At 47.3% G+C, this 144,179-nt stretch overlaps 1 protein-coding gene, 1 long non-coding RNA gene and 2 other non-coding genes across 4 annotated transcripts; 3 read left to right on the forward strand and 1 right to left on the reverse strand.

Moving 5' to 3' along the window:
- Positions 1–16,206: 16,206 nt before the first annotated feature.
- Positions 16,207–16,289, forward strand: TRNAL-CAG (transfer RNA leucine (anticodon CAG)). The gene has a single exon. It is a non-coding gene; the product is annotated as a tRNA-Leu (tRNA).
- Positions 16,290–23,213: 6,924 nt separating this feature from the next.
- Positions 23,214–23,296, forward strand: TRNAL-CAG (transfer RNA leucine (anticodon CAG)). The gene has a single exon. It is a non-coding gene; the product is annotated as a tRNA-Leu (tRNA).
- A 19,892-nt stretch (positions 23,297–43,188) lies between these two features.
- On the forward strand, positions 43,189–54,840 carry LOC141056863 (uncharacterized). Its single transcript, XR_012221943.1, has 3 exons — positions 43,189–43,583; positions 53,426–53,579; positions 53,668–54,840. It is a non-coding gene; the product is annotated as an uncharacterized lncRNA (long non-coding RNA).
- A 6,235-nt stretch (positions 54,841–61,075) lies between these two features.
- On the reverse strand, positions 61,076–114,539 carry LOC141056832 (uncharacterized). Its single transcript, XM_073553304.1, has 5 exons — positions 114,522–114,539; positions 114,348–114,471; positions 114,170–114,264; positions 113,881–113,971; positions 61,076–64,897 (listed from the first exon to the last, which is right to left on the reverse strand). The coding sequence occupies exons 1-5, from the start codon at positions 114,537–114,539 to the stop codon at positions 63,543–63,545; spliced, it is 1,683 nt and encodes a 560-aa protein (XP_073409405.1). The 3' UTR covers positions 61,076–63,542.
- Between the last annotated feature and the right edge of the window lie 29,640 nt (positions 114,540–144,179).

A 144,179-nucleotide genomic window follows, 5' to 3' on the forward strand; every position in this document is an offset into this window, starting at 1 on the left:
AGGAGGGGTACTGTGCAGTGTATATATAGGAGTGGTGCTGTGCAGTGTATATATACAGGAGGAGTGGTACTGTGCAGTGTATATATACAGGACAGGAGTGGTACTGTGCAGTGTATATATACAGGAGTGGGACTGTGCAGTGTGTAAAGACAGGAGTGGTACTGTGCAGTGTATATATACAGGAGGAGTGGTACTGTGCAGTGCATATATACAGGACAGGAGGAGTGGTACTGTGCAGTGTATATATACAGGAGGAGTGATACTGTGCTGTATGTATATGCAGGACAGGAGTGGTACTGTGCAGTGTGTATATACAGGACAGGAGTGGTGCTGTGCAGTGTATATATACAGGACAGGAGGATTAGTGCTGTGCAGTGTGTATATACAGGACAGGAGGAGTAGTGCTGTGCAGTGTATATATACAGGACAGGAGTGGTACTGTGCAGTGTATATATACAGGACAGAAGGAGTGGTGCTGTGCAGTGTATGTATACAGGACAGGAGGAGTGGTGCTGTGGAGTGTATATATACAGGACAGGAGTGGTACTGTGCAGTGTATATACAGGAGTGGTACTGTGCAGTGTATATATACAGGAGGAGTGGTACTGTGCAGTGTATATATATACAGGACAGGAGGAGTGGTACTGTGCAGTGTGTATATGCAGGACAGGAGTGGTACTGTGCAGTGTGTATATATACAGGACAGGAGTGGTGCTGTGCAGTGTAAATATACAGGACAGGAGTGGTACTGTGCAGTGCATATTTACAGGCCAGGAGGAGTGGTGCTGTGCAGTGTATATATACAGGACAGGAGGAGTGGTACTGTGCAGTGTATATATACAGGACAGGAGTGGTACTGTGCAGTGTATATATACAGGACAGGAGTGGTACTGTGCAGTGTATATATACAGGAGGAGTGGTACTGTGCAGTGTATATATACAGGAGGAGTGGTACTGTGGAGTGTATATATACAGGACAGGAGTGGTGCTGTGCAGTGTATATATACATCACAGGAGGAGTGGTGCTGTGCAGTGTATATATGCAGGACAGGAGTGGTACTGTGCAGTACATATTTACAGGCCAGGAGGAGTGGTACTGTGCAGTGTATATATACAGGACAGGAGGAGTGGTACTGTGCAGTGTATATATACAGGAGGAGTGGTACTGTGCAGTGCATATATACAGGACAGGAGGAGTGGTACTGTGCAGTGTATATATACAGGAGGAGTGGTACTGTGCAGTGTATATATACAGGAGGAGTGGTACTGTGGAGTGTATATATACAGGACAGGAGTGGTGCTGTGCAGTGTATATATACATCACAGGAGGAGTGGTGCTGTGCAGTGTATATATGCAGGACAGGAGTGGTACCGTGCAGTGTATATATACAGGAGTGGGACTGTGCAGTGTATATAGACAGGAGTGGTACTGTGCAGTGTATATAGACAGGACATGAGTGGTACTGTGCAGTGCATATATGCAGGACAGGAGGAGTGGTGCTGTGCAGTGTATATATACAGGACAGGAGTGGTACTGTGCAGTGTATATATACAGGACAGGAGTGGTACTGTGCAGTGTATATACAGGAGTGGTGCTGTGCAATGTATATATGCAGGAGTGGTACTGTGCAGTGTGTATATGCAGGACAGGAGTGGGACTGTGCAGTGTATATATACAGGAGTGGGACTGTGCAGTGTATATAGACAGGAGTGGTACTGTGCAGTGCATATATGCAGGACAGGAGGAGTGGTGCTGTGCAGTGTATATATACAGGACAGGAGTGGTACTGTGCAGTGTATATATATACAGGACAGGAGTGGTACTGTGCAGTTTATATACAGGAGTGGTGCTGTGCAATGTATATATGCAGGAGTGGTACTGTGCAGTGTGTATATGCAGGACAGGAGTGGGACTGTGCAGTGTATATATACAGGAGTGGGACTGTGCAGTGTATATAGACAGGAGTGGTACTGTGCAGTGTATATATACAGGGCATGAGTGGATAGTGCACTGCATATATGCAGGACAGGAGGAGTGGTGCTGTGCAGTGTATATATACAGGACACGAGTGGTACTGTGCAGTGTATATATACAGGAGGGGTACTGTGCAGTGTATATACAGGAGGAGTGGTGCTGTGCAGTGTATATATACAGGAGGAGTGGTACTGTGCAGTGTATATATACAGGACAGGAGTGGTACTGTGCAGTGCATATATACAGGAGTGGGACTGTGCAGTGTGTATAGACAGGAGGAGTGGTACTGTGCAGTGCATATATACAGGACAGGAGGAGTGGTACTGTGCAGTGTATATATACAGGACAGGAGGAGTGGTGCTGTGGAGTGTATATATACAGGACAGGAGTGGTACTGTGCAGTGTGTATATGCAGGACAGGAGTGGTACTGTGCAGTGTGTATATACAGGACAGGAGTGGTGCTGTGCAGTGTATATATACAGGACAGGAGGAGTGGTGCTGTGCAGTGTATATATACAGGACAGGAGGAGTGGTGCTGTGCAGTGTATATATACAGGACAGGAGGAGTGGTGCTGTGCAGTGTATATATACAGGACAGGAGGAGTGGTGCTGTGGAGTGTATATATACAGGACAGGAGTGGTACTGTGCAGTGTGTATATGCAGGACAGGAGTGGTACTGTGCAGTGTATATATACAGGAGTGGAACTGTGCAGTGTATATAGACAGGAGTGGTACTGTGCAGTGTGTATATATACAGGACAGGAGTGGTACTGTGCAATGCATATATGCAGGACAGGAGTGGTACTGTGCAGTGTATATATACAGGACAGGAGTGGTACTGTGCAGTGCATATATACAGGACAGGAGTGGTACTGTGCAGTGTATATATACAGGAGGAGTGGTACTGTGCAGTGTATATATACAGGAGGAGTGGTACTGTGCAGTGTATATATACAGGAGGAGTGGTACTGTGGAGTGTATATATACAGGACAGGAGTGGTGCTGTGCAGTGTATATATACATCACAGGAGGAGTGGTGCTGTGCAGTGTATATATGCAGGACAGGAGTGGTACTGTGCAGTGTATATATACAGGAGTGGGACTGTGCAGTGTATATAGACAAGAGTGGTACTGTGCAGTGTATATAGACAAGAGTGGTACTGTGCAGTGTATATAGACAGGAGTGGTACTGTGCAGTGTATATATACAGGAGGGGTACTGTGCAGTGTATATAGGAGGAGTGGTGCTGTGCAGTGTATATATACAGGAGGAGTGGTACTGTGCAGTGTATATATACAGGAGGAGTGGTACTGTGCAGTGTATATATACAGGACAGGAGTGGTACTGTGCAGTGTATATATACAGGAGTGGGACTGTGCAGTGTGTATAGACAGGAGTGGTACTGTGCAGTGTATATATACAGGAGGAGTGGTACTGTGTAGTGCATATATACAGGACAGGAGGAGTGGTACTGTGCAGTGTATATATACAGGAGGAGTGGTACTGTGCTGTGTGTATATGCAGGACAGGAGTGGTACTGTGCAGTGTATATATACAGGAGTGGTACTGTGCAGTGCATATATACAGGACAGGAGGAGTGGTACTGTGCAGTGTATATATACAGGAGGAGTGGTACTGTGCTGTGTGTATATGCAGGACAGGAGTGGTACTGTGCAGTTTATATATACAGGAGGAGTGGTACTGTGCAGTGCATATATACAGGACAGGAGGAGTGGTGCTGTGCAGTTTATATATACAGGAGGAGTGGTACTGTGCAGTTTATATATACAGGAGGAGTGGTACTGTGCAGTGCATATATACAGGACAGGAGGAGTGGTGCTGTGCAGTTTATATATACAGGACAGGAGTGGTACTGTGCAGTGTATATATACAGGACAGGAGGAGTGGTGCTTCCCTGAGGAAGTTGTTTTTCTAGCTCCGAAACGCGCGTCGGGGATAGGACCGACCTTGCTGCTTCCCCCCGTACTTCAGGTATAGTAATGCAGTTTATTAGGTCATTAGTATGACGTGTATTATACATCAATTTTGCATGTGCGCATTTGCACTTTGTCAGGGTATACTTCTTATGAAGGATTGTAGCACTTGCTGTATGATTTGTCTTATTATACTTTATATAACCCCTTAACTCTTATTAGCAATACCATCTAGCTCTGCATTTTACTATCCTGGCGGGGTGTTTGCAGCTTCGTTGGCCCTTCATGACCATTGTGTTCATTTATATGCTGTTCCTTTTCCCTGTCCAAACACTGTGTGTCCATATCTATTAATGTTTTAAATTATCTTTAATAAATATCATAGTTTTATGGATTTTTTGACTGCTTCTTTGTTTGGTACTTTCTATATACAGGAGTGGTACTGTGCAGTGTATATATACAGGAGGAGTGGTACTGTGCAGTGTGTATATGCAGGACAGGAGTGGTACTGTGCATTGTATATATACAGGAGTGGAACTGTGCAGTGTATATAGACAGGAGTGGTACTGTGCAGTGTGTATATATACAGGACAGGAGTGGTACTGTGCAGTGGATATATTCAGGACAGGAGTGGTACTGTGCAGTGTATATATACAGGACAGGAGTGGTACTGTGCAGTGCATATATGCAGGAGGAGTGGTACTGTGCAGTGTATATATACAGGACAGGAGTGGTGCTGTGCAGGGTATATATACAGGACAGGAGGAGTGGTACTGTGCAGTGTATATATACAGGACAGGAGGAGTGGTACTGTGCAGTGTATATATACAGGACAGGAGTGGTACTGTGCAGTGCATATATGCAGGAGGAGGGTTACTGTGCAGTGTATATATAGGAGTGGTACTGTGCAGTGTATATATACAGGACAGGAGGAGTGGTGCTGTGCAGTGTATATATACAGGACAGGAGTGGTGCTGTGCAGTGCATATATACAGGACAGGAGTGGTACTGTGCAGTGCATATATACAGGACAGGAGGAGTGGTGCTGTGCAGTGTATATATACAGGACAGGAGTGGTACTGTGCAGTGTATATACAGGAGTGGTACTGTGCAGTGTATATGTACAGGAGTGTTACTGTGCATATGCAGGACAGGAGTGGTACTGTGCAGTGTATATATACAGGAGTGGGACTGTGCAGTGTATATAGACAGGAGTGGTGCTGTGTATATACATATACAGGAGTGGTACTGTGCAGTGTATATATACAGGAGTGGGAATGTGCAGTGTATATAGACAGGAGTGGTACTGTGCAGTGTATATATACAGGACAGGAGTGGTACTGTGCAGTGCATATATGCAGAACAGGAGTGGTACTGTGCAGTGTATATATACAGGACAGGAGTGGTACTGTGCAGTGCATATATACAGGACAGGAGTGGTACTGTGCAGTGTATATATACAGGAGGAGTGGTACTGTGCAGTGTATATATACAGGAGGAGTGGTACTGTGCAGTGTATATATACAGGAGGAGTGGTACTGTGGAGTGTATATATACAGGACAGGAGTGGTGCTGTGCAGTGTATATATACATCACAGGAGGAGTGGTGCTGTGCAGTGTATATATGCAGGACAGGAGTGGTACTGTGCAGTGTATATATACAGGAGTGGGACTGTGCAGTGTATATAGACAAGAGTGGTACTGTGCAGTGTATATAGACAAGAGTGGTACTGTGCAGTGTATATAGACAGGAGTGGTACTGTGCAGTGTATATATACAGGAGGGGTACTGTGCAGTGTATATAGGAGGAGTGGTGCTGTGCAGTGTATATATACAGGAGGAGTGGTACTGTGCAGTGTATATATACAGGAGGAGTGGTACTGTGCAGTGTATATATACAGGACAGGAGTGGTACTGTGCAGTGTATATATACAGGAGTGGGACTGTGCAGTGTGTATAGACAGGAGTGGTACTGTGCAGTGTATATATACAGGAGGAGTGGTACTGTGTAGTGCATATATACAGGACAGGAGGAGTGGTACTGTGCAGTGTATATATACAGGAGGAGTGGTACTGTGCTGTGTGTATATGCAGGACAGGAGTGGTACTGTGCAGTGTATATATACAGGAGTGGTACTGTGCAGTGCATATATACAGGACAGGAGGAGTGGTACTGTGCAGTGTATATATACAGGAGGAGTGGTACTGTGCTGTGTGTATATGCAGGACAGGAGTGGTACTGTGCAGTTTATATATACAGGAGGAGTGGTACTGTGCAGTGCATATATACAGGACAGGAGGAGTGGTGCTGTGCAGTTTATATATACAGGAGGAGTGGTACTGTGCAGTTTATATATACAGGAGGAGTGGTACTGTGCAGTGCATATATACAGGACAGGAGGAGTGGTGCTGTGCAGTTTATATATACAGGACAGGAGTGGTACTGTGCAGTGTATATATACAGGACAGGAGGAGTGGTGCTTCCCTGAGGAAGTTGTTTTTCTAGCTCCGAAACGCGCGTCGGGGATAGGACCGACCTTGCTGCTTCCCCCCGTACTTCAGGTATAGTAATGCAGTTTATTAGGTCATTAGTATGACGTGTATTATACATCAATTTTGCATGTGCGCATTTGCACTTTGTCAGGGTATACTTCTTATGAAGGATTGTAGCACTTGCTGTATGATTTGTCTTATTATACTTTATATAACCCCTTAACTCTTATTAGCTATACCATCTAGCTCTGCATTTTACTATCCTGGCGGGGTGTTTGCAGCTTCGTTGGCCCTTCATGACCATTGTGTTCATTTATATGCTGTTCCTTTTCCCTGTCCAAACACTGTGTGTCCATATCTATTAATGTTTTAAATTATCTTTAATAAATATCATAGTTTTATGGATTTTTTGACTGCTTCTTTGTTTGGTACTTTCTATATACAGGAGTGGTACTGTGCAGTGTATATATACAGGAGGAGTGGTACTGTGCAGTGTGTATATGCAGGACAGGAGTGGTACTGTGCATTGTATATATACAGGAGTGGAACTGTGCAGTGTATATAGACAGGAGTGGTACTGTGCAGTGTGTATATATACAGGACAGGAGTGGTACTGTGCAGTGGATATATTCAGGACAGGAGTGGTACTGTGCAGTGTATATATACAGGACAGGAGTGGTACTGTGCAGTGCATATATACAGGAGGAGTGGTGCTGTGCAGGGTATATATACAGGACAGGAGGAGTGGTACTGTGCAGTGTATATATACAGGACAGGAGGAGTGGTACTGTGCAGTGTATATATACAGGACAGGAGTGGTACTGTGCAGTGCATATATGCAGGAGGAGGGTTACTGTGCAGTGTATATATAGGAGTGGTACTGTGCAGTGTATATATACAGGACAGGAGGAGTGGTGCTGTGCAGTGTATATATACAGGACAGGAGTGGTGCTGTGCAGTGCATATATACAGGACAGGAGTGGTACTGTGCAGTGCATATATACAGGACAGGAGGAGTGGTGCTGTGCAGTGTATATATACAGGACAGGAGTGGTACTGTGCAGTGTATATACAGGAGTGGTACTGTGCAGTGTATATGTACAGGAGTGTTACTGTGCATATGCAGGACAGGAGTGGTACTGTGCAGTGTATATATACAGGAGTGGGACTGTGCAGTGTATATAGACAGGAGTGGTGCTGTGTATATACATATACAGGAGTGGTACTGTGCAGTGTATATATACAGGAGTGGGAATGTGCAGTGTATATAGACAGGAGTGGTACTGTGCAGTGTATATATACAGGACAGGAGTGGTACTGTGCAGTGCATATATGCAGAACAGGAGTGGTACTGTGCAGTGTATATATACAGGACAGTAGTACTGTGCAGTGCATATATGCAGGAGGAGGGGTACTGTGCAGTGTATATATAGGAGTGGTGCTGTGCAGGGTATATATACAGGAGGGGTACTGTGCAGTGTATATATACAGGAGGAGTGATACTGTGCAGTGTATATATACAGGAGGAGGGGTACTGTGCAGTGTATATATAGGAGGAGTGGTACTGTGCAGTATATACATATACAGGAGTGGTACTGTGCAGTATATACATATACAGGAGTGGTACTGTGCAGTATATACATATACAGGAGGAGTGGTACTGTGCAGTATATACATATACAGGAGTGGTACTGTGCAGTGTATATATATACAGGATGAGTGGTACTGTGCAGTATCTGTATCCAACATTCTGCCCCAGCTCACAGCCTGCCCCCATGTCCAGCATTCTGCCTCAGTCTCCAGCATTCTGCCCCAGCTTCGAGCATTCTGCCCCATGTCCAGAATTCTGCCCCAGCGTCCAGCATTCTTCTGCCCCATGTCCAGAATTCTGCCCCAGCGTCCAGCATTCTTCTGCCCCATGTCCAGAATTCTGCCCCAGCGTCCAGCATTCTTCTGCCCCATGTCCAGCATTCTGCCCCGTCTCACAGTCTGCCCTCATATCCAGCATTCTGCCACCAGCGTCCAGCATTCTGTCCCCAGCGTCCAGCATTCTGCCCCCAGTGTCCAGCATTATGCCCCATGTCCAGCATTCTGCCCCAGGCTCCCTGGATAGCCGCTCTCAAAAAAAAAAAAAAAAAATTCTTACCTTGTTATCTGGCTGTGCTCCAGCGGCGAGGCTCCCTCCCTCTCCCAGTCCCACGTGGCACACTGACTGAATGAGGAAGTGGAGGAGCAGAGCAGTGTGTGACGTCAGGTGAGGGCGGAGCTGTGGCTGGACCATTGTGCAGGGGGGGATTTCGGCGCTGGCTGGACCATGGTGCGGGGGGGGGGGGGGGCCTGCCCGAGGGGCCCGGCAGGCGCTGAGTCTGAATTTAAAATATAGCTGCAGAAGCCTGTATAAAATGTAGGGGGGCCCCAGCGCGGATCGGGCTGCCAGCATGGTCGGGCCCCCCTAATCACCGGGCCCCATACACATGTAAGGCCTGTCATGCCCTGATGGCGGCCCTGGTTTCAGGATGCTTGACAGTTGGCATGAGACAAGACTGGTGGTAGCGCTCACCTGGTCTTCTCCGAATAAGCCGTTTTCCAGATGTCCCAAACAATCGAAAAGGGGATTCATCAGAGAAAGTGACTTTACCCCAGTCCTCAGCAGTCCACTCCCTGTACCTCTTGCAGAATATCAGTCTGTCCATGATGTTTTTTCTGGAGAGAAGTGGCTTCTTTGCTGTCCTCCTTGAGACCAGGCCTTGCTCCAAGAGTCTCCGCCTCACAGCGTGTGCAGAAGCACTCACACCTGCCTGCTGCCATTCCTGAGCAAGCTCTGCACTGCTGGTAGTCCGATCCCACAGCTGAAGCACTTTTAAGAGACGGTCCTGGCGCTTGCTGGTCTTTCTTGGGCGCCCTGGAGCCTTTTTGGCAACAAGGGAACCTCTCTCCTTGAAGTTCTTGATGATGCGATAGATTGTTGACTGAGGTGCATTCTTTCTAGCTGCGATACTCTTCCCTGTTAGGCCATTTTTGTGCAGTGCAATGATGACTGCACGTGTTTCTTTAGAGATAACCATGGTTAACAGAAGAGAAACAATGATGCCAAGCACCAGCCTCCTTTTAAAGTGTCCAGTGGTGTCATTCTTACTTAATCATGACAGATTGATCTCCAGCCCTGTCCTCATCAACACCCACACCTGTGTTAATGGAGCAATCACTGAAACGATGTTAGCTGGTCCTTTTTAAGGCAGGGCTGCAATGATGTTGAAATGTGTTTTGGGGGATAAAGTTAATTTTCTAGGCAAATATTGACTTTGCAAGTAATTGCTGTTAAGCTGATCACTCTTTATAACATTCTGGAGTATATGCAAATTGCCATTAGAAAAAATGAAGCAGTAGACTTTGTAAAAATTATTATTTGTGTCATTCTCAAAATTTTTAGCCATGGCTGTACAGACCAAAGTTTGGACACACCTTCTCATTCAAAGAGTTTGCTTTATTTTCATGACTATGAAAATTGTAGATTCACTCTGAAGGCATCAAAGCTATGAATTAACACATGTGGAATTACATAATTAACAAAAAAGTGTGAAACAACTGAAAATGTGTCTTATATTCTAGGTTCTTCAAAGTAGCCACCTTTTGCTTTGATTACTGCTTTGCACACTCTTGGCATTCTATTGATGAGCTTCAAGAGGTAGTCACTGGAAATGGTCTTCCAACAGTCTTGAAGGAGTTCCCAGAGATGCTTAGCACTTGTTGGCCCTTTGGCCTTCACTCTGCGGTCCAGCTCACCCCAAACCATCTCGATTGGGTTCAGGTCTGGTGACTGTGGAGGCCAGGTCATCTGGCGTAGCACCCGATCACTCTCCTTCTTGGTCAAATAGCCCTTACACAGCCTGGAGGTGTGTTTGAGGTCATTGTCCTGTTGAAAAATAAATGATGGTCCAGCTAAACACAAACCGGATGGAATAGCATGCCGCTGCAAGATGCTGTGGTGGCCATGCTGGTTCAGTATGCCTTCAATTTTGAATAAATCCCCAACAGTGTCACCAGTAAAGCACCCCCACACCATCACACCTCCTCCTCCATGCTTCACGGTGGGAACCAGGTATGTAGAGTCCATCCGTTCACCTTTTCTGCGTCGCACAAAGACAAGGTGGTTGGAACCAAAGATCTCAAATTTGGACTCATCAGACCAAAGCACAGATTTCCACTGGTCTAATGTCCATTCCTTGAGTTCTTTAGCCCAAACAAGTCTCTTCTGCTTGTTGCCTGTCCTTAGCAGTGGTTTCCTAGCAGCTATTTTACCATGAAGGCCTGCTGCACAAAGTCTCCTCTTAGCAGTTGTTGTAGAGATGTGTCTGCTGCTAGAACTCTGTGTGGCATTGACCTGGTCTCTGATCTGAGCTGCTGTTAACCTGCGATTTCTGAGGCTGGTGACTCGGATGAACTTATCCTCCGCAGCAGAGGTGACTCTTGGTCTTCCTTTCCTGGAGCGGTCCTCATGTGAGCCAGTTTCTTTGTAGCGCTTGATGGTTTTTGCCACTGCACGTGGGGACACTTTCAAAGTTTTCCCAATTTTTCGGACTGACTGACCTTCATTTCTTAAAGTAATAATGGCCACTCGTTTTTCTTTACTCAGCTGCTTTTTTCTTGCCATAATACAAATTCTAATAGTCTATTCAGTAGGACTATCAGCTGTGTATCCACCAGACTTCTGCACAACTGATGGTCCCAACCCCATTTATAAGGCAAGAAATCCCACTTATTAAACCATAGTCATGAAAATAAAGAATACGCTTTGATTGAGGTGTGTCCAAACCTTTGGTCTGTAGTGTGTGTGTGTGTGTATATATATATATATATATATATATACACACACACACATACTATGACTTATCTCGGCTAAGACAAAGCCTAGATCCTCAGGCTACATCCACATCATGGGCGTAGCCAGGATCAAACCTGGGGGGGGCAGAACCTCATACTGCACACCCCTACACTTGAAAATAAAGCCTGCACCTTAAGAAGATGTGGTGGTGAATGCAGTATATTTATTCCAACTATCAGTTGATGTTACTGAAGACGAGCAATGCCTGTCCTGGGCGTCCTTTTGGGCAGCTATGAGGTGGACCTGACTGGTGCTAAAAAAAAGGAGTGTTAGTCTGTGTGCTATCCGGCTTTCATTCTTTTTGGTACAGATATGATATGGATAGACAGATATATAAATAAAAGCAGATTAGAAATCTGCTCTGATATTGAAAACATTATCTATGAGCTCAAAAACCTTTCAGGTGATGCAGTTTTTAAAAAGCTGATCTGCTTTTGCAACTGAAAAACGTATCCTCAAAAAACGCAGCAAAAACGCTGTGTGTGAATGTAGCCTTAGATCAGGAATAGAACAGCCATTTATAGGACATTTCATAACTTTCCCAAATTCCTATGAAAAAATATTCAGCACATTCTGCATTGAACTACTGTACCCAATTTATTATATATTTTAGGAGTCGGAATCGGTCCATTTTATACCAACTCCGACTCCACCAAAATGAGCTCCGACTCCACAGCCCTACATACTAAGGTTGTGTTTTATCTCCCGTCCACCACACTCCAGCTCCGGCTCCGCCCCCCAAGCACCATCCTCTGCTCCCCCCCCCATGCTCAGCCTCTGCTCCCCCCCCATGCTCAGCCTCTGCTCCCCCCCCATGCTCAGCCTCTGCTCCCCCCCCATGCTCAGCCTCTGCTCCCCCCCATGCTCAGCCTCTGCTCCCCCCCCATGCTCAGCCTCTGCTCCCCCTCCCATGCTCAGCCTCTGCTCCCCCCCCATGCTCAGCCTCTGCTCCCCCCCCATGCTCAGCCTCTGCTCCCCCCCCATGCTCAGCCTCTGCTCCCCCCCATGCTCAGCCTCTGCTCCCCCCATGCTCAGCCTCTGCTCCCCCCCCATGCTCAGCCTCTGCTCCCCCTCCCATGCTCAGCCTCTGCTCCCCCCCATGCTCAGCCTCTGCTCCCCCCCATGCTCAGCCTCTGCTCCCCCCCCATGCTCAGCCTCTGCTCCCCCCCCATGCTCAGCCTCTGCTCCCCCCTCCCTCCCATGCTCAGCCTCTGCTCCCCCCCCATGCTCAGCCTCTGCTCCCCCCCCATGCTCAGCCTCTGCTCCCCCCCCATGCTCAGCCTCTGCTCCCCCCCCATGCTCAGCCTCTGCTCCCCCCCCATGCTCAGCCTCTGCTCCCCCCCCCATGCTCAGCCTCTGCTCCCCCCCCATGCTCAGCCTCTGCTCCCCCCCCCCATGCTCAGCCTCTGCTCCCCCCCCCATGCTCAGCCTCTGCTCCCCCCCCATGCTCAGCCTCTGCTCCCCCCCCCATGCTCAGCCTCTGCTCCCCCCCCCCATGCTCAGCCTCTGCTCCCCCCCCCCATGCTCAGCCTCTGCTCCCCCCCCCCATGCTCAGCCTCTGCTCCCCCCCCCATGCTCAGCCTCTGCTCCCCCCCCCATGCTCAGCCTCTGCTCTCCCCCCCCATGCTCAGCCTCTGCTCCCCCCCCATGCTCAGCCTCTGCTCCCCCCCCCATGCTCAGCCTCTGCTCCCCCCCATGCTCAGCCTCTGCTCCCCCCCCATGCTCAGCCTCTGCTCCCCCCCCATGCTCAGCCTCTGCTCCCCCCCCCCATGCTCAGCCTCTGCTCCCCCCCCATGCTCAGCCTCTGCTCCCCCCCATGCTCAGCCTCTGCTCCCCCCCCATGCTCAGCCTCTGCTCCCCCCCATGCTCAGCCTCTGCTCCCCTCCATGCTCAGCCTCTGCTCCCCCCCCCATGCTCAGCCTCTGCTCCCCCCCATGCTCAGCCTCTCCTCCCCCCCATGCTCAGCCTCTGCTCCCCCCCCCCCATGCTCAGCCTCTGCTCCCCCCCCCCATGCTCAGCCTCTCCTCCCCCCCATGCTCAGCCTCTGCTCCCCCCCCATGCTCAGCCTCTGCTCCCCCCCATGCTCAGCCTCTGCTCCCCCCCCATGCTCAGCCTCTGCTCCCCCCCCCATGCTCAGCCTCTGCTCCCCCCCCATGCTCAGCCTCTGCTCCCCCCCCCATGCTCAGCCTCTGCTCCCCCCCCCATGCTCAGCCTCTGCTCCCCCCCATGCTCAGCCTCTGCTCCCCCCCCATGCTCAGCCTCTGCTCCCCCCCCCATGCTCAGCCTCTGCTCCCCCCCCCGCTCAGCCTCTGCTCCCCCCCCATGCTCAGCCTCTGCTCCCCCCATGCTCAGCCTCTGCTCCCCCCATGCTCAGCCTCTGCTCCCCCCCATGCTCAGCCTCTGCTCCCCCCCTGCTCAGCCTCTGCTCCCCCCCATGCTCAGCCTCTGCTCCCCCCCCATGCTCAGCCTCTGCTCCCCCCCCATGCTCAGCCTCTGCTCCCCCCCCATGCTCAGCCTCTGCTCCCCCCCCCCATGCTCAGCCTCTGCTCCCCCCCCATGCTCAGCCTCTGCTCCCCCCCCATGCTCAGCCTCTGCTCCCCCCCCATGCTCAGCCTCTGCTCCCCCCCCCATGCTCAGCCTCTGCTCCCCCCCCATGCTCAGCCTCTGCTCCCCCCCATGCTCAGCCTCTGCTCCCCCCCATGCTCAGCCTCTGCTCCCCCCCCATGCTCAGCCTCTGCTCCCCCCCCATGCTCAGCCTCTGCTCCCCCCCCATGCTCAGCCTCTGCTCCCCCCCCCATGCTCAGCCTCTGCTCCCCCCCTCCCATGCTCAGCCTCTGCTCCCCCCCATGCTCAGCCTCTGCTCCCCCCCCATGCTCAGCCTCTGCTCCCCCCCATGCTCAGCCTCTGCTCCCCCCCATGCTCAGCCTCTGCTCCCCCCCATGCTCAGCCTCTGCTCCCCCCCCATGCTCAGCCTCTGCTCCCCCCCATGCTCAGCCTCTGCTCCCCCCCATGCTCAGCCTCTGCTCCCCCCCTCCCATGCTCAGCCTCTGCTCCCCCCCATGCTCAGCCTCTGCTCCCCCCCCATGCTCAGCCTCTGCTCCCCCCCATGCTCAGCCTCTGCTCCCCCCCATGCTCAGCCTCTGCTCCCCCACTCTCTCTCCCCCCACACACCGTCTCCCTTCTGTCCTCTGCGGGGTGTCGCCGCTCCCTCCTCCGGGCTTTGTGTTGTGCCGCGCTCTTCCCCGCTGACAGCTCCGCTCCTCTGCTGCGCTCTCCACAGCAAACATTACGACACCACCGTCGCCTCCTCCATGACTCAGTCCGGCCTCCCACGTCTCCTCACCACACGTCACTTCCCCGCCCGGCCGCCATTTTAGTTCCTGTGGTGGCGGAGCACAGGCGGAAGTGCCGCCATCTGTAGCAGCGGCTGCGGTCCTCCTCACCGTGTCTCCGCCGAGTCAGGAGGTTTTCGTGAGGGGGAGATCTCGGCGGCCTGATACCATAATGCCGTCCACCCCGCTCCGTGTGGCCGTGGTGTGCTCCAGAACCGCAGCATGGAGGCGCACAATCTCCTCAGGTAATGGCGGAGCCCCTTCTTCTTCAGTCTGTGCGCGTAGTTCGGGCCGTGTGAGGCCGGTGATGTCTCTAGGCCTCTGTATGTGATGGAGGACCCTGGGAGCGGCCATACCTTCTTACACACACCTCCATGGTGGCCTTTTCCCCCTCAGATGTAGGAAAATTACACATTTGTAACTGAATGTGTTAGAAACTTTTTTTGGGTGGGGAACTTGCGCCATATAGCAACTCTCCGGCCATTTTTTTTAAAATTCTTTTATATGACTGGGAAAGGATTAAAAGCATAACAGTAGTGGCCTTTTCAGTTACCGGGGCCGACTAGGCCTCACATGGGGTCGGGTCGGGTCGTCATCAGTCCAGTCTGGGCAGGTGGTGTGTATATATATATATAATTTAGTTTTCACCCCCCCAGTCTCTTCGCTAGTTTTAAGCTTCAGGGGCCTGAAGGTCCTGGAAACCCTTTTATTTCGAGTGATTTCTGGCCGAAGCAAACTTAGGTTTGTTTGTGTCTGGTGGAAACTGATGGCCTTCACTCTGTTTTTTTTTCTGTTTTTGGAGTAAAAAAAAAATATATATATATTAGGTTCTTTTCACACCAGGACGTGTACACTGAATATATTCTATAGGGTATAACAGGCACCCGTCTGCCGAGAGAACGTCCTTCTCAAATCCATCTGACCACTGTACATCCAAAAAAACTTACCAGCTGATTCATCAGTTTACATTTTTTTTTTTTTTTTAAGCCAAAAAATGTCTCTTGATGTTTTTACAGCCTCTCTGTTAACTTTGTGAAAAGTTGAATAAAATGCCTTTATCTACGATCATCTGATGTCTTGTTACAAAGAAATTAGACAGGGACAGAGTTTTGAATATTGGAATATTACAATTTTTTCTCATGTAGGGTCACCAGCCAATGTTACTGGGCACAGTGAGGCTACATGAAAGCTCCACATGTCCACTGTTAACTCCTGGTGGATTGTTTTATTACTAATCTGTTCATTGTGGTATAAGTTGTATGCACAACTTTTTGTGTTTTTTGTGTTGTATTTGAATTCAAATGGAATTTGAATTCAGGGGGTCAGAGCCTGGCTGTCCATGGATAAAAGTGGTCCTTGTGGTGCAGGCTTGAGGGTGCACAAATGCCCAACAGAGCACCACACAGCCCCAAGAACTGCTCCCTCACCTCAGTCTGGTAATTAGCTTTCCAATGACATCCCAATGTCCCCTCTGGCTTTGCCAGAAGTCCCACCAGGGGCCCCAATGTCTGATTTGGACAGCAGATCTGTACTGAAGTCCCTGGTGGTGCAAACTCTTGTGTCACCAGGGAGCATGTCAGTGTCAGCAGTCAGGATGGCCTAGTGGTCTAAGGCACTGTGTTCAGGTTGCAGTCTCCCGTGGAGGCGTGGGTTCGAATCCCACTCCTGACAGCAGCAGTACTGGTCCCTGGAGGTGCAAGCTGTTGTGCACCAGGGAGCGTGTTAAGCGTCTGCAGTCACCACATGTGGAGGCGTGGGTTCAAATCCCACTCCTTGACAGCAGCAGTACTGGTCCCTGGAGGTGCAAGCTGTTGTGCACCAGGGAGCGTGTTGAGCGTCTGCAGTCACCACGTGGAGGCGTGGGTTCGAATCCCACTCCTGACAGCGACAGTTTTTTTTTTTTTTTTTTTAAAGAAAAGAAAATAAACCTAGTGGCAGCATGTGTAATAACAGTCTCCCGTGGAGGCGTGGGTTCGAATCCCACTCCTGACAGCAGCAGTACTGGTCCCTGGAGGTGCAAGCTGTTGCGCACCAGGGAGCGTGTTAACCGTCTGCAGTCACCACATGTGGAGGCGTGGGTTCAAATCCCACTCCTTGACAGCAGCAGTACTGGTCCCTGGAGGTGCAAGCTGTTGTGCACCAGGGAGCGTGTTCAGCGTCTGCAGTCACCACGTGGAGGCGTGGGTTCGAATCCCACTCCTGACAGCGACAGTTTTTTTTTTTTTGTTTTTTTTTAAAGAAAAGAAAATAAACCTAGTGGCAGCATGTGTAATAACAGTCTCCAGGTCTTATAGCCTAATGTATACACCATAAATATTTATATGTGTGTCTATACAGTTGGTGTATATATGTGTGAGTATATTTTTTAGCCTTAAAGTTTTGATTCTCCATCCTCATTTCTTTCTTTTCCAAATCAAAAAAACACTCGTGTGAGAGCAATCTGCATCCAAAAAAACTTAGGGATAGGGACAATTTAGTGAGTACATCGGGCTCCCTTAAAAGGTCAATTCACCCAACGAACAAGGGTGCTGCTCAGGGTGGATTGATTTAAATCACGCCGATTTAAATCATGATTTAAATCACGATTTAAATCAAAAGATTTTTTTCTATTTAAATCGGATCGATTTTAATCATGATTTTAATCATGATTTAAATCACTGATTTAAATCAAAAGGTTTTTTTCTAATATAAATCACGATTAAAATGAGAAGTGAGAGCAGTGTGCATGTGCGCCCATAGTTACACGGACGAAACTAGGGCAACGATCTAACGCCAGGGTGAGGGGGGACCCCAAAGTAAGTAAAAATCTTTTTTGTTTTACTATATGGCAATAGGTAGGTGTTTAAAAGCAGCATGTCTTAATTGTATAAACTATTAATAGCCTCCACATTTTGTTCATACTGCCCCTTTAATTCCACACTTCTAGCTTGGTTTCAGTTTTGGTTTAGTTTCTTTTTCCCTGCATTCAGTTGACATGCCCAAACTTGTTGGATAGTCAGCAGTACTTGGCTCAGGCTGTAGTAACATCAGCAGTGCTTGGCTCAGGCTGTAGTAACAATCAAACTTCATAAGTGATCTGTGTGAGCCATGGCAGCAGGTCGTAAGAGAGACCCTATTTGGGTTCATTTTGTTGAGATGCCAGCAGCAGATCTTGGAAAGAAAGGTGCAAGAGCAAAGTGCAAATACTGTCAAAAGGATATCCAAGGACTTGTTTGCCGTTTGAAATCACATTATGAAAACTGCAATCAAATGATTTAAATCAAAAAAATCTGATTTAAATAAAAAAAATCTGATTTTTTTGATTTTTTTAAAAAATTCAAGATTTTTATCCACCCTGGTGCTGCTTGCTCGTCGGGTGAGATGGGCAGCACGATTATTATCATCTAACACGCTTTCCTAAGATAATCTGCCAACACAAATCTCTTCTTGAATGGACAATCGTTTCTTAAATGACAATTTATGCTGATAAAAAAAACCAAAAGCTCTAAATTAGGAAGGAGGCTGGAAGGGGGGGCGTCAGGGACTGGAGGGGGGAGACAGAGGCTGGAGGAGGCTGTGTGGTGGTGTAGAGCGGGTTGCGGGAGGCTGTGTGGTGGTGTAGAGCGGGTTGCGGGAGGCTGTGTGGTGGTGTAGAGGCCTACAGGGCCACACAGCCCCCTGGTGTGACTTCCCGAGTGCCATGACAGCTGACTGTATATACATGTTTACACATACATGTATGTACATGTGCCATGACCGCTCCTTAGACCATACATACATGGATTGTCACTTACCCAAACCGAGGATGAAGAGGCTTAGCTGCTCCACATGATGATGGTGGCCGGAGAGCTGTGTTCCTCCATAGCGATGTCGTCCATTAGGCAAACTTGGTGTCCTTGTCCCGCCAGTTCTTGAGCCAGTTTAGTGTCCACGATGCCTTGTTACCTATTGGAAAAAAAAGGGAAAAGGAAATTATTGAATTTTGACATAGAATAAAAATTAAGTCCTATGAATTGTACTGGTACATTAACCCCTTTTTCTACGAGCGTATATTGCCAGCAGACAAACAGAGAGCGGGCGACTGCCCCAAGTGTTACCTACTGAGAGACAGAGAAATAAAAAAACAATAATTAATAAGGGAAATATTGCATTCATAATTAGTGTTCACAGCAGAGTGACAACACAGCCCCCCTAACCCTCCCCTACCCCACAGGGAACGCCTGTACCCCGCCATGCCCCCCACAGCTGTGCCCATACACTGTCCTCACCTCCCCCTGCAGGGACCACCTGTCTCCCACGCAGTGCCCCCCACAGCTGACCCCAAACACTCTGCAGGGACCCCCTGTCTCCCACGCAGTGCCCCCCACAGCTGACCCCATACACTCTGCAGGGACCCCCTGTCTCCCCCGTAGTGCCCCCCACAGCTGACCCCATACACTCTGCAGGGACCCCCTGTCTACCCGCAGTGCCCCCCACAGCTGACCCCATACACTCTGCAGGGACCCCCTGCCTCCCCCCACAGCTGACCCCATACAGGCATACAGTTACCGGCCGGCAGCTCCAAGGTTCAAATCTGGCGCTCAGGTGACGTCATTGTTGCTGCAGTTAGACCGAGAAAGCAGGGGGTGGGCTCGGAGCCACGTGACACAGAGCCCGGCCGCCCATCCCCCAGCCTCACTGTACTGCAAGCCAGGGAGAGACTGTTTGTGTGCTGCACGGCGCTGGCTCCGCCCCCCGAGCCAGGGGATGAGTCACAGGCAGCTCGGCGTGTCACACGACTCCTCCCTCTTCCACCTTCTATGCAGGCCGGATCTTGGTTCCCATAGCACAGTGACCCTGCCCACCGGCCAGTCACTGCCGCCCCTCCCCCACCACTAAGCGATCTTACACAGCAGCACAGAGCCAGGGAGGAGATGGGAGATGACCCCGCACCACACAGCGGAGCACTATGAGCCCTGGGGGTGCAGCGCTGACCCCGCCCACGCCGCACCACACAGCGCAGCGCTATAAGCCCTGGGGGCGCAGCGCTGACCCCACCCACCCCGCACCACACAGCGGAGCACTATGAGCCCTGGGGGCGCAGCGCTGACCCTGCCCACCCCGCACCACACAGCGCAGCACTATGAGCCCTCGGGGCAGTCTCCCGTAGAGGCGTGGGTTCGAATCCCACTCCTGACAGCAGCAGTACTGGTCCCTGGAGGTGCAAGCTGTTGTGCACCAGGGAGCGTGTTCAGCGTCTGCAGTCACCACGTGGAGGCGTGGGTTCGAATCCCACTCCACATAGCGCAGCACTATGAGCCCTCAGGGCGCAGCCAGGGGTGGGATTCAGCGGGTTCTCCCCGGTTCGGTGGAACCGGTTGTTAAAGCTATTGCTCTCATTTTTGGCACCATTAGCCGGCTCTCACTTTTGAAAATGAGATTTCAAATTTTGAGGTCTGCGGCAGATTCTTTCCGGCGTCCATGCTCCCGGAGGCCACTGCAACATGGCGGCGGCCAGCAAGGGAAGTGCGGGGGCCTCCGGGCTGCGAAGAAATCGCTGCGGAGCCGCCGTCCCTGTACCGGAGCACAGCCCGCTGCCACCACCGCACCGCAGAGCGCCGCCCGCTGCCACCACCACAGAGCCCACCTGCCCCAGCACAGCTGCCCCTGCCCCAGCGCAGCTGCCCCTGCCCCAGCGCAGCTGCCCCTGCCTCAGCGCTGCTGCTGCCCCTGCCTCAGCGCTGCTGCTGCCCCTGCCTCAGCGCTGCTGCTGCCCCTGCCTCAGCGCTGCTGCTGCCCCTGCCTCAGCGCTGCTGCTGCCCCTGCCTCAGCGCTGCTGCTGCCCCTGCCTCAGCGCTGCTGCTGCCCCTGCCTCAGCGCAGCTGCCTCTCCCCCAGCGCAGCTGCCCCAGCACAACCAACCTGCCCTAGCACAGAGCCGCCACCGCACGAGCCTGGACCACTGAATGACCCCTGTGACTACTTCACCTGTGCCAGATCCCTTCCCAGGTAAGCTGAATTCGGACTGTAAGACGGACCCCCATTTGACACATTATTTTTTTTCCCCCTATTTTCCTACTGAAAATTGGGGTGTTCTTATGGTCCGTTGCATCTTATAGTCCGAAAAATACGGTAATTTATCCTGAGATTACAGAGTCTGCAACTTTTCTATCTAGCCAGTTAGAAGTGACTCATTGTAACACTTAGGGTACCGTTACACCTAGCGATGCACCAGCGATCCCGACTAGCGATATGACGCGGTCAGGATCGCTGGTGCATCGCTAGGTGGTCGCTAGTGAGCTGCTACACAGGCAGATCTCACCAGCGACATTGCTGGAGACGGGGATCGCTACTTACCTGTCAGACGCGGCGATCCTGCGTCCTCCCGCCCTGGGCGCCACAGGAAGCCCAGCAGGAAGTGGCCGACGAGGAATGGACCAGGAGCTTCTCGCGCGATCAGTGATAACCAGCGGGGGAGCCGGTCGGAGGTAAGTATCACATGCAGGGATATCGCTAGCAATATCGCTGCAACGTCACAAAATCGGTGACTTTACAGCAATATAGAATCATAGAATCGTAGAGTTGGAAGGGACCTCCTGGGCCATCTGGTCCAACCCCCTGCTCAAAGCAGGATTCGCTAAATCATCCCAGTCAGATGTCTGTCCAGCCTCTGTTTGAAGACTTCCATTGAAGGAGAACTCACCACTTCTCGTGGCAGCCTGTTCCACTCATTGATCACTCTAACTGTCAAAAAGTTTTTTCTAATATCTAATCTGTGTCTCTTCCCATTCAGTTTCATCCCATTGCTTCTAGTCTTTCCTTGTGCAAATGAGAATAAAGTTGATCCTTCTACAATGTGACAGCCCTTTAGATATTTGTAGACAGCTATTAAGTCTCCTCTCAGTCTTCTCTTTTGCAAACTAAACATTCCCAAATCCTGCAACCTTTCCTCATAAGACAGGGTTTGCAGACCGGTCACCATTCTGGTCGCTCTTTTCTGAACTTGCTCCAGTTTGTTGATGTCTTTTTTAAAATGTGGTGCCCAAAACTGGACACAATATTCCAGATGAGGTCTGACCAAAGAGGAGTAGAGGGAAATAATGACTTCACGTGATCTAGACTGTATGCTTCTGTTAATACATCCTAGAATTGCATTTGCCTTTTTTGCTGCTGCATCACACTGTTGACTCATATTCAGTCTGTGATCTATTAGTATACCCAAGTCTTTTTCACATGTGCTGTCACTTAGCCCTATTCCTCCCATTCTATATATGCTTTTTTCATTTTTATTGCCCAGATGTAGTACTTTGCATTTCTCCCTGTTAAAAACCATTCTGTTAGTTGCTGCCCACTTCTCCAGTTTATTTAAATCTTTTTGAATCCTCTCTCTCTCTTCTCTAGTATTAGCTATCCCTCCTAGCTTTGTGTCATCAGCAAATTTAATCAGTTTACCCTCAATTCCTTCATCTAAATCGTTGATAAAGATGTTGAACAATACAGGGCCCAGGACAGAGCCCTGTGGTACCCCACTTGAGACATTCTTCCAACTGGATGTGCAGCCATTTACGACCACTCTTTGGGTCCGATCACTAAGCCAGTTATGAATCCACCTAACAGTTGCCTTGTCCATTCCATACTTAGTCATTTTTTCAATAAGGATTGTATGAGAGACTTTGTCAAATGCTTTGCTGAAGTCAAGATATACTATATCTACAGCATTTCCTTGATCCACCCAATCAGTGATACCGTCATAGAAGGAAATTAAGTTAGTCTGACATTACTTATTAGTTAGAAACCCATGCTGACTCTGTTTAATCACTTCATTCTTATCCAGGTATTGACATACATGTTGTTTAATAATTTGTTCAAAGATCTTTCCTGGTATAGAAGTCAGACTCACCGGCCTATAGTTGCCTGGGTCCACCTTCTTCCCCTTTTTGAAGATAGGAACAACATTTGCTCTTCTCCAGTCTTCTGGCACTTCTCCTGTTCTCCAAGAATTTTCAAAGATTATGGAGAGGGGTTCAAAAATATTGCTAGCGATATCGCAGTGTGTAACGGGGTCTTTACAGACAATGGCGTTTACCATCTGTCTGCAGAACTAAAGTAATGAAAAAGAAGCTGGTAATTAGCTTTCAAATGACATCCCAATGTCCCCTCTGGCTTTACCAGAGGCCCCAATGTCTGATTTGGACAGCAGATTTGAAAAGACATTTTCAGTCTGGGGCAGTCTTGGGGGTTCTCAATCCCCTTAACTACTCTGCAGAAGGGGTCAGGCAAATCAAGCTTGGCAGGAACATCATCCAGGAGGCCACCTACATACAGCAACATCACTTGTCCCCCTGCTCCAAATGGAATTTGAATTCAGGGGGTCAGAGCCTGGCTGTCCATGGATAAAAGTGGTCCTTGTGGTGCAGGCTTGAGGGTGCACAAATGCCCAACAGAGCACCACACAGCCCCAAGAACTGCTCCCTCACCTCAGTCTGGTAATTAGCTTTCAAATGACATCCCAATGTCCCCTCTGGCTTTGCCAGAAGTCCCACCAGGGGCCCCAATGTCTGATTTGGACAGCAGATCTGTACTGAAGTCCCTGGTGGTGCAAACTCTTGTGTCACCAGGGAGCATGTCAATGTCAGCAGTCAGGATGGCCTAGTGGTCTAAGGCACTGTGTTCAGGTTGCAGTCTCCCGTGGAGGCGTGGGTTCGAATCCCACTCCTGACAGCAGCAGTACTGGTCCCTGGAGGTGCAAGCTGTTGTGCACCAGGGAGCGTGTTAACCGTCTGCAGTCACCACATGTGGAGGCGTGGGTTCAAATCCCACTCCTTGACAGCAGCAGTACTGGTCCCTGGAGGTGCAAGCTGTTGTGCACCAGGGAGCGTGTTCAGCGTCTGCAGTCACCACGTGGAGACGTGGGTTCGAATCCCACAGCGACAGTTTTTTTTTTTTTTTTTTAAAGAAAAGAAAATAAACCTAGTGGCAGCATGTGTAATAACAGTCTCCAGGTCTTATAGCCTAATGTATACACCATAAATATTTATATGTGTGTCTATACAGTTGGTGTATATATGTGTGAGTATATTTTTTAGCCTTAAAGTTTTGATTCTCCATCCTCATTTCTTTCTTTTCCAAATCAAAAAAACACTCGTGTGAGAGCAATCTGCATCCAAAAAAACTTAGGGATAGGGACAATTTAGTGAGTACGTCGGGCTCCCTTAAAAGGTCAATTCACCCAACGAACAAGGGTGCTGCTCAGGGTGGATTGATTTAAATCACGCCGATTTAAATCACGATTTAAATCAAAAGATTTTTTTCTATTTAAATCGGATCGATTTAAATCATGATTTTAATCATGATTTAAATCACTGGTTTAAATCAAAAGGTTTTTTTTTTAATATAAATCACGATTAAAATGAGAAGTGAGAGCAGTGTGCATGTGCGCCCATAGTTACACGGACGAAAGTAGGGGCAACGATCTAACGCCAGGGTGAGGGGGGGACCCCAAAGTAAGTAAAAATCTTTTTTGTTTTACTATATGGCAATAGGTAGGTGTTTAAAAGCAGCATGTCTTAATTGTATAAACTATTAATAGCCTCCACATTTTGTTCATACTGCCCCTTTAATTCCACACTTCTAGCTTGGTTTCAGTTTTGGTTTAGTTTCTTTTTCCCTGCATTCAGTTGACATGCCCAAACTTGTTGGATAGTCAGCAGTACTTGGCTCAGGCTGTAGTAACATCAGCAGTGCTTGGCTCAGGCTGTAGTAACAATCAAACTTCATAAGTGATCTGTGTGAGCCATGGCAGCAGGTCGTAAGAGAGACCCTATTTGGGTTCATTTTGTTGAGATGCCAGCAGCAGATCTTGGAAAGAAAGGTGCAAGAGCAAAGTGCAAATACTGTCAAAAGGATATCCAAGGACTTGTTTGCCGTTTGAAATCACATTATGAAAACTGCAATCAAATGATTTAAATCAAAAAAATCTGATTTAAATCAAAAAAATCTGATTTTTTTGATTTTTTTAAAAAATTCAAGATTTTTATCCACCCTGGTGCTGCTTGCTCGTCGGGTGAGATGGGCAGCACGATTATTATCATCTAACACGCTTTCCTAGGATAATCTGCCAACACAAATCTCTTCTTGAATGGACAATCGTTTCTTAAATGACAATTTATGCTGATAAAAAAAACCAAAAGCTCTAAATTAGGAAGGAGGCTGGAGGGGGGGGCGTCAGGGACTGGAGGGGGGAGACAGAGGCTGGAGGAGGAAGTGTGGTGGTGTAGACGGGGCTGCGGGAGGCTGTGTGGTGCTGTAGAGCGGGTTGCGGGAGGCTGTGTGGTGGTGTAGAGGCCTACAGGGCCACACAGCCCCCTGGTGTGACTTCCCGAGTGCCATGACAGCTGACTGTATATACATGTTTACACATACATGTATGTACATGTGCCATGACCGCTCCTTAGACCATACATACATGGATTGTCACTTACCCAAACCGAGGATGAAGAGGCTTAGCTGCTCCACATGATGATGGTGGCCGGAGAGCTGTGTTCCTCCATAGCGATGTCGTCCATTAGGCAAACTTGGTGTCCTTGTCCCGCCAGTTCTTGAGCCAGTTTAGTGTCCACGATGCCTTGTTACCTATTGGAAAAAAAAGGGAAAAGGAAATTATTGAATTTTGACATAGAATAAAAATTAAGTCCTATGAATTGTACTGGTACATTAACCCCTTTTTCTACGAGCGTATATTGCCAGCAGACACACAGAGAGCGGGCGACTGCCCCAAGTGTTACCTACTGAGAGACAGAGAAATAAAAAAACAATAATTAATAAGGGAAATATTGCATTCATAATTAGTGTTCACAGCAGAGTGACAACACAGCCCCCCTAACCCTCCCCTACCCCACAGGGAACGCCTGTACGCCGCCATGCCCCCCACAGCTGTGCCCATACACTGTCCTCACCTCCCCCTGCAGGGACCACCTGTCTCCCACGCAGTGCCCCCCACAGCTGACCCCAAACACTCTGCAGGGACCCCCTGTCTCCCACGCAGTGCCCCCCACAGCTGACCCCATACACTCTGCAGGGACCCCCTGTCTCCCCCGTAGTGCCCCCCACAGCTGACCCCATACACTCTGCAGGGACCCCCTGTCTACCCGCAGTGCCCCCCACAGCTGACCCCATACACTCTGCAGGGACCCCCTGTCTACCCGCAGTGCCCCCCACAGCTGACCCCATACACTCTGCAGGGACCCCCTGCCTCCCCCCACAGCTGACCCCATACAGGCATACAGTTACCGGACGGCAGCTCCAAGGTTCAAATCTGGCGCTCAGGTGACGTCATTGTTGCTGCAGTTAGACCGAGAAAGCAGGGGGTGGGCTCGGAGCCACGTGACACAGAGCCCGGCCGCCCATCCCCCAGCCTCACTGTACTGCAAGCCAGGGAGAGACTGTTTGTGTGCTGCACGGCGCTGACTCCGCCCCCCGAGCCAGGGGATGAGTCACAGGCAGCTCGGCATGTCACACGACTCCTCCCTCTTCCACCTTCTATGCAGGCCGGATCTTGGTTCCCATAGCACAGTGACCCTGCCCACCGGCCAGTCACTGCCGCCCCTCCCCCACCACTAAGCGATCTTACACAGCAGCACAGAGCCAGGGAGGAGATGGGAGATGACCCCGCACCACACAGCGGAGCACTATGAGCCCTGGGGGTGCAGCGCTGACCCCGCCCACGCTGCACCACACAGCGCAGCGCTATAAGCCCTGGGGGCGCAGCGCTGACCCCACCCACCCCGCACCACACAGCGGAGCACTATGAGCCCTGGGGGCGCAGCGCTGACCCTGCCCACCCCGCACCACACAGCGCAGCACTATGAGCCCTCGGGGCAGTCTCCCGTAGAGGCGTGGGTTCGAATCCCACTCCTGACAGCAGCAGTACTGGTCCCTGGAGGTGCAAGCTGTTGTGCACCAGGGAGCGTGTTCAGCGTCTGCAGTCACCACGTGGAGGCGTGGGTTCGAATCCCACTCCACACAGCGCAGCACTATGAGCCCTCGGGGCGCAGCCAGGGGTGGGATTCAGCGGGTTCTCCCCGGTTCGGTGGAACCGGTTGTTAAAGCTATTGCTCTCATTTTTGGCACCATTAGCCGGCTCTCACTTTTGAAAATGAGATTTCAAATTTTGAGGTCTGCGGCAGATTCTTTCCGGCGTCCATGCTCCCGGAGGCCACTGCAACATGGCGGCGGCCAGCAAGGGAAGTGCGGGGGCCTCCGGGCTGCGAAGAAATCGCGGCGGAGCCGCCGTCCCTGTACCGGAGCACAGCCCGCTGCCACCACCGCACCGCAGAGCGCCGCCCGCTGCCACCACCACAGAGCCCACCTGCCCCAGCACAGCTGCCCCTGCCCCAGCACAGCTGCCCCTGCCCCAGCACAGCTGCCCCTGCCCCAGCGCTGCTGCTGCCCCTGCCTCAGCGCTGCTGCTGCCCCTGCCTCAGCGCTGCTGCTGCCCCTGCCTCAGCGCTGCTGCTGCCCCTGCCTCAGCGCTGCTGCTGCCCCTGCCTCAGCGCTGCTGCTGCCCCTGCCTCAGCGCTGCTGCTGCCCCTGCCTCAGCGCTGCTGCTGCCCCTGCCTCAGCGCTGCTGCTGCCCCTGCCTCAGCGCTGCTGCTGCCCCTGCCTCAGCGCTGCTGCTGCCCCTGCCTCAGCGCTGCTGCTGCCCCTGCCTCAGCGCTGCTGCCCCAGCACAACCAACATGCCCTAGCACAGAGCCGCCACCGCACGAGCCTGGACCACTGAATGACCCCTGTGACTACTTCACCTGTGCCAGATCCCTTCCCAGGTAAGCTGAATTCGGACTGTAAGACGGACCCCCATTTGACACATTATTTTTTTTCCCCCTATTTTCCTACTGAAAATTGGGGTGTTCTTATGGTCCGTTGCATCTTATAGTCCGAAAAATACGGTAATTTATCCTGAGATTACAGAGTCTGCAACTTTTCTATCTAGCCAGTTAGAAGTGACTCATTGTAACACTTAGGGTACCGTTACACCTAGCGATGCACCAGCGATCCCGACTAGCGATATGACGCGGTCAGGATCGCTGGTGCATCGCTAGGTGGTCGCTAGTGAGCTGCTACACAGGCAGATCTCACCAGCGACATTGCTGGGGACGGGGATCGCTACTTACCTGTCAGACGCGGCGATCCTGCGTCCTCAAGCCCTGGGCGCCACAGGAAGCCCAGCAGGAAGTGGCCGACGAGGAATGGACCAGGAGCTTCTCGCGCGATCAGTGATAACCAGCGGGGGAGCCGGTCGGAGGTAAGTATCACATGCAGGGATATCGCTAGCAATATCGCTGCAACGTCACAAAATCGGTGACTTTACAGCAATATAGAATCGTAGAGTTGGAAGGGACCTCCTGGGCCATCTGGTCCAACCCCCTGCTCAAAGCAGGATTCGCTAAATCATCCCAGTCAGATGTCTGTCCAGCCTCTGTTTGAAGACTTCCATTGAAGGAGAACTCACCACTTCTCGTGGCAGCCTGTTCCACACATTGATCACTCTAACTGTCAAAAAGTTTTTTCTAATATCTAATCTGTGTCTCTTCCCATTCAGTTTCATCCCATTGCTTCTAGTCTTTCCTTGTGCAAATGAGAATAAAGTTGATCCTTCTACAATGTGACAGCCCTTTAGATATTTGTAGACAGCTATTAAGTCTCCTCTCAGTCTTCTCTTTTGCAAACTAAACATTCCCAAATCCTGCAACCTTTCCTCATAAGACAGGGTTTGCAGACCGGTCACCATTCTGGTCGCTCTTTTCTGAACTTGCTCCAGTTTGTTGATGTCTTTTTTAAAATGTGGTGCCCAAAACTGGACACAATATTCCAGATGAGGTCTGACCAAAGAGGAGTAGAGGGAAATAATGACTTCACGTGATCTAGACTGTATGCTTCTGTTAATACATCCTAGAATTGCATTTGCCTTTTTTGCTGCTGCATCACACTGTTGACTCATATTCAGTCTGTGATCTATTAGTATACCCAAGTCTTTTTCACATGTGCTGTCACTTAGCCCTATTCCTCCCATTCTATATATGCTTTTTTCATTTTTATTGCCCAGATGTAGTACTTTGCATTTCTCCCTGTTAAAAACCATTCTGTTAGTTGCTGCCCACTTCTCCAGTTTATTTAAATCTTTTTGAATCCTCTCTCTCTCTTCTCTAGTATTAGCTATCCCTCCTAGCTTTGTGTCATCAGCAAATTTAATCAGTTTACCCTCAATTCCTTCATCTAAATCGTTGATAAAGATGTTGAACAATACAGGGCCCAGGACAGAGCCCTGTGGTACCCCACTTGAGACATTCTTCCAACTGGATGTGCAGCCATTTACGACCACTCTTTGGGTCCGATCACTAAGCCAGTTATGAATCCACCTAACAGTTGCCTTGTCCATTCCATACTTAGTCATTTTTTCAATAAGGATTGTATGAGAGACTTTGTCAAATGCTTTGCTGAAGTCAAGATATACTATATCTACAGCATTTCCTTGATCCACCAGAATGAGCCGAATTCTGCGTTAGAGCTGGGAATCCGCTCCTCCTGAGTTCAGAAAGTGAACATAGTTCAATATTGTGGGAATCCATTCTGCTCACAAACAGTATTGACAGGAGACCAGAACCACAGTGTAACAGGGCCACAGAGAGAAACATGGGTTCCAGGACATATCGGCCCCCAAAGTCCTGTTAAAAAACTAGAAATCACGAATATCAAGGAATTTATGGAAAAAAGAAAAGAAAAAATTGGGACGGAAAGAAAAAGGGGTATGTTTTTCATATTAGGCTCAATATATACCTGGCTTGGTTTTAATAAGGAGGAAATATAATTTTCACACCATTAAGGTTCAGGAATTGACAAGGAAGTTATCAATTGTAACCGGGACCTTTGAAACTTCTGGATATTACAGACCCGCTTTTTAGTTTGACATATGTTAAATCTACCGATCTCAAAGAACAACTGCCCATAATAATATATGCTATTCACCATAACTGCTGGACGTGAAGCACCATGTATCTTATCAATGGTATCTAGAGGAGGGACCATTATTAGTGTTCATCAGCAGGAGCTGTCTTCCAGGGACAACAGACACATATATATATATATATATATATATATACACTCACTGGCCACTTTATTAGGTACACCATGCTAGTAAGGGGTTGGACCCCCTTTTGCCTTCAGAACTGCCTAAATTCTTCGTGGCAGAGATTCAACAAGGTGCTGGAAGCATTCCTCAGAGATTTTGGACCATATTGACATGATGGCATCACACAGTTGGCGCAGATTTGTCGGCTGCACATCCCTGATGCGAATCTCCCGTTCCACCACATCCCAAAGATGCTCTATTGGATTGAGATCTGGTGACTGAGGAGGCCATTTGAGTACAGTGAACTCATTGTCATGTTCAAGAAACCAATCTGAGATGATTCGAGCTTTATGACATGGCGCATTATCCTGCTGAAAGTAGCCATCAGATGTTGGGTACATTGTGGTCATAAAGGGATGGACATGGTCAGCAACAATACTCAGGTAGGCTGTGGCGTTGCAACGATGCTCAATTGGTACCAAGGGGCCCAAAGAGTGCCAAGAAAAAATTCCCCACACCATGACACCACCACCACCAGCCTGAACCGTTGATACAAGGCAGGATGGATCCATGCTTTCATGTTGTTTACGCCAAATTCTGACCCTACCATCCGAATGTCGCAGCAGAAATCGAGACTCATCAGACCAGGCAACGTTTTTCCAATCTTCTACTGTCCAATTTCGATGAGCTTGTGCAAATTGTAGCCTCAGTTTCCTGTTCTTAGCTGAGAGGAGTGGTACCCAGTGTGGTCTTCTGCTGCTGTAGCCCATCTGCCTCAAAGTTCGACGCACTGTGCGTTCAGAGATGCTCTTCTGCCTACCTTGGTTGTAACGGGTGGCAATTTGAGTCACTGTTGCCTTTCTATCAGCTCGAACCAGTATGCCCATTCTCCTCTGACCTCTGGCATCAACAAGGCATTTCCGGCCACAGAACTGCCGCTCACTGGATTTTTTTTCTTTTTCGGACCATTCTCTGTAAACCCTAGAGATGGTTGTGCGTGAAAATCCCAGTAGATCAGCAGTTTCTGAAATACTCAGACCAGCCCTTCTGGCACCAACAATCATGCCACGTTCAAAGGCACTCAAATCACCTTTCTTCCCCATACTGATGCTCGGTTTGAACTGCAGGAGATTGTCTTGACCATGTCTACATGCCTAAATGCACTGAGTTGCCGCCATGTGATTGGCTGATTAGAAATTAAGTCTTAACACACAGTTGGACAGGTGTACCTAATAAAGTGGCCAGTGAGTGTGTGTGTGTGTGTGTGTATATATATATATATATATATATATATATATATATATATATATATATCCATGCCCACTCCACATAGCAACCAAACACTAAGCATCTTTCATTTCACCAGAGCTGTTTAACCTCTCTCTGACCTCAGATGTACTATTCCGTCTATATGACCTGGGACTTAATTCCCATGGACAGAATAGTACATCATGCACTTTAATGCGATACTAAAATTCCGACGTCATCTTACCTGTAGGAAGATGGTGTCGGCATCCTGGGCTGCGTCCTCCTCCATCCGGCCTCCCGATCACTGTGATTGGCGGTTCAATTCTGAATAGCCAATCACAGCCTTTCTCATTGTTTCCCCCAATCAGATTGGCTGAAACAGTGAGGTCCCAGGCTAGGATCGAGTGCTGATGTATTAGATCCCAGGCCGGTGCCTGGCAACGCCAGGCATTGGCCAAAACTGCTTAGATTGGCACAATCAATAGCACCAATCGCAGGGCACAGTAGCGGTGTTACCGCGCTGTACCCTGCCGGTATCTGCCTGGATCAGTGCTGTAATAGCACCAATCCTAGGCCAGTGCCTAGGAAAGGTCTGGTATGGCCTGCAGCTGAAGCTTAGCACGATCAATGTAATCGATCGTGCCAATCACAGGGCACAGCTGCCGTGTGACCGCGTTGTGCCCTGCTGGTGACCTGCCGGAGACCTGGCCTAGAATTGAAGCTGTAAGCTCCGATCCTAGGCCGGTGCCTAGAAACACCGGCATCACCAGGACCAGCACTGATTGGTGGGATTGATTTTATCATCGACCCCTCCAATGACAGCTCACAGCAGCGGTATGACCGCTCTGTGACCTGTCTCTGACTTGTCTGTGACCGCACTGCAGGTCCTCATACTAGCTGAGGATTCCTGCAGATCAATTACACTGCCAGAGCCCCTCCTGTGCTGGGTCTTGTTGTGCCACTGAAACCTGTGACACCACAATTCCTGCTGAAGAAAGAAGACAGAAGAAAGAAGAGAGACTACAACCTTAAGTGTTGATCCCTGAAGCGGCCCCCTGCCCAATCTCTCTTCATCCACCCCAATTCCCCATCCCCTTCTTTTTACCCCCTCCACCCCCTTTGCGCCACCTCCGTGCGCACATTTAGCAGCTGCCGAGCGTTGATTGGTGACGTAGTTCACAAATCAACACTCGTGCTCGCTTTTTTCTCAACCCTCTTTGCGCCAAATCTGTACATATATCATGCAGCCGCCAAACTTTGATTAGTGACGCAGTTCACTTATCAGAGCTCGTTCCTGCCGTTTTCCATTTTTTTTCACCCCCCTTGCGCCACCCCGTGCGCACATAAGGCAGCTGCCGAACTTCTATAAGTGAAACAGTTCACTTTTCAGAGCACATGCCTACTGTTTTAGACACTTTATTTTCGCGACCTCCATGGGCACATCCAGCAGCCACCGAACTTTGATAAGTGACACAGTTCACTTATCAGAGCTAGGGCCTGCTGTTTTACACTTTTCTTTTCACAGGCATTTTTTTCTCCTTATTTGCTTTTTTCTTTTAGCTTTTTCTTTTCAGAATAGTTTGCACCAATCACTATCCCCCCATACATACACATACAGTTATAAATAAAGTACACCCAAGCACCATACTCATAAAAAAATGTCCCACCTGTCACATTTGTCCCAACAGTGCTATTCATTGGAGGAGGCATATGTTTTTCTTGCCTCCGCCACTGATAGCGAGGGAGAGGATCCCACATTTCTAAACTTTTCTGATTCTTCATCTTCCTCCTCAGGTCCTCGGAACCGCCACGCAGATGTCCCAGGACAGAAGATAAGGCAGCGCCCACCATTCCAGATGATGAAGATGAACCAGCGCACTCCACTGTGGACCCCGTATGGACCTCGCCCCCCCGAAAAATTACGAGCCACTGATTCCTGATTTTGTGGCAGAATCAGGAATCACATTTAGTGTCTCCTGTAGACGCAGTTGAAATGATGCATTTTTGGGGCCTGGTCCTTCACATGGGGATCCTGAAGAAGCCAGAAATTCGGTAATATTAGAGTGTTGATATTTTATATAACACTTCAGTGTTCAGAATGGTCATGGCCCGGAAGCGTTTTGAGACCATCCACAAATTTCTGCACTATACTGATAATAAGGTTTTAAATACATTAAATAGGGACTGCTTCATGAAGGGTTACTGTGACGTGGTGAAGCGGTATGCGGCTTGGCATACATTTTTTGCAAAAAACGTATCAACTAAATACCCTGTATTTGTTATACAGCACTTGCTGATCACTGTTATGTTTTTTACTGCAGAGTATTTTTGCAAATTTGTCTTTTTGTGTTCTCTTGTGTTTCACTATACTGATAATGCAGTGTCCCCCGCGAGATGACCCCAACTTTGACCGTGTGTTCAAAGTTCGGCCGGTCATCGAACGCTTCAACAAAAAATTTGCTGAAGTGTACATGCCCAAAATGGACATCTGCGTGGATGAGTCCTTAGTCCATTATAAGGGAAGGCTCGGTGTTGTGAATTCACTTTCTGGTCTGCCTCTGGTTGCTGGTGGGGGTGGTGGAGCTGGTTGTATTGACAGAGGAGTCATGAGTTCTCTTTCTGGGCTCCCTCTGGTGGTTGCAGGAGGTAATGAAGCTTATCTAATTAACAGAGACCTGGCGCCTGATAATGAGGACGACGATTAGACATCTGGAGTCTCTGACTGGATTTAAGACAGCCGACTCCCTCTTTCCATGCTGGTGATTTTTCCTGCCTCCTGAGGTCTTAGTTTCCAGTTCAGTCCCTGCATTCTCATGCTAAGTGTTCTTTGCTATTGTTCACATCGATTTGGTTTTGTCTATTCAGTTTTGTGTGGTCAGTCAGCCCCGACTGGGGCTGTGCTGAATTTCCATTCTTATGTTACTGTTTGTGCCAGTTTGCTTTTTGTCCCTTATTAGATTGGCCTCTTTTTGCTCTGTTTTCAGAATATGCCAGAGTGCTGATATAGTGGGAGAAGTCTAGTGACTTCAGGGTATTTTTTGCTATCTGAAGTGTTGGACATTTTTGAAGGGTTTTTTGGCATGATTGCAGACAGTATCTTTCCTTTCCTGTCCTTTCTAGTTAGTGTGGGCCCCATCGTTTGCTCAGCCTGTGCTTGTGTTTTCATCTTGTCTCACCGACAATATATGTTTGGGGGCTATCTATTCCTTTGGAGTCTGCTCTGGGGCAGTTTACATTTCCCCTTTTCTTGCTTTAGGCTTATTTAGTCCTCTGGCTGTGTCGAGGCATCTAGAATCATCGTAGGTACGCTCCACGGCTGCTGCTAGTTGTGTGGGTAGGATCAGGGGTCTGCAATCTGCTTAGTTACCAACCTCTCTGGTTTTCTGTGGCTTAGCCTGGGCTTGTTTTCCTCCTCGGTGACCCAATCTTAACAGAATCACCAGCCTAAACCGCAGATTCTAGGGTACTCAAAAGCAGGAAAGAATTGTAGAAAAAAAAAAAAAATGTCAGAATTTTTTCTTTATATGTATTTTTTCCTCTTTTTCTCTGGGGCCATGGGAGGATTTCTTCCTTAATGGAGATAAAGCAATTGTCTGATCGTGTTGAGCAGCTCGCTGCTGAAGTGCGGGGAATTTCCACCTATCTCGCTCAATCACATGCTGTTGAACCAAAAATCCCTACTCCTGATGTGTTTTCTGGGGATCGGTATATATTTTTGAATTTTAAGAATAATTGTAAATTATTTCTTGCCTTGAAGCCTAACTCATCGGGGAGCTCTTTGCAGCAGGTTAAAATTGTCATCTCCTTGCTGTGCGGTGATCCCCAGGATTGGGCTTTTTCTCTGACACCTGGAAATCCTATTCTGACTAATGTGGATGCATTTTTTCAAGCCTTGGGGTTGTTGTATGATGAACCTAATGCTATTCATCAAGCTGAGAAAACCCTATTGGCATTGAACCAAGGTCAAGATTCTGCAGAGTTATACTGTCAAAAATTCCAAAAGTGGGTGGTCCTTACTACATGGAATGATGGTGCCTTGGCAGTTCTCTTTCGGAAGGGTTTATCAGAAACCGTAAAAGATGTTATGGTGCGATTTCCTGTTCCCTCTGGTCTAGATGATTCTATGTCATTGGCCATTCAAGTTGATCGGCGTTTACGTGAACATAAAACTACACGAGAGGCATTGCAGCCTTTTGAACAAACGTCTGAACCTGTGCAATGTGATAGGGTTTTGTCTAGGGCGCAACATCAGGAGTTTAGAAGGCGTAATAAGCTGTGTTTTTTCTGTGGAGATGCCTCTCATACTATTTCTGTCTGCCCTAAACGAGAGAAACATTTTGCACACACATTTGCTGTGGGCAGTGTACAACCTAAGTTCCTTTTGGCAACTACTCTGATCTGCTCCTTATCCACATTTTCCGCTAAGGCTTTTGTAGATTCAGGAGCAGCTTTGAATCTGATGGATTTGGACTTTGCTAAACGTTATGGTTTTCCCATGATACCTCTGCGGACGCCTATTCCTTTGAGGGGTATTGATGCTACTCCTTTGGCGGAGAATAAACCTCAGTTTTGGACCAAGGTGATAATGCGGGTCGCCCCAGAACACCAAGAAAATTGTAAATTTTTGGTGCTGCACAATTTGCATGATACTATTGTTCTGGGTTTTCCCTGGTTGCAAACTCATAATCCAGTTTTGGATTGGACATCTGTGTCTGTGGTGAGTTGGCGTTGTCAGTGTCTTCTTAGTGACACTCATGTTTTCTCCACCTCTCCTCAGTCTCATGATATTCCTGATTATTTGGCTGATTTTTCTCATGTATTTAGTGAGAGTAAGTCTGCATTTTTGCCTCCTCATAGGAGTTCTGACTGTGCAATTGAGTTGATGCTCGGGTGTAATTTTCCCAAGGGTCGGCTTTTCAACTTATCTGTACCCGAACATGATGCTATGCGATCTTATATCAAGGAGTCGTTGGAGAAGGGTCATATTAGACCATCCTCTTCACCCTTAGGTGCTGGGGTTTTTTTGTTACCAAGAAAGATGGTTCATTAAGACCTTGTATTGACTATCGTTCCCTTAACAAAGTTACAGTTAAATATCAGTACCCGTTACCCCTGATTTCTGATTTATTTTCCAGAGTTAAAAGTGCCTGCTGGTTTACCAAGCTTGACCTCAGGAGGGCGTATAATCTTGTTCACATCAAGCACGGGGATGAATGGAAGACAGCGTTTAATACTCCTGAGGGACATTTTGAGTACCTGGTGATGCCTTTTGGGCTCACTAATGCCCCTTCTGTCTTCCAATCCTTTATGAATGATATTTTTCTGGACTTTGTGGATAAGTTTTTGATCATCTATCTGGATGATATTTTGATCTTTTCCAGTGATTGGGATTCTCATGTGGAACATGTCCGGACTGTGTTCCGGATTTTGAGGGAAAATTCCCTGTATGTTAAGGAATCGAAATGCCTCTTTGGTGTACAGAGGATTTCATTTTTGGGATTTATTTTGTCTTCGTCGACTATTGAAATGGACCCGGCCAAGCTACAGGCCATTTATGATTGGGTTCAGCCCACTTCTTTGAAGGCTCTCCAGAAGTTTTTGGGGTTTGCTAATTTTTATCGTAAATTTATAGGTAATTTTTCTGGTATTGTCAAACCACTGACTGATCTGACCAAGAAGGGCGCTGATGTGCTGAAATGGTCTCCAGAGGCTGTCTCGGCATTTCAGGAGCTTAAGCGGAGATTCACTTCTGCTCCGGTTCTACGGCAACCTGATGTCTCACTTCCATTTTAGGTGGAGGTAGATGCTTCTGAGATTGGTGCAGGAGCTGTTTTGTCCCAAAAAGATCCGGTGACTTCTAAAATTAATCCTTGTGCCTTCTTTTCTCGAAAGTTCTCCCCATCTGAACGTAACTATGTCGTGGGGAATCGGGAATTGTTGGCCATGAAATGGGCATTTGAAGAGTGGAGACATTGGTTGGAGGGAGCTAGACATCAAGTTGTGGTCCTCACCGACCACAAGAATTTGATTTATCTTGAATCGGCCAAGTGCTTGAACCCTAGACAGGCTAGGTGGGCCTTGTTTTTCACACGTTTTGATTTTGTGGTCTCTTTTCTTCCGGGCACTAAGAATGTCAAGGCAGACGCCCTCTCTAGGAGTTTCCTTGCTGATTCTCCTGTTGTGACTAAGCCTGCTACCATCTTAGGCGAGGGGGTAGTTCTTTCTGCCATCCAGGGTGGATAAAAATCTTGATTTTTTTTAAAAAAATCAAAAAAATCAGATTTTTTTGATTTAAATCAGATTTTTTTGATTTAAATCATTTGATTTAAATCAGATTTTTAAATCAAGTTGTACACAAGCAAAACTTTGTCTTTTTGCAAATCTAATTGTTTTACACAAATAAAAATATTATAACAGTTGATTATGAAACCTAATAATTTTTATTTGCACTATTAAACACTCAGAATTGAACTACAGAGAGTAAGTACTTTTTAACAATAGCCTATCTCTAACGTTTGAAGTAAGCAAACATCTTCAGTGAATACATCAGTCCTTTAAGCCTACTGTTTATTTAGGACTTTTAATAGGAAAACCAGTTGTCCTGCTTTAGCAGTTCCTAAGCGGTTTCGGACTGTTGTGTGCACAAAACCAAATGAAGAAAACAATCTCTCTACTCCTGCGGATGAAGCCGATGCAGTCAGTAGCTGAGTAGCTAGATTTATTATCTTTGCTGGAAGAACAAGTGATTGCGACTTCCACCAGTCCAGTGGTTTTAGTTCATTAACGACGTTATCTGCAAACATGTATTTTTGAAATGGTGCAGACTTCAATTTCAGCACAGTTGCCACAATGTCATGGTTAGTATTGGCGAGCCACTCCATTGCAGAGTTGATTTCCGCCTCAGATAATTTTTTCCCTCTGTAGATGGGATGCAAGATATTGGCTAAATAGTGTTCTTCTTTTAATGCTTGGTCCTTGCGGTGCTGTATTGCAACCTTTACATTGTTTGAGAGGTTCAAGAGATCTAGAGAACCTTCTAAATCTTTCCAAACTTCTGTGGCATCAGCTATGGTTGCAGTATCTTTCTGCATTTTATCCAACGCAATCGATATTGGCTTTAACCTTTCCAAAAGGTCCTCGGCATTTCTCTTCACACCAAGATTTAATACTTTGCTTCGTATATTAGCATCAATTTTATCCCGATGTGTTTCGCAAATGGACAGTAATTTTGACCAGTTGTTAATAAACAGTTCCAAGCAGTCAGCCAAGGTATTCCATCTAACATCTTGTGGTAGAACCAACTTCAGTCCTCCTATTTCCTTGTAGGTTGCATGTGCAAAATGATTATTGCGGAAATATTTAACAATTTCTACAACATGTTCCTTGACACCCAAAATATGCAGGTCTTTTGCCAAAAGATGCAACAAATGGGCAGAACAACCGTATGTAATGACATTTGTGTCATCCTGTGCCAGTTCCGCTCGCATTTTTGCCACATTGCTTGCGTTATCAGTAACTAAGCTCCTTACTTTACATCCAAACTGTTCTTGGCATTGGTGAATTGAGTTCTTAGCAATTTCAAGTAAATATTCAGCAGTATGTGAATTTCCAGATGTGTCGATTGTGTCTGTAAGGTAAGTTTCACCATCTTCTGTTGTGACACAAGTGCAAATTATGGGGTCGTTGTGGATGTTGCTCCAACCATCCAAGCTCATGTTAACAACCTTGTCTTTCAAATATTTTGTACAAGCCGCTCTTTCTATGTCGTATACAGCCTGAAGATGTTTTCCTGAGATATCAAATCTACTTGGTGGTTTGTAGCCTGGTCTAATTCCTTCGATCATTTGTACAAACAATGGGTGCTCAACTAGTCGGAAAGAAGAATTGGTTGCAAATATGAATTTAGCAATTAATTCATCAAAATGTTCTTTCTGGCTCGTCGTAGTCTTTAAGATGAATTTTTCTACACTTTGCACGCAAAGTTTTTTTTGGGCTGCTTTCTTGAAGTTGTACCCAGATATTGATTGTCACGTGCAGCACAAGCCATATTTGACCCTGAAAGCACAGAAATTAAAAATATAAATCGACTGCGTATTTGAAGAAATATAACGAAAATATTGAAACAAACTTTTTGAACAATGTAATGGTCCTCGTCCTATAAGGGCTGTCTCAAAAGTTATGCTACTCAAGTTTTCCGGTGAGGTTGCTGTAATACTGGTAACTAATATCAGAGCCTCAGCAACTGAAAAAAATTATGTCACAAAAGTTTTAAAAATGTTTTTTTTTTAAAATGGTCAATTTGGCAGACTTCAAAAGTGAATTGCAGCCTACAATAAAAAAAAAAGCGTATACACACTTTATTTTTACTTAAAGGACATGTGCACCTTTATTTTTTAAGGTGCAGCCAGTCACAGTGTGCACATGTCCTCCCCCCGCAGCTCTCTTACCTCTGATGTCAGCGCTGCGGGGATCCGTGGCTTCGTTCTGCCCGTCCGCGAGCGCGCCTCCATTCATTTCAATGGAGCGTGCGGCCCGCTGACGTCACGCCGCTGGATCACTGCGAGTAGGCCGCAACCGGAGGACGGGAGGCGGACGGTCAAAACGAAGCCACGGATCTCAGCGCTGCGGGGATCGGAGGTAAGAGCGCTGCGGGGGGAGGACATGTGCACCTTAAAAAAATAAAGGTGCACATGTCCTTTAGCGTTAATTTTCTGTGAAATATTGCCTTAACATAAATTTAAATTCTATACTCCAGAACTACCAGTGCTAGAAATTTTTCTTTTCATAGACTTTAACCATCCCAGTAAAATGTCTGTTAAAAAAATAGGTTGTAAATTAATTGCCAGACTTACCACTAGTACTAGGCTCCTGGTGCATAAGAAGCTGTGGGGGTTCATTGACATTAGTTGTATCACTATCAACATCTTCATTTCCCTTCTGGTTGCAGTTTTCATAATGTGATTTCAAACGGCAAACAAGTCCTTGGATATCCTTTTGACAGTATTTGCACTTTGCTCTTGCACCTTTCTTTCCAAGATCTGCTGCTGGCATCTCAACAAAATGAACCCAAATAGGGTCTCTCTTACGACCTGCTGCCATGGCTCACACAGATCACTTATGAAGTTTGATTGTTACAACAGCCTGAGCCAAGCACTGCTGATGTTACTACAGCCTGAGCCAAGTACTGCTGACTATCCAACAAGTTTGGGCATGTCAACTGAATGCAGGGAAAAAGAAACTAAACCAAAACTGAAACCAAGCTAGAAGTGTGGAATTAAAGGGGCAGTATGAACAAAATGTGGAGGCTATTAATAGTTTATACAATTAAGACATGCTGCTTTTAAACACCTACCTATTGCCATATAGTAAAACAAAAAAGATTTTTACTTACTTTGGGGTCCCCCCCTCACCCTGGCGTTAGATCGTTGCCCCTAGTTTCGTCCGTGTAACTATGGGCGCACATGCACACTGCTCTCACTTCTCATTTTAATCGTGATTTATATTAAAAAAAAACCTTTTGATTTAAATCAGTGATTTAAATCATGATTAAAATCATGATTTAAATCGATCCGATTTAAATAGAAAAAAATCTTTTGATTTAAATCGTGATTTAAATCATGATTTAAATCGGCGTGATTTAAATCAATCCACCCTGCCTCTTTCCTCTTGGTATTTGTTATAATCTACTGTATGTGATTATTGTTATGCTGTAATGTCTATTGTCTGTACAAATCCCCTCTGAAATGTAAAGTGCTGCGGAATATGTCGGCGCTATAAAAATAAAATGTATTATTATTATTATTATGTAGCACAGCCACATAGTATATAGCACGGCCCACATAGTATATAGCACGGCCCACATAGTATATAGCACGGCCCACATAGTATATAGCACGGCCCACATAGTATATAGCACGGCCCACATACTGTATATGGAGTCCACAAACTACAGTGGGGAAAATAAGTATTTGTTATGCTGCCAATTTTGCAAGTTTTCCCACCTACAAGAATGAAGAGGTCTGTAATTTTTATTGCAGGTACACTTCAACTGTGAGAGACTAAATGTAAAAATAAAAAACAGAAAATCGCATTTTATATTTTCTAAATAATTAAATTACATTTTATTGCATGAAAAAAGTATTTGATCACCGACCAATTAGCCAGAATTCTGCCTCTCACAGACCTGTTAGTTTTTCTTTATGAAGCCTCCTACTCTGCACTCATTACCTGTATTAATTGCATCTGTTTAATCTCATTACCTGTATACTAGACACCTGTCCACACACTCAATCACACTCCCAACCTCTCCACAATGGCCAAGACCAAAGCGCTGTCTAAGGACACCAGGGAAAAAATTGTAGACCTGTACAAGGCTGGGATGAGCTACAGGACAATAGGCAAGCAGCTAGGTGAGAAGGCAACTGTTGGTGCAATTATTACAAACATTGAAGAAATACAAGATGACTGATCTTCCTCAGTCCGCGGCTCCATGAAAGATCTCGCCTTGTAGAGTAAGGATGATTCTGAGAAAGGTCAGGAATCAGGCCAGAACTACATGGGATGAGGACCTGGTCAATGACTTGAAGAGAGCTGGGACCACAGTCTCAAACATTACAGTTAGTAATACATGACGCGGTCATGGATTAAAATCCTGCAAGGCACGCAAGGTTCCCCTGCTCACGCCAGCACATGTCCAGGCCTATTTGAAGGTCGCCAATGACCATCTGGATGATCCAGAGGAGGCATGGGAGAAGGTCAAGTGGTCAGATGAGACCAAAAGAGAATTTTTGGGTGTCAACTCCATACATATGTGAGGAGGAACAAGAAGGATGAATACAACCCCAAGAACACAGTCCCAACCGTGAAGCCTAGTGGGGGAAACATCATACTTTGGGGGTGCTTTTCTGCAAAGGGGACAGGACAACTGCAACATATTGAAGGATGGATGGGGTCATGTATCGGAAGATTTTGGCTAACAACCTCCTTCTCTCAGTAACAGCATTGAAGATGGGTGGAGGCTGGGTCTTCGAGCAGAACAATGACCCAAAACACACAGACAGGGAAAGTAAGGAGTGGCCACTAAAGAAGAATGTCAGGGTCCTGGAGTAGTCTAGCCGGTCTCCAGACCTGAACCCAGCAGAAAATCTTTGGAGGAGCGGAAACTCAATGTTGCCAAGCGACAGCTCCAAAAACTGAAATATATGGAGATCTGTATGGAGGAGGGGGCCAAAAATCCTGTTTCTCTATTGTGTCAAATACTTATTTCATGCAATAAAATTCACATTAATTCCTTAGAAATCATAGGATGTGATCTTCTGTTATTTATTGTTAGATTCTGTCTCTCACAGGTGAAGTATTCCTACAATAACAATTACCGACCTCTCCATTCTCTGTAGGGGGAAACCTCGAAAATCGGAAGAACATCAAAGACTTATTCTCCCCACTGTATCCTGAGAAAATGTGTTCTCCAGGAATCCAATAGCGTCTTCCCTCCCAAGCCTCGCCGGGTGGGCATGAAGCGCTGGACAGTCATCGGGAATTGTCGGACACATTTTGCAGCCGTTTTTACCTATTTCCCCTTGTATATAGGTAAACTCTGGGGAGAAAACTATTTTTTGTGGTAAAATGTAATTATTTTTTCCTCATCGCCCAATGGTATAAAATTCTGGGAGAAAGATGAGTAATTGAGAGGTGGCGGGTGTAACATGGTGCCTCTTATTGGGGGCTCTGATAATGTGACATGGCCCCTAACACCATAAGAGCAGACTCTGCCCTGTCAGACGGCGCTCCTTCCCTCCTGAGGAGTGTCCGGCCCCTTATGGGGTATCGGCGCTCAGGGGAAATTGTGGAACAAGTGGTTTCTGTTTTCTCCTCTTCTCCCGTGTGATAATTACAGACGCGGGGTCAGAGCGACATTTTAGTGGGAACATTTCATTCCTCCGCTCAATGTTACACAATTCTGTGACCCCCTGAGGGTTAATAATCCTCCCTGCCCCCTAGATGAGCCCCCAGAGGTGGAGGGGGTAACATGGGGCCACTTGTGGGGTCTCTGCTGTTCTGGTGTCAGAGCTCTTCACACGGCGTCCGCCGTCTATCCCAGCCACAATGGCGCCCCTTCCCTCCCGAGCCTGTGGGGTATCGGCACTCAGGAGACACGGCGCACTGTGCGGCCTCAGCGCTCCTGTCACCTTTAGGACAATGATACATTGGGGGAAAGTCACATTTCTGTGAGGAAAACAGTAAAATTGTCATTTCTTCCTTCCACATTGCTGAAATTCCGGTCACACTGTCCGAATTCAGATATTGTCCTGTCAGAAAGGAGAAGACAGGGAGCGAAAGGGTTAATAGGACTCACAGGAGGAACCGACCCAGAAAGCAGAAGGTCCAGGAGCGTCTGCCACATATATGGCTGCTCTGTGTGCACAGGACCTGTGATGAGGTCACAGAAGGGGAGGAGTCAGGAGTCACATGATCAGGGGCCTCAGTGTCTGCCACATCCCCACCTAACCGGAAGACATTACATGTGACTGGATGGTACAGGACCTGCGGTGACGTCATGACCATGTGGCGCAATGGGGGAGGAGCCAGAGAGTTTGCAGGCTGGAAGCTGCAGGAGATCGGAAACTTGTGAGAGGTAATGGCGGGAACAGGGAACATGGGGAGGACAGGGGGTGTGATAGAGGGGAGCAGGAGGGTGCAGGGGGTGTGTGATAGAGGGGAGCAGGAGGGTGCAGGGGGTTTGTGATAGAGGGGAGCGAGAGGGCGCAGGGGGTGTGTGATAGAGGGGAGCGAGAGGGCGCAGGGGGTGTGTGATAGAGGGGAGCAAGAGGGTGCAGGGGGTGTGTGATAGAGGGGAGCAGGGGGTGTGTGATAGAGGGGAGCGAGAGGGCGCAGGGGGTGTGCGATAGAGGGGAGCAAGAGGGCGCAGGGGGTGTGTGATAGAGGGGAGCAAGAGGGCGCTGGGGGTGTGTGATAGAGAGGAGCAAGAGGGTGCAGGGGGTGTGTGATAGAGGGGAGCGAGAGGGTGCAGGGGGTGTGTGATAGAGGGGAGCGAGAGGGTGCGGGGGGGTGTGATAAAGGGGTGTGGGGGGGTGTGAAAGAGGGGAGCGGGAGGGTGCGGGGGGGTGTGATAGAGGGGAGCAGGGTGTGTGGGAGATGGAGGGCTGTAAGCGGGTGCGGGTGCTGGAGGGCTGCAGGGTGTGTGCATTTCCAGCCTCCAGTGACAGGCGAGTGATGGGAGTGGCGGTGTTGCACCCACCGATCAGACATTGATGACCCGTCCTAAGCAGGGCTGTGGAGTCGGAGTCGTGGAGTTGGTTAGTTTTGGTTGGAGTCGGAATCGGTAGAAATGTTCCGACTCCAGCTTTAAAAAAAATGTATTAATATTTCATAATTGAACTTTCATATGAATTTTATAAATGTTACTCAAATATATATGTTCTATCAAACTATGAACAACAGTGATAAGCAGTTCTGCTGGAGATAGAGACATTTCTTACTTCTTGTGTGTCACTGTTCTCCACTGCCCTTATCTAATCTTATACTTGGTTAACCTCATGCTGCCCCAACCCCCCTACTTACAATGTATGAAACTGAAAGTGAAAATGTGTTGCAAATTCTTAGTAGTAAAGCTCCTCCTCTAGACTAGATCATACTAGGTGTGCATCTTCCAAGCATCTCACAGCTGCCTGCTACTCAGAAGAGCAAGACTGTAAGAAGTATTATCCTTTCAACAAACTTTGCATCAGTTAACTGTGAGTACATGAGGAATAATAACAGTATTACTGACCACTATATCAGTTGTACGACCTGGCAATAATTTTGTACAATTGTTTTTAGGAAAAACAATTGTCATTTGGATTAGGAATGCAGAATTAAAAACCTGAGAATGTCAAAGAAGCATCACATTAAATCAGCTGTATTTGAACATTTCACCATCACTCAAGATAGAAAACATTATGTCTGTCAGTGTATGACAAATGATCCAGACGAAAACAAATGCTGTGAAACCAAGATGAGTGCATATTCAGGCAAAGATAAAAATGCTTCTACCAGAGCTTCTAATCTAAAGAGACATTTACAGCGCTTTCATCCAGAAGTACTGAAAGCAGTGGATGAGAAAGACTGCATCCAAACCAATGAACCAGTGCCCAGCTCTTCCAGCCAAACAAAGGAGCAGAGAACTTTGCAGCCATCAGTTGCAAGATATTTTGTCAGTGACAAAGTTACTGTGACAATGACAGTAGATACATTTAAAAAACAGATCATAGAGCTTGTTGTAAAGGATAGTGTGCCTATTTCATTATTTTCACGACCAGCTTTTATGTGTCTGAATGGGGAAATGGCCCGCAAGCTTGGTGTTTCTCTGGAGAGAGAGAGAGTATTAGAAAATTAGTAATCGAAGAAGCTTTTAAACAAAAGGAAGAACTTAAGAAAACTCTCAAGGGACGCTTTCTGTTTGTTAAAATGGTTGCCTGCACATGTCACAGAGTGAACTATTTTGCCATCAATGTCCGATTTGTTTGTGACAAAAATGAAATAGTTACCAAGACATTGGCAGTAAAAGACACCAAAGCTCATCACACCAGTGAGTTTCTCCAGGTCTTGGTGGAAAAGGTTCTGCAAGACTATGAACTTAAAAAAGAGCAAGTTCTTTCTGTCGTAACTGACAATGCTTCAAATATGATAAGTACTATTAATAATAATAATAATCTTTATTTAGCGCTAACATATTCCGCAGCGCTTTACATTTTGCACACATCATCATCACTGTCCCCGATGCGGCTCACAATCTAAATTCCCTATTAGTATGTCTTTAGAATGTGGGAGGAAACCAAAGTGCCCGGAGGAAACCCACGCAAACACGGGGAGAACATACAAACTCCTTGCAGATGTTGTCCTTGGTGGGATTCGAACCCAGGACCCCAGCGCTGCAAAGCTGCAGCGCTAACCACTGAGCCACCGTGCCGAGCTAATGAATGAGAGTAATGATGGTGACCAGCAGCTAGAAGAACATTCTGGGTCCACAGAGACAGAAATGTTTGAAATAGAGGAACACAGTATTATAACTGAGGAGCAAACTGAAGTTGCTTCAGATTTACAGCAACATGATAGTTTAGATGATCTTGTTGAAACTGTGTCAATATGTTCTTTCATTCATCACATGCGCTGTGTTGTGCATACGCTACAGCTGGCTATAAGAGACAGTCTGCAAGAAGGACATGCTGCTGCACTGATTGGCAAGGTGACAAAATTGGCTACTGTTGCCAGAACCCCTAAAGTTGACTCAATTTTGAAGAGACGTGCTGGAAAAGGGGCAATTATTGATCAAGCCACACGATGGGGCAGTACTTAATGATTCAGCGCTTGGTTGAACTGAAAACCTTTCTTGTAGACATGGCTAACCCTCAACTGGCGCTAAATGAAAGTCAGTGGAATCAGGTGACTGAGCTGGAAAAATTGCTAGAGCACCCATTTACAGTGACTAAAAAATTACAAGCAGAGGACTTAACTCCAAGTATTTTCTTAAAGGAGTGGAAGAACCTGATGTTTCACCTGTCCCAAAGAGGAGGGTTAATTGCAAGTGGCATTGCTACATCAATGAAACGGAGAGAGGAGCTACTATTACAAAATAACATTCTTTTGGCAGCTGTTTATGTAGACCCAATGCATCGGATTCTTCTAGATGATCAACAGCTAAGTAAAGGAAAAGAAGCACTGTTTGAAATAGCAGTAAGGATGAAAGGGTTGCAGAACAGTCAGGAGGAACAAGAAGAATTCGGTCGTCCTGCCACATCTTCACCCTCATCATCAACTGATGAAGAATTTAATTTTGAAAAATATTTGGATCACAAGGACCGTGCAAAGCGTTCCCGCATAGAAGAGTCATCCCCATCAAGGAACACAGCCAGTACATTTCAGCAGAATTTTTCATGTGCACTAAAAGAAATTGAGAAATTTGACCGTTCATCAAAAATAACAGTGCAACAAGCGATTCCTCTGTATCCTGACATTGTCAGAGATGTTGCCCGAGTGGTTACTGCTTTGCCACCAACACAAGTTAGTGTAGAGAGGTTGTTCTCTGCTCTCAAAATAATTAGATCAGATTTGAGGGCATCCATGAAGGAGGATCTGACAGAGGCAAAACTTTTTCTGAGGACAAATTTATAGATTTCTTCTTATTAACTGCATAAAAGTGTTTATTGCATATTTACTTACAGTTTAGAAAAGTTTATAAAACTTATTTGCTATATTCTAATTGTATTCTAATAAATGTAGTTTTTGCTCTAAGTGGTCTGATTACTTATATGATGGTGAGAAACTGAATAAGCACGATGTTTAATATTTTACAACAGTAAATTTGTTGTTATGAATTGGCCATTTATGAAGGAGTCGGAGCCGGAGCCTGATAAAATCCAGGAGGCGGAGTCGGAGTCGCAACTGTGGCTTACCGACTCCACAGCCCTGATTATCACTTATTATTGTTTTATTATTTCAAACATTGAAATCCATATATGGTACAAATTCTGATAATAATTATATGGATATTACTGATTGCTATGGTACGCTGTGATATTATAGGTTAGGAAAATTACCAGATTTGGTATAGAATAGGGAATGAAGACTTCAAGCAAGATACTGAAATTATGTTAACCCCTTACCTACAAATGACGTAATATTCCGTCCATGTGACCATGGACCTAATTACCATGGATGGAATATTACATCATCGCGATCAGCGGCGCCCACGTGGTGAGCGCCGCTGATCGCGGCCGAGTGTCAGCTAATTATCATAGCTGACACCCGGCACAATGTGTCAGGGGCAGTCACGGACCGCCCCCGACACGTTAACCCCTTGCACACCGCGATCAAACACGATCGCGATGTACCGGGGGTTAAAGGGAAGCATCGGCAGGGAGAGGGCTCCCTCCTTGCTTCCCTGAGCCCCCCACGGCAGCGCAATGTGCAGCGCTGCTGCGGGGGACTCCTTTCCTGCAGGTCCCCGGATCCAATATGGCGACGGGGATCTCCGGGGGCCTGCAGGAAGCTGGCTTCCTCAGTGCCTGCAAAGTGCAGGCATGAGGAAGCCTGTGCAGTGCCTGTGACAGATCGCTGATCTGTCACAGTGATCTGTGATGTGACAGATCAGCGATCTGTCACAGGACAGTGATGTCCCCCCTGGGACATTGTAATAAAGTAAAAAAAAAATAAAAAAAGTGTAAAAATAATTTTAAAAAAAATCGCCAAATAAATTTAAAAAAAAAAAAATATTCCCCAATAAATTCATTTTTTGGAAATAAAAAAAACAAAAAATAAAAGTACACATATTTGGTATCGCTGCGTCCGTAACGACCCGCCCTATAAAACTGTCCCAATAGTTAACCCCTTAAGCGAACCCCTTAAAAAATAAAAAACAAAGCAAAAAATAATGATTTATTATCATACCGCCGAACAAAAAGTGCAATAACGCGCGATCAAAAAGACGCATATAAATATCCATGGTGCCACTGAAAACGTCATCTTGTCCCGCAAAAAACGAGCCACCATACAGCGTCATCAGTGAAAAAATAAAAGTTATAGCTCGCAGAATAAAGTGATGCAAAAATAATTATTTTTTATATAAAATTGTTTTCATTGCATAAAAGCGCCAAAACATAAAAAAACAACCTAAATGAGGTATCGCTGTAACCGTACTGACCCGAAGAATAAAACCGCATTATAAATTTTACCGCACCCGGAACGGCGTAAACGCACCACCCAAAAGAAATTCATGAAACGCTGGTTTTTGTAAATTCTGCGTCCCAAAAAACGAAATAAAAAGCGATCAAAAAATGTCACGTGCCCGAACATGATACCAATAAAAGCGTCAACTCGTCCCGCAAAAAATAAGACCTCACATGACTCGGTGGGTCAAAATATGGAAAAATTATAGCTCTCAAAATGTGGTGATGCAAAAACTATTTTTACAATAAAAAGCGTCTTTTAGCGTGCGACAGCTGTCAAACATAAAAACCGCCATAAATAGTAAATCAAACCCCCCGTTATCACCCCCTTAGTTAGGGAAAAATAATACAATTAAAAAAATGTATTTATTTCCATTTTCCCATTAGGGCTAGGGTTAGGGCTAAGGCTAGGGTTAGGGCTAGGGTTAGGGTTAGAATTGGGGTTTCCACTATTTGGGCACATAAGGTGCTCTCCAAACGCAACATGGCATCTGATCTCAATTCCAGCCAATTCTGCGTTGAAAAAGTCAAATGGTGCTACTTCCCTTCCAAGCTCTGCCATGCACCCAAACAGTGTTTTACCCCCTCATATGGGGTATCAGCCTACTCAGGACAATTTGCAAAACAACTTTTGGGGTCCTATTTCTCCTGTTGCCCTTAGGAAAATAAAAATTTTGGGGCAAAAATATCATTTTTGTGGAAAAAATTTTTTTTGTTATTTTCACGCCTGGGCGTTATAAACTTCTGTGAAGCACTTGGGGGTTCAAAGTTCTCACCACACATCTAGATAAGTTCCTTGGGGGGTCTAGTTTCCAAAATGGGGTCATTTGTGGGGGGTTTACACTGTTTTGGTACATCAGGGGCTTTCCAAACGCGACATGGTGTCTGATCTCAATTCCAGCCAAAAAAGTCAAATGGCGCTGCTTGCCTTCCGAGCTCTGCCATGTGCCCAAATAGTCATTTACACCCACATATGGGGTATCAGCGTACTCAGGACAAATTGCACAATAACTTTTAGGGTCCTGTTACCCTTGGGAAAATAAAAATTGGGGGTGAAAAGATCATTTTGTGGAAAAAATATGATTTTTTAATTGTACCGCTGTACATTATAAACTTCTGTGAAGCCCTTGTGGGTTCAAAGTTCTCACCACATATCTAGATAAGTTCCTTAGGGGGTCTAGTTTCAAAAATGGGGTCACTTGTGGGGGGTTTCCACTGTTTAGGTACATCAGGGGCTCTCAATGCGACATGGCGTCCGATCAGAATTCCAGCCAATTTTGCATTGAAAAAGTCAAACGGCGCTCCTTCCCTTCTGAGCTCTGCCATGCACCGAAACAGTGGTTCCCCCCCACATATCAGGTATCAGCGTGCTCAGGACAAATTGCACAATAATTTTTGCAGTCCAATTTCTCCTGTTACACTTGGTAAAATAAAAAAAATTGAACCTGAAGTAATTTTTTTTGTGAAAAAAAGTTAAATGTTAATTTTTTTTAAATATTCAAAAAATTCCTGTGACGCACCTGAAGGGTTAATAAACTCCTTGAATGTGGTTTTAAGCACCTTAAGGGGTGCAGTTTTTAGAATGGTGTCACTTTTGGGTATTTTCTATCATATAGACCCCTCAAAGTGGCTTCAAATGTGATGTGGTCCGTAAAAATAAAATGGTGTTGCAAAAATGAGAGATCGCTGGTCAACTTTTAACCCTTATATCTTACTAACAAATAAAAATTTTGGTTCCAAAATTGTGCTGATGTAAAGTAAACATGTGGCAAATGTTACTTATTAACTTTTTTGTGTGCCATATCTCTGTGATTTAAGGGCATAAAAATTCAAAGTTGGAAAATTGCGGAATTTTCAAAATTTTCGCCAAATTTCTGTTTTTCTCATAAATAAACGCAAGATATATGAATGAAATTTTACCACTAACATGAAGTACAATATGTCACGAGAAAACAATGTCAGAATCACCGGGATCCACGGAAGCGTTTCAGAGTTATGACCTCATAAAGGGACAGTGGTCAGAATTGTAAAAATTGGCCCGGTAGTTAATGTGCAAACCACCCTTGGTAGTGAAGGGGTTAATAAAGACTTTTCATATTTCTAAATTGATTCTTATCAGTTGCAAGAAGAAGAATGCCGCTATCCAGAAGTCCCAGAAGGTAACAAAGCTATGATTTCTGAGTAATAGACTGTGTTACTCACAAGTGCAGTATCCACCACTGACAGCCACAAGTGCAGTATCCACCACTGACAGTCACAAGTGCAGTATCCATCACTGACAGCCACAAGTGCAGTATCCACCACTGACAGCCACAAGTGCAGTATCCACCACTGACAGTCACAAGTGCAGTATCCACCACTGACAGTCACAAGTGCAGTATCCATCACTGACAGCCACAAGTGCAGTATCCACCACTGACAGCCACAAGTGCAGTATCCATCATTGACAGTCACAAGTGCAGTATCCACCACTGACAGTCACAAGTGCAGTATCCACCACTGACAGTCACAAGTGCAGTATCCATCACTGACAGTCACAAGTGCAGTATCCATCACTGACAGCCACAAGTGCAGTATCCACCACTGACAGCCACAAGTGCAGTATCCACCACTGACAGCCACAAGTGCAGTATCCATCACTGACAGCCACAAGTGCTGTATCCATCACTGACAGCCACAAGTGCAGTATCCACCACTGACAGTCACAAGTGCAGTATCCACCACTGACAGTCACAAGTGCAGTATCCATCACTGACAGTCACAAGGGCAGTATCCACCACTGACAGTCACAAGGGCAGTATCCACCACTGACAGTCACAAGTGCAGTATTCACCACTGACAGTCACAAGTGCAGTATCCACCACTGACAGTCACAAGTGCAGTATCCACCACTGACAGTCACATGTGCACTATCCACCACTGACAGTCACAAGTGCACTATCCACCACTGACAGTCACAAGGGCAGTATCCACCACTGACAGTCACAAGGGCAGTATCCACCACTGACAGTCACAAGTGCAGTATTCACCACTGACAGTCACAAGTGCAGTATCCACCACTGACAGTCACATGTGCACTATCCACCACTGACAGTCACATGTGCACTATCCACCACTGACAGTCACAAGTGCAGTATCCACCACTGACAGCCACAAGTGCAGTATCCACCACTGACAGCCACAAGTGCACTATCCACCACTGACAGCCACAAGTGCAGTATCCACCACTGACAGCCACAAGTGCAGTATCCACCACTGACAGCCACAAGTGCAGTATCCACCACTGACAGCCACAAGTGCAGTATCCACCACTGACAGCCACAAGTGCAGTATCCACCACTGACAGTCACAAGTGCAGTATTCACTGTCAATTACAAGTGCAGTATCCACCACTGACAGCCACAAGTGCAGAATCCACAACTGACAGTCACAAGTGCAGTATCCACCACCGACAGTCACAAGTGCAGTATCCACCACCGACAGTCACAATTAAAGTGTCTAACCTGACAACCAGAGGACAATGATCCTATGATGCTGAGATGAACTGTGTTATCACATTCTTACCAAGTTCCAGAAGTTTCCAATCACCTGTAAAGCTTCGATGAAGGCTGGTGAACAATAAGGTAATTGTCAGGAAGCTACAACCCTGACGTGTCCTGTGCATTAGGACTGAGGACTGGTTATGGTGCTATGTTTAGCAAGGAAGAGTCATTTTAACCCTTGCTTTGCTGACCAAAGACGTCACACCTGTTCAAAGACCAGTACTGATGGAGGATTCCAGAAATATCCAAGGCGAGCCAATGTAAGCCCAGGTTTTTAAAGGTGACACTGCACAGATATTAAAGCTGCATTTCATCTATAGACTTTGTTTTCTTATCAACATTTGAATTTATGGACTTTGATTTTTACACAACACGATTTCTACAACATCTATATGCTATAGAAAAACTGTATTTTTAAAAGAATCAAGAAGAAGACAGAAGAACATCAAAATGAAGACCAGATGACATCAGATGATGATGACTGGACCTGAGATGCTTCAATTTAGACTTAGGGAAGTATAATTATACATATTGTATATGAATATTGTTCACGGCTTACCATAACATGAATTCACATGAATTATGTCATTGAGTACGTATAACAATAATCTGATATTATTGATATTAAATTATTTTGTCAAAGAAGAAAGAAGATCTTGTTATATTTTGAGGGTTCCAATTAATGTCTGTCTCCCTCAAAAGGGGGAATTGTTAAATATTAATAATCTGTTAATTTCTTATTACACCCAGTTCTGTACATTGCTTTAGCTGACACGACATAGGTTATTTTTGTAAGCTTGGCTCATGGTAGAGGACAACTCCATTTATTGCTATGAACTAATGGACAATCTTTCACCTATTTTTTATGTTTTTCTGTAATAATCTTTTCTTTGATGGAAGAATCCAAATAAACCACTATATTTTTATCTGGTAACTAGTCCTGAGTATTTTACAAGAATACGCATTATTTTACACACTGCCATAATTTGGCCCAGACCACAAGCTCCTCATCCTCCTAGCCAACCAAGTTATTAAGTGTAATTACTTGATACCTGAACTATTGTGACCCTGTGTATCTGGCCTGGATGCCCCAATTATATATGCCACCCTGGGTAGAAAGCACACCCTAGAAGGCCACATGCCTAGGCTACTGGTAGCAAATTTGACCTAGCAAATATGTGAAATTGAGAATATTTCCTGTCACATTGCAGTAGAAGATGTGATGAGACGCTGGCGCAGCATCCGCGACCAATACAGGCGGGAACGTCAGCAGCGGTCTAGGAGTGGTGATGCGGGCCACATAAAGAGGAAATATATCTATTATGACCGCCTCTCCTTCCTCGCCCCTATTCTGGATCTGAGACCGTAAGTAGATACCTCACACCACATTACACAGATACTTTACAGGGCCAAAAAAATGATTTATTTATGGCTCTGTTCTATTTCATAACAGAACTCGGTCCAACCTTACGGAGAGAGGAACTGGCTCAGATACCGAGCCCATCATAGATCCTCGGTCTGTAGGGGATGAGGTGGCTGGCCCATCTTCTCCCCCTCGAAGAAGCATGGGTGAAGATTCCTCTCAGGAAAACCCAGTGCCTGCACCACAAACCCCACCACCAGGACCACATCCACAAGCAGGACCGTCTGCTGCTGCACCATCAGCCATACAGGAGGAGCAGGGCAACATCAGCAGCAGCCCAACTGCCCAGATCCGGGGCTCCCCACAGCCTGCTGGACCATCCCAGCGAGGAAGAAGAAGGCACCATATCTCTGCCCAAGATACCCGTACCAATGTTGACACAGGGGCACTGAACTATCTGGCTTGATTCAATAATGATGATGGCGAGGAGGCATACTCATGCAGCCTAGCCCTTTATCTTCGTGCCTTTTCCCGTGAGGTGAGGCTATGTATTCGAGGATGTTTTCAGATCCTGCTTGATGCAAGCACACACCCCATATGAGTTATTTGAATATCTGGAGAGGTGGCAGCTTTCACCCAGAAATCTGATGTGCCTTAGACACCCCACACACATGCTTGCTCAAGCAGGCTCTGATGATCCTCAAATACATGGGCCTACACCTCACCCCCTTCCTCCCCCTACCCAACCTTTCCAACAGCAGCCACATATGTCTGGCTCTAGTCAACCTCACCAATATGGCCACTTGTTCCCACCCAGTGTTGGAGGCTGGTCCCAACCTGGTTGGGTACGACATGGCTATTTTGGTGGGTATGAGACACGGGCCTACCAGCCCCAACAAGAGGCCCCTCTCCAGTATCACTCTGGCCAGTACCAACCACAATCCCAGGAGGCAGTACACTACCCACATCATGGGCAACAGTATGCCCCCACACAGGGCGATGGCCAAGTTGGGCAAAGTAGCCAGCAGCAAACACAGGCTGGTCTTCCGCCTTCTCCTACCCCAACCTACCAAAATTTATATTGTTGCCATTTTGGTATTGCCTAATGGTTTTGTGGTTGTTTAATATGTCAGAAAGTGTTATTTGTACCCAATTTTCACATCTTTACAAAGGCCAATTTGGCCCATTGCCACATTTATCATATGGCAATAATATGTTTTTCTTTAAAAAAAAAAAGGCAAAAGTAAACATTTGTCTACTACATTTTACGTCTCGGTCTCAATTCTAAAAAAAGGTGTCAGCATACTAACATACGCTTACCAATGCAATTAAACGGTCATAGAATCATAAGGGGTTTAAATATATACATTTAGACAGACATAAACCAAAAAATTATAACATAGTCACAGCATGCTCTTGCCAAGAAGATTCCCCCTCAGGTGACATAAAGTAATTTGTGAAAATATCACGCACTTTGAGCCCAGAGAGTGGTCTACGTTGAGGGGTGATATGTGGTCTCGCCCTACGCACATTGTCCGGCCTACGCACAACCCCAGCAGAGGAGGAACAATCATGTATCCTGGTGAAGTTATGAAGAATGACACAGGCTTTAACTACTTCATTAACATTTTGTTCACTCAGCTGAATGGCAGACTGGAGTACCCGCCATTTGGCACAAAGAATGCCAAAGGAACACTCCACCAGTCGCCGAGCACGTGATAGGCGCAAGTTAAAAATTATGCGCCGTGGTCCAGGTTGCGCCGGGGATATGGCCTCATGATATTGCGCCTTAACTGAAATGCCTCATCTGCCAAAAGGACATAAGGGACTGATTCTTGAGTGGAGCCTGGTAGCTGGCATACTGGTGGTAGATCCAACTGGTTGGTGCATAGCCGCCGACCCATAATGGAAGTATTGAAGACTCTAGAGTCTCCCGTCTTTCCATAGGCCCCAATGTCAAGAATTATAAACTTGCATTGAGGGTCGGCCAGAGCCAACAATACAACAGAAAAGTATTGTTTATAATTGAAGAATTGGGAGCCAGAGTTCGGCGGCTTACGCACCCGGATATGTTTGCCATCAAGGGCCCCAATACAATTAGGAAACTGGCATTCCTCCTCAAAGTCCCTTGATATCCTCAACCAGTCTTCCATCCTGGGCTAGGGCATGACGAGTTGATGTAGTCTTGACCATATTTGACTACATGTCGACCTGACTATGCCAGAAATGGTAGATCTTCCAATGAGAAAGTCATGGTGGAGGGCGGCATAAGACAGGCCAGTGGACAGGAAGCTGAAGAACAACAGAAATGGAACATTTTAGAATGCACAAATTAACAAAAGACCAGGTACATACATACCAAACTTGTTAGTGATTCAGATCTACTAACACACATATATTTGGTCGCACAATGACTAAGTGATATTCAGTACATATGTTAGCGTGGATGGTCAGGAGCCGGAATCTCCAGGAGTGGACCCTCTGGACCGTGGCACCGAGGGGTCCCGGGCGAGCTGCCAGGTTGAACCGACCCCTATACAGGGACCGTTAGGAGCAGGCCCAGGGGTTCAAGTGCCACGGTAGCCGGTACCGAGAGGGGCGGCTCAGAATGGACTGGAGTAGGAGTGCGGGACTGAAGCGTAGGCTATAAGGCTGGAATATGGAGAGATATCTGGAGCGGAACACAGGAGACAGGACTGAAGTAGGACTGTAGGATTATGGATAGTTGGATGGAGCAGGAACACCGGAGGCAGGACTGGAGTAGGATGTTACAGGAACGCTGGTGCAGGACTGGAGTAGGATGGGACTGGAACACAGGACTGGAGTAGGATGGAACAGGAACACAGGAACAGGACTGGAGTAGGATGGAACTGGAACACAGGAGCAGGACTGGAGTAGGAAGGAACAGGAACGCTGGAACAGGACTGGAGTGGGATGGAACAGGAACGCTGGAGCAGGACTGGAGTGGGATGGAACTGGAACACAGGAGCAGGACTGGAGTATAATGCAGGGAACACGAGAGACAGAGCTGCGAGGCTGCTGCAGGAAACATCGGGGACGGAACTGAGAGGATGCAGAGAGCACAGGAGGAAGCAGGGCCCAGTGTGCAAGGTAACACAACGATCAGGCGCCTCCCTCAGGGGGAAGCAGCCTTATATGGCCCCGTCTGGTCTGCCATTGGTCCGAAGGTGCATCCGGGTCAGGGCACAGCGGGAGCACAAGAAGCAGAAGGGAGGCGCGGCCGTGGCCTATGGCGCATGCGCATTGCATACAGAGATGGTGTCGGCCGCACGCCCGTCAGAAGTGACCGCCGTGGCCGTCGGGAGGAGAGAGGCTGCGGCATGGGATCGGAGGCCGGCTGCGGCATGGGAGCGGAGGCCGGGTATGATGGAGCGGTGTAACAGTACCCCCTCCCCTAAGCCGCCCTCCCGGAGATTAGCAAGAAATCTCTTGCGGATACGGGGAGCATTGATATTCTCCCGAGGCTCCCAGGATCTCTCCTCAGGACCAAAGCCCTTCCAATCAACAAGAAAGAATGTCCTACCTCTAACCCTCTTCATAGCGAGAATGTCCTGCACTTCAAAGACATCATCGGCACCCACCGGCTGAGGACCAGGATCAGGCAAGGAATGGAAACGATTCAGTGCCACAGGTTTCAGGAGGGAGACGTGAAAGGTGTTCGGGACCCGGAGCGAAGCAGGCAACCTCAATTTGTAGGCGACTTCGTTGATACGTCCAAGAATTTCAAACGGACTGATGTAGCGTGGTCCCAACTTGTAGGAGGGCAGTTTCAACCGGATGAATTTGGAGGAGAACTAGACTTTGTCCCCAACATGATACGGTGGAGGATCCAATCTCCTTTTGTCGGCATTATTCCCGTCATTTATCGCTCGTTACATTTTCTCTATAAAATAACAGATTCCTCTTTGTTACACGTCCTAATACTGATCATTTATATCTCTATATTGTAGAGGAAACATTTCTAGGAGTGTATACACTTCACCACAAACACTTCCCATAGATTTTATTATCCATCACTGTTATTAAGCTGCTTCTCTCTTTATATCTTTACCATATCACTTTTATTCTCTTTTCTTACCCGTTGCACAGTTGCACTCTCACTGGTCACTTGGTGGGGTCACATTTGGCTCTTTTCACCTGCATTGTTCTGTTTCCGGACCCCCCTCACTATCACTTCACCTGACTGATCGCTACCAGGTGGCTCTATGCAGCATTATTCATCTTGGTCTTACCAACAGGTTTTCATCCTGATCCTTCTGCTTCACTGGGGATGCTGAATGCTCACGTGGTGTGGGCCCATCCGGTCTCCATGGCAACGAGTCCATCCAGCGTCATTCCGGTCACTCCCCTCGGTGACACCATCCAATCAGAGGTGCCCAGAGGCGGAGTTACCCGGGATGGCATGTGACGCTGTTTCCTGGATCCCGCACGTGACACACCACCCGGGGGTGTCACAGATGCCTGTACCCACGTGGGGTATACTCGCTCCCTGTGACCTCTGATTGGCATTTGCCCCAGGTCGTTCGGTTTACACCAATAAGCCATCAGGGGTATGTCCCCACCACTATTAGGTGTCACGCCAATAACACGACCCTGGACAGGAAAGGGCCGGTATAAACAATAACCACCAATGTGATTGGCTGACAATGGCCGACTCAATCATGTGGTCCATAGATGTGACCAGGGAACAGCCCCAATTCCTTTAGGAACACCCCCACTTTACCCCAGAGTTACTCCCCTTGCCTGGATTAGTGCAGGACCTTGGTGTGTTGGAAACACTTATCCGTACCCTCTGAGGAAGCTGACGGGGCGAAACGCCGGTAAGAGGGAATAGTGGTGAATCTGCCATCTTTCTCTGTACACTCCCGGCATGTCGTCTGTAGGATCTGTAATCTCCATCTCTTGTTAGGATGGTTCCTCCTTTACACTATATGGGCTGTGCTGTATTCCTGGGATATCCCATATAGCACTGGCTGCACTTTATATCTCCTCTCTGTACTCCAGGGATGTAATGCGCTGTCAGCTCTTTATTCTCTCACTATTTATACCCTTTGCTCTGTGTCCTCTCATTATATAAGCTATTCATCTATAAGTGCACAGGATCTATTCCCCTTATACACTGATATCCAGTGATAGATCTACAATCCGGTTACATATATCTATGTATGGATTTATCTTACACTCAATAAATACGGTGCACTTATCTCCACCTTGATAGTGACGCTCTCTTAGGATACATGTTACTCTATGATGGCACTTCTGCACATGGCCACTAGATGGCGCTACATCTGACATTTGCCTGAATTTTTATATCTACACCTGGTTTACACAAATTATATTTTCTTGTGGTAACTCTATACTATTTACCATTAGAAGCTGTGTATTTCTGTAATTATTTGTATGTATACATGATTGATTACCACTTCTGTCTCTGTAAAAACAATCCCATTTAACCCCTTTCTGACATGGGGTGTAAATGTACGCTGATGTCGGACTCCCTCCCTTTGATGTGGGCCCCGGCACTGAGCCCACATTTTTTCCGGCACATGATGGACCGGAAATTCCACCCATCGGTGACCCTGTCACATGATCGCGGGTCACCATTGGGTTGGCATGACAGCCAGAGGTCTCCAACAGACCTCTATGGTTGTCACTGCCAGATCCTATGAGTGCTGCCCATTGGTCGGTGCTCATAGCAAGTGAGCAACTCTGCTACATACAGGAGATCTGGTCATCGCCTCTATGTAGCAGAGCCGATTGGGTTATGACAGCTTCTAGTCTCCCATGGACACTATTGAAGCATGCCTGTGGAGACATGGGGGGGTCAGCAGGCGGTCTGGACCGCTAGCCAAAACCGCATGACACAGGGATCGTCCTGACGAATTCCTGCTATCCTTTTAACGTGGGCAAAACGCTACTCAGACAACACAAGGGGAGGGTAAAAGTGTGACAATGCTTTATTGTACCACAAAACAGGCAAATAACACATAGAACAGTCCCATCAAAATACCCAAGATGGGGCACATTACAGACTCTCACCCTTCCACTGACCTGTCGGGTTAATAGCTGCTGTGACTTCAGATCTTCCAGGGGCGCTACTCCACCTGTGGCACACACTCAGAGAGGAGGTAATGACAAGTGTAGGAAGATGACAGGTTATTGAGTCCACATAAGGTACAAGGCCAGTTGATCTGAGGTCCACAACCTGTCTCCAAACGTATCCATGTTTCAGCGATGGTCAATGGAGCAGATCTGTATTCTTCCAACCGAGGTTGAAAACCCCTAGGTTGTTTCCTGTAGAATCATAGATCCGTGTCCCTCATAATGGAGCCATGATGATAAATGGCTGCCATCCTGTCTCTTGTCCTTTTGGGATGCATGGATGTCTTGGCAGAATCTCTTTGGCTGTTTCTCTCTGTCTCTTTACTCTTTATACAGAGGCATGTAACCTATTTTTAGACTTAAGAAGTGTCCCTCATTCAGTATTTACATAAAGGGTAAGAATGGAGGTGAGATCAAGTAGCATTACTTGATTATTTAAAATATTTGCATAGTTTTTCCCTCTTTGCTTTATAAGTCAAGAAACTGGCTCCATAACACAATGTATAATTAGCATATCAGCCATCATCACTAGTGATCAAGGATAAGGGCACAACAAAACTCAATATTACCGGCTTACACAAACAAAACTCTGTTTTCTTGACCAACCAGAAATCAACACTTAAATTTGAAAGCCAACATACAGGTACATTCTATTATTCTTCATTTGCTAAAAATAGTCGTCTGGCTAATTAAGATACAATGCTGTATGTCTTCACAATGACAAAAGTAAAAAAATGTTTTTAAAAATATATTAAAAATATATAAAAGTTCGAATCACCCCCCTTTCGCCCCATTCAAAACAAAACAATACAAAGAAAAAACATACACATACTTGTATTTGGTATCACCTAATTCAGAATCGCTTGATCTATCAATATAAAAAAAAATTAACCCGATCGCTAAACGGCGTAACGAGAAAAATCCAAAACGCCAGAATTACGTCTTTATGATCGCCGCAACATTGCATTAAAATGCAATAACGGGTGATCAAAAGATTGTATCTGCTTCAAAATGGTATCATTAAAAACGTCAGCTCGGCACACAAAAAATAAGCCTTCACCCAACCCAAGATCATGAAAAATGTAGATATGACGGGTATCGGAAAATGGCGCAATTCTTTTATACTTTACCTAATAAAGAGGAGTTATTTTTACTGATGTTTGTTTTGGGTCGTTTATTTTCTGTTGGTATTTGGTTTATCCTATAAAACTCCCATATAATATTCTCACCTTGAATTTATTCTATAAAACTCCCATATAATATTCTCACCTTGAATTTATCCTATAAAACTCCCATATAATATTCTCACCTTGAATTTATCCTATAAAACTCCCGTATAATATTCTCACCTTGAATTTATTCTATAAAACTCCCATATAATATTCTCACCTTGAATTTATCCTATAAAACTCCCATATAATATTCTCACCTTGAATTTATCCTATAAAACTCCCATATAATATTCTCACCTTGAATTTATTCTATAAAACTCCCATATAATATTCTCACCTTGAATTTATTCTATAAAACTCCCATATAATATTCTCACCTTGAATTTATCCTATAAAACTTCCATATAATATTCCATCCTTGAATGCACGCCACGTGCATCATGTTTTTGTACAATTTGTGAATAATATATATAGGTTCTCCTCGTCTGATTTATTTTTGAAGGTCAATGAAATACGATTTTCCTGTAATTCATTTCTCACACTCTCGGTATAATAATGACACTTTTCCCTGTGTGGGATTTTTGATAAAAAGGTTGACAACTAGTTGGACAACCCCTTCTCATTCCTCATGTTTGGTCCTGTTAGAATTAAAACACTTATACAAACCTCCCATGCTGGCACCGTTTCAGTGGTGTCGGCACTTGTGTTCTTGGCTCTTTTGAGGTTGTTACGTCATGTGAGCCCTGTGCCCAATCAGCGCTGACGTCACTGTCCCCACCTTAGGACAAATCAAGCATCATCTGGCCATCAGAGAGCAGCCGCAGCCCTGGCTTCATGTTCAATACATCCGAAGGAACAGTGAAGCTGCCGCTGATTGGGTGCAGGGCTCGTGTGATGTGAGAACCTCACATAAGCCCCGGGACAGTGAGTCTCAACACCGCTGAAGTGGAGCCGGCACGCCAGCGGAGTATGAGTGTTTTTATTTTAATGAGGCCAAACATGAGGAATGAGTTCACTGAGAAAAAAAAAATATTCCGTATGGACTATAAGACACACCTAGGTTTTAGAGCAGGAAATTAGGAACAAAATTAAAGCAAAAAATGTGGTCAACTCTGTACTTAATAACCCCTATCCTGGTATCTATGGTATCCTCACCCCCATCCTGATACACTTGGCCCCCTCATCCCTATCCTGGTATGCAGGGCCCCATCCGTATTCTGGCCCCAATCAGAAAACATAAAAAAAATTACACTTACCTACCCGGCGCTCCCTCGCTGCGTCCTGCTCCGGTTTCAGCAACTGCTTTATGCTTGTAAGCAGTGCTTGGCAGGGATGTCATGCGTTGATCACAAGCAGAGCACAGCTGCCGGAGTACTCACCAGGACTGTGCGCACAGAGAGCAGCGAGTATTCCTTCCTCTTCAGTAGCACGCAGTGTCAGCCACCGGCTTCCTGCTGCTGCCGGCAGTCACTTGTGCCGCTACTCAAGAGAAATGAATATTCATTGGATTCATTCATTCATCAGGAGACTATTTAATACTGAAGTATATTCAAGTGGGACTAGATGAAGAAAACCCTAAAATCATGTATCATGTTATCCGAAACAGTCAGAAAACTAGCCCCATATTGGCCGACCCCAGACTTCAAACTATATACTTTGCAAGTTTATAAGCCCCTCCAGTGTCAGGAATAGATAGTATGTGAAAATACAGTATATACCGCTCAGGGAACACTTACCTTTCAGAGATAATTTCCATATTCATACTAAATAATGGCACAGATCTCCCAGACATTATGACTGCACATATCTCTAGTCTTTATAACGATATTGCACTCATTCCTTGACAGACCGCAGCATGGCCATTAGTTAGAAGCTGCTAATGATCTTTGGAGCAGGTAAGTTTTCCCTGAGTAGTATATACAGGGCCATCTGAAAACTGAGTTTAGTCTAGGACAATTTGCCTGCACGGCTAATTACCATATACTGTATACTTGAGTATAAGCCGACCCGAGTATAAGTCGACCCCCCTAACTTTGCCACAAAAAACTGGGAAAACTTATTGACTTGCGTATAAGCCTAGGGTGGAAAATGCAGCAGCTACTGGTAAATTTCAAAAATAAAAATATATACCAATAAAAGTAAAATTAATTGAGACATCAGTAGGTTAAATGTTTTTGAATATCCATATTGAATCAGGAGCCCCGTATAATGCTCCATACAGTTCATGATGGCCTCTTAAGATGCTCCATACAAAATACGCCCCATATAATGCTGCACAAAGGTTAATAAAGGTCCCATAAGATGCTCCATAGAATAATATGCCCCATATGCTGCTCCATAAAAGTTATGGCCCCCTCTGTGTGACTGCTCTGATGTCTAACAAGAAGCGCTTTCTGTTTAAAATATTTCCCACATTAACAGGAAAAAGGCTTCTCCCCTGTGTGAGTTCTTTGATGGCTATCAAGACTTATTTTCCATTTAAAACATTTCCCACATTCTGAACATGAATATGGCTTCTCTGCTGTGTGAGTTCTCTGGTGCTTAACACAATCTGATTTATTGTTAAAACATTTCCCACATTCTGAACATGAAAAAGGTTTCTCCTCTGTGTGACTGCTCACTGCTCTGATGGCGATCAAGAAGCGCTTTCTGGTTAAAATATTTCCCACATTAACAGGAAAAAGTCTTCTCTGCTGTGTGAGTTCTCTGGTGCGTAACATAATCTGATTTATTGTTAAAACATTTCCCACATTCTGAACAGGAAAAAGGCTTCTCCCCTGTGTGAGTTCTTTGATGGCTATCAAGACTTATTTTCCATTTAAAACATTTCCCACATTCCGAACATGAATATGGCTTCTCTGCTGAGTGAGTTCTCTGGTGCTTAACACAATCTGATTTATTGTTATAACATTTCCCACATTCTGAACATGAAAAAGGTTTTACTCCTGTGTGGATTCTCTGGTGATTAACACAATTTGATTTATTGTTAAAACATTTCCCACATTCTGAACATGAAAAAGGTTTTACTCCTGTGTGGATTCCCTGGTGCTTAACACAAGCTGATTTATTGTTAAAACATTTCCCACATTCTGAACAGGAAAAAGGCTTCTCCCCTGTGTGGGTTATTTGATGGCTATCAAGACTTATTTTCCTTTTAAAACATTTCCCACATTCTGAACATGAAAAAGGCTTCTCCCCTGTGTGAGTTCTATGGTGAATAACCAAATCTGATTTCCGGATAAAACATTTCCCACATTCTGAACAGGGAAAAGGCTTCTCCCCTGTGTGAGTTCTATAGTGATAAACCAATTGTGATTTCCGGTTAAAACATTTCCCACATTCTGAACAGGGAAAAGGCTTCTCCCCTGTGTGGGTTTTTTTATGGATATTAAGACTTATTTTCAATTTAAAACATTTCCCACATTCTGAACATGAATATGGCCTCTCTGCAGTGTGAGTTCTCTGGTGACTAATAAGATGCTCTTTCCGGTTAAAACATTTGCCACATTCTGAACAGGAAAAAGGCTTCTCTCCTGTGTGAGTTCTCTGGTGACTAGTAAGATGCTCTTTCCGGTTAAAACATTTCCCACATTCTGAACAGGAAAAAGGCTTCTCTCCTGTGTGGATTCTCTGGTGTTTATCAAGATTCCCTTTCTGGTTAAAACATTTCCCACATTCTGAACAGGAAAAAAGCTTCTCCCCTGTGTGAGTTGCATGGTGATTAACCAAATCGGATTTCCGGTTAAAACATTTCTCACATTCTGAACATGAAAATGACTTCTTTGCTTTAGGAGCAGTTTGTTTTTTAATGCCTCTTTTGTGACTTTGATTTTCCTTAGTAGTAAGTAAAGAATCAGAAGATGGGACCTGTTTCATAGGATCGGATGACAGATCTTTGCTGTGAATGGATGATGATATATCTGGAGTAATAGCAATCACTTCCGTTGTATCTTGTAGGATCTCAAGATCATCAGAATTAAAAATTGAAGATGTCAGCTGTCCCTCTGATCTCCTGGTGCAGTCCTCTGCTAAGATAAAAAACAATTTTTTTAATAAAATAACCTTGAGTTTTATATTTTTGAACATTTCTACTTAAACTGACGATAAAAATGGCAAGCTATGTAAAGAACTTTAATTATTTACCAAGACAATGACAGTTCACAGTCTAATAGAAAACCTTGTTGGATGAGCCAGTAGTGTGTGGTGTTCAACTGTTTGTTAATTCTGCCTCCCAAATGTAAAATATAAAGAAACCAATCAATGTTATGTAGGTGAAAATAATACCAATTCTCATCTCACAAAAAACAAGTCCTCAATCAGGTCCATCATCTGTCAATAGAAAAACAAATAGGGCAGGTTACATATAATGCTAGTTACGGTTAGGGGCTAAAGTAATGGTTACTGTTAGGCTAAAATTAGGGTTAGGGTTACTGTTAGGCTAAAGTTAGGGTTAATGTAAGGCTAAAGTTAGGGTTTATTCTAAAGAATTAGGCTTTTCTCAATTGTCTCCCCAATAATTTGGTCATGTCAGAGTTTTCTATTTCCGTAAAATAAAAATAAAAATGAATAAAATGGCCCATCAGTATTATAGTGCAGAGGAGGCTTATGCACTTTTATGTTCGGACAGCGAAGAAAGTGCAGTGTCAGATGGCGATTTGGATTTCGAGGGCTTTACTGTAGTAGCAGCGACAGTGATAGCTCAGAAATGAGCAGTGATTCTGGTCCATCCTCACACACAAGGACCAGTACAACAAGAAGGACAAATAGCGCTTCTGGAGAAATGTCTCCAACTCAGGGAACAATGCTCAGTACTAGCGCTGTCCCTAGTGCTCGTGAATTGGCGCACACCAAAGTCCAAGGGGCTTTGCCTCTTGATGTAGCATTTCCTAGATAGGAGGCTTCAGATTTGGCTAATCCATTCATCCCTAATTTTAAGGTCATTCCTGGTATAAATGTGGAGTTGGAAAATTTTGGACCAATTCTTTTTTTAATTTGTTTGTGACAGATAGCTTGCTAGAGCATATTAGTCTACAAATTTATATATTTATGTCGCTCCTCCTCACCCAACCGCCTCCAAGACTTCTCCTGAATATCCCCCATCCTCTGGAATTCTTTGCCCCAACATATCCGACTATCAACCACATTCGGATTCTTCAGACGGAACCTGAAAACCCACCTCTTCAATAAAGCTTACAGCCTGCAATGACCCCGCTACCTCCTCACCACTACCGGAGATATCGCCTCAACCAACACCAGAACTGCTGCAACCCACCAACCTACTGTCTCCTTCCCCACCATCCCGTAGTATGTAAGCACGAAAGGGCCGGGTCCTCTTGCCTCTGTATCAGTCTGTCATTGTAAGTTTGTTTACTGTAAGTGATATCTGTAATTTGTATGTAACACCTTCTCATGTACAGCACCATGGAACCAATGGTGCTATATAAATAAATAATAATAATCATCATCCCAATTCATCAGCCAGAATCCACGATCCTATTGTGCTAGGTCAAATTTATGGACACCAACTAATGTCCTAGAATGGAAAACATTTTTAGGATTTACATTCGCTATGGGGCTTGTTAAAAAAACGAGCATTCTGTCCTATTGGTCCAACCGCCCTGTTCAAGCCACCCCTATGTTTTCTGCTGTTCTTCCTAGGACCCGTTATGAAATGCTCATGAGATTTTGGCATTTTAACAACAATAGTCAATGCTTGCCCAGAAATGTCCCTGAACATGACAGACTATTCAAAATCACACCCATCATCGAAGACTTGACAGAAAAGTTCTTAAAGCTTTACACCCCAGCAGATAACATTTCCCTTGTAAAATTCAAAGGAGGACTGCACCTCAAGTAATTTATTACTAAGAGGGCAAGGTTCGGAATAAAGCTCTATAAAATGTGCGAGACTTCAACCGGATACACATTAGTTTTTCGCATTTATGAGGGGAAAGATAGCCAACTAAACCCACCAGGATGCCCTACTTATCTGGGGACATCGGGAAAAATCGTTTGGGAGCTGATAAGCCGAATTACTTACCGGTAATGCTCTTTTAATGAGTCCGCGACAGCACCCACTGGAGGTATCAGATCCGCCCCATTTGGAACAGGAAACCCTACAGGAAAGATAAAAGGGGCGGTCCGCCTTTCCTCCTCAGTTTTGCATTTCAGAGTACCAGGAGGACTGCCAAGGATTAGGCAATGTCTTTTATTCATCTTTAGCAGATATACTTTATTATCGATATATTTAACAGGGGGGGAAGTGAGCGGGTGCTGTCGAGGACTCATTAAAAGAGCATTACCGGTAAGTAATCCGGCTTTTTACCCTTCGCCATGACAGCACCCACTGGAGAGATTCCAGAGACCATCACCTGGGTGGGACCACCGTGCCAAGGACAGTCCTGCCAAAGCTTAGGTCAGAAGTTGATGAAAGGTCAAGTCTATAGTGATTATAGAAGGTAGAAGGAGATGACCAAATTGTCGCCTTACATATGGTTTCAATTGGAACGTCTCCCCTCTCGGCCCAGGAGGTCGCCATTGCTCTAGTGGAATGAGCTCTGATGCCTTCCAGAGGATCTTCATTTTTTGCGGAGTAGGCTAAGCGAATGGCATCCCTGATCCATCGGGAAATGGTGCTCTTCGTGACTCCATACCCTTTTTTACAGCCCTGAAAAGATACGAACAGAGCCCTACACAGCATCCAACTCCTGGACCTCGCAATATATTTTAGGACAGTTCTTCTGACGTCCAAAGTGTGGAATTTCCGCTCCTCTAGAGTGGAGGGATCTTCAAAGAAGGTTGGAAGAAGTATCTCTTGAGATCTATGGTATTTTGTTGATACCTTAGGCAGGTATGAGGGGTCTGGCTTTAATATTAATCTATCCTGGTATACCTGAAAAAAGGATGGATCTATGGACAGGGCCTGGATATCACCCACTCTTCTAGCAGATGTCAGTGCTACTGAGAGGACTGTCTTGAGTGACAAGTATTTGAGGGATATCGTGTCTATTGGCTCAAAGGGTTCTTCCGTCAGGGCATCTAAGACCAGATTTAAGTCCCATGCGGGGATTGCAGGTATGTGAACTGGAGTTATCCGTTCGCAAGCTGTAATGAATCGTGATATCCACTTATTTCCTGCTATATTATGGCCGTACAGTGCCCCTAACACGGACACCTGAACTTTCAGTGTGTTTACTGCCAGGCCCAAGTCCTTCCCTCTCTGTAGAAATTCTAGGATAGGAACTATCGGGACTTCTGTTGTATGAGGTGCTGTATGAAACTGTAGGAATTTCTTCCATATTCTTGTATAAATCTGGGTCGTGGACTGCTTCCTGCTCTGTAGGAGCGTAGCAATTAGTGTTTCAGAATAGCCTCTTGATCTTAGTAGCTGCCTTTCAAATTCCATGCTGTCAAGGGTAAGCTGTCCACTTGGGGGTGGAAAAAAGGGCCTTGGGAGAGTAGATTGGGAATCGAAGGAAGGACCCAAGGATCTGTCACTGACATAATTCGTAGCCACGAGAACCACGGTCTCTTGGGCCAGAATGGTGCTATCAAGATTACTCTCGCCTTGTCCTCTCTGATCTTCCGAATCAGTGGCAGGAGAATCAACGGAGGGAAGGCGTATGCCAGTTTGAACTTCCATGAGGTCTGGAGGGCATCCAGTATGTCTGGGTGATCTGAAGGGGACAGGGAAGCAAACATCTTTATCTGTCTGTTCTCTTTCATGGCAAAGAGGTCCACCTGAGGTTGCCCCCATAAGGCTGCTATGTCCTTGAAGACTCGGCGATTGAGGCACCACTCCCCTTGCCGAAGTGTGTGTCGGCTTAAGAAGTCTGCTTCTCGGTTGTTCTCTCCCCTGATATGAAGAGCCGAGAGGGACAGCAAATAGCTTTCGGCTAAGTTTAAGATTCTTCCCGCAGAAGACATCAGAGTCTCTGATCGAGTACCTCCCTGTCTGTTTATGTAGGCCACTGTAGTGGTGTTGTCCAACAAGATCCTGACATGTTTCTGTTGGAGCTGTGGAAGAAAATGGTATAGAGCATAATATACCACTGTCAGCTCTTTTAAATTAGACGAGTATTCCCATTCCTCTCTATTCCACCTTCCTTGACAAAAGCTATTCCCCATATGGGCTCCCCAGCCATGGGGGCTAGCATCGGTGGTTAGGATACAAGATGGTACTATAACCCATGGGACTCCTGAGGATAGATGGTCATCATCTAGTCACCACTCTAGAGAAGTCAAGACCTCTTGTGTTAAGGTTATCTTGCTCTCGAGGTGACCACCATGTCGCCTGTCCTCTTGGAGGATCTGATGCGGACATGATAATGGGCCCACTGGACTGCCGGGGCACAAGAATTTAGCGACCCCAATAGCGACATTGCCCCTCTCAGAGACATGCGTGGTCTACCTATTGCTGCCTCCACTTTCTCTTTTGTGAGTGCAATCTTTACCTGAGGAAGTAGACATCTCTGGGTTGTGGAGTCTAACTGGAACCCTAAAAACATCTGGAGGGAATGTGGAACGAGTCTAGACTTCTGTACATTGATGATCCAGCCTAGATCCTGCAAAGATGAGATTGCGTCAGCCACACGTTTGGTACATTGGGTGACAGAGTTCCCGATTATTAGGAAGTCGTCTAGGTAAGGTACGACTAGAGTGTCTTTTTGACGAAGATAGGCCATCACCTCTGCCATCACCTTGGTGAAGATTCTTGGCGCTGTAGAGAGGCCGAAAGGCATGGCTGTATACTGAAAATGACGGATCTTGCCTTCGAACACCACTGCGACTCTTAGGTATTTTTGGTATCTATCATGGATATGAAGATGATAGTAAGCATCTTTTAAGTCAATCCCCGCCATTACACAGTTTGGAAAGAGAAGCTTTATGGTGGATCTGATTGATTCCATCTTAAACTTATAATTTTTTATAAACGTATTAAGCTTCCTTAAATTAATAATTGTCCTAAACGTACCATCTGGTTTGGAAATTAAAAATAAAGGACAGTAAAATCCTCTACCTTCCTGTCCCTCTGGGACCTCTACTAAAACGCCCTTGGATAGTAGGCTCCGAATTTCTTCTTCGAGGGCCTTTTGTTGAACTATAGAGTTAAGGCGGGTTATGATAAAGAAATCATAAGGGATTTGAAGGAATTCTATTTTCATTCCCTCTTTAATTATACTTAGGATCCATGGGCTCGAAATTATTTGTTCCCATTTTGAATAAAAAAAATTTAATCTACCCCCTACTGGTGGGTCTGATTTTTTAATATTTATTTTCCTTCCGGAACGTTGAACCCCTGAACATGTTACCCTTTTGTTTTTCTTCCTTTATGGGCCATCTATTTGATCTATCCGTTTGCCTCCTTCCAAACGGTCGTCTTTTAAAGGTTCTCCTATAGAAAAGGACAGAAGAATCAGGGAAGGCCTTCTTCCTCTCCTTCGCTTTGGCGAGTATGTCATCTAGGGCTTTCCCAAAGAGAAACTCACCCTCGCACGGGGTTGCACAAATCTTAGATTTTGATTGCACGTCCCCCTTCCAGCTCTTCATCCACAGAGCCCGCCTGGCGTTGTTCACCAGAGCCGCCGATCTCGCTGCCAGCCGCAGAGTGTCTGCCGAAGCATCGGCCATAAAGGCTGCTGCCCCTCTGATCAATGGAATAGCGGCCCGTAGTTTTTCTCTTGACACCTTCTGCTCGATTTGTTGATCCACTTGATCCAACCATACGAGCATAGATCTAGCGGTGCACGTTCTGGCTACTGCTGGCTTAAAAATCCCCGTGGTAGACTCCCAAGATCTTTTCAAAGATGACTCTGCCTTACGGTCTAGCGGGTCTGCCAACAAGCCTGCGTCCTCTACCGGAATAGTAGATTGTTTCGAGGTAGAGGCTACAACGGCATCAACCTTTGGCACTTTGGTCCATTTTAATAGCTCGTCATTGCTAAATGGATATTTCCTCTTTGAGGCCGATGGGAGAAAACTTCTTTGATCGTGTTTTTCCCACTCTCTTTTTATTAGGGCCTTAACTGCCAGTATTACTGGGAACGCTCTCCTTTTCTTTTCCGCCAACCCCTCAAACATTATTTCTTGTGCAGTTTGGACACCCCTTGCTTCCTCACACCCCATAGTATTCCTCACAGATTTGACCAGGTTATCCACACTATCCAGAGGAAAACATGACCGTCCCTCCATGTCTGATGATGATGACGAGGATGTGAGTGAGGAGTCGGAGATTAACCCCTGTTCTTCCTCTGACTCTGAGCTGAGGGTCACCTGTTTTTTGCTCCTAGACTTCCTAGAGGGAGTACTGGCGCGGGTGATAGCCTGTATTTCCTCCCTGATTATGACTTGAATGTCCTTTGATGACACTGTGGACCCCTGCCTAGTCTCCCTGGTGCACTGCTTACAGAGCTTTTTGGGGTAGGAGTCAGGGAGAGGTTAAGCGCATAACGCGTATTCCTTATGCTTAGATTTTTCTTTTTTCTTCGCCTGGAGAGGGGAGACATGGCGAAAGGAGAGGGGGGAGGAGAGGTCAGCTTAATAGGCAGAGTATATACATTGCACACTCACCCAGTGAAGCCTTTGTAGGGATTTGACTCGCTTAGGTGCAGCGGGAGACAAACATGAGGCACGTTCCTTTAAAATTTCACCAGGTTTATTACTCCATAAACCATAGACAGCATAACACTGAAATGTAACCTTCACTTCAGGCAAAGGAACAGAAATGTCCGTGGCTTCAGACTCGGACTGAGAGTCTCAGCACATGCTGGGAGCTGTAGTCCTCCCCATATACACTCTCTGTAGTGTCCCACCTGGACACATGGAAGTCTGTCCACACTCAGACAGACTCCCTCCACACTCTCTCACATGTGCCAAACACCTCAATTACATAGCCCTGTAACCACACCCACAGGTGATCACATGGCTATGACATCACTAAAGGTTGTATAGACACACACAGGCTTCCCTGACACAGTGTAACAGAAAGATCAGCAGTACCTCTGCTGATCAATACACCCTGGAGCCTGCATCCCAAGGCCACCCACCTTGAGACCCATAATGGTCATTTAGGACCCTGCTCCTGTTACCACACTGAATGTGCCTGTACACCCGTCCTGGGACACCCACACAGCGCCCCCTAGCTGACATAGTGGTAACTACACCACATACCTCCCCCCTCTGTTCAAACTTGTGGGGTTGAACACATGACATCACCCAGGGATCTTGAGACCTGGCACCCATGTCACCTTGCCCTACCAGTCGGGAGGACCATCTCCGTATGTTTCGGTAGTCATACTGCATATTTACGTTAGGCCTCCCCTGCCCCCAGCGGTCAGTATCTCGGCCTTGGGCTTTGGCCTTCCCGTCAACGTCCGTCAGTGTGACCAGACACTCTTTAGTCTCCACCTGTCTGCAGTGTGCTTCATCACGCGACCTTTCTCTCACTGGCTGGCTCTCCCAGTTCGCACGGTCATGAGTCCCACGTCCAGCTGGGCCAACTGGCTGGTCTGAGTCTGACCCTCTGTCGCTATGTCCACCACCGAGTCTCGTGCCTATGTTACTAAGATTAGAACGGCCACTTGCGGACTCTCGACGTTCTTGCCTTCGACTACCTGTCCTTTCATTCCTTGGAGGATCCCTTCGGGTCCTTACACCTTGGGTTGGAGGGGGACGCCACCTGACGTTCTCTATCTGCTCATTCATCTGCAGTCGATCCTGTCTTAGCTGCTCAATCTCCTTCAGGTACGCTACCCGATATTCCAGGAGCATGCGAAGCTTCCCAATGCTTTCCACCGAACCAACCACAATGACAGGAACCATGTCATCTTCAATAACGACTTGGATTTCACCAGCAGGCGGGATCCTCACTCTCTTCACACAGGATCGATTCACCATCTCCTGCATCACCTTTCCAAGTCTGCCAACGACTTTCCCCACCAGATTTCTGGGCACCGGAATTCTGTCTTCCACAAAGCCCAGCCGACTTTGTGCTTCCCTTGCAAGCTCCAGACGTCGAGCGGCTTTCCAATTACGCTTCACGAGCATCTGTTTCGTGCGGAGACATTGTAGGTGCATCTCCTTCAGGACAGCCACCCTTCTCTCTGTGTCTTCCGTTTCTGCCAGTATCACCAACTGGTCTGTTTCTGGTGCCCAGCTCACACTATAGGCCTTTACTGCCTTTTTAAAGGTCTCATGCACACCTTCGCTGGCACACGCTTCTCGCACGTCTTCGGGTACCTCCATCACACACTTGAAGGTCATGGACTTGCTCTCATCCTGGACAGATGGCTCTGGGTTCCCCATGGACACTTCCCTCAAGGTATCTGCCAAGACCGGGTGACTGTCTTGTGCAGCTCTTGGCTCACCATCTTCCTGAGATTTACAGTCTTCAGGACCCTTTTCCAAGATGGGCTTTGGCAGTTCTGCCTTGCTATCAGTCGGGCAAGGCCGCTGTACGTCTTCGCCCCTCCACTTCTCCTGCAGAAGACCTTTTACTACTCCACTGAGTTCTTGCAGAACTTTATCTTTCTCCTCTGCCAGGTAGCGACGCTCATCCTCTCTCCTGAGAATCTCCTGTTGATGCTTCTCTTGGGCCTCTCTGAGCACCTCCATATCTTCCAACAGGGTCTTGTTCATGGTTTTACACGCTGACAGGTGACCTCTGAGCTCAGAGACTTCCTTCTCCAGCTCATCCACTCTGTGCTCAGCTGCTTGCCTTAGGACTCTTTCCCGTTCGACATGTTCTGTTACAGTCTCCTTTATCAGCTGTATCTCACGATCTTGTTCTCTTTTGTCCATCACGTGTCGCACCACTACCTCTTTAATTATATCGTTAAAGGGTACCACTGGGTCAGTCACCCCAGTCGAGTGAACCCTCCAGTTACCGTCCAGCACCAATGTGTCTAGTCCAGTAGTCTCATCTCCCAGCCCACCATCTGTCTTATCACGAGACGTCAGGTCCGTCAGTTGGGCAGATGTACTTCTTCCTCTGGTCAGTTCTACCTCTGACCTGTCCATGTCAGGAGCCGTCACTGTCTCAGTGTCTGCTTGTCCCACAGTCGAAGCATCTCCATCGTCAGACCAAACGTCATCAAACAAAAGAAAGTCCCGGCCCCTCTCCCAGGCATAGACTATGTCCCGTGGTATTCCTCTATCTTGGCACTCACCACCTTTGGTCCCCTCAAACACTACTGTGTCTACTGCGTAGTTCACCGTGACCCCGTGTTTACAGCAAACCCTGACGTTTTTCTCGGTCAGAGAGAAAACGAGAGGCGTTCCTGTCAGAGTCACCTGACTCTCTGAGTCCAGCCGACCAAAGGCTCCTTCCCGGTGCAGCATCACTGTACACATCTGTGGCCCATCATTACTACCTGGAAAGGATATTCCACATTCTGAAAAAGACCTGCACATACACTGCGGTACTCCAGACATACCTACTGAGTCACCCAGTGCTGTCACTTCTTCACACTTGGCCACTTTCTGGACCACCACCCCACTTTGGGTTGCCACTCCAATTTGGGTCACCGCCCCCTTTTGTGACCCCACCCCTTTTTGGGCTACCACTCCAATTTGGGTCACCGCCCCCTTTTGTGACTCCACCCCTTTTTGGGTTACCACTCCAATTTGTGTCACCGCCCCCTTTCGGGACTCCACCCCTTTTTTGGTTACCACTCCCTTTTGGGTCACCGCCCCCTTTTGGGATTTCCCCATGTCCGTTCTGCAGAACTTCTTATGCCACAGTTCACACAGTACAGTTTGTCTTTTAACGATACCACACAAGTCTTTGTTGGCACCACCACAGCTCCTGCTGTCACTGATCACTGGCACCTCCGGCTGCTGTTCACACACACACACAGCGGCTGGTGTCACTGCAGCTCCTGCTGCGCCATCTTCGTGGACCCACCGATCCACCAGAAGCCGCTTGTCCCCTTCTTAACCCCACCGGGTTACCGGAAGCCGCTTGTCACCCTCAAAGATAAAAAAACCACAAAAGCGCGCCCATAGGGCCTTACCAGTGCAGGTATAATCGGTTATGAAGCAATAATACAGGGTACTCACCCTTAATAGTTGTGTAAAGCCACAACTACTGTATCCGCTTAGTTACATGCAATAAAGCTGCAGCAGGATGGTGTAGACAGACAGCGTCTGCTACCAATGCTCAAAGAGGAAAAACACCAGGTCCCTGTGCTGCGAGACCTTCGTGACCACTCTGAGCCACAGCAATCTGCCTTGCAAAAAAACCTTTGTGACCACTCTGAGCCACAGCAATCTGCCTTGCAAAAAAACCTTCGTGACCACTCTGAGCCACAGCAATCTGCCTTGCAAAAAAACCTTCGTGACTGCTCTGAGCCACAGCAATCTGCCTTGCAAAAAATACCTTCGTGACTGCTCTGAGCCACAGCAATCTGCCTTCAGGTTTTGCAGAGGAAAAGAGAAAAAAAAAAACAAAACAAAAAAAAACACATGCACAGTCTCTCACGTGTCCTGTCCGTGTGCTGTTCAGGACGTACCGCCTCCACCTGAGAACGTCCAACACACAGGGCACACCGGGTGCTATTCAGGGAGCCGACCTTCCTCCCAGGGTCTCCCAACACACCGGCCTCACCAGGTCCAGGGGCTCAGCAAGTGCTCTTCAGGACATCCGTCTCCGCCTGAGACTGCCCAACACACACCTCACCAGGTCCAAGGTCATAACACGTGTTCCAGGGATCCGATTCCTCTCCCAGAACCTCCCAACACTGACCCTCCAGGACCTTGCTCACTGACCCCTCCAGGAACACAGTCTCTCACTGACCCTGGTCAGTGCAACACAGACTCCTGTCTGTTACCTGTGTCGGCCACACAGGTTCCTGGACGCCTCTTCTCCTCAGAGGTATCCCACAAATATTAATACAGTCACTTTCTCTGACCTCGGTCAGTATTACTCACGGTTGTCAGACCGTCTGCTCTCCTGGCTCAGAACCGCCAGCGCTGCCACACGTGCTTCTGGGAGTCGCTGCCCGCAGTCTGTCACCAACTGTAGGGATGTGACTCGCTTAGGTGCAGCGGGAGACAAACATGAGGCACGTTCCTTTAAAATTTCACCAGGTTTATTACTCCATAAACCATAGACAGCATAACACTGAAATGTAACCTTCACTTCAGGTAAAGGAACAGAAATGTCTGTGGCTTCAGACTCGGACTGAGAGTCTCAGCACATGCTGGGAGCTGTAGTCCTCCCCATATACACTCTCTGTAGTGTCCCACCTGGACACATGGAAGTCTGTCCACACTCAGACTCACTCTCACGCTCTCTCACATGTGCCAAACACCTCAATTACATAGCCCTGTAACCACACCCACAGGTGATCACATGGCTATGACATCATTAAAGGTTGTATAGACACACACAGGCTTCCCTGACCCAGTGTAACAGAAAGATCAGCAGTACCTCTGCTGATCAATACACCCTGGAGCCTGCATCCCAAGGCCACCCACCTTGAGACCCATAATGGTCATTTAGGACCCTGCTCCTGTTACCACACTGAATGTGCCTGTACACCCGTCCTGGGACACCCACACAGCGCCCCCTAGCTGACATAGTGGTAACTACACCACACCTTATATTACCGGATCGGATGGCTGAGATCCAATCCTAGGCCTTGACTCTCCTGCCTCACTCCTGCAGGCGGTGTCTGTCCTGGTGTTGCAGTCCCTGGAGGAGCTGCCCCCCACAGAGTCTCCTGCTGGAGCATGCACTTCTGTTGGGGACGACATGGCTCACCACCGCTCAGCTGCGGCGCTGTTTAAATAGATTGCCTCTTTTTTTTTTTCTTTCTTCCTTGTGTCTGCCCCCAGAAGTCACTCCTCCTCCCCGGGATCACCGCGCATGCGCCGTCGCACTCTCAGCCATCCTGCCCCGGAAGCTCAATCATTACTTCCGGCGGTCAGTGCCTCTGCGCCGGCCGGCTACCGTGCCTCCGCTTCTGCCTGCGGCCCGCGCTCTCCACGCCACCGCCACCGCTGCTGTGCTTTCAAAAATTTTTTTTTCTTCTCTTTCTTCGCGCCACTGGCGCACTTACCACTCCTAGCAGCGGCAGCCTGCGCGTCGTGGTGCCACCCGGCGCGCTCCTAGGTGAGACCGGGCGGCCCTCCCCGGACCCGGTCATCACGCTCCATGCATCAGATGAGGGGGGAGCCGTCTAACGGAGTCTCCCCCGACGCTGCCTCCGAACCGCAGCCCCTGCCGTTCCTGTGGAGTCCGCACAGGCAGCATGCATAGCCCAGGTATGCTTTCCTGAAGGATCGTGAGGCTCCTTTTGGAACAGGAAACCAAAACTGAGGAGGAAAGGCGGACCGCCCCTTTTATCTTTCCTGTAGGGTTTCCTGTTCCAAATGGGGCGGATCCGATATCTCCAGTGGGTGCTGTCGTGGCGAAGGGTAAAAACTCAATTTTTACAAAAAGGCTACAATCTGTACACTCACTGGCCACTTTATTAGGTACACCATGCTAGTAAGGGGTTGGACCCCCTTTTGCCTTCAGAACTGCCTCAATTCTTCGTGGCAGAGATTCAACAAGGTGCTGGAAGCATTCCTCAGAGATTTTGGACCATATTGACATGATGGCATCACACAGTTGGCGCAGATTTGTCGGCTGCACATCCCTGATGCGAATCTCCCGTTCCACCACATCCCAAAGATGCTCTATTGGATTGAGATCTGGTGACTGAGGAGGCCATTTGAGTACAGTAAACTCATTGTCATGTTCAAGAAATCAATCTGAGATGATTCGAGCTTTATGACATGGCGCATTATCCTGCTGAAAGTAGCCATCAGATGTTGGGTACATTGTGGTCATAAAGGGATGGACATGGTCAGCAACAATACTCAGGTAGGCTGTGGCGTTGCAACGATGCTCAATTGGTACCAAGGGGCCCAAAGAGTGCCCAGAAAAAATTCCCCACACCATGACACCACCACCACCAGCCTGAACCGTTGATACAAGGCAGGATCGATCCATGCTTTCATGTTGTTTACGCCAAATTCTGACCCTACCATCCGAATGTCGCAGCAGAAATCGAGACTCATCAGACCAGGCAACGTTTTTCCAATCTTCTACTGTCCAATTTCGATGAGCTTGTGCAAATTGTAGCCTCAGTTTCCTGTTCTTAGCTGAGAGGAGTGGTACCCAGTGTGGTCTTCTGCTGCTGTAGCCCATCTGCCTCAAAGTTCGACGCACCGTGCGTTCAGAGATGCTCTTCTGCCTACCTTGGTTGTAACGGGTGGCAATTTGAGTCACTGTTGCCTTTCTATCAGCTCGAACCAGTCTGCCCATTCTCCTCTGACCTCTGGCATCAACATGGCATTTCCGGCCACAGAACTGCCGCTCACTGGATTTTTTTTCTTTTTCGGACCATTCTCTGTAAACCCTAGAGATGGTTGTGCGTGAAAATCCCAGTAGATCAGCAGTTTCTGAAATTCTCAGACCAGCCCTTCTGGCACCAACAATCATGCCACGTTCAAAGGCACTCAAATCACCTTTCTTCCCCATACTGATGCTCGGTTTGAACTGCAGGAGATTGTCTTGACCATGTCTACATGCCTAAATGCACTGAGTTGCCGCCATGTGATTGTCTGATTAGAAATTAAGTCTTAACACACAGTTGGACAGGTGTACCTAATAAAGTGGCCAGTGAGTGTATATTGACAACTACTACATCAGCATACCCTTATTTAAAAGTCTGGCTGAACATAGCATAGGGGCTTGTGGGACCATTCGCAAAAACCGTCAGGGGTTTCCACAATCATTGGTCAGCAAAAAGTTCCGAAAGGGGCAGTCAGGGGCTTTACGCAATGAAGAGCTGCTTGCCCTTAAGTGTAATAAGCAATACCTAGAGATCATGGAGGCATAACATGCAGGTAAATGAAGAAAACCGTCTGCCTACCTTGAGGTGAATGTATGATTCAGCACAGATAGAAGGGTACTATGAAGAAAGTTTCTGAGTTACTAGCCTGCAAAATAATCCACAGGGGTAGCTGCACCAGAAGGATCCTAAATGCTGGAGCAGGGAGATGAGACCCACCTGAATCCTCAACGAGGATAAGAAGCACGCGGCGTGTGCTGGCCAGGAGACCCCGCTGTCAGTGCCGGAGTGACGGGGGGCATGGTCTGGGTGATGTCACCTAGAGCAGAGACTAGAAGCAGGGGAACGGAGGCTGAGAAGGGCCAATCGCCAACACGTTTCGAAGGTGCACGGACCTTCTTCGCCTGCTCAAGGTGACGTCACCCAGACAATGCCCCCCGACACTCTGGCACTGACACCGGCGCACTCCGCGTGCTTCTTATCCTCGGTGAGGATTCAGGTGGGCTCCATTGCTAAGGAAGGGGGACACTCCCCGGTCCCCACTCATCCTCCACCTGGGGTGCACAGTATCTTTTCCACGTGCCGCTGTGATTTCATGCCAGTACCTGTACACTTGCTGGCTCTCATCTCCCTGCTCCAGCGTTGAGGATCCTTCTGGTGCAGCTACCTCTGTGGATTATTTTGCAGGCTAGTAACCCAGAAACTTTCTTCATAGTACCCTTCTATCCGTGTTGGATCATACATTCACCTCAAGGTAGGCAGACGGTTTTCTTCATTTACCTTATGATTCCATGATCTCTAGGTATTGCTTTTCTGATTTTACCCATACAGTAGCAACTTTAGCTTGCTGCTTTCCTGTTTAGTTTTTGTAAACCTCTTTTTTGTCAGCCATTAGCACAGAGGCTGTCTCAGCACCTGCAGCTCTAGTTTATATCAGGTGGAGCGCCGGTGTATAAATTCACATTTATTCTTTGAACCAAGAAAGAACCCCCAGAGAAGATGTCGTGTATGTTCCTAGAGAGGAATGAGGCATGATCCCCGCTATTATTACCCACAATGCCCATCATTGCCAGCCTTATGCCTCCATGACGGCTTTACAATCTTCCACACAGAACCACGTTTTTGAACGGTTTTGACACTCAAGCATTTGGTTTATTTAGTGACAGACACATTTGAGTAGAGCTGACTTAACAATTTCCGGGTGTAGGTGGGGGGAGGTCTCCAGAGACACAAGCTGGGCACAATATATTGGGCACTACAATGACATTTTTGCAATCTTTGCTCTGAAACTTCCACTACGAGTTTCTGGAAATCATCCATGTAGTGAAAATGGTCACTATATCCATAGATGAATTCCCAGAGGGGTGTCATTTCCAAAATGGGGTCACTTCAGGGGGGATTCTGTTGTTCTGGCACTTAGCGGCTCACCAAAGTGCCACAACAGCAGAATCCCCCCTGAAGTGACCCCATTTTGGAAATGACACCCCTCTGTGAATTCATCTCTGGGTGTAGTGACCATTTACCTATCTACCTATTTTCCAATGTAAAATCTGGAGATAAAACATTTTAGTGGTAAAAATGTAATTATTTTTTCTTCACTGCCCAATGGTATAATTTCCTATGGAACAGCGGTGGTGTCAGTATGCTCACAGCACCACTAGAAGAATTCATTCAGGGAAGTATTTGGTAAAATGCAGTCACTTTTGGGGTCTTATGCTTTTCTGCCACCTCATGGGCTCTGACAATGTGACATGTCACCCACAAACAATTCCAGCAAAATCTGCTCTCCAATATGGCGCTCCTTCCCTTCCAAGCTCTGCCATGCGCCCAAACAGTAGTATTCTCCCACATATGGGGTATCGGCGAGCTCAGGAAAAATTGCACAACAAATTGTATGGAGCAATTTCTCCCGTTACCCTTATGAAAATGCAAAATATGGAGCTAAAAAGATTTGAGAAAAATGTTATTTTGTTATTTCCACGGCTCTACATTATAAATTTCTGTGAGGCACCTGGGGGTTCAAGGTGATCAATACACATCTGATAAGTTCCCTAAGGGGTCTAGTTTCCAAAATGGGGTCACTTGTTGGTGGTTTCCACTGTTTAGGCACATCAGTGACCTAAATAAAGTCAAATTGTGCTCCTTCCCTTCCGAGCCCTGCCGTGCACCCAAACAGTAGATTTCCCCCACATATGGGGTATCGGCATGCTCAGGAGAAATTGCAAAACAAAATGTATCGTCCATTTTCTCCTGTTACCCTTGCAAAAGTTAAAAAAAAATTAGGTGCAAATGAAAATTTGTGTGAAAGTAAAGTAAATGTTTATTTTCTCCTTCCATATTCCATTCTTTCCTTTGAAGCACCTGAAGGGTTAATAAACTTCTTCAATGTGGTTTTGAGCACCTTGAGGGGTGCAGGTTTCAGAATGGTGTCACTTTTGGGTATTTTCTGTCATATTGACCCCCCAAGTTCACTTCAAATGTGAGGTGGTCCCTAAAAAATGGTTTTGTAAATTTTGTTGTAAAAATGATAAATCGCTGTTTAACTTTTAACCCTTATAACTTCCTAACAAAAAAAAATGTTTCCAAAATTGTGCTGATGTGAAGTAGACATGTGGGAAATGTTATTTATTAACTACTAGCTGAAGAGCCCGGCGCTGCCCGGGCATAGTAACTAACTGTGGTTAGTTATAGCAAATTATAATTATCCTCCATCCCATAGTCCCGTGCCCATATACCCATCATACATATCCACGATCCCATAGGCCCGTGCCCATATATCCATCATACATATCCACCATCCCATAGTCCACTGCCCATATACCCATCACACATCCTTCATCCCATAGTCCCATGCCCATATACCCATCACACATCCTTCATCCCATAGTCCCGTGCCCATATACCCATCATACATATTCGCCATCACATAGTCCAGTGCCCATATACCCATCATACATATCCTCAATCCCATAGTCCCATGCCCATATACCCATCATACATATCCTCCATCCCATAGTTCAGTGCCCATATACCCATCACACATCCTCCATCCCATAGTCCCATGCCCATATACCCATCATACATATTCTCCATCCCATAGTCCCGTGCCCATATACCCATCATACATATCCTCCATCCCATAGTCCAGTGCCCATATACCCATCATACATATCCACCATCCCATAGTCCCATGCCCATATACCCATCACACATCCTCCATCCCATAGTCAACCATTATGACATCATAATGAGCGTCGGGGCTTGCAACCTATGATGACATCAGCGTCGTCATGGCAACCATTGTGACATCACAATGAGGGGTGGGGCTTGATACGCACACACTTTTTCCCCAGTATGTAGATAGGGGCAAAATTGTTTGGTGAATTGGAACGCGCGGGGTTAAAATTTCGCCTCACAACATAGCTTAGGACGCTCTCGGGTCCAGACGTGTAACTGTGCCAAATTTTGTGGCTGTAGCTGCGACGGTGCGGATGCCAATCCCGGACATACACACACACACATACATACACACACACACACACACATACATACATACTGTGAGAATCATGTGGGAATAGTGGATGAGGGCAGGTATATCTCGCCCAGATTCCTTTCCTATGTGGCCTAGTCTGGTCAGTATCGCACCTGCTTACTAATGGATAATGGGAGGTGGATATAAAAGGATGCAAGGTGGTTGTGTGAGTGTCTCAGCCTGGGAACACAGAGAGCCTGTCTGTGTGAGAGACACACGTGAGTGGAAGCAGTGCCCACTGCAACTGTGGTTTGGCTGGACGGGAGAAGCCCGCCAGTTGGTAGTTAGGTTGTCCATTGTTTAGTTAGTGCCGGACAGGCAAGGATTTGTTTTATGTTTTATTTCCTTTTGCATTGCTTTCACCGATAATAAACCTGACCCAGGGTCAGTTATACACGAATCCCAGCTCTGCGCCTGAGTTTCATACTGAACGCACGTGACCTTTGACCCCAGCAAAGGCGATCCCGGAGTGTTTTATCACATTGTGGTGGAGAATGCGGGCATCACGTTGCAAGCATGAGCATGGAGGACGTGGTGAAAGCGCTGGTACAGTCCACCGCCGTCCAGCAAGAAGCTAATCGGGTGATGATGGCCCAGCTGAAGGAGTTGGTGGACATGATAGCTACCGATCGTTCGCTTCTCCAGCAGGTGGCGCAGCGCCTGGCAAGCCTACAGGAGGTTAACCTGGAAGCCGAGTCGAGAGTGATTCACGTGAGTCGTTACTGGCAGAAGATGACGACCGAAGATGACGTCGAGGCATACCTGACCACGTTTGAACGGACGGCGGTGCGAGAAAAATGGCCGAAGGCACGATGGGCCGGCCTGATTGCCCCGTTTCTTTCCGGTGAGGCCCAAAAGGCTTATTATGACTTGGAACCTGAAGCTGCGCAGGACTTTGACAAATTGAAATCCGAGATCTTGGCCCGGCTGGGAGTGATGACCGCTGTCCGTGCACAGAGAGTGCATCAATGGACTTATCAGCCGGATAAACCACCGCGGTCACAGATGTTCGACCTGATCCACGTGACGAAGAAGTGGCTACAACCCGAGGTGTTGACAGCGCCAGAGATAATCCAGAGAGTCGTCATGGACAAGTACTTGAGAGCTCTACCGCCAGCCCTGAGGAAGTGGGTAAGCCATGGAAATCCTACGACGGCAGATCAACTGGTGGACCTGGTTGAACGTTACTCCGTGGCGGAAGGACTCCGAGACGACGCTACCCCACCTCGTTCTTCATCATCTCCACGTGGAACCGGTAAGACTGTTCCAGGGAGTAGGGGAGATGGAAAAATCCCTAAGACAGTGGGGGAGTAAAACGGGACTGCCCGCACTGCGAGGCCGAGAGTAACGAACTATCGTCTAAGCAAGGGGCCCGTTAGGTGTTTCCGCTGCCAAGAGATGGGACATATTGCTGCGAACTGTCCGCTCACTACTGAACCCATGCAGTGCGACGTCACAGACTCTAAAAACCGCATGTCTATGGTTGCACGGGTAGTGAGTGTGAATGCTGGTCAAAAGGCGGTGGAAAAACACTTGTGTGATTTAACTCTTGATGGAAAAAATGTGGTGGCATTGTTAGACTCGGGAAGTGTGGTGACTCTGGTGAAGGCCAGTCTGGTGTCAGCCCTGACAGGACCGTCAGACAAATTTTCTGTAACGTGTGTGCATGGAGACACCTGTTCGTACCTCACCACGGTCATATGCATTACTACTTCCTATGGGTCTGTGCAACATAAAGTGGGACTCGTCCCGGCGTTATTGCATGATGTTATCCTGGGCCGGGATTTTCCCCACTTCTGGCAATTGTGGGAGAATCAGTTGATGCCCTCGGGTAATAGTGTACATGGTTCTTCTCCCAGGGCGCATGTGGGTCCCGAATCCCTGGGAGAGGTCTCCCCGGAAGACTCGGTGGAAGAGTCTGCGGGAAATGACCTGCAGTTCCCGTTTTCAGTCATGGCGGGTGATACGGAAGAGACCGGGGAAGAGGAGGAGGCTGACAGCCGTCCACCTCCCCGTTTGCCGGATTTAGAAGTTCAGAAAGATGACTTCCAAAGCGAGCAAATAAAGGATCCTACCCTTTCTCAGGCTAGGACGAATGTAAAAGTGATAAATGGGGTACCCGTAGAACCTGGCTCTAGGCTGGCATATCCTTACATGGTTCTGGAGAATGATTTACTCTATCAGATAGAGAAAAAGGGGGAAGATACGGTGCAACTATTAGTCGTGCCAAAACCCTACCGGCGGCAGGTGCTGGACCTGGCCCACGGACATGTGATGGGAGGTCACCTGGGAGTCCAGAAAACCACCGAAAGGATATTACACTGTTTTGTTTGGCCAGGCATGCATCACGATATTCGTGTATATTGTGAGTCTTGTCCTGACTGCCAAGCCTCTGCACCTAAGCCCCGGTTCTGTAGCCCTTTGGTACCCCTACCTATTATTGAAGTCCCGTTTGAGAGGATTGGGATGGATTTAGTTGGGCCCCTTCCACGGTCTGCACGTGGACACCAACATATCCTGGTCATCTTGGATTATGCCACTCGTTACCCGGAGGCCATCCCTTTGCGTAACACGGCCACCAAGACGATTGCCAAGGAACTGGTGCATGTGTTTAGTCGGGTCGGTATACCAAAACAGATACTCACCGACCAGGGGACCCCCTTTATGTCCAGGGTAATGAAGGAGCTCTGCCGATTGTTACAAATCGAACCGTTACACACATCCGTGTATCACCCTCAAACAGACGGGTTGGCCGAACGGTTCAATAAAACTCTGAAGCAGATGCTGAGAAAGGTGATAGACAAGGATGGGAAGAACTGGGACTATTTACTTCCATATTTGCTTTTTGCCATCAGGGAAGTACCCCAGTCTTCCACGGGATTCTCGCCTTTCGAGTTATTGTACGCCCGACGTCCTCGCGGACTGTTAGACGTTGCAAAAGAAACCTGGGAGGGTCAGGTCACTCCGTTTAAAACAGTGATAGATCACGTCACACAAATGCAGGACCGTATTGCGGCTGTTATGCCTATCGTCAAAGAACACATGATACAGGCTCAAGGAGCCCAAAAAAGAATCTATGATAGGGGCGCCAAGATCCGTACGTTTGCACCCGGAGATAGGGTGTTGATCCTGGTCCCCACGGTGGACAGTATGTTCCTGGCAAAGTGGCAGGGCCCCTTTGAGATTAAGGAAAGAGTTGGTGAAGTAAACTACAAAGTATACTAGGCAGGTAAACGGAAACCTGAACAGATTTATCATGTAAATCTGATAAAACCCTGGAAAGATCGGTCTGCCTTGTCAGCGGAGCTGGCCCGTCCCGTCTGCTCACATACTGTACCGGAGGTACGGGTTGCAGAGACTCTCTCGGAGTGGCAAAAGACTGAGGTCAGGCAGTTTCTACTTTACAACCAAAAGTTTTTCTCAGAAAAACCCGGGCAGACTACGCTAATGAAACATGACATTGTAACGGAACCTGGTGTCACAGTTCACGTAAAGCCCTACCGAATCCCGGAAGCACGCCGTGAAGCCGTTTCCCGAGGAGTGAAGGCAATGTTAGAGTTAGGTGTCATTGAGGAATCGCACAGTGCTTGGTCCAGCCCGATTGTGCTAATTCCTAAACCGGACGGCACCATCCGGTTCTGCAATGACTTCAGGAAACTGAATGCGGTCTCAAAATTTGATGCCTACCCTATGCCCCGGGTCGACGAGTTAATAGATCGGTTAGGAAAAGCCCGGTATATTATGACCCTAGACCTAACAAAGGGGTATTGGCAGATCCCTCTGGCGGAGGCTGCCAGAGAAAAGACGGCATTTGCTACCTCAGAAGGTCTATTTCAGTATGTGTATATGCCGTTTGGACTGCACGGAGCACCGGCGACCTTCCAGATACTGATGGATCGAGTCCTGAGGCCACATAGGCGGTACGCTTCGGCCTATTTGGACGACATTGTCATTTACAGCTTGGACTGGGAAACTCATCTCCAGAAAGTACAAGCTGTGATTGACGACCTGTGGGAGGCAGGTCTAACCGCGAACCCCAAGAAATGTCACATCGTGCTAGAAGAAGCCCGGTATTTGGGGTATGTAATTGGGAGGGGTGATGTTAAACCCCAGGTTGATAAGATTCAGGCAGTTCAGGACTGGCCGCAACCTGTCAACAAGAAGCAGGTACAAGCCTTCCTGGGGATCGCTGGCTATTATCGCCGGTTCATACCCAATTTTGCAGCCATCACTACCCCCCTGACGGATCTTACAAAAGGGAAAGACTCCGTCATGATTAAATGGAGTTTAGCGGCTGAAGAAGCCTTCCATAGCCTAAAACGGGCACTTTGCTCTCAGCCCGTACTGGTGACTCCGGACTTCCGCAGCGAGTTTGTGGTACAAACGGATGCCTCTGATACCGGTATCGGGGCCGTACTCTCACAAGTGAGGGACGGAGTGGAACACCCAGTCCTCTATCTCAGCAGGAAGCTGAATAAACACGAGCAAAGGTATGCAGTCGTAGAAAAAGAGTGCCTCGCCATTAAGTGGGCTCTAGAGGCCCTCAAATATTACCTGGTGGGCCGAAAGTTCAGGCTGATCACTGACCATGCCCCTCTCAAGTGGATGCACTTGAACAAGGAACGGAATAGCCGGGTGACCCGGTGGTTCCTTGCCCTGCAGGCCTACACTTTTACGGTGGAGCACCACCCAGGAGTACAGATGGGAAACGCAGATGCCCTGTCCCGAGTGCACTGTTTGGCGGGTGTCATTGCTCGACAGGAGTGGTCTGAGCAGAGGGGGGGGATATGTGAGAATCATGTGGGAATAGTGGATGAGGGCAGGTATATCTCGCCCAGATTCCTTTCCTATGTGGCCTAGTCTGGTCAGTATCGCACCTGCTTACTAATGGATAATGGGAGGTGGATATAAAAGGATGCAAGGTGGTTGTGTGAGTGTCTCAGCCTGGGAACACAGAGAGCCTGTCTGTGTGAGAGACACACGTGAGTGGAAGCAGTGCCCACTGCAACTGTGGTTTGGCTGGACGGGAGAAGCCCGCCAGTTGGTAGTTAGGTTGTCCATTGTTTAGTTAGTGCCGGACAGGCAAGGATTTGTTTTATGTTTTATTTCCTTTTGCATTGCTTTCACCGTTAATAAACCTGACCCAGGGTCAGTTATACACGAATCCCAGCTCTGCGCCTGAGTTTCATGCTGAACGCACGTGACCTTTGACCCCAGCAAAGGCGATCCCGGAGTGTTTTATCACAATACACATACATACACACACATACACACACACATATACATACACACACATACACACATACATACACATACATACACACACATACACACACACATATACATACACACACATACACACATACATACATACACATACATACACACTTTGAGCTTTATATATTAGATTTTGTGGCAAAAGCAGCTGTGGCAAAGATGCAATAGCGCGCTGGCGCAGGTACTGGCTAAAACTCAATCTCTCACACAGACGTAATATCAAAGGAATGGGGGTTTCAAATGAGTCATTCACCAGATCATGCATCCATCAACATACACACAGCAGCAAGTATGACTATACTAGTGCATGGCGGAACAGCCATGCAGCTTTTTATAGCAAACGGGACCTTCCGGAAATCTCCAGGTCTCCAAGAGGAGCCAATGGGATCCGACACAGGACCTGAGCACCTGACTCCCGAACTCCAATGGAAGGTCGTCCCATGAGCATGCTCAGATGAGGGAATGAAAGACTTAGCCTCTGGGGAGAGTTGCCGCAGGGCATCAGATGAGGGAATGAAAGACTTAGCCTCTGGGGAGAGTTGCCGCAGGGCAATCTCCTCTGCAATCTCCCCTGCAGTGGATGAAGAGCAGGAGACTGCAGAATGTGAGGATCTAGATTTCAGTATGGAAGGGGCAGAAATCTGACTCCTAACACTGAGACCAAGCTTTCTGACATTGGGCAGCACATTTTTCTCTAGAATCCCTTGATAGTCTTGAGATTTCATTGTTCCCTGCACACATTCTAGACACCCTGTGCCAGATACAGCAAAGTATCCACGGAACATAACAGAGCCTCCTCCACGTTTCACATTAGGGACAGTGTTCTTTTCGTGATATGCTTCATTTTTCCATCTGAGAACATAGAGCTGAAGTGCTTTGCCAAAAAGTACCGTTTTTGTCTCATTTGTCCATAGGACATTCTCCCAGCAGCTTTGTGGCTTCTCAACATGTAGTTTGGCAAATTCCAGTCTGTTTTTTATGATTTATTTTCAACAATGGTGTCCTCCTGGTCTTCTCCCATGAAGTCCACTTTGGTTCATACAATGACGGATGGTGCGATCTGACACTGATGTTCCTTGAGCTTGAAGTTCACCTTTAATCTGTTTAGAAGTTTTTCTGGGCTCTTTTGTTACCATTCGTATTATCAGTTTCTTTGATTTGTCATCAATTTTCCTCCTGCGGCCACGTCCAGGGAGGTTGGCTACAGTCCTATGGATCTTACATTCCTGAATAATATGTGCAACTGTAGTCACAGGAACATCAAGCTGCTAGGAGATGGTCTTATAACTTTTACCTTTAACATGTGTCTATAATTTTCTTTCTAATCTCCTGGGACATCTCTCTTCTTTGCTTCCTCTGGTCCATGTTGAGTGTGATACGCACCATGTCACCACACAGCACAGTGAGTATCTGTAGCCTCTATACAGGCCACTCACTGATTCCAGGATTGTAGACACCTGTGATGCAAATTAGTGAACACACTGCGATGTAACATGTCCCTTTTGTCACATTATTTTCAGGGGAACCATCATTTCTATCCAGGCCTATTTCATGAATTTTATTTTTTTTTAAAAAATCTGTGGAAGCATGGCTGAAAAGCAATGTCTGACTTTCATTTGATCATTTTCATAGATTTTTGATAGATTATTAGTTTTGTCAGATTCAAGTTATTTCTGTGACCATTGTGGGATTTTCTATCATTAAACGAGGGGTACCAACAATTTTGACCACGTGTGTATAGATTATAACTAGTGTTGAGCGATACCACCCGATACTGAAAAATATCGTATCGGAATGGATCGGCCGATCTAAAAAAAGTATCGGGTATCGCCGATTCCGATCCCGGAAGTCCCATTCAAGTCAATGGAACAGAAATATTGGAATTAAAAAAAACCCCTTTCTTTCCCTGTCGGTTAATTCTACATGAAGAAAAACAACTAATAATAATGTAGAATGTATTGTGGGAGGTGTAGGAGACATTAAAGCCATCAAGGTTTAGCCCAATCAAATGGAATAGCAGGAATTTTTTTTTTTTTTAAAGACGTTCATAGTTACAAAGATATTGACTTTGTTAAAGTCTTTAATTTTTTGTCAGATATGTATGTTTCACTATTTCCATGCTCTTCACCTTCTTTTTTACTTCTCCCACACTTTCTCCTTCATCATCTTCAGCAGCAGCAGTATCTTCTTCTTCTTCTTCTTCTTCTTCTTCATATTCTACTTCTTCTACTTCTTCCTATTCTTCTTCATCATATTCTTATTTGTGTCAGGCATTCCTGTAGTTGTTATCTATAAAAGTTTGAAGATTACACCTTCCGTTCAGCCTGTCACAAAAGATTTACAACAGAATTTGTCCGCGTTCAGTTTGGCCTGCAGCAGCAGGCCTTTTCCAGGGGCACCACGAGGAGGAACGGACTCACTCCCATACACTGCTTAGTCTTCTTCTGCTTATAAATTTGATAATCTCATTTGCTCAGATTTTTAGTCTTATGCTTAATGTTCTTCTGCTTTTGGTTTTTATGCTTATTGGTCTTCTGTCTCTTGTTGTTCTGCATCTTGGTGGTTGTCTTCCTGTTCTTTGTCCTCTTGGTCATCTTCTTCAGGGTCATCTTATAGGTATTCTTCTATGTGGTCTTCAGGGTCGTCGTCTTCAGGGTCATTGTCAGGGAGATCCAGAGTGAGAATCAAAAACCATTTTCACAAGCTTGAACTTTGAAAAGTAGCTGAAGTTACGAGAAGGCTGAGGAACTGGCGAGAACCAGCTGATGGTACTGGAACCCGGAGTGGCAGCAGAATGAACAAGAGCCAATGGCACAACCGTGGACCAGCTGATGGTGCTGGAACACGGTTACTAAGCAGGAGGTACCTGTGCTCCAAAGCACTACCAAGGACCAGCAGACGTTGGTGGAACTCGGATACCGACAAGTAGGCACCTAGGCCAAAGGCTCTGCCGGGAACCAGCTGACGTTGCTGGAACCCGGATGGGTAGCAGAAGGTACCCATGATTAACAAAGTGTCGCGTCCGCGAGTAGGCCGCAGTTACCGAAACCCACAGTCCGACAGGGGGTGCTTTTCCTATTGGCACTATGGAACCAGCCTTTGTTACCAGAACTCGCAGTCCACATAGGAAGCACTGAAACTGCAGGCACCATAGACTTGGCTAACCCGACCGCAACACGACAGGACAATGTATCAGTGGCAAAGTGACGTTGACACTACCCGGAAACAGCAGGCGTGCTGGAACCAGGCTGGGCAGGAGGGAGTGCCCGTGCCAAAGACACTTTCGAGAACCAGTTGACGGTGCTGCAACCCGGATGGGTAGCATTAGCTACAAGAGTCAATGGAACTACCGAGAACTAGCTGACGGTGCTGGAACCCAGAGTGGCAGCAGAAGGAACAACAACAAATGGCACAACCGTGGACCAGCTGACGGTGCTGGAACACGGTTACTAAACAGGAGGTAACTGTGCTACAAAGCACTATCAAGGACCAGCAGACATTGCTGGAACTCGGATACCGAGAAGGAGGCACCTAGGCCAAAGGCTCTGTCGAGAGCAAGTTGACGGTGCTGGAACCCGGATGGGTAGCACAAGGTACCCAGGAAAAAAACAAAGTTGCAAGGCCGTGAGCCGGCCGCAGTTACCGAAACCCACAGTCCTACAGGGGGTGCTTGTCCTATTGGCACTACGGAACCAGCCTTTATTACCAGAAGCCGCAGCCCACATAGGAAGCACCAAGACTGCAGGCACCATAGACTCGGCTAACCCAATTGCAACACGACAGGACAACGTATTGGTGGCAAAGTGACGTTGACACTACCCGGAAACAGCAGGCGTGCTGGAACCAGGCTGGGCAGGAGGGAGTGCCCGTGCCAAAGACACTTCCGAGAACCAGCTGACGGTGCTGGAACCCGGATTGGTAGCATTAGCTACAAGAGTCAATGGAACTACCGAGAACCAGCTGACGGTGCTGGAACCCAGAGTGGCAATAGAAGGAACAACAGCCAATGGCACAACAGTGGACCAGCTGACGGTGCTGGAACACGGTTACTAAGCAGGAGGTACCAGTGCTACAAAGCACTACCAAGGACCAGCAGACGTTGCTGGAACTCGGATACCAAGAAGAAGGCACCTAGGCCAAAGGCACTGCCGAGAACCAGCTGACGATGCTGGAACCCGGATGGGTAGCAGAAGGTACCCAGGAAAAAAACAAAGTGGCAAGGCCGTGAGCAGGCCGCAGTTACTGAAAACCACAGTCCTACAGGGGGTGCTTGTCCTATTGGCACTACGGAACCAGCCTTTATTACCACAACCCGCAGCCCACATAGGAAGCACCAAAACAGCAGGCACCATAGACTCGGCTAACCCAATTGCAACACGACAGGACAACGTATTGGTGGCAAAGTGACGTTGACACTACCCGGAAACAGCAGGCGTGCTGGAACCAGGCTGGGCAGGAGGGAGTGCCCGTGCCAAAGACACTGCCGAGAACCAGCTGACGGTGCTGGAACACGGTCTCTAAGCAGGAGTTACCTGTGCTAAAAAGCACTACCAAGGACCAGCAGACGTTGCTGGAACTCGGATACCAAGAAGGAGGCACCTAGGCCAAAGGCTCTGCTGAGAAAAAGCTGATGGTGCTGGAACCCTGCTGGGCAGGAGGGAGTACCTGTGGCAAACACACTTCTGAGCAGCAACATGCGATGTTGAAGCCCAGGGGTCAATCATGCAGCAGGCTGAGGCCAACTTGGAGTGAGTTTTATATTGGTTGTACACAACTACTGATTGTAACCGTGCTCCACTTTGGCCTCTGGCTCTACTGTCTCTAGTATTTCCCCTGGCCTCCAACCACACCAGTTGCTGCTCTGCAGTGTTGTCTGCACAATCCACACTTGTTCCTGAGTTACTGGGGCTCAGTCACGTCAATTGATCCCCTGATGTGTGTTCGGCAAGGTGTCCAGCTCTCTCCACATTCCCACAACTATTAATGGGAATGGGGACAGAGCAGGAGACATTGCCGGACACACATCAGGGGATCAACTGACGTGACTGAGCCCCAGTAACACAGGAACAAGTGTGGATTGTGCAGACGGCACATCAGAGCAGCGACTGGCGGGGTTGGAGGCCAGGGGAAATACTAGAGACAGTACAGCCAGAGGCCTAAGTGGACCACGGTTAAAAGTCAGTAGTAGTGTGATGTTGGAGGCAGCAGCAGGGGAACAGCTGGCGTTACTGAACCCCACAGACACAGGAGCGAGTGTTTCTATCTGTGCGGACGGCACTTCCAAGCTACAACTGGCTTTGTTGAAGCCCAGGATCAATGCTCCGAGCAGGCTGAGGCCTATTTGGAGCAAGTGGAAAATAACATGTAGTGTGATGTTGGAGGCAGCAGGAGACTTTGCCATCCGCACAGCAGGGGAACAGCTGGCATTACTGAACCCCACTAACACAGGAGCTAGTGTGTGTTTCTCTGTTAAGACGGCACTTCTGAACACCAACTGGCATTGTTAGAGCCCAGGATGAGGCATGGAGCAGGCTGAGGCCTGATAGGGTTGGCATGTGGAGGCAGTAGGAGACTTTGGCATCTACACAGCAGGGGAACAGCTGGCATTACTGAACCCCACTAACACAGGAGCTAGTGTGTGTTTATCTGTTAAGACGGCACTTCTGAACACCAACTGGAATTGTTGGAGCCCAGGATGAGGCATGGAGTTGGCTGAGGCCAACTTGCAGCACGTTTTATAGAGGTTGTAGACTACTACTGATTGTAACCGTGCTCCACTTAGGCCTCTAGCTCCACTGTCTCTAGTATTTCCCCTGGCCTCCAACCCCGCCAGTGACAGCTCTGAAGTGGCGTCAGCACAATCCACACTTGTTCCTGTGTTACTTGGCCTCAGTCCCGTCAGTTGATCCCCCGATGTGTGTCCGGCAAGGTCTCCTGCTCTGTCCTCATTCACACTACTAGTAATGGGAATGTGGACAGAGCAGGAGACCTTGCCGGACACACATCAGGGGATCAACTGACGTGACTGAGGCCAAGTAACACAGGAACAAGTGTGGATTGTGCAGACGCCACTTCAGAGCTGTCACTGGCGGGGTTGGAGGCCAGGGGAAATACTAGAGACAGTGGAGCCAGTGGCCTAAGTGGAGAAGGGTTAAAAATCAGTAGTAGTTTGAATGTGAATGGAGCAGGAGACTTTGCCGTCCACACAGCAGGGGAGCAGCTGGCATTACTGAACCCCACTAAAACAGGAGCGAGTGTTTCTATCTGTGCGGACGGCACTTCCAGGCTACAACTGGCTGTGTTGTAGCCCAGGATCAATGCTCCGAGCAGGCTGAGGCCTACTTGGAGCGAGGAGAAAAAGCGTTGTAGTGTGAGTTTGGAGGCAGCAGGAGACTTTGCCATCCACACAGCAGGGGAACAGCTGGCGTTACTGAACCCCACAGACACAGGAGCGAGTGTTTCTATCTGTGCGGACGGCACTTCCAGGCTAAAACTGGCTGTGTTGTAGCCCAGGATGAAGCATGCAGCAGGCGGAGGACAACTTGCAGCTGGTTTTATAGAGGTTGTAGACTACTACTGATAGTCACCGTGCTCCACTATGGACTCCGGCTCCACTGTCTCTAGTATTTCCCCTGGCCAACAACCCCGCCAGTTACAGCTCTGAAGTGGCATCTGCACAATCCACACTTGTTCCTGTGTAACTGTGGCTCAGTCCCGGCTGTTGATCCCCTGATGTGTGTCTGGCAAGCTCTCCAGCTCAGTCCTCATTCACACTACTAGTAATGTGAACAGAGCAGGAGACCTTGCCGGACACACATCGTGGGATCAACTGACGGGACTGAGCCACAGTAACTCAGGAACAAGTGTGGATTGTGCAGACGCCACTTCAGAGCTGTAACTGGCGGGGTTGTTGGCCAGGGGAAATACTAGAGACAGTGGAGCCAGAGGCCTAAGTTGAGCACAGTTACAAATCTGTAGTAGTTTGCATGTGGATGGAGCAGGAGACATTGCCGTCTACACAGCAGGGGAACAGCTGGCATTACTGAACCCCACTAACACAGGAGCTAGTGTGTTTTTCTCTGTGAAGACGGCACTTCTGAACACCAACTAGAGTTGTTGGAGCCCAGGTTGAGGCATGGAGCAGGTTGAGGCCTGATGTTGTTGGCATGTGGAGGCAGCAGGAGACTTTGCCGTCTACACAGCAGGGGAACAGCTGGCATTACTGAACCCCACTAACACAGGAGCTAGTGTCTTTTTATCTGTGAAGACGGCTCTTCTGAACATCAACTAGCGTTGTTGGAGCCCAGGTTGAGGCATGGAGCAGGCTGAGGCCTGATGTTGTTGGCATGTGGAGGTAGCAGGAGACTTTGCCGTCTACACAGCAGGGGAACAGCTGGCATTACTGAACCGCACTAACACAGGAGCTAGTGTCTTTTTATCTGTGAAGATGGCACTTCTGAACACCAACTAGCTTTGTTGGAGTCCTAGTTGAGGCATGGAGCAGGCTGAGGCCTGATGTTGTTGGCATGTGGAGGCAGCAGGAGACTTTGCCGTCTACACAGCAGGGGAACAGCTGGCATTACTGAACCCCACAGACACAGTAGCTAGTGTGTGTTTCTCTGCGAAGACGGCACTTCTGAACACCAACTGGCGTTGTTGGAGTCCAGGTTGAGGCATGGAGCAGGCTGAGGCCAGATGTTGTTGGCATGTGGAGGTAGCAGGAGACTTTGCCGTCTACACAGCAGGGGAACAGCTGGCATTACTGAACCCCACTAACACAGGAGCTAGTGTCTTTTATCTGTGAAGATGGCACTTCTGAACACCAACTAGCATTGTTGGAGCCCAGGTTGAGGCATGCAGCAGGCTGAGGCCTGATGTTGTTGGCATATGGAGGCAGCAGTAGACTTTGCCGTCTACACAGCAGGGGAACAGCTGGCATTACTGAACCCCACAGACACAGTAGCTAGTGTGTGTTTCTCTGTGAAGACGGCACTTCTGAACACCAACTGGCGTTGGAGCCCAGGAAGAGGCATGGAGCAGGCTGAGGCCTGATAGGGTTGGCATGTGGAGGCAGCAGGAAACTTTGCCATCTACACAGTAAGGGAACAGCTGGCATTACTGAACCCCACAGACACAGTAGCGAGTGTGTTTTTCACTGTGAAGACGGCACTTTTGAACACCAACTGGCGTTGTTGGAGCCCAGGATGAGGCATGGAGCAGGCTGAAGCCAACTTGCAGCACGTTTTATAGAGGTAGTAGACTACTACTGATTGTAACCGTGCTCCACTATGGCCTCTGGTTCCACTGTCTCTAGTATTTCCCCTGGCCTCCAACCCCGCCAGTGACAGCTCTGAAGTGGCGTCAGCACAAACCACACTTGTTCCTGTGTTACTTGGCCTCAGTCACGTCAGTTGATCCCCCGATGTGTGTCCGGCAAGGTCTCCTGCTCTGTCCTCATTCACACTACTAGTAATGGGAATGTGGACAGAGCAGGAGACCTCGCCGGACACACATCAGGGGATCAACTGACGTGACTGAGGTAAAGTAACACTGGAACAAGTGTGGATTATGCAGACGCCACTTAAGAGCTGTCACTGGCGGGGTTGGAGGCCAGGGGAAATACTAGAGACAGTGGAGCCAGAGGCCTAAGTGGAGCAGGATTAAAAATCAGTAGTAGTTTGAATGTGGATGGAGCAGGAGACTTTGCCGTCCACACAGCAGGGGATGTTGTGAGTTCATTTTCCCCTTCACCATTGAGTTCTGATGAACTCCCTCTTCTGGTGAAGGAAGGTAGTGAGGCTGATTACCAAGCACCTGTGCAGGATGATGATGACTGGGTGACTGGAATTACTGACTGGATATAAGGCAGCCGACGCCCTTCTGCCTTGCGGGTGATTTCTCTGAGGGATTCTAGGAGACCAGTCTGATTCCTGCTCCTCAAAAGCTAAGTTTTCTGCTCTGCTTTTTGCATTTGTGTTTTGGTTTTGTTTTGCCTTGTTTTTCTGGATTTCTGCCATTCCCTGCTGGGGTGAGCTGAATTCCTTTTTGCTCTGTCTTCAGAAAATACCTGAGTACTGATACAGTCTTTTTGAAGCCTAGCGTCTTCAGGGCTTTTTTCCCTATCAGTCTGTTGGCTCTTGTTTTGATAGGGTTTTGGGCGGATTGCAGACAGCAGCTTTTCTATCCTGTCCTATTTAGTTAGCTTGGGCCCCATCATTTGCTCAGCCTATCTTTCTATCTGTGTGAGTGTTTTTTCATCTTGCCTCACCGTCATTATATGTTGGGGGCTGCCTATTGCTTTGGGGTCTGCTCTGGGGCAGTTTAGATTTCCCTTTCTGCCTTTAGGCTATTTAGTTCTCCGGCTGTGTTCGAGGAGTCTAGGGCACCGTAGGAACCCCCCACGGCTACTGCTAGTTGTTGTTGATAGGTTGAGGGGTCTGCAATCCGATAGCGGCCAACTTCTCTAGTTTTCTGGACTTAGCTAGTATTTCAGTTTTTCCCTTCTACGGTGACTCATTCATAACAGAATCACCCGCCATACCGCAGATCCTAGGGTACTCAATAGCAGGAAAGAATTGTATAAAAAAAAAAGTGTGTATATTTTTTCCTCTACATCTCTGAGGCCGTAGGGGGAATTTTTTTTTCTCTCAATGGAGATAAAGCAATTGTCTGATCGTGTGGAGCAGCTCGCTGCGGAAGTGCGGGGAATTTCCGCCTACCTTGCTCATTCACATGCTGCTGAACCAAAGATCCCTACTCCTGATGTGTTTTTTGGGGATCGTTCTAAATTTTTGAATTTCAAAAATGATTGTAAATTAATTTTTGCCTTGAAGCCTAACTCGTCAGGGAGCTCCGCGCAGCAGGTTAAAATTGTCATCTCTTTGCTGCGTGGCGATCCCCAGGATTGAGCGTTTTCTTTGAAACCAGGTGATCCTATTCGGACTAATGTGAACGCATTTTTTCAAGCCTTGGGGTTGTTGTATGACGAACCTAATGCTATTGATCAGGCTGAAAAGACCCTGTTGGCATTGAGCCAGGGTCGAGATTCTGCAGAATTGTACTGTCAAAAATTCCGAAAGTGGGCGGTCCTTACTACCAGGAATGATAATGCCTTGGCAGCTCTCTTTCGGAAGGGTTTGTCAGAAGCCGTAAAAGATACTATGGTGGGATTTCCTGTTCCCTCTGGTCTTGACGATTCTATTCATTAGCCATTCAGGTTGATCAGCGTTTACGTAAACGCAGGACTGCACGAGAGGTGTTGCCACCTGTTGAACAAATGTCTGAACCTATGCAATGTGATAGAGTTTTGTCCAGGGAGCAACGTCAGGAGTTCAGAAGGCGTAATAAGCTGTGTTTTTTTTTTGTGGAGATGCCTCGCATATTATTTCTGTCTGTCCTAAACGAGAGAAACGTTTTGCACACACTTTTTCTGTGGGTGGTGTTCAACCTAAGTTTCTTCTGGCAATTACTCTGATCTGCTCCCTATCCACATTTTCCTCCAAGGCTTTTGTGGATTCGGGAGCAGCCCTGAACCTAATGGACTTGTATTTTGCTAAACGTTGTGGATTTCCGATGACGCCTCTGCGGACTCCTATCCCTTTGAGGGGGATTGATGCTACTCCTTTGGCGAAAAATAAGCCTCAGTTTTGGACCCATGTGGTAATGCGGGTCGCCCCAGACCATCAAGAAAATTGCAGATTTTTGGTGTTGCACAATTTGCATGATACCATTGTTCTGGGGTTTCCCTGGTTGCAAATTCATAATCCAGTTTTGGATTGGAAATCTGTGTCTGTGGTGAGTTGGGGTTGTCGGTGTGCCCTTAGTGAGGCTCCGTTTTTTTCCACCTCTCCTCAGTCGCATGATGTTCCTGACTATTTGGTGGACTTTTATGATCTATTTAGTGAGAATGAGTCTGCATCTTTGTCTCCTCATAGGAGTTATGACTGTGCAATTGAACGGAGCCCGGGGTGTAAACTTCCCAAGGGTCGGCTCTTCAATTTATCTGTACCCGAGCACGAGGCTATGCAATCCTATATTAAGGAGGCATTGGAGAAGGGTCATATTAGACCATCCTCTTCACCCTTAGTTGCCGGGTTTTTTTTCGGGGCCAAAAAGGATGGTTCATTAAGGCCTTGTATTGATTATCATGCCCTCAACAAAATTACTATTAAATATCAGTATCCGTTACCCCTGATCTCGGATCTATTCTCCAGAGTTAAAGGTGCTTGCTGGTTTACCAAGCTTGACCTCAGGGGGGCGTATAATCTTATCCGCATTAAGCATGGGGATGAATGGAAGACGGCGTTTAATACTCTGGAGGGACATTTTGAGTACCTGGTGATGCCTTTTGGGCTCACTAATGCCCCTTCTGTCTTCCAGTGCTTCATGAACGACATTTTCCGAGACTTTGTGGATAAATTTTTGATTATCTATCTGGATGATATTTTGATCTTCTCCAAGGATTGGGATTCTCATGTGCAACATGTTCGGACTGTGTTCCGGATCTTGAGGGAGAATTCCCTGTATGTCAAAGGATCGAAATGCCTTTTTGGGGTACAGAGGATTTCATTTTTGGGATTTATTTTGTCTCCGTCAACTATTGAAATGGACCCGGCCAAGGTACAGGCCATTTATGATTGGGTTCAGCCCACTTCTTTGAAGGCCCTCCAGAAGTTTTTGGGTTTTGCTAATTTTTATTGGAAATTTATAGCAAAACTTTCTAGTATTGCCAAGCCATTAACTGATCTGACTAAGAAGGGTGCTGATGTGCTGAATTGGTCTCCGGAGGCTGTTTCTTCCTTTCAGGAGCTGAAGCGAAGATTCACTTCTGCCCCGGTTTGCGGTAACCTGATGTCTCACTCCCGTTCCAGGTAGAGGTGGATGCTTCTGAGATTGGTGCAGGAGCTGTTTTGTCCCAAAAGGATCCTGTAACATCTAAAATGAATCCCTGTGCTTTCTTTTCCCGAAAGTTCTCTCCATCTGAACGTAACTATGATGTGGGGAATCGGGAACTATTAGCCATCAAATGGGCATTTGAGGAGTGGAGACCTTGGTTGGAGGGAGCTAAACATCAAGTCGTGGTCCTCACTGACCACAAGAATTTGATTTACCTGGAGTCGGCCAAACGCTTGAACCCTAGACAGGCTAGGTGGGCCTTGTTTTTTACACGTTTTGATTTTGTGGTCTCTTTTCTTCCTGGCACTAAGAATGTCAAGGCTGACGCTCTCTCTAGGAGCTTCTTTGCTGATTCTCCTGTGGTGACCAAGCCTGCTACCATCTTAGGCGAAGGGGTAGTTCTTTCTGCCATCTCGCCCGATTTGAGACGTGCTCTGGAAGAGTTCCAGGAGGACAAACCTGAGCATTGTCCCAGTGGAAAGTTGTATGTTCCTGACCAGTGGAAGAAGAGAGTGATGTCTGAAGTTCATTGCTCTGCATTGGCTGGTCATCCAGGTATTTTTGGTACTAGAGATCTGGTGAGTCGGTCTTTTTGGTGGCCCACCTTGTCTCGTGATGTCAGGAATTTTGTGCAGTCTTGTGGGACTTGCTCCCGGTCTAAACCTTGTTCTCGCTCTAGTGGCTTGTTGATGCCTTTGCCGGTCCCCAGGTGGCCATGGACCCATATTTCAATGGATTTCAGCTCTGATATGCCTGTCTCTCAGAGAATGACTGTTATTTGGGTGATTTGTGATAGGTTCTCTAAGATGGTTCATCTTGTACCACTCCCTAAGTAGCCATCTTCCTCTGAGTTGGTGCCCCTGTTTAGCAACAGGTGGTTCGCTTGCACGGGATTCCTGAGAACATTGTATCTGACAGAGGAGTTCAGTTTGTGTCTAGATTTTGGAGGACTTTCTGTTCCAAGCTGGGAATTCAGTTGTCCTTCTCCTCTGCTTTTCGCCCTCAGACCAATGGGCAGACAGAGAACAAACCAGACCTTGGAGTCGTATTTGAGATGTTTTATTTCCGCTGATCAGGATGATTGGGTTTCATTTTTGCCCTTGGCCGAATTTGCTTTAAATAATAGAGCTAGTTCTGCCACTTTGATGTCACCTTTTTTTTGTAACTTTGGGTTTCATCCTCAATTTTCTTCAGGGCAGGTGGAGCCTTCTGCCTGCCCAGGTGTTGACACTGTAGTGGAGAGAATGCACCAGATCTGGGACCAAGTGGTGGATAAGTTATCTCTCTCCCAGGAAAAGGCCCAGCGGTTTTCCAACCGACATAGGACCATTGGTCCCCAGATTAAGGTTGGTGATTTGGTTTGGTTATCATCAAAAAATATCGCTATGAAGGTGGCTTCTCCTAAGTTTAAGCCTAGATTTATTGGACCTTACAAGATTTTGGAGATTATTAATCCGGTCTCTTTTCGTTTGGCTCTTCCTGTCACATTTAAAATCCATAATGTGTTTCATAAGTCCTTGTTGAAGAGGTTTGTTGAACCAGTTGTTCCTGGGGTTGCACCTCCGGACCCTATATTGGTTGAAGGTAACATGGAATATGAGGTAGAGAAGATACTGGATTCCCGTCTGGCTAGGCGGAGACTCCAGTATTTGGTTAAGTGGAAGGGTTATGGTCAGGAGGATAATTCCTGGGTCTCTGCCTCTGATATTCATGCCAAAAGATTGGTGCGTGCCTTTCATCGGGCTCACCCTGATCGCCCTGGTGGCGTGGATGAGGGTTCGGTGAACCCTCCTCAAGGGGGAGGTACTGTTGTGAGTTCATTTTCCCTTTCACCATTGAGGTCTGATGAACTCCCTCTTCTGGTGAAGGAAGGTAGTGAGGCTGATTACCAAGCACCTGTGCAGGATGATGATGACTGGGTGACTGGAATTGCTGACTGGATATAAGGCAGCCGACGCCCTTCTGCCTTGCGGGTGATTTCTCTGAGGGATTCTAGGAGACCAGTCTGATTCCTGCTCCTCAAAAGCTAAGTTTTCTGCTCTGCTTTTTGCATTTGTGTTTTGGTTTTGCCTTGTTTTTCTGGATTTCTGCCATTCCCTGCTGGGGTGAGCTGAATTCCTTTTTGCTCTGTCTTCAGAAAATACCTGAGTACTGATATAGTCTTTTTGAAGCCTAGCGTCTTCAGGGCTTTTTTCCCTATCAGTCTGTTGGCTCTTGTTTTGATAGGGTTTTGGGCGGATTGCAGACAGCAGCTTTTCTATCCTGTCCTATTTAATTAGCTTGGGCCCCATCATTTGCTCAGCCTATCTTTCTAGCTGTGTGAGTGTTTTTTCATCTTGCTTCACTGTCATTATATGTTGGGGGCTGCCTATTGCTTTGGGGTCTGCTCTGGGGCAGTTTAGATTTCCCTTTCTGTCTTTAGGCTATTTAGTTCTCCGGCTGTGATCAAGGGGTCTAGGGCACCGTAGGAACCCCCCACGGCTACTGCTAGTTGTTGTTGATAGGTTCAGGGGTCTGCAATCCGATAGCTGCCAACTTCTCTGGTTTTCTGGACTTAGCTAGTATTTCTGTTTTTGCCTCCTACGGTGACTCATTCATAACAAAGGGAGCAGCTGGCGTTACTGAACCCCACTAACACAGGAGCTAGTGTTTTTCTATGTGCAGACGACACATCTGAGCGACAACTGGCTGTGTTGAAGCCCAGGGATTATAGTTCAGGTTGTAGAAACATGAACACAACAGGGGACCAGGATACAGTTGCCAACCAATAATTTAGTCGGGAAGAGGACTGGCAAATTCTGGGGAGATCCAGGCCTTGTTCATTTTCAGAAAAGTAAGCCGGTCGACATTATCGGAAGAAAGTCGCGTGCGACGGTCTGTTAGTACACCACCTGCGGCACTAAAGACGCGTTCCGATAATACACTGGCAGCAGGGCAAGCCAGCACCTCCAATGCATACTGGCTAAGCTCTGGCCATGTATCCAGCTTAGAGACCCAAAACTTGAAGGGGGAAGAGCCATCTGGGAGTACAGTCACAGGGCAAGACATGTAGTCTGTCACCATCTGACCGAAACGTTGCCTCCTGCTGACTGGAGCCGTCAGTGATGGTGTAGACAATTGTGGCGGACACACAAAACTTTGCCACATTTGGGCCATAGTGGTCTTGCCTTGTGCTGAGGCGCTGCCTCTGCTCCCTCTTTGTGCCGAATTTCCTCCACTAGCTCGACGCACAGAGGTGCTTTGTAAAGCACTAGCACCACTGCTGTCGGGTGGAATGGAAAACATGATGGACTGCACCAGTGTGTCTTGGTACTCCCGCAGTTTACGCTCCCGGTTCAACGTTGGTATGAGGGTTTGCAAGTTGTCCCGGTAGCGAGGATCTAGGAGGGTGTACACCCAATAATCAGCCATGTAGAGAATGTGGGCGATGCGGCGGTCGTTTCGCAGGCACTGCAGCATGTAGTCAACCATGTGCTGCAGACTCCCAAATGCCAAAGAACCGCTGTCCCCTGCTTGAGGCATGATCTCTGCCTGCTCTGCATCACCCCACCCTCGCTGTACATACTGACTAGAGCTTTGTGTACCTCCCTCCTGTGGAGAGATGTCTTCCTACTCCATCGACTCCTCCTCATCCTCCTCACAAAGTGTCCCCTGCCTAGGCCTTTGTGAGGAAGCACGTAGCGCAGACTGTCCAGAGGCAGATGGCATTTGGGACTCCTCCTCCTCCACTTCTTCCAAAACCTCATCCCTTAGTGCTTGCAGTGTTTTTTGAAGCAGGCAGATAAGGTGGACAGTCATGCTGACTAGTGCATCATCTGCACTCGCCATCTGCTGGAATCATCGAAGGCACGCAAAACGAGGTAGATGTCCTTCATAGAGGCCCACTCAGTGGTGCTGAAGTGTGACCGGCGCACATTGCGACTTGTTTGCGCCTGATGCAGCTGGTACTCCATGACTGCTGCCTGCTGCTCACACAACCGCTCCAACATATGTAACATTGAATTCCACCTGGTGGGTAGGTCACATATGATGCGATGTTCCGGAAGGCGTAATCGGCGCTGCAGAGCAGCAAGGCGCGATCTTGCCGTGCTGGAACGACGCAAGGAAGCGCACTCTATGCGGACCTTGTGCAGCAGTGCATCAAGATCCGGATAGTCCCTCAGAAAGCTCTGCACGACCAAGTTGAGCACATGTGCCAGACATGGGATGTGAGTGAGGTTGCCAAGGCCAAGAGCTGCCACCAGATTCCGGCCATTGTCACACACTACGAAGCCCGGCTGGAGATTCGCTGGCAGAAACCACACGTCGCTCTCCTGCTTGATGGCATTCCAGAGCTCCTGCGCTGTGTGGCTTCGATTCCCCAAATAAATTAATTTCAGTACAGCCTGTTGACGTTTGGCCACGGCTGTGCTCATATCGGTCATAACAGGCTCCTGCTGCGCTGTTTCAGAGGAACTTGAGTAGGAGGAGGAGTCAATGTGTACAGACTGGATTCCTGCAATCCGTGGAGTTGGCAGAACACGTAGAGCGCCACTCTCCAGATCTGTACCCGGCTCCACAAAATTGACCCAATGGGCAGTGAGGGAAAGGCATCGTCCCTGTCCATGGTTACTGGTCCACACATCGGTGGTCAGGTGGACCTTGCTACTGACGGTGTTTAGTAGCGCATGTTTTATGTTTGCCTCCACATGTTTCTGCAGGGCAGGGATGGCTCACCTGCTGAAATAAAAGCGGCTGGGCACGGTGTATTGTGGGACTGCCAATGCCATGAAGTCCCGGAAGGTGTCAGTCTCCACCAGCCTGAATGACAGCATTTCAAGTGCCAGTAGTTTGGCAATGCCAGCATTCAGAGCCTGTGCTCGGGGATGGTTTGCCGAGTATGGCCGCCTTTTCTCCCATGCCTGTTCAACCGATGGCTGTCGAGTGGCCTGGGAGAGTGAGGATGACTTGGAACGTGGTGCTGTGGGTGTAATGTCACAGGGTCTCCGGACAACAGTGCCAGAGGTTCTTCCTTGGCAATCCTGTGAGGAAGCCGAACCAGCTGTGTGTGAGCTGGAGGAAGAAGCCCCAACACGAGCTGAAGAGGTGGCAGGTGGTGCTGTACGTTGGCCTACGTCTTCAGTGTGTTATGATGAGCCACCGAAGGAGGAAAAAACAAAATACCAGCTAAGCCCAGAAAAACCAGAGAGGTTGGCAGCTATCGGATTGCAGACCCCTGAACCTATCCACAACAACTAGCAGTAGCCGTGGGGGGTTCCTACGGTGCCCTAGACCCCTCGATCACAGCCGGAGAGCTACATAGCCTAAAGACAGAAAGGGGAAAAACTAAACTGCCCCAGAGCAGACCCCAAAGCAATAGGCAGCCCCCAACATATAATGACGGTGAAGCAAGATGAAAACACTAACACAGATAGAAAGATAGGTTGAGCAAATGATGGGGCCCAAGCTAACTACATAGGACAGGATAGGAAAGCTGCTGTCTGCCATCCGCAAAAACCCTATCAAAATGAGCCAACTGACTGATAGGAAAAACAGGCCCTGAAGTCACTAGGCTTCAAAAGACTATATCAGCACTCAGGTATATTCTGAAGACAGAGCAAAAGATCAACAGATCAGAGACAAAAATGGAATTCAGCTCACCCCCGGCCGGGGATGGCAGAACTCCCAAAAAACAAGGCAAACAAAAACAAAACTGAAGAGTACAAAGCAGAGCAGAAAAACTTAGCTTTGAGACGCAGGAATCAGACTGGTCTCCAAGAATCCAGCAGGAAAATCACCAGCCAGGAAGAAGGGCGTCGGCAGCCTTATATCCAGTCAATTCAAGCCACCCAGTTATTATCTAGCTGCCCAAGTGTTTGGTAATCAGTCTCACTACCTTCCTTCACCAGAGGAGGGAGTTCATCAGACCTCAATGGTGAAGGGAAAAATGAACTCATAACATCAGTGTGTCTGTGTAACTCCACCTCGCGCTTGGTCCGCACATGTTTCCACATATTAGTGGTATTGAGGTTGCTGACATTTTCCCCTCTTTTGACTCTCTGATGACACAGCTTGCATTTGACAAAGCAAATGTCATCTGCAACTGTGTCAAAAAAGGACCACGCACTGCAAGTCTTGGGAGCGCCCGTTTTGCCTTTTGAAAGTGGAATGCTCCTAACGGGTGCCGAAGAGGAGGCTACAGGCAACCAAGTCTGCCCCCTCCCTCTCCCTCCGGTTTTGGCCGTTCGGGGAATCTCTTCCTCAGAGCTGCTCCCACCACCTTCCTGTTCCTCACGCCATGATGGGTCAAGGACCTCATCATCTACACTCCCCTCTTCAAACACCTGCTTCTCCTGGGTTGTCTCGCCAGCACCGTACGCACCAGAAAGTGGTAACTCATCATCTGATGCGTACTGAGGTGTGCTGACCATAGGCACTGGCCCACCCGCCTCTTCAGATTCAGAGGGACAAAGAAGTTGCGCATCACTGCATACTCCCTCTTCTTCACATTCTGGAATGCTGCTTGGCTGGCCCCCTCTTTCCAAACCAACAGATTCCGAGAACAGAAGTAGAGACTGTGATGGCTGCCTGGGCACTTTGGCAGGTGGTGAAGAGACAGATGATTGCTCTTCGGTGCTCTGGCCCTGAGAGGATGTGGAAGTAATTGAAGTCGATGCGTTAGCTGCCATTCATCCGACAACGGCTTCAATTTGTTCCTCCCGCAGCAGTGGCGTACGGTGAGGTCCTACAAAGCTGCGCATAAAGGACTGTTGCCTGCTAAAACTGGGGGATGCTGACTCACTGGTGCCAACAGCAGGCACAGAATCCCCACGTCCTCTCCCTGCAGAATCCCCACGTCCTCTCCCTGCTGAAACTCCATGCCCATGGCCACGTGCCTTACTCCCTGCCTTCTTCATCTTGCTAGACTGAGAAAGATAGGCAGAAAAGTACAAAGGGGGGCCTTAGTGTGCTTATTCCTGAACAGCTGGTTACAGGTATAAGAAACACTAATTTTATGAAGTGTGTGTCGACTACACTTTAATGGGAGCTAATGTGGCCTACACAACTTTCAAATGTAGTGTTTGGTGAACTTTGTTGTTTTTTTTTGGGGGGGGAAACTAAAAGGATGTGACCAAATATTTGAAAGTCAGAGTATCACCAACTTTCTAGAGCTATTACAATGCAGGCAGGTAACCTACAATGCAAAAGATGAGGCTCCAAAAAAATTGGGTAATACTAATCTGGCTGCAGCTGAAGGGCACAAGCCAGAAAAAAGGCTCCTCTATCTACTCCTATATAGTGTTTGCAACCAACCAATGTAGATGGATAGGGATGGATGCACACTAATAGGAGAAGAAAAATGAGCTGCAATTAAAGAAAAATGTGTGAGGCAGTGACGCACGCTGAACGGCCTACAACCAGACGTTGCTGCAGGACACACTACTCAGCGTGAGCTGCACTCACACACAATTAGAGACCTCTCAGACAGCCGTGAAAAGTGCAGCTAAGTGGGCACTAGCACTGAAAGGCTGCAGAAAGGCTCCGCTGTGCACCCCTAGAGTGTTTGCAACCACCATATATGGATACGGATGGATGCACACTAATAGGAGGAAAAAATGAGCTGCAATAAAAGAAAAATGTGTGAGGCAGTGACACACTGAGCGGCCTCCAACCAGACGTAGCTGCAGGACACACTACTCAGCGTGAGCTGCACTCACACAGTCAGAGACCTCTCAGACAGCCGTGAACAGTGCAGCTAAGTGGGCACTAGCACTGAAAGGCTGCAGAAAGGCTCCACTGTGTACTGCTAGAGTGTTTGCAACCACCGTATATGGATATGGATGGATGCACACTAATAGGAGAAAAAATGAGCTGCAATAAAAGAAAAATGTGTGAGGCAGTGACACGCTGAGCGGCCTACAACCAGACGTAGCTGCAGGACACACTACTCAGCGTGAGCTGCACTCACACACAGTCAGAGACCTCTCAGACAGCCTAGAACAGTGCAGCTAAGTGGGCACTAGCACTGAAAGGCTGCAGAAAGGCTCCGCTGTCTACTACTAGTGTTTGCAACCAACGTATATGGATACGGATGGAAGCACACTAGATAGAATTCTTTAAAAATAAGCAGCTCAAAGAGAAAAATATGTATGAGGCAGCAGTGAGGCACGCTGGGCGGCCTACAACCAGACGTGGCTGCAGGACCCACTCCACAGCGTGAGCTGCACTCACACAGCCCTTGCAGACAGCTGTGAACACTGCTGCTAGGGAAAAGAAAGCTGCAGTGGTGGTTTATGTAGCCTGGGTAAAGCACAATATTGTTTTCAGAATCGCTATTTCTAACTGTCCCTCACAGTCTTCAACAGCAGCCTGTCCCTAACTGAATTCACAGCAGAGTGACCAGAAATGGCGGCGGCAGTGGCTTTTATAGTGCATCATGACATCATTTCAGCAGCCAATCACAGCCATGCCAATAGTTAACATGCCTACATGCCTAACAGGATGTGCCCACACTTCTGAGGATTCCCATTGGCTGAATCAAAGCGAGTGGGCTGATAGCATTATGGGAACTTCCAATTCCAGTATCCGATATGAAAAAAGTATTGGAAGTCAGTATCAGAATTCCGATACAGCTAATATCGGCCGATACCCGATAATTGTGGTATCGGAAAGCTCAACACTAATTATAACCATCAGTGAATTAATTTATAAAATGGAATTACTTTATGGGGATTTCGACTATTCTGGTTTTCTGTCATTTAGTTATATTAGGGCTTCTGCATATGGTGTGTCCAATCTCATCTGGGATGTGTTCCTGCTGTCCAGCTGGAGTAATCTGCTCCCTACTTCAGCCAATTGGTAAGTACCACACCCTACTAAAGCACAAAGCACATGGCCGGAATCTGCCAGAGACAGCGCTGTTCTCCTCTGGTTCAGTCCTCTGTGCTCAGCTTGCGGCTTGTGTATTTATCTCCTGTTGTGACCATGGCCCGTTTACTGATTACTCTTGTGTCTTCTGATTCTGTATTCTGTCCTTCTGCTTCTGACCCAGCTACCTGACTATTCTTCTTGGCATCTAGGCATCTAACACCACAGAATAGCAGGTAACACCATGGTCCAAGCCTAGGGGTCCCAGTGTAAGTCCAGATTCCATGTAAGGGTGTTAGATGAGCAAGGCAATTCTTGGGATATGGAAAGCAGAGAAGATAGAGCCAAGCATGTTCATGGTGGACATCTCTTGAGCTGCCAGGTGACCATGAACAGTGCTCCCAATACATTGTGTCTGCAAACTATTCCAGCTAGATCTGCATTCAAATAGCTAAATGGCGCTCCTTCCCTTCTGAACACTGCCATGTGCCCAGACAGTAGTGTACAATCGTATGTAGGTTATAGTGCGAAGCTGGAAAATAATTTGTAAGATCCATTTGTTTTCTATTATCCTTTGTGAAGAATTCCAAACTTACCACCACATAAAGTGACACACATCAGATATTAAAAATGGGGCCTGATTAGGAACTACTGAGATGATCAAACTCCACAGTCTCCATCAGTAATAAATGAGCAGCTAGTGGTGAAACCTCTCTGGGGTAATTAGAGTATGGGGCTCGGTGACGTCACAATCTAAACTATCGTAAGCTCCAATATTTTCTGTCAGAGGAGTTTCATGAAGAAATATTACACATTTATAGAGAACTGTGTATAATAGTGCAGAGCTGAGAGGTCTTAAAGTGAACCTGTCAGCAGGATTGTGCTCAGTAACCAACAGACACTGTCAGGTCAGCGCCGTTATACTGATTACAATGATACCTGGTGATGAAATCCGTCTTGTGGTTGTTGTTTAATCTGTATTTGTAGTTTTCAGTTAATGAGATTCTCGTGCTCTGGGGCGGGGCTGTGGGTGGGGCTGTGGGCGGGGCTTTCTGTGGTGCTCTGATTACATATTCATCTGTATTGGCTTATGACAGGTCGCTGATCCCTCACTGACCTGCCCCCATTATTACATAATGCATATAATAGCATTGATATTACTGTTGATAATGCCTATAATATTGTGGCTATTGTGAGGCTTAGAAAAAAAATATTTACATCCAGCAAAATGTCACCGGCGATGGCGACGCCTGTGTGGCGCCCCTGAGGGTTCAGTCGCCACAGAGGTACTGCACCTCCTCCTGAGGTGTGGTGCCCCACCATCCAGATAAGGTGGAAGCTCCTGACCACACTACAACACTTGCACCCCTCACCACAAAGTAGTGTAGCAAAGCCACATTGCGGCTCCCTGGTTGGAACACGAAACATGCTATGAGGCGGGTGGATTTAGAATACATAAATGAGCGGGAAAGTTTAGGATTTCAGTTCAGTGAATTCAGTGAGGCATTCAGTCGGAGAGTGTGAGAGAGAGAAGATCCCTGAGAGGGATGGAGGAAGGAGTGCTGCAGCAGACCTCAGTGATCTGAGCCTACTGGCACGGGAAAGGAAAGAAAGAGAAAGAGATTGAACGGAAACCTGACTTTTCATAAGAAGGAAAGACTAGTACGGAACATGAGGAGTAAAAGAGAACAGAGGACGTGGGTTAGAGGAGAGCCCTTCCTAGAAGTTCTAAGCGCAAGGCTGGGGCCCGGTCCCCGAGGTTGTTTGGATACTAATGGTCCTGCAACAGAAACCGGAGGAGTCTGCGCTACTCCCATCTCAGACTTGGGGGCACAACAGCAACATTGATAGTGAGCCGGGACTAGGAAGCAAGGAGTCCCCGAAGCAGGCTACAGCTGTCTGCCGTGTGAGGAAAGTTCATAAGAACATCGGCCAGGAGGAACTCCAGTGTAACTCAGTCCTGGGAGTACTTCACTTATAGGCGCTATAAGAGGAGACGTTCAGAAAGGCACATGTTGGCGGAGTGTTGGAAAGGAGCATCCTATCTTGCCTGGGGGTTGACTGAGCCCCTGACCCGGAGGACACGGCACGTAGGCAGGCACCTGTTTGCACAACAGACTGTGAGTAAAGCTTTAGAACTACATGCCCCAGTGTCCTCCATTTATTCCTGCGCCAACACACCCCACACCGCTACATCTGGGTACCAGCTTCTACACTGCCTGCGCCTCTCCTCTACCCCCAGATCTACACTGCCCTGGGACTACAGCTCCACCTGTGGGGAGCTGCACCATCTTGGCTGCAACACACCACCAGCCCCAGAGGATCTGCATGCAGCGTCGGCCTAACACCTCACTTGCCGAACACCACAGGTGGTGTCACGAACTATTCATCTATCAACTACATTTCACCATTCATCCCCCCTTCTACTTGGGCGCCCAGCACCACGGACCGGGTCACCGCTGCTGTGACACATCCTGCTGATACCAACCTGGTACCGAGTACCCCACAGCCCTGGGAGGGCGACCCGCCTGCGCAGTAGCATCTATAAGTAAGAGATAGAGGCTACTGGACAGGGGCAGCCGGTGACATTTTGCTGGATGTAATTTTCCTTCTAAGCCTCACAATAGCCACAATATTATAGGCATTATCTATATATATATTTACCTTAAATTGTCTGTCATCCACTTCCGTCTGGATGTCCTCAAATCCCACAATCCACCGCGCCGCACCGGAAGTAAGCCAACCGCTATATTGGAATACCAAAGTGATGGGTATTCCAATAAGGCACCCGCTGGTGATACCAGGCCCTTCCTCAGTACCACCAGCAGGATACCGCCGGGACCCTCCCGCCACCACTGGACCCGCCGCTGCCTGCCCACCCACCTCTGTCACAGCCGGCAGGAAAGACCGCGGCTTTCGGCCTGTGCTGGAGGTGGGGTGCGGGCGCCATCTGGTGACGCCGCACCCCATCTCCAGCACAGGCCGCAAGCCACGGTCTTTCCTGCCAGCTGGCACCCCCTGCCGCTGCCTGCCCACCATGTACATACACACACACGTACTCACATACACACACACGGACTCACTCACACACACACACATACTCACACATTTCCAGCACAGGCCGCAAACCACCCTCTTTCCTGCCGGCTGTGACTGCACGGAGGTGGGTGCGCAGGCAGCTGCGGGACACATACACCCACATGTACACACACACACACTTCACTCTCGATGCGATAACATCGGGCACACCTCTAGGCAACAATAATATCAATGCTATTATATGCATTATGTAATAATGGGGCAGGTCAGTGAGGGATCAGCGACCTCTCATAAGCCAATACAGATGAATATGTAATCAGAGCACCACATAAAGCCCCTCCCACAGCCCCGCCCACAGCCCCGCCCCAGAGCACGAGAATCTCATTAACTGAAAACTACAAATACAGATTACACAACAGTAAACCAGAGTTGCCCTCATTTATGGGGGACCATTGGAGCTACTATGGATCCTGAGCAGAAGATTAGAGAGAATAATATTGCTCCCCATTTCAGGAGAGATTGTGCAGTAATCTGAATTCCTTAGGATCAAAAACATTGTAATGTATGACGTGGAGTGAATCCATGACACCAGGGCTGGAGCCAACACATCTCCTGCAGGCGGGAATAAATGTATATTACAGCCATCAGCCACGCACAGCTTAGAGATCTATCATGGCACAGGTGGAATGTTTATCCTGGAGATTATCACAATCCTCCTTGAAGTTAGTTGGTTTTAATACAAATTGAAAAGTCAGGATAAAGGGAAACTCTGCTGTTATTGGACAGAAATTCACACTTAGCCTAAATGTGCAGTGAGGTTATGTGCACACGTTGCGGAATTCCCGCGGAAGTTACCGCGAGAATTCCGGAATTTTATTCCGCGGGAAAATCGCATTTTAAATTCCCACGATTTTCCCACGGAAAACTAGCGTTTTGCAAGCGTAATTAGCTTGCAGAATGCTAGCGTTTTCCAAGCAATATGTAGCATCGCTTGGAGAACTGATGGACAGGTTGGTCACACTCGTCAAACATAGTGTTTGACTAGCGTGACCAACTTTTTACTGTTGAGGCTATGCGGCATCAATAGTAAAAGATCTAATGTTAAAAATAGTAAAAAAAAAAAAAATATATATAAAAAAAAAATCGGCCATATTCACCTTCCGGCGTCCCGTGCAGCGCCCCCAGGCCTCCACGATCCTCCGGCAGGTCCCGTTCCCAGTGATGCATTGCGGCAATGACCTTTGACGTCGCTACATGATCGCGACACGCGACGTCAGCAAACGCATCGCAATGCATCACTGGGAACGGGAGCTGCCACGTGTATCGCTGAGGCCTGGGGACGCTGCGCGGGACGCCGGAAGGTGAATATAACCCAATTTTTTTATTTTAATTCTATTTTTTACAGGGATATGGTACCCAGAGCCTGGAGGACAGTCTCCTCTCCTCCGGACCGTGGGTACCATCCGCAAATGTTCTGCTTACTTTTCGCATGGTGGGCACAGCCACATGCGGAAAGTAAGCAGAACAATACATTCCTATGTGGGCGGACTCGCCGCGATTCCGCAAATTAATGAGCATGCTGCGGATTTTACCGCGAATCGACTCCGTCGCGGGAAAAGCCACAGCATTCGCGCAGCATTGCGGAATCCCATAGGATTGCATGGGTTGCTGTTTTTTCGCATTTTCGCGATGTGTGAACGCAGCCTTAATGTTGTTAATCATAAAAGGGAAGTTTGGCCAGAAAGACTGGACCTGGTCTTGTAGGGACCATGAGACATTCAGCAGCACAGAAGGGAGAGAAGATTCATCCGATAAGATCTCAGGGATCTAGGAAGCCAACAGCATCATTACCCTCCGCTTTCTCTTATAGGCCCAGCATAAGATTTTTCTTCAAGTGATTTTCTATCTTGTCAGCACATTCTACGTACGCTGTCATTTGGCTTTATAGTTACAGATCTGGGCAGGTAACGGTCAGCGGCTCCTAATGTGAAGGAGAGAATGGCTAATTCCTGTCTCTTTGTCTTGAGAATAAACTTCAGTTGTGTGCAAGCCTTTACTGAGAAAAGAGCAGATATGTAAGGCCGGGATCACACTACTGTGTGTGATGGGAGAAACTCGCACGAGTCTGTTGCATCAACAGCCATGTATTTCTATGCAGCCGCAGCTCCGGTCCTGAGTACAGGCGGCAGCGCCGGATGTTGATGCGAGAGACTCATGCGTTTCTTGTATCACACACGGTAGTGTGATTACGGCCTAACTGTGTTCGGTGTGACTCTTTAAGCGTGCACTCGGCCTATATTGGGTCAGGTACAAGCAATCATATAGATCTCGCTTTAAGGGATCACCCTCACACTAATCCCAGGGGGTAGGTGGATCCTCCAGGTCGTAAGTTCCATGGAAAAGGGCTTTCAATGCCCAAAGTCATGTGAACAGTTTTGGGTGGAGGAGAATGTTGTGGTCTAGAGGCAAAATGGTGATCATGGTAATACGGCCGGACTACACCACCGATAAAGCAGCCACAGCCGGTGACTGAGAGGAATCTGTGACTTCTCTGCATTCAGTGGTTACTACTCACCTGGGTAGTCATATGTGGGAATCTCCTCTTTACACCACTCATCACCCCTCACATATGTCTCTGTAGGATTAATATGGGTCAGATCTTCACCCTGAAACAAATATTGTAAAAGTCACCGACAGATGGAGAAGTCCCATCTATGATCAGCTCTAATCCTGCCATCTCCACCGCTCTCATTACACAAGTATAAAACATATAATACTGGTGGATAAAACAAGACTGAGCACAAGACCTTCACAGCCGTCTACACATCATAGGGGAGACCTCCTGACACCTTCTCTCCATCTACCTGATGATCCTGAGGAGCACTGGGATCTTCTTGTTTACAGTCCTGTGGAAGAAGACGGGGACATCTCTCTGGTGTTGTCCTCTTACTGGATAGATCTGGAGGAAACACATACAGGGACTGAATTCATTCTCTACATACAGATAATTATAGGCCGTGTGTATTTAGTCCTGTCTATTACCTGGTGATGTGAGGGGCTGGGGAACCTCCATTATGACGTCCTTGTACAGATCTCTGTGTCCTTCTAAATACTCCCACTCCTCCATGGAGAAATAGACAGCGACATCCTGACACCTTATAGGAACCTGACACATACAATGATACCGTCATCCCCCCGATCCCTTCATAGTGTTACTGTGTAATGTCCCAGCATTCCCAGCAGTGTCACCTCTCCAGTCAGCAGCTCAATCATCTTGTAGATGAGTTCTAGAATCTTCTGGTCATTGATGTCCTCATGGATCAGGGGGAGAGGTGGAGGCCCTGTGATTGGGCTCAGGGGTCTTCCCCATCCCTCAGACACAGGGTCCTGACAGTGATCACTAGAGGTCTTCTTCACCACTGTGTAATCCTGGTTATGGAGAGACACATTAATAAATCTCACTACAGACATTTCCAGAGTCCTCACCTCTCCAGTTCTGTCCATCTGTTATTCCCATAGATAAGAATGATGTAATGTGACGTCATCAGAATCTCTCACCTCTCCAGTGAGACGGAAGAGGATCTCTAGGGTGAGGTGTAATATCCTCTCCGCCATCTTGTCTCTGTCCATATCCATCTTTGATGGGAAAATCAGGAAAATTCTCTTTTGTAGAAGATCTTCACTGAGAGGATCCGATATTGTAGAGACCTGAATGAGAAGCAGATGATCCGATGTAACATCATAAGAATCCTGTGTAATAATACAATGACAGCAGCAATCTGCAGAGTCGGGAGATATGACTCTGACAAATATATATATATACATACACATATCTATCTATATATATAATTTCACCAAAGAAAGTAAGGACTGCAGTACTCACTGATTGAAAGTCCGTAGTTTATTTGTAGTAAAAGTGTAAAACTTCATGGCCGGGAGGCTGAAGAAAGGAGTGAGCAAACTCTGACGACGGCCTAACAGCGCTTCCACGGGTCAGCTATATATAATCGTCTAATTCTGTCTGTAACGGAAATCCCACGTCGCTGATTGGTCGCGCCTGGGGACATCACTGAAGGTGGAGGAAGATGGCGCCCGCAGCAATCCTCCACAGGTACTTCACCAACAATGTGCCCTGCCTTAACTTGAGCAGAGGAGGGCGAAAACCCCCCGGTCAGCAAGGGTCAAGCCTAAGGCAGGACGCACATGCTGTTCAGAAGGAAATCTCCCCACCGCCTGAACACCGGGTAGCGGTGACGTCACCACAGAGTAGGAAGATGGCGCGTGCAGCAGGCAGAGACGGAACCTTCACCAGCGGTGTGCCCATGGAAAACAAGGTCAGATGAGGGTCCAGCCCCCCCGGTCTGCAAGGAGCAATCTCAAAGTCGATCCCAGAAGCCTTTCCAAAGTAATTTTCTACACCGCCCGAACATACAGTGGGGCAAAAAAGTATTTAGTCAGTCAGCAATAGTGCAAGTTCCACCATTTAAAAAGATGAGAGGCGTCTGTAATTTACATCATAGTTAGACCTCAACTATGGGAGACAACCTGAGAAAAAAAAAATCCAGAAAATCACATTGTCTGTTTTTTTTTCATTTTATTTGCATATTATGGTGGAAAATAAGTATTTGGTCAGAAACGAAATTTAATCTCAATACTTTGTGATATATCCTTTGTTGGCAATGACAGAGGTCAAACGTTTTCTGTAAGTCTTCACAAGGTTGCCACACACTGTTGTTGGTATGTTGGCCCATTCCTCCATGCAGATCTCCTCTAGAGCAGTGATGTTTTTGGCTTTTCGCTTGGCAACACGGACTTTCAACTCCCTCCAAAGGTTTTCTATAGGGTTGAGATCTGGAGACTGGCTAGGCCACTCCAGGACCTTGAAATGCTTCTTACGAAGCCACTCCTTCGTTGCCCTGGCGGTGTGCTTTGGATCATTGTCATGTTGAAAGACCCAGCCACGTTTCATATTCAATGCCCTTGCTGATGGAAGGAGGTTTGCACTCAAAATCTCACGATACATGGCCCCATTCATTCTTTCATGTACCCGGATCAGTCGTCCTGGCCCCTTTGCAGAGAAACAGCCCCAAAGCATGATGTTTCCACCACCATGCTTTACAGTAGGTATGGTGTTTGATGGATGCAACTCAGTATTCTTTTTCCTCCAAACACGACAAGTTGTGTTTCTACCAAACAGTTCCAGTTTGGTTTCATAAGACCATAGGACATTCTCCCAAAACTCCTCTGGATCATCCAAATGCTCTCTAGCAAACTTCAGACGGGCCCGGACATGTACAGGCTTAAGCAGTGGGACACGTCTGGCACTGCAGGATCTGAGTCCATGGTGGCGTAGTGTGTTACTTATGGTAGGCCTTGTTACATTGGTCCCAGCTCTCTGCAGTTCATTCACTAGGTCCCCCCGCGTGGTTCTGGGATTTTTGCTCACCGTTCTTGTGATCATTCTGACCCCACGGGGTGGGATTTTGCGTGGAGCACCAGATCGAGGGAGATTATCAGTGGTCTTGTATGTCTTCCATTTTCTAATTATTGCTCCCACAGTTGATTTCTTCACTCCAAGCTGGTTGGCTATTGCAGATTCAGTCTTCCCAGCCTGGTGCAGGGCTACAATTTTGTTTCTGGTGTCCTTTGACAGCTCTTTGGTCTTCACCATAGTGGAGTTTGGAGTCAGACTGTTTGAGGGTGTGCACAGGTGTCTTTTTATACTGATAACAAGTTTAAACAGGTGCCATTACTACAGGTAATGAGTGGAGGAAAGAGGAGACTCTTAAAGAAGAAGTTACAGGTCTGTGAGAGCCAGAAATCTCGATTGCTTGTTTCTGACCTAATACTTATTTTCCACCATAATATGCAAATAAAATGAAAAAAAAAACAGACAATGTGATTTTCTGGATTTTTTTTTCTCCGTTTGTCTCCCATAGTTGAGGTCTACCTATGATGTAAATTACAGACGCCTCTCATCTTTTTAAGTGGTGGAACTTGCACTATTGCTGACTGACTGACTAAATACTTTTTTGCCCCACTGTATATATTTGGCAGAGTCTTAACTCCCGACTCTGCAGATTGCTGCTGTCGTTGTAGGCCCAGACCAGATGGTATGGAGATGAATGAGGGAGACCAAAGTTCAAAAACAGACTTTCCTTTGCTTAACAAGACCTTGATGTGAAGTATATACATCAGACGGCAGGCACAACACTTTATGAATGCGTCTTCTGCATTATGCAGTCAGGAACTTTCCGGTTACATGCGGCAGTACATAACCTTTGCTATAAGCCACAATAGTGCAGCAAACCTGAGCTAATGACCTCTTCCTGCTCTGTGTCTCCGCTATGTTCCCTGCCTGGAATCCGAATTCTTACTGCCATTATATCTTTGCTTTCCTTCAGAGCGTACCGTGCCGTGGTTCCCACACTGTCAGAACACAGCATGACCGCTCAGCTGTGATCGGAGGTAAAAAGTTAATCTCCAGTCACTGGTGTCAGCTCTAATCCTGCCATCTCCACCGTTCTCATTACACAAGTATAAAACATATAATACTGGTGGATAAAACAAGACTGAGCACAAGACCTTCACAGCCGTCTACACATCATAGGGGAGATCTCCTGACACCTTCTCTCCATCTACCTGATGATCCTGAGGAGCACTGGGATCTTCTTGGTTACAGTCCTGTGGAAGAAGAGGACGGGGACATCTCTCTGGTGTTGTCCTCTTACTGGATAGATCTGGAGGAAACACATACAGGGACTTCATTCTCTACATACAGATAATTATAGGCCGTGTGTATTTAGTCCTGTCTATTACCTGGAGATGTGAGGGGCTGGGGAACCTCCATTATGATGTTCTTGTACAGATCTCTGTGTCCTTCTAAATACTCCCACTCCTCCATGGAGAAATAGACAGCGACATCCTGACACCTTATAGGAACCTGACACATACAATGATACCGTCATCCCCCGATCCCTTCATACTGTTACTGTATAATGTCGGTCTGTCATACCAATTTTGTCGTTCTAAGGATAACATCTGAAATATGCCTGAAAATGATTCCCTGCTATAGATGCTTCATTATTATTATTACTATGCTTCACTATTACTATCACTCTGACAATCGATCTGCTTCATCCACAGGTATGTGTTCTGGCTGCAATACCATCATCACCCATCTTTCCTGAACCCCAATCACCACTGTATCTGTCTGCTATCAATGGTATGTGTTCAGGCTGCAATACCATCATCACCCAGCTTTCCTGAACCCCAATCACCCCTGTACCTGTCTGCTATCACGGGTATATGTTATGGCTGCAATACCTTCTCCCTTTGCATTTCCTCTTGTGACTTTAATTAATCATCTCCTGTGTCTGCATCCAGTCTCCCTGCTGCTCCTCCCTTTCTGATCACACCTGGGCCCTTTCATGTGCTGTTAAGTTAGATTCAGACGTAGAGGTCTGTTTGACCTCGGTCTGTCTTTGCAAGGATGTTTTCTAAGGATAACATCTGAAATGAGCCTGAAGTGACCAGAAGGTGCGACTTAGGCTACTTTCACACTAGCGTCGGTATGGGCCCGTCACAATGCGTCGGGCCGACGTACCGATGCACATTGTGAAAGATTTGCACAACAGGGGCAGCGGATGCAGTTTTTCAACGCATCCGCTTCCCCATTGTAATGTCCAGGGAGGAGGGGGCCGAGTTTCGGCCGTGCACGCGTGGTCGAAAATGGCGGACACGACGCAGAAAAAAAAGTTACATGTAACGTTTTTGTGTGCGTCGCGGCCGCCAAAACACGACGCATCCGTCGCACGATGGATGCGACGTGTGGCCATACGTCGCAATGCGTCGCTAATGCAAGTCTATGGAGAAAAAACACATCCTGTGGGCAACTTTGCAGGATGCGTTTTTTCTCCAAAACTATGCATTGCGACGTACGTCACACGACGCTAGTGTGAAAGTAGCCTAACCGCTGCGTTTACATGTACTAAATTTCTTTTGCCTTCTAAATTACTCTCACCATGCTGACATACGCACTAACAGTTTTGACTCTACTACTCCCTACTCTCCTTCGCTATCCGCAAACCCCAGCACCTGCTAGCCAAATAATAATCTCTCCTTCCCTCTTGCCTCCCTACCTGACCTCCTCTGCTGACCTGCCCCTCGACCTCAGAGCTTTCCTAATACAAAACAAGCCACCCACCCTCCTTCTCCCACATGCTCTCCCTCTCTCTGCTTCTCCTCACTACTGGTGACATATCTCCCAACCCTGGACCCCCACAGCCCATACCTCCCATCATTACCCCCTTCTATCGTTCCCAAACCAACACAAACACCAGAAATCTTTCTCACCTCAAATCCGTGCCATTGACACCCACCACCCTGCTCCCACTCTTTGGATCACTCTGGAATGCCCGCTCCGTCTGCAATAAACTCCATGTGATTCACGACCTCTTTACCTCTCGTAATTTTTCCTTCCTTGGCCTCACCGAATATTGGCTGACACCCTCCGACACAGCCTCCCCTGCTGTGCTAGGTTACGGCGGCCTCCACTTCATCCATACTCCTCGCCCTGGCAACAGACATGGCGGAGGAGTGGGCCTTCTCCTTTCTTCCAACTGCACCTTCAACCCAATCCCACCTCTTCCCTGCCTTGTCCTCCCCTCTTTTGAAGTCCACTCTGTCCGCATCTACTCTCCCTCCAACCTCCAAGTGGCCATCATATACCGACCTCCAGGCCCAACCACTGCCTTCATTGACCAATTCTCCACCTGGCTCCTTCACTTTCTCTCTGCTGACATTCCCATCATCATCATGGGTGACTTCAACATCCCCATTGACACACACCATTCAGCAGCCTCCAAACTCCTGTCCCTTACTTCATCTTTTGGACTTACTCAGTGGTCCTCCTCAGCCACCCACACAGACGGACATACATACATTAGACCTGGCCTTCACCCGCCTCTGCTCTCTTTCTAACTTCACCACCTCCCATCTCCTTCTATCTGACCACCATCTACTCACTTTCTCATCCCTGTCCTCCTCACCTGTCACCGATGTCCAGAAGCATGCGCACCCCCACAGAAACCACACACATCTAGACACTCGCACACTCTCTGACTCTATTCTACCACTGTCCTCCATATCTTCACTTCATGACACTGACACTACTTTCTACAATGCCACTCTTGCATCCGCCATCAACTTGGTCGCCTGTTGTGAATTTGCTTTCTGGCCTGCTTTTGAGTACCCTAGGATCTGCGGTTTAGGCTGGTGAACTAAGACCTCAGGAGGCACCGCAGATCCTAGGGTACTCAAAAGCAGGCCAGAAAGCAAATTCACAACAGTTGTGGTCAGCCAGCCCCGGCGGGGGCTGTGCTGAATTTCCATCCTTATGTTACTGTTTGTGCCAGTTTGTTTTTGTCCCTTATTGGATTGGCCTCTTTTTGCTCTGCTTTCAGAATATACCAGAGTGCTGATATAGTGGGCGAAGTCTAGTGACTTCAGTATTTTTCTATCAGACGTGTTGGGCATTTTTTGCAGGGTTTTTTGCGTGATTGCAGACATAGTCTTTCCTTTCCTGTCTAGTCAGTGTGGGCCCCATCATTTGCTCAGTCTATTTTCCTACCTGCATTTGTGTTTTCATCTTGTCTCACCGACAATGTATGCTTGGGGGCTATCTATTCCTTTGGGGTCTGCTCTGGGGCAGTTTAGATTTCCCCTTTCTTGCTTTAGGCTTATTTAGTTCTCCGGCTGTGTCGAGGCGTCTAGAATCATCGTAGGTACGCTCCATGGCTACTGCTAGTTGGCCCCCTCCAACCTCCCTCATCTCTGCCGAGGACTTCGCGCACACTTCAAAACCAAGATAGACCAAACACGGCATGTCTTTATTGCTCAACCACCACAACCCCTTTGCACACCAGACCAATGCCCAAACCCCATAACCTCCCTATCTAACATCACTGAAGGGGAGCTTGCTCATCTTCTCTCCAAATCACACCTTACCACTTGTGCACTTGACCCTATGCCATCCCACCTCCTCCCCACCACACTTATCCCATCCTTAACCCACCTCTTCAACCTATCATTAACTTCTGGTACCTTCCCTTCTGCTTTCAAACATGCCACAATCACGCCTATCCTTAAAAAGCCAACCCTCGACCCAACAGCCACGTCCAGCTGTCGCCCAATATCGCTGCTCCCATTCGCTTCTAAACTCCTGGAGCAGCATGTCCACGCTGAACTTTCCTCCCACCTCTCATCTAACTTGCTCTTTGACAATCTACAATGTCGGTTCCGCCCCATCACTCCACTGAGACAGCCCTGACCAAAATTACTAACGACTTACTTACAGCCAAAGCTAACGGACAATACTCTATACTCCTCCTTCTAGACCTGTCCTCTGCTTTCAACACAGTTGACCACTGCCTCCTACCACAGATCCTCTCCTCCTTCGGCATCAAAGACCTCGCTCTATCCTGGATCTCCTCATACCTCTCCAACCGCACATTCAGCATCTCCCACTCCCACACTACCTCCTCATCCCACCCTCTCTCTGTTGGAGTCCCCCAAGGCTCTGCTCTAAGACCCCTACTCTTCTCAATCTATACACTTGGCCTGGGGCAACTCATAAAGTCCCACAGATTCCAGTACCACCTTTATGACGATGATACTCAGATCTACCTCTCTGGCCCAGACGTCACCTCTCTGCTCTACAGAATCCCGGAGTGTCTATCAGCCATAGTCTCCTTCTTCTCCTCTCGCTTCCTCAAACTCAATGTGGACAAATCTGAACTAGTCATCTTTCCCCCCATCTCACAAATCTTCCTTACCCGACCTTTCTATAACAATTGACATCACGCTTTCCCCCCTACCGGAGGTCCGCTGCCTCGGAGTAACCCTTGACTCTGCCCTGTCCTTCAAACCGCACATCCAAGCTCTCTCCACCTCCTGCCGCCTCCAGCTCAAAAATATTTTCAGAATCCGTCCCTTCCTCAACCTTCAATCTACTAAACTACTTGTGCATGCCCTCATCATCTCCCGCCTCGACTATTGCAACATCCTTTTCTGTGGCTTCCCTGCTAACACCCTTGCACCTCTCCAGTCCATCCTTAACTCTGCCGCCTGACTAATTCATCTCTCTCCTCACTACTCCTCCGCTTCTCCCCTCTGCAAATCTCTTCACTGGCTCCCATTCCCTCAGCATATCCAATTCAAATTACTAATACTGACCTACAAGGCCATCTATAACCGGTCTCCTACATATATCTCTGAACTAATCTCCCGATACCTTCCCTCACGTAATCTCTGGTCTTCCCAAGACCTCCTTCTCTCCTCCACGCTTAATCACTCCTCACCCAACCGCTTCCAAGACTTCTCCCGAATAGCCCCCATCCTCTGGAATTCCCTGCCCTAACACGTCCGACTATCATCCACACTCGGATCCTTCAGACGGAACCTGAAAACCCACCTCTTCAAAAAAGCCTACAGCCTGCAATGCTGGCTCCTCACCACTACTGGAGCTACCGCCTAACCATCACTGGAGCTGCTGCAACCCCCCAATCTACTGTCTCCTTCCCCACCATACTGTAGCATTTAAGCCCGAAAGGGAAGGGTTCTCTCTCCCCTCTGTATCAATCTGTCATTGTTAGTTTGCTTACTGTAAGTGATATCTGTAATTTGTATGTAACCCCTTCTCATGTACAGCACCATGGAATCAATGGTGCTCTATAAATAAATAATAATAATGCAGCATTCCCAGCAATGTCACCTCTCCAGTCAGCAGCTCAATCATCTTGTAGATGAGGTCTAGGTTCTTCTGGTGATTGATGTCCTCATGGATCAGGGGGTGAGGTGGAGGCCCCGTGATTGGGCTCAGGGGTCTTCCCCATCCCTCAGACACAGGGTCCTGACAGCGATCACTAGAGGTCTTCTTCACCACTGTGTAATCCTGGTTATGGAGAGACACATTAATAAATCTCACTACAGACATTTCCAGAGTCCTCACCTCTCCAGTTCTGTCCATCTGTTATTCCCATAGATAAGAATGATGTTATGTGACATCATCAGAATCTCTCACCTCTCCAGTGAGACGGAAGAGGATCTCTAGGGTGAGGTGTAATATCCTCTCCGCCATCTTGTCTCTGTCCATATCCATCCTTGATGGGTAAATCAGGAAAAATTCTCTTTTGTAGAAGATCTTCACTGAGAGGATCCGATATTGTAGAGACCTGAATGAGAAGAAGATGATCCGATGTAACATCATAAGAATCTGGTGTAATAATACAATTACTGGAGATAATAAGGGAAACATATGAGGAGATTTATTATCTTACAGGGTTTAGTTTTCTTCCCTGACATCTACTAATAAAACCTATATATTTAGGCCACAGACAACAAGCAGTTTCCTCCTCGGAGTCGGCAGCTGAACACGTTCCTCATAGACTCATCTTCCATAACGTGAATTCTCGTCTCATTACCGACACTGGAATCGGCATTAGCAATACTGCAGGAGATATTCATTACACGCGACATGAGAAATAACTCCTTCATGATGAGGACGACATCTTCATCTTCTACTGCGGCTCTAGAGACAGATTTGACCAGAGTCGGTCACTGCCTCCATCCCCACCGGCCGTCTATATGAAGGTTTCCCGTCTTCCCCGCACTGGAATCTTCTCTCACGTTAGATCTCAGCTCTGAGTCACACACAGAAGTTTGAGGCTTTTAGAAGAGATTTTTAGTTTCCACAATCACAACGGACAGAAATGATCTGATCCCAAAGTCTCCATGTACAGTGATTTATGGGGATTATTTCTGGCCTTAGGCTTTCCTATATTACAAGAAAAACTCCAGAAAAAGCCGATATTAAAATGTTTCTCAAGAAAATTGGCTCCAACAATTCTTGTAAAAATAAAAATAAAAACATAAAAATGCAGAAGACACATTTTAATATATTTTAACAAGTGAAACATTTTTTTTTACAAATTAACTCTTTTGGGCCCCAGAACATAGATGTACACCGCAGGGACGGCACAGATGAGGCTGCAACAAAAACCCTGACAGTTTAACCACTTACTGCAGTGAAAAGCAAACATGGCATCTAGGAAGGTGTGACAGAGTTTGGCTGAATGCCCCCGCCTCCAAGTACTCGATAGTATGGGGCGGCCTAGTTACTCCGATACTTACATGCCTAATAATGGGGTCTGGGCTGCAATGTATGAAGGTCTATTAGGCCGGGCCAGAGGCAGCGTCCAATAAGTTACCTTATAACCCACCAATACACAGTAGACTAATTTTCCATGAAAGCACTGATTTCGGAGGATTTGGCCGACCATATAATGTATTTGGGGGCCTCCCGACAGATGATGTCAGGGCAGAGAAGGATCTGGCATCCTGAATTTCAGAGGATAATCCATTTGTTCTTCCTGTAGATAATCCTCCGCTAGAGGAGTCTGGAGGCGACTCTCTCATACAGACCACAGGAAAGCTGGGGGAGTCGGGAGAGATCGCCGTCTGCCAAATGACCGTTCAGCCAACTCTGATCTCATGCGTATGGGGCCGTTAGTATTACACTGACAGGCAGTGATGATACACGGCACTACAGTAGTACAGGGCATCACCGGAGCCATCAGAGGCTTGTATGTTGTGTGATCGCACTGATCAGAGGGGTTTAAAAAAGGTTTAAAGTGAAAAAAAATCAGTTTCAGCAACAAGAAATATCCATCACTATATGGAAAGCAGAGTCACTGCACAATGTTAGTTACGTCTCGTCCATAACTACTTTATTATACTCTATTATCCTGTACACAGTGGAGTAGATAGAAATCACAGATCCCACAACAATAGCTGGAATTGGACCCTCCAACACAAAGAAAAAAAAAACTCTCTCTCTCTCTATCTATATACCCTGTTCAAAAAAATAAAGGGAACACTTAAACAACAGAATATAACTCCAAGTAAATCAAACTTCTGTGAAATCAAACTGTCCACTTAGGAAGCAACACTGATTGACAATCAATTTCACATGGTGTTGTGCAAATGGAATAGACAACAGATGGAAATTATTGGCAATTATCAAGGCACCCTCAATAAAGGAGTGGTTCTGCAGGTGGGGACCACAGACCACATCTCAGTACCAATGCTTTCTGGCTGATGTTTCGGTCACTTTTGAATGTTGGTTGTGCTTTCATACTCGTAGTAACATGAGACGGACTCTACAACACACACAAGTGGCTCAGGTAGTGCAGCTCAACCAGGATGGCACATCAATGCGAGCTGTGGCAAGAAGGTTTGCTGTGTCTGTCAGCGTAGTGTCCAGAGGCTGGAGGCGCTACCAGGAGACAGGCCAGTACACCAGGAGATGTGGAGGGGGCCGTATGAGGGCAACAACCCAGCAGCAGGACCGCTACCTCAACCTTTGTGCAAGGAGAGACAGGAGGAGCACTGCCAGAGACCTGCAAAATGATCTTCAGCAGGCCACAAATGTTCATGTGTCTGCACAAATGGTTAGAAACTGACTCCATGAGGATGGTCTGAGGTCTCGACATCCACAGATGGGGGTTGTGCTCACAGCCCAACACCATACAGGACGCTTGGCATTTGCCACAGAACACCAGGATTGGCAAATTCACCACTGGCGCCCTGTGCTCTTCACAGATGGAAGCAGGTTCACACTGAGCACATGTGACAGCCGTGACAGAGTCTGGAGACGCCGTGGAGAGCGATCTGCTGCCTGCAACATCCTTCAGCATGACCGGTTTGGCAGTGGTCAGTAATGGTGTGGGGTGGCATTTCTTTGGATGCGACACGATGTTGGGCTGTGAGCACAACCCCCATGGAGACACAATTGGGCCTTTACCTGTAGATAAATTCCCAGTGGGGGCAATTTCCAAAATGCAATAACTTAAGTGGGGAATTCAGCTCTTTTCGAACTTAAGGGATCTGTATATGGAGTCTACAAACTACAGTGGGGAAAATAAGGATTTGTTACGCTGCCAATTTTGTGGTAAAGTCACATTTTTGTGAGGAAAAAAGTAAAATTGTCATTTTTTCCTTCCACATTGCTTAAATTCCTGTCACACTATCCGAATTCAGATATTGTCCTGTCAGAAAGGAGAATACAGGGGGCGAAAGGGTTAATAGGACTCACAGGAGGAACCGGCCCAGAAAGCAGAAGATCCAGGAGTGTCCGCCACATATATGACTGCTCTGTGCACAGGACCTGTGATGAGGGCACAGGAGGGGAGGAGTCAGGGGTCACATGATATCCGAAGTGAAGACTCTCAGTGGTAGTGATGGGAAGTTCGGCTCTTTTTGGTGATCCCTCTCATTTGGCTCTGCTCACCATAAAGAGACGGCTCTTTTTTTAAATAGAAATCTGTTCTAGGTCTTTGCCTGTACAGTGAGGCCTCATTATACCCCTGTATAAGGATCTAGTGACGCAGTGTAGACTGTTATTCAGCATTGCTGTCTCCTCAGATTGTGAGCTCTTGTGATCAGGCCTCTGCTCCTCGCTCCGGTCTCTCCTGTACAGTGAGGCCTCATTATACCCCTGCATAAGGATCTAGTGACGCAGTGTAGACTGTTAATCAGCATTGCTGTCTCCTCAGATTGTCAGCTCTTGTGATCAGGCCCCTGCTCCTCGCTCCGGTCTCTCCTGTACAGTGAGGTCTCATTATACCCCTGTATAAGGATCTAGTGACGCAGTGTAGACTGTTAATCAGCATTGCTGTCTCCTCAGATTGTCAGCTCTTGTGATCAGGCCCCGGCTCCTCGCTCCGGTCTCTCCTGTACAGTGAGGCCTCATTATACCCCTGTATAAGGATCTAGTGACGCAGTGTAGACTGTTATTCTGCATTGCTGTCTCCTCAGATTGTCAGCTCTTGTGATCAGTCCCCTGCTCCGGTCTCTCCTGTACAGTGAGGCCTCATTATACCCCTGTATAAGGATCTAGTGACGCAGTGTAGACTGTTAATCAGCATTGCTGTGTCCTCAGATTGTCAGCTCTTGTGATCAGGCCCCGGCTCCTCGCTCCGGTCTCTCTTGTACAGTGAGGCCTCATTATACCCCTGTATAAGGATCTAGTGACGCATTGTAGACTGTTATTCAGCATTGCTGCTTCCTCAGATTGTCAGCTCTTGTGATCAGGCCCCGGCTCCTCGCTCCGGTCTCTCTTGTACAGTGAGGCCTCATTATACCCCTGTATAAGGATCTAGTGACGCATTGTAGACTGTTATTCAGCATTGCTGCTTCCTCAGATTGTCAGCTCTTGTGATCAGGCCCCTGATCCTCGCTCCGGTCTCTCCTGTACAGTGAGGCCTCATTATACCCCTGTATAAGGATCTAGTGACGCAGTGTAGACTGTTATTCAGCATTGCTGTTTCCTCAGATTGTCAGCTATTGTGATCAGTCCCCTGCTCCGGTCTCTCCTGTACAGTGAGGCCTCATTATACCCCTGTATAAGGATCTAGTGACGCAGTGTAGACTGTTATTCTGCATTGCTGTCTCCTCAGATTGTCAGCTCTTGTGATCAGGCCCTTGCTCCTCGCTCCGGTCTCTCCTGTACAGTGAGGCCTCATTATACCCCTGTATAAGGATCTAGTGACGCAGTGTAGACTGTTATCCAGCATTGCTGTTTCCTCAGATTGTCAGCTCTTGTGATCAGGCCTCTGCTCCTCGCTCCGGTCTCTCCTGTACAGTGAGGCCTCATTATACCCCTGTATAAGGATCTAGTGACGCAGTGTAGACTGTTATTCTGCATTGCTGTCTCCTCAGATTGTCAGCTCTTGTGATCAGGCCCTTGCTCCTCGCTCCGGTCTCTCCTGTACAGTGAGGCCTCATTATACCCCTGTATAAGGATCTAGTGACGCAGTGTAGACTGTTATTCAGCATTGCTGTTTCCTCAGATTGTCAGCTCTTGTGATCAGGCCTCTGCTCCTCGCTCCGGTCTCTCTTGTACAGTGAGGCCTCATTATACCCCTGTATAAGGATCTAGTGACGCATTGTAGACTGTTAATCAGCATTGCTGTTTCCTCAGATTGTCAGCTCTTGTGATCAGGCCCCGGCTCCTCGCTCCGGTCTCTCTTGTACAGTGAGGCCTCATTATACCCCTGTATAAGGATCTAGTGACGCATTGTAGACTGTTATTCAGCATTGCTGCTTCCTCAGATTGTCAGCTCTTGTGATCAGGCCCCTGATCCTCGCTCCGGTCTCTCCTGTACAGTGAGGCCTCATTATACCCCTGTATAAGGATCTAGTGACGCAGTGTAGACTGTTATTCAGCATTGCTGTTTCCTCAGATTGTCAGCTCTTGTGATCAGTCCCCTGCTCCGGTCTCTCCTGTACAGTGAGGCCTCATTATACCCCTGTATAAGGATCTAGTGACGCAGTGTAGACTGTTATTCTGCATTGCTGTCTCCTCAGATTGTCAGCTCTTGTGATCAGGCCCTTGCTCCTCGCTCCGGTCTCTCCTGTACAGTGAGGCCTCATTATACCCCTGTATAAGGATCTAGTGACGCAGTGTAGACTGTTATTCAGCATTGCTGTTTCCTCAGATTGTCAGCTCTTGTGATCAGGCCCCGGCTCCTCGCTCCGGTCTCTCCTGTACAGTGAGGCCTCATTATACCCCTGTATAAGGATCTAGTGACGCAGTGTAGACTGTTATTCAGCATTGCTGTTTCCTCAGATTGTCAGCTCTTGTGATCAGGCCCCGGCTCCTCGCTCCGGTCTCTCCTGTACAGTGAGGCCTCATTATACCCCTGTATAAGGATCTAGTGACGCAGTGTAGACTGTTATTCAGCATTGCTGTGTCCTCAGATTGTCAGCTCTTGTGATCAGGCCCTTGCTCCTCGCTCCAGTCTCTCCTGTACAGTGAGGCCTCATTATACCCCTGTATAAGGATCTAGTGACGCAGTGTAGACTGTTATTCAGCATTGCTGTTTCCTCAGATTGTCAGCTCTTGTGATCAGGCCCCGGCTCCTCGCTCCGGTCTCTCCTGTACAGTGAGGCCTCATTATACCCCTGTATAAGGATCTAGTGACGCAGTGTAGACTGTTATTCAGCATTGCTGTTTCCTCAGGTTGTCAGCTCTTTTGATCAGGCCCTTGCTCCTCGCTCCAGTCTCTCCTGTACAGTGAGGCCTCATTATACCCCTGTATAAGGATCTAGTGACGCAGTGTAGACTGTTATTCAGCATTGCTGCTTCCTCAGATTGTCAGCTCTTGTGATCAGGCCCCTGCTCCTCGCTCCGGTCTCTCCTGTACAGTGAGGCCTCATTATACCCCTGTATAAGGATCTAGTGACGCAGTGTAGACTGTTAATCAGCATTGCTGTTTCCTCAGATTGTCAGCTCTTGTGATCAGGCCCCGGCTCCTCGCTCCGGTCTCTCTTGTACAGTGAGGCCTCATTATACCCCTGTATAAGGATCTAGTGACGCAGTGTAGACTGTTATTCAGCATTGCTGTTTCCTCAGGTTGTCAGCTCTTGTGATCAGGCCCTTGCTCCTCGCTCCAGTCTCTCCTGTACAGTGAGGCCTCATTATACCCCTGTATAAGGATCTAGTGACGCAGTGTAGACTGTTATTCAGCATTGCTGTCTCCTCAGATTGTCAGCTCTTGTGATCAAGCCCTTGCTCCTCGCTCCAGTCTCTCCTGTACAGTGAGGCCTCATTATACCCCTGTATAAGGATCTAGTGACGCAGTGTAGACTGTTTTTCAGAATTGCTGTTTCCTCAGATTGTCAGCTCTTGTGATCAGTCCCCTGCTCCGGTCTCTCCTGTACAGTGAGGCCTCATTATACCCCTGTATAAGGATCTAGTGACGCAGTGTAGACTGTTAATCAGCATTGCTGTTTCCTCAGATTGTCAGCTCTTGTGATCAGGCCCCGGCTCCTCGCTCCGGTCTCTCTTGTACAGTGAGGCCTCATTATACCCCTGTATAAGGAACTAGTGACGCATTGTAGACTGTTATTCAGCATTGCTGCTTCCTCAGATTGTCAGCTCTTGTGATCAGGCCCCTGATCCTCGCTCCGGTCTCTCCTGTACAGTGAGTCCTCATTATACCCCTGTATAAGGATCTAGTGACGCAGTGTAGACTGTTATTCAGCATTGCTGTTTCCTCAGATTGTCAGCTCTTGTGATCAGGCCCCTGCTCCTCGCTCCGGTCTCTCCTGTACAGTGAGGCCTCATTATACCCCTGTATAAGGATCTAGTGACGCAGTGTAGACTGTTATTCAGCATTGCTGCTTCCTCAGATTGTCAGCTCTTGTGATCAGGCCCCCGCTCCTCGCTCCGGTCTCTCCTGTACAGTCAGGCCTCATTATACCCCTGTATAAGGATCTAGTGACGCAGTGTAGACTGTTATTCAGCATTGCTGCTTCCTCAGATTGTCAGCTCTTGTGATCAGGCCCCTGCTCCTCGCTCCGGTCTCTCCTGTACAGTGAGGCCTCATTATACCCCTGTATAAGGATCTAGTGACGCAGTGTAGACTGTTAATCAGCATTGCTGTCTCCTCAGATTGTCAGCTCTTGTGATCAGGCCCCGGCTCCTCGCTCCGGTCTCTCCTGTACAGTGAGGCCTCATTATACCCCTGTATAAGGATCTAGTGACGCAGTGTAGACTGTTATTCAGCATTGCTGCTTCCTCAGATTGTCAGCTCTTGTGATCAGGCCCCTGCTCCTCGCTCCGGTCTCTCCTGTACAGTGAGGCCTCATTATACCCCTGTATAAGGATCTAGTGACGCAGTGTAGACTGTTAATCAGCATTGCTGTCTCCTCAGATTGTCAGCTCTTGTGATCAGGCCCCTGCTCCTCGCTCCGGTCTCTCCTGTACAGTGAGGCCTCATTATACCCCTGTTTAATGATCTAGTGACGCAGTGTAGACTGTTTTTCAGCATTGCTGCTTCCTCTGATTGTCTGCTCTTGTGATCAGGCCCCCGCTCCTCGCTCCGGTCTCTCCTGTACAGTGAGGCCTCATTAAACCCTGTATAAGGATCTAGTGACGCAGTGTAGACTGTTAATCAGCATTGCTGTTTCCTCAGATTGTCAGCTCTTGTGATCAGGCCCCGGCTCCTCGCTCCGGTCTCTCTTGTACAGTGAGGCCTCATTATACCCCTGTATAAGGATCTAGTGACGCAGTGTAGACTGTTATTCAGCATTGCTGTCTCCTCAGATTGTCAGCTCTTGTGATCAGGCCCTTGCTCCTCGCTCCAGTCTCTCCTGTACAGTGAGGCCTCATTATACCCCTGTATAAGGATCTAGTGACGCAGTGTAGACTGTTTTTCAGAATTGCTGTTTCCTCAGATTGTCAGCTCTTGTGATCAGTCCCCTGCTCCGGTCTCTCCTGTACAGTGAGGCCTCATTATACCCCTGTATAAGGATCTAGTGACGCAGTGTAGACTGTTAATCAGCATTGCTGTTTCCTCAGATTGTCAGCTCTTGTGATCAGGCCCCGGCTCCTCGCTCCGGTCTCTCTTGTACAGTGAGGCCTCATTATACCCCTGTATAAGGAACTAGTGACGCATTGTAGACTGTTAATCAGCATTGCTGTTTCCTCAGATTGTCAGCTCTTGTGATCAGGCCCCCGCTCCTCGCTCCGGTCTCTCCTGTACAGTGAGGCCTCATTATACTCCTGTATAAGGATCTAGTGACGCAGTGTAGACTGTTATTCAGCATTGCTGTCTCCTTAGATTGTCAGCTCTTGTGATCAGGCCTCTGCTCCTCGCTCCGGTCTCTCCTGTACAGTGAGTCCTCATTATACCCCTGATAGGAACTGAAGGAGTTAAATTGAGTTCTGTCTATGTTGCATTCTCTTGTTTAAAACCTTATCTGTTCTTCGAGGAGATGTCTCAGACATCTCCCTTGTGAACCAAGGTCAAATACCTCTGCTTTTTCGCCTAAATGACTTTCTTTGTCGAAAACAAGTTGTAAAATCATTTGTACTGCGCATGTCTGTAAAATGTTTAAATTCTTTACTATAAAAGACGGAAGCCTAACTGATAAGCCAGAGGCGTCTTGAGAGGCATCCTGAGTGGTATTATACAGCTGGTGTCTGTGTAGTTCTTCTCGATGGAGCTGATTTAATTAGAGACATATGATGCTTCACACCCAAGAACATCGGTCCTTCAGATGAAAGAGTAATCTGAGGGATCCCGACAGTTTCCTGGCGCCCGAACAGGGACCTGATATAGGCACCTCTCCAAGACTACCCGATCTACAGACCACTCCAGTTACTGATGAAATTGTGAACAGCAGACCTAAACACCTGGCCAGGTAAGAGATCAATTTTTCTCTTCTCTGCTCTTCATAATCTATCATTATAACTAAGGTCCGTATAAAGGGGAATCTAGTAGAGGAGGGGGCCGTAAAATCAGGTCCATATAAGAACTCTGAGGAAATCGGGTGTGACACGCATATGTAATTTCTGCTCGAATGAGAGGTTACTGTAGGTTCTGTGTGTGCACAGCTATTTTTAGAAAAAGAGCTGATGCAAATCAAAATGGGAGAGGTCTGACATTATGGAATATAAGGCTGGGTGAACAGTTCATACTGCGCAGCCCGGACGGACAAGTTTTTCACAATAGACGGTTCCGCACTAGGAATAGAGGAGGTTGTTGAATGGCTACTTTGATTTGAAAGGTTGTGGAAAGTAGAAAAATAAGCTGCACAGTAGGTATTCGTTCAAAGAGTGGTGATATTGCCTAACTGGGTCATGTGACAGCGTCCTTTCGGGGAGGTCACCGCCTAAGCTTAAATCAACACCCTTTACGAATAAACCTTGTGACAGATAAGAGTGTGACCGAATGAGCACAGGACCGTGAAATGAGCCTGTGACAGGATATGACTGAAGAACCCCAGTAGATGGACACTTTATTTACAATCCTGTGTGTTGTGGGAGTATTTCTGTTCGGATGCTACATAGCATATAAGTACACGAAACACGTAGTACACCGAGGAACAGACACTCCATTTAGCCTGTTAGCACCTTAGGAAGAAGGTAACGAGGTATAGTAGAGCCTAGTCTTGAGCTTACCCAATACACCACCTAAGGCAGGGGACTAACAGGAAGACAACAAGAGAGACAGGATAAGAATAAAAGATAAGATGGGGAACAGTCAGGGAAAGATACCTGAAGAAGGAAATCGGTTATGTGATATAATTGAGGATAGATATGGAAGTAGTGCAGCAAAGAACCTGGAAAAAGTATTAATCAAATCCAAAGTGCAAGATAGGCAGGCTGTGTGAATCCTTGTATATATGTCTATGAGAACCTCTGAATAAGATGAGAGATGAGTAATTGAGTAAAAAAAAAAAAAAAAAAAATCAGTGAATGAGCACGTATGAATGAATCATCACACATCATTTTTGTGTCAAGAGATTTGTGACCTTTCTAGTTGTGGTGGAATCCCGGACAGATGCGTTATAGATATTTCAAATCTACATCTGAGACTGAATGAATTGAGTAATGATATAGTTCGTGTTATATGTGGCATTACATTGTAAAGTTTCCTGAATGCATTTGGCCAGAAAAAGGGCAAGGCATGGTTAATCTCATTATACAGTTATCTGCTCTTACAGTGAAATCCTGTGATTTTGAGTTTCTTTGTAGAAATTGATTTTGATAAGTCTAAAGAGCTACAGAATTCTGTGAAGGACGACGCTGCATTCTGATGGGAGGGGGGAATGATACCGCTGCGTAGTTTTTCTTCTCCCTTCGCTCTTATCTCTGCTGAGTGTGAGCTGTGCTCAAAATTCTCTGTAATTCTATCCGTAAGGTACACGCTGAAAGATTTGTGCATTTTAAAGCAACAGTACTTAATTGAAGATTGGAAGTTAAAAGTAAGATATGGTGCCTAATTTAGAAGGGAATTGTAAGTGATTGCTTGGTCATTAATGTGTTTGAACCTGCTTCTAGTTGTGTGATTGATTTGTATAGCAAATTGTGTCAAATTACAAAAGACAGAGAAGGAAGGAAGCAGTAAAACAAGTGGGACAAATATTGAAAAAGGCAAAAATACCAGAGTGTGAATGTTTGGATGTACAAAAAGGCACAGACAAGGGAAGAAAATAGCAAGTGAATAAATGATGCTTGAGAATGTGCAGCAGTGTGGAAGGTGTATTATGAATGTTTGATTGACAAAGTGTAACCAGAGACCCAGACAAAACAGATGGACTTGTAAACACTGTGGTCAGACTCAGACAAATCCAGACTGAATAGCTACTAGTGTGACCTGTGCTACTGACCTAAGAGAATTGCACTAAATCCTATCCAGACAAGATCATAAGAAGCTGACATAATAGTGTGGATAGTGGGTAGTGGGGACATTGGCCCTTGAGGAGTAAGCTGACAGTAGACATCAGACGGCCAACCCCAGCAGGACCTAGAAGTGTGACTAGAATAAGAAAGATACAGGTGTATTATCCCTGGAGCCCCTCTGACCAGCTAGCTTTGCTGAAGCAGCTGCCTGCCCCTGAAGACCAACTATTCCCGTTTTACAGACACATAAAGGAAGTACAGCAGACATATAAGTGTACCTGGGCAGACCTAGAGAGGTTGATGAGTTTAAAGGCAGGTGACGCACTAGATCATATAATTAAGACACACACAGATGTGACAAAGAATCAGGCTTGGGGCATGGATGATAAATCTGCACGATCTGGGGAGACGTACTGTGAGTCACTAAGACAATGGGCTGCAGTGGAACAATCAGAGCAGTCTGTACTCCTGACTAATGTGACACAGCAAAGAGGAGAGAGAGTAGAGATATACCTTGGACGGTTACAGCTGAAATGGGCAGACATGGGGTACATTTGCATAAACCCACTTGATGTTAGAATACTGGTGAATGCATTCATTGACGGTATGAACAAAGACTTACGAGACGCAGTACAGACAGCCAGACCTGAATGGAGACATGTAGATCCGAAAGACCTCCTTAAGGTAGCTAAAGAAATTGAGCAAACAAGGACAATAAAACGACCTGTCATGTATGCTGGAGCACAAGGAAAAAAGTGGAGACGTAATAGGGAAGGCATGTGAGATGACACTGACGTTTCTTTTGACAATCTATTCCCCACATGACATCCATGCCATACTCCTACAAGTTCAACCAAAACATCTGTCTATGGCCAGACAGCTCCGACTTGAGTGTGCTCTACTAATTCCTGAGTATGTCACTCCTCAAAAGATGTAACGTTCTGAATCCAGCCACCCTCCTGCCTGTGGATTCAGAAAAGGGGGAATTGGTGACCGTATTGGCAAGTGAGGAAGGATACTTTGACATGACGCATGAACATGTCTGCATAGAACTGATGAGTCAGGAGACAGTTGGGTTTGCACACATTCATGAAAAACCTGTTCCTAATGCAGACTTTGAGTTTCTTTTTTGTAGATGGCCCCAGATACCACCAGGATGGACGATTCTACACTGGATATGCAGTAGTATCCTCACATGAGGTAATCCGAGCGGAACCACTCTCTCCTCACATGTCGGCGCAGGAGGCAGAGTTGAAGGCACTCACTGAGGCGTGTAGAGCCGCTGCAGGTAAAGTCGCTAATATTTTCACAGATTCGAAGCCCCTTAAAAATGCAGAGCTGGTGAAACAATTGATGGAGGCATTGATGTTACCAGTCCAGGTTGGCATTGTCAAGGTAAAAGCACACACAAAGGTGACTCCGTGGAGGTAGAGGGCAATAGAAGGGCGAACGAGGCTGCTAAAATAGCACAAGGCAGCCTAGAGAGAGCAGTGGACGGTGGCGGGGAGTCAGCGTATTCCAGCCACATTGGGTCTAGATGTCCTGAAATCCCTCCAGCAAAAGGCTGCCCAAACAGAGAAGGTACACCGGGGGAGACTGGGAGCTGAGCTGAACTCAAATGGAGTATGGGAGAATAAGGATAAAATGTGCCCACCAAAGTCCCTGTTCCCAATCATGGCGCAAGCAGCACATGGCCCCAATCACACCTCAAAAAGTCACATGTGTGCCATGGTAGATGCCTTCTGGATCGCTCCTGGCTTCAGTTGCGCAGCCGCGAAACTTGTACAATCATGCCTCATCTGTGCACAGCACAACCCAGGTAAAACAGTAAAAGTCCCTAAGAAAGCGACACCTAGGCCTCTCTACCCGTTTCAGAGACGGCAGATTGACGACATACAGCTACCAAGGTAGGAGTGTATGCAAATATCCTAGTATGTGTAGATCTCTTCTCTGGATGGCCAGAGGCCTACCCGGTGAAAACGGCTACAGCTCGAGCCACTGCAAAGAAACTGGTGATGGAACTAGTACCACGATTCGGTGTCCCTGAAACAATTGAATCAGACAGAGGTACACACTTTACTGCTGAGGTAATGCAAAATGTCATGCAAATGATAGGTGTAGAACAGGCATTTCATACACCCTACCACCCACAGAGTTCAGGGAAGGTAGAAAGAATGAACGGGACACTGAAATTGAAAATACAGAAAACCATGGAACAAACCCATAGACCATGGCCAGAGTGTCTCCCATTAGCATTATTCTCAGTAAGGTACACACCCACGGGGAAAGCTAAACTGTCACCCTTCGAGATACTGTTTGGAAGACCACCAAACACAGGGTTGTACTACCCACAGGTCTTAACACTCAATGTGGATAATTTGACAAGTTATGTAATCCAGTTGCAAAAGCATTTAACTCAAATGCATTCTCTAGTTTTCTCTTCCACTCCAGATCCAGATAGTGTGGAAGGAACTCATTGTCTACAACCTGGTGATTACGTATATGTCAAGAAACACTCCAGAAAGACCCTTGAACCCCGATATCAAGGACCTTACCAAGTACTCCTAACAACGCCTACTTCTGTTAAGTTGGAAGGACGACCAACCTGGATCCACGCATCGCATTGCAAACTAGCCACAGGAGTTAACAAAGCATAAGAGTGCATAATGTTTTGGTTTGGTTTTGTTGCATTATCTGTAATAATGGTAGCTGCGTGGGACAATCTAAATTCTCCAATGTCCTTGAATAATAAGTTTATACAACATCATGAAAAATTACTGAATGATTGGTCAAATCATTTGCTGGATCTGCACACATTCACCAGTATCAGCCACCAGTATTCCGTTCCTTGTTATTCCTGTGCCACCCGAGGAATTATTTGCCTGGACCAGTTGTTCTGATACACTCGCTAATAATGCCACAAATAATGTGAAGTTATGGAACACAACTGTTGGTATACCTATTGTGGGATGGGTAGGATACCCTTGGTGGCAGGGTAACCTTTCAGGAAGTAATACATACCTTCAATATCTGGCATATAAAGGGGGGGCTTGGGTACCCAGGAATAGAACTCGATTAACCTACCTGGGGCAAATTCCAATGTATGGCCTACAAGTTAGTTTTAATGTAACTTCCCACTCTACCGATGCCTTCAAACCAATACTGCTAGAAAGAAGGTTGCATAACACGTCCTGGGAGTATTCCAATTTATTTCCCCAGGGCAATAATGAAACTTGTTTTAATATTTCAGGTAATATACCTTGCAACGAGTCATCTGGATATGAGAAAGGAACTCCCACCTGTGGAAATCCCGATGTAGGGTAGTGTAGCCCTTTAGGACAACTTCCAAATTGGTGTATGCTTCAGAATGTATCTGCGTTCATAGATTTAGTTCATAGACTGGTATTACAACATTCAGCCCTATGGGACCTACCTAGTGACATGTACTGGGTATGTGGAGACAATGCATATAAATGGTTGCCAGTAGGGGTAAAAGGTGCTTGTACTCTGGGTCGTTTGACTCCAGCTACCTTTGTTATTCCGAATGACCAGTTGAATACTCAGAGCATACCTAAACACACGTTGTACAAAAGAGCTGCTGACAATACACCTCGCCTCTCTGGGAGACCACATATAGTGCAGATGAGTGTGGCTAATAAAATTGTCAGCTCTATTTTTATTTATCCTATGATTACTCAAATGTGGGATAAATTAGTCAGGGCTACAGATTACTTAGATGACCAAATATGGGATATATTGGATATATTGAACACCACCGTTGCTGTCCAAAATCAGCTCATCATAGCCACTAATCAGCATACCATAGTATTAGATTATTTAACTGCAGCGCAAGGAGGTATGTGTCAAGTCATCGGACCAGCTTGCTGTCATTATATAAATCCCAACAGTAGTTTAAAGTTAAGATCAAAAATAGAGGATGTTCAAAAACTTAGAGATCAGTACAATAAAGACAATGATCGTACTAAGGATAGTTGGTGGTCAGATACATTCTCCTTTCTTAATCCAGCTAATTGGTTTAAGGGTATTGGAGGCTGATAACTGGGATTATACTAAGTCTATTACGTATTGTTGTTTGTATCTTCGTAATATATGTGCTATTGAAACTTGTTTTTTGGTGTATCTCTGTATGCAAGAAAAGATGTAGAAATAGATAAGGAAGTTTGACTGTAAACAACAAGAATTTAACTATTATTCCTTTGAGTCCTAGATTGACATCTCATTTCTGGCATGAAGGAGCGTACTCTTGCAATGATGGACGTGGCTTCAGTATCTGGGGGATGGAGAAGGTAGAAGACCTGTCTCCCTTGGGCAACCCGTCGGCCTGGGATAGTACCTGGTGAACGAGCCACTATCCGCTGTTGTTGCAGGATCCAGTGTTCCAGATTGTGGAAAATGAAGATGTCAAAGGGGGGAATGATAGGAACTGAAGGAGTTAAATTGAGTTCTGTCTATGTTGCATTCTCTTGTTTAAAACCTTATCTGTTCTTCGAGGAGATGTCTCAGACATCTCCCTTGTGAACCAAGGTCAAATACCTCTGCTTTTTCGCCTAAATGACTTTCTTTGTCGAAAACAAGTTGTAAAATCATTTGTACTGCGCATGTCTGTAAAATGTTTAAATTCTTTACTATAAAAGACGGAAGCCTAACTGATAAGCCAGAGGCGTCTTGAGAGGCATCCCGAGTGGTATTATACAGCCGTGTCTGTGTTATCCTTCTCGACGGAGCAATTGATTAGAGACATATGGTGCTTCACACCTAAGAACATCGGTCCTTCAGATGAAAGAGTAATCTGAGGGATCCCGACACCTGCACAGCTGTATAATGAGGCCCAGGCTTTATAGTGAAGGGACAGGAGTGAGGGCCTGTTCCCAGGAGCTATAGTCTGAGGAAAGGGCTAAAAAGCCTTCACTAGACCCCTGTACAGCTGTATAATGAGGCCCAGGCTTTATAGTGAAGGGACAGGAGTGAGGGCCTGTTCCCAGAAGCTACAGTCTGAGGAAAGGGCTAAAAAGCCTTCACTAGACCCCTGTACAGCTGTATAATGAGGCCCAGGCTTTATAGTGAAGGGACAGGAGTGAGGGCCTGTTCCCAGAAGCTACAGTCTGAGGAAAGGGCTAAAAAGCCTTCACTAGACCCCTGTACAGCTGTATAATGAGGCCCAGGCTTTATAGTGAAGGGACAGGAGTGACGGCCTGTTCCCAGGAGCTACAGTCTGAGGAAAGGGCTAAAAAGCCTTCACTAGACCCCTGTACAGCTGTATAATGATGCCCAGGCTTTATAGTGAAGGGACAGGAGTGAGGGCCTGTTCCCAGGAGCTACAATCTGAGGAAAGGGCTAAAAAGCCTTCACTAGACCCCTGCACAGCTGTATAATGAGGCCCAGGCTTTATAGTGAAGGGACAGAAGTGAGGGCCTTATCCCAGGAGTTACAGTCTGAGGAAAGGGCTAAAAAGCCTTCACTAGACCCCTGTACAGCTGTATAATGAGGCCCAGGCTTTAAAGTGAAGGGACAGGAGTGAGGGCCTGTGCCCAGGAGCTACAGTCTGAGGAAAGGGCTAAAAAGCCTTCACTAGACCCCTGCAGAGCTGTATAATGAAGCCCAGGCTTTATAGTGAAGGGACAGGAGTGAGGGACTGTTCCCAGGAGCTACAGTCTGAGGAAATGGCTATAAAGCCTTCACTAGACCCCTGTACAGCTGTATAATGAGGCCCAGGCTTTATAGTGAAGGGACAGGAGTGAGGGCCTGTTCCCAGGAGCTACAGTCTGAGGAAAGGGCTAAAAAGCCTTCACTAGACCCCTGTACAGCTGTATAATGAGGCCCAGGCTTTATAGTGAAGGGACAGGAGTGAGGGCCTTATCCCAGGAGCTACAGTCTGAGGAAAGGGCTATAAAGCCTTCACTAGACCCCTGTACAGCTGTATAATGAGGCCCAGGCTTTATAGTGAAGGGACAGGAGTGAGGGCCTGTGCCCAGGAGCTACAGACTGAGGAAAGGGCTAAAAAGCCTTCACTAGACCCCTGTACAGCTGTATAATGAGGCCCAGGCTTTATAGTGAAGGGACAGGAGGGAGAAAAGTGGGGAAAGGAGCCAGAAGAGCCGGACTGCCCATCACTAACCTGCAGAGCCGCACTCCACATATATGGCTGCTCTGTGCACAGGACCTGTGATGAGGTCACAGGAGGGGAGGAGTCAGGGGTCACATGATCTCCGGAGTGAAGACGCTCCATGGAGACTTCTCCTCAGTCAGTGACATTCCCGCCATTATTTGCGCCTCACTACTGGCACAATTACCCCGCGCCGCCTTCTCTACACAGTGTTGTGTGTGGAATGTAATGTGTGATTTCTCTGGAGACAAATTGACCCCACACATGAGGGAATTATCACCAGCTACCGGCCTTCTACTATATGGCGCCATATGATTGTGCTATCGACTCCACACCAGGGGCTAAAATGCCCAAATCTCATTTATTTCCTCCCTTCCAGAGTCCGGCTGAGGCTCATATACGGCCATGCTTCTCTCCAGTCACTGTGGGGGGTTTGGTAGAAGGATGGAGGGTTGTGCCTGTGAGTCACGCGTCACCTTCCCTATCCTTTACCCCTTATACCTGACCTGTTTATCCAATTATCTGGAGCTAAATGGTTTTACAAACTAACCGTGAGAGGGGAATATAACCTTATAAGTGTACGTCAGGGGGACGAATGGAAGACCGCATTCAATACACCTGAGGGGCAGATATAAAATCTGATGCCGCCATTCGGGGTAACCAATGCTCCGGCAGTCTGTGACAATGTCATTAATTATATTTTTTCTCACTGATTGGTAGATTTGTGGTAATTTTCCTGGATGATATAGTGAGTTACTCCCGTCCTCTGGAGGAGTATGCTGAGCATGTCAGACAGGTTCTCCAGGCTCTACGTGACAACTATTTATTTGCTAACCTGGAGAAATGTCAATTTGTGGTACCGCAGGTCCAGTTCTCAGGACATTTGGCTTCTGCATTGGGGGTTCAGATAGACCCCGTTACAGTCCCAGCAGTCCCTTCATTGGTTTGGACTATAAGCCGCACTAGACTATAAGACGCACCCCAAATTTTCAGAAGGATAATAGGGCAAAAGGTAATGTGTCAAATGGGGGTCTGTCCCACAGTCTGAATTCAGTAAACCCGGGGGGGGGGGATCGGCAGCGCTGGTGGAGCCGGGTCACAGGAGGTGTTCGGGGATCCGGCGATGATCTGACTTATCCCAGGCTGGTGCAGCAGGAGCCTCTGTAACATCTGTAATCTCACTGAGGCCATTTGGAGTAAGGGGGTTTAGTTTATAAATCCAGAAGATTTCTTCCCGATGTAGTTGTCCAATGCGATTCTGATCCTGTGGGGGAATCTCCTCTGTGGGGAATATTCTCAGTTGTGTGGAATCTTTCTTGTGTTTGATGGTGCAGTGAGGTGAAAGCCCATGTTGGAGAAAACCCTATGGAGTATTGGAGCGGTGTGAGTTCAGCCTTTTGTGGAGGGGTTGGGTCGTCCTTCCCACATATAATTTCTGGTATGAGCATATAATCACGTATGTAACATAACTGGTGGAACATGACATGGGAGTTTTGATCGGGAAAATTTCACCAGTAGAAATAAGGGTGAATTCAGAGAGACCATGGCAGATCGAGTCACAACAGAGGCAAGTTTTCAGATTGCATGTAATGAGTTTATTCGGGAGACAGGCGATTTTTAGCAAATCTTCCTTCTTCTCTTTTATGTTTCTTGGTGCTAGGACATTTTTCAATGATGGAGGTCTTCAAAATGTCAAAAAGGGATTGCTGGGTAATGTTTTTCCCACTCCAGCTGTCTGACATGCTCATGATGCTCCTGCAGAGGACGTGAGTAACTCAATATATCATCCAGGTAAACTACCGCAAATCTACCCATCGGGGAGAAAAAAAATGAAATATTTAAAGACTGCCGGAGCATTGTTTAATCTGAATGGCATCACCAAATTTTCAATATGACCCTCCGGTGCATTGACTGCGGCCTTCCATTCATCACTATTGTGTATACGTATAAGAGTAATCATAAGAAATTGAAAGATTTGTCACCCAGATCCTTCTTGCAATTTTATTCCATGGTGAAACGTGCCATCAAACCATATTAGAGTGCGGCGTGCAGGTAGCAGGGAGCTATACAGAGGAGAGAGCCTGACGGACTACGGCCGTTTCGCTGTTGCTTAGCACTTCTACCGGTCCATGCTTGTCAGGGGGTTACACCACTTCCTCTTAACAAGGGTTAGGGAATGGTTAACTGAGAAGTGCAAAACATTTACAGTGAGTACAGTGAGATGATTAATATAAAAATGTAAAGAACTATAACATAGATCACAGCCACACAGACATATTCAATGTATCACTGAGCCAAGGGGAACTTGTGCATCACAATCCACAATCCATGCTGCTTCTCTTGTTAGTAGTAATCTATTCTGGTCACCGCCTTGTACAGGATAATCAGCGGGCTCAATTCCTGCAGATCTCAGCACATCGGGGTCCGCATTATGGACCTCTCTTATATCATTAATGTCACAGATCCTTTCCCTGTGTAACTGAATGGAAATGTTCTCTGAGCCTGATGTGCCGCGGTCTAATAGTCTGGGCAGTATAATAATCGTCCTGGGCAGTATATGACATAAAGCGCTTGCTCTGTGCGGCCCGTGATTGGTTTATCTACCGTCATCGCCCCGATCCTCAGATTTCTCCTGTAAGATGGAGATGACAGAAGGAGCGATCCCCACAATGGAAATGGCCACTTGGACATCTTCCATTTGATCAGGTGACTTTATTTTTGTCATGCCCGTCATGTCTGTTATGCTGCATGACCCCTGGAGCAGTGTGCACGCGCACCTCGCTGTTATACCTGTCATGTCTGTTATGCTGCATGACCCCTGGAGCAGTGTGCATGCGCACCTCATGTCTGTTATGCTGCATTACCCCTGGAGCAGTGTCCATGCGCACCTCATGTCTGTTATGCTGCATTACCCCTGGAGCAGTGTGCACATGCACCTCATGACTGTTATGCTGCATGATCCCAGGAGCAGTGTACATGCGCACCTCATGACTGTTATTCTGCAAGAACCCTGGAGCAGTGTGCATGCGCACCTCACTGTTATACCTGTCGTGTCTGTTATGCTGCATGACCCATGGAGCAGTGTGCATGCACACCTCATCTCACGGCTGCCTGGCATTGCAGGTGCGCACTCGTGCTCTACCTCATGGCTATCCACCATTGCTTGTGCACACATGTGCTTCCTCTCATGGCTGTGCGCCATCGCTAGTGTGCACGCGTACCTCATGGCTGCATGCCGTTGTTGTGTGCGTGCCCGTCTGTGCTCTGCCTGCCGTGGTCCTCTCTATGGTCCTGGAGGACCGAATCCAGTGATCCTCTCTATGATCCTGGAGGACTCGACCCGGAAGTCATCCCCTGGTCCTGACCCGGAAGTTCAGGTGCTAATGCCCTATATCAGACCACCCATTCCTATGGTCGGGGCCTGAGTATCGTGTTGCTTCCCTGCTAGGCTGTTTGGTCTGCTCGGCTGCTCTCTGTATTCTGTACCCCTGCACTC

Source organism: Dendrobates tinctorius, unplaced genomic scaffold (genome assembly GCF_039654945.1).
Source record: "Dendrobates tinctorius isolate UK_male_01 unplaced genomic scaffold, ASM3965494v1 ptg000200l, whole genome shotgun sequence".
NCBI lineage: Eukaryota > Metazoa > Chordata > Amphibia > Anura > Dendrobatidae > Dendrobates > Dendrobates tinctorius.

Bases quoted from the DNA above. Each gene is read 5' to 3' on its own strand.
- LOC141056832 (XM_073553304.1), bottom strand. The intron at 113,972-114,169 runs GTAGATGGAGAG...TATTTGTTTCAG, and splicing joins GTGCTCCTCAGGATCATCAG to GGTGAAGATCTGACCCATAT. The intron at 64,898-113,880 runs GTGAGTAGTAAC...TTATCTTAGCAG, and splicing joins TCCCACATATGACTACCCAG to AGGACTGCACCAGGAGATCA.